This window comes from Camarhynchus parvulus, chromosome 4, assembly GCF_901933205.1.
Source record: "Camarhynchus parvulus chromosome 4, STF_HiC, whole genome shotgun sequence".
NCBI classification, from domain to species: Eukaryota; Metazoa; Chordata; class Aves; order Passeriformes; family Thraupidae; genus Camarhynchus; species Camarhynchus parvulus.
The window spans coordinates 10,011,172-10,155,350 of record NC_044574.1 but is presented as its reverse complement, the minus strand read 5'-3'; the positions used below and the strand labels follow the sequence as shown (position 1 = coordinate 10,155,350).

Sequence of the window (144,179 nt, the reverse complement as noted above, 5' to 3'; positions counted from 1 at the left end):
GTTGTGGTTTCTCCTTTGAATTACATTTTAGGTTTGGTAAATAATCACAGGCGCTTATTTCAGCTTATTACTACAATCAAAGGAAAGCATAAAGCACTTGGCAAGTGGCAGGTGTCTTTTAAAGAATAAAGATGATGTGGGGGTGAGAACTAAGACCCAGGAATTTCTCAATTGGATAGAAAATAGATCTAATCTTTCAGTAAAGCACTGAATATGGTGCAAAGCCTGTAATACTGCCTTAAAAGTGAGATTCAGAAATTAAGGCAAATTTTCTAAGATAAGTAAGGAATTGAAGTGTTGACAGGGATGGCAGGATTCTACTTTTTAGAGTTTTTAAAGAATCGGTCTTGGAACTGATGTTAGCTAATGTTTTTAATATTTACATCAACCAAAAGAAAATTACGTCAATTAAGTTTCCTGGTGACACAAAATTTAAAGAAAATATATGAGTACATCAGATGTGAAAAACAGTGGGACTTTGAGGAAACAAGCAAAATACAAATTTCACCCAAAATTCAAATTTAAAGTCACCAAGTACAATTTTATGGGCAGTGACAAAAATTTGCAAAATTTTCTGAGCTGCAAACAATATTTAAAAAAATGACAGTCAGAAACTAGCAAGGATATGTACTTGGCAGGTACCCATGAGAATAAAATCAGTCTTTAATATTCTAGTAATTGTAATTGATATATTTAATAAATTATGCTCTGAAGCAGTAACAGAGCCTTATACACAATTGGTGATTAGTGTTTTGATCTAGTTTTGTAACAGGAAATGGTAACTGCAGCATTCATAGTCACAGTTCATACCTATTTTTGACTTCTTTTCTTTGGAAATAAGACAGATAATATCATCTGTCTTTCCTAGTGAACTGTTGCATTATTGCTCATTTTTCTGTCCAAGAAGAAAGAAGAGTTGACATTTCAAAGATGATTATGCTCTTACTGTCATCACAGAAAAAAAAAGATGGCCAAAAAGAGAACAGAGTTTGTTGAAGACCTCACACAGAAAATCTGCAAGGCAGAAAGACCTCATAAAATCTCCAGCTGTAGGAAAAGCTTTATATAGCAATGCTACCAAAGCACCTAAGTCTCCAGTCCTGGAGAAACATCCCTCATTTTGCAAAAGATATGGACAATCTGTTACAACACAAGACCTACAAAATCAGTGTATCAGTCATGCAAAATTACCACCAAGGGGTGAGGGCTAGTCCTGATGAAATGGATAGACTTGTGAAGCATTTGGCTGTGTGAAACATCTAGGAAATTATTACTTGATCCTTACTTGGAAGAGGGCCTTTCAATGTTTTAGTGCCTTCCAGGGAAACAATAACAGCAGACTGAGAAATGTGTGTCCTATATTAACATGTTCACTGCTGTGCCTATGCATATTCTGTGTGTTTATGTGCTTTGCATGCTGCTTTCTCCTAAACACTGAAAGTTAGAGACCTGCCTGGGGCTCTTCTTTTCTTCCTACATGGCACTGGAAACAAACTATGGCAGGGAGGGTAGGAGAATGCTTAAATTTGCGGTTACCTAAAGTGATATTTACCCTGCTGACTTCCAGTGTTTGTATAAGGACCTCGTAGCTGCTGTAAATTTTATGATGCTGTGGGATTACTTTTTTATTATTTAAAAATTTGATTTTTAATAATTAATAAATTATTTTTAATTCTTTTAAATTATTTTTAGTTTTAAATTGTACAAAGCTAAGAAAAAGGGTTTTATGACGTATATTCTGATATCTGAATAGAGAGGAACTAATTAAAGGAAGTGTTTAATGTATATCTTGATTTTGTAAGTGAAAAGGATGGACAGGAAGAGTCACTATCAGCTTTTACAGCCCAGAAAATACCTAAAATAATGAGCCAAGTTAATACCTGAGTATCTTCTTGTGGTATTTTTTGAGTCTCCCGTCATTGGGAGGAATAAATGAATCTGATTCCATGTTCTTAGAAGGCTAATTTATTATTTCATGATCTATATTATATAAAATAATACTATACTAAACTATACTAAAGAATAGAGAAAGGATACAGACAAAAGGCTAAAAGATACTAGTGAAAAACTCATGACTCTCTCCTCAGAATCTAACACAGCTGGACTGTGATTGGCCATTAAGTCAAAACAATTCACATGTTGGATAAACAATCTCCAAACCACTTTCCAAAGCAGCAAAACACAGGAGAAGCAAATGAGATAATATTGTTTTCCTTTTTCTCTGAGGCTTCTCAGCTTCCCAGGACAGAAATCCTGGGCAAAGGGATTTTTCCAGAAAATATGATGGTGACACCTTCTAAGCATCCTAACAGCCTTCAAAGTTGCAGAAGTGACTACCCAAACCAGAGACTGGCGTATCAGACAGCTTTTTTAGTAAAGCTAAACCCAGCCACACAAGGATGCAACCTCTGTTAACTCACTGATCTGACTGTCAGAGTATCCACCTAACTTATAGGGAATTTGTCTTGCTTACCCACTCCTCTATGAAGGTGTCTTTAGCACACAGTTCACTTCAAAATTCTTCAGAGGAGCTTAACATTTCTTTAGAGACAGGACTGGGGCATAGGCAAATGTCCCTGTTTGCTGTCCCTGACAGCAATACAAATACCCCTTAGGTGTTTGTCAGATCCCACTGTGCCACTACACTCCTTACAAGAATCAGTTTCCGCCAAAACCTTTTGGTGGCCAAAAAAACAACCTAACTCCTTAATTCTTATCTGATGGACTCCCTGAAGGATTCATGGTTGGGTTTTTTTTGTTCCTGTTGCTTCCTTGTTCTGCACAAAGGTAATGATCAGGCTGCCAAGCAGCCTTCATCACCCTGAGTCCCATCCCTCAGCCCCCTGAGTACCAGCCCCCCTGGGATTAATGATTACCCAACAACAAAGCAGCTGAACTTTAATTCTCCTGCTCATGGGAATAAAGCCCCAGAGTCCATGATTAAATCAACCTGGTTTTCAGACACTCTGGAGCTCTGAAGCACATTTTATAACCAGCTAAGCGAACTAACACAAAGCTTTAATTTTCAGTTAAAGCCTCTGCAATGTGGTGTTGCTTTTCCATGGGGAGACTGAATTGCTTGCTATCCTGTCTTTACTTGCCAGTGTCAATATTTCCTTCAGTTAAGAAACAACTGCTGCTCTAACAAATTGCACAAATCTGCGGAACATCCCATGTGTGACTCCAAGGCTAGACATAGGTAAACATTCCCTTTTTCTATAATAAGAAACATGTCTTTAAAAATAATTCTGATGTTTTAAACACACTGAGAGATTTTTCTGTATTTTGGATAGATGCATGCTCAGGCACATTCTTGCAAAATATTACATCACAAGATGTGTCTTTGTACTTTATAGGGGTCTGTACAAACTGATAAACCATAAAGACAAAGCTAAAACTTGAAATACATTGAATTATTTGTCTGTGGCTTAAACATCTTCCACAGTGAGTATTTTCCTGCTTAAGATGATCCAAAAGTTCATTAATCATGACAGCCACACCTGTACTTCTTTAAATGCTATTCTTTTAACTAGAGAATTAGACAACAACACCAACACCTGCTCTTAGGTAGATTTGAAAAATGAAGCAGGCAGAAACTGCTACATTCACTATAAAAATAAGAGGATTTTTTCCAGATGTTAAACTGTATCCTTGGTTCTTGTTCTTTGCATTAATATTTGTTTTTCCTTACTGTTAAATTTACCTGCAAATTATTATGCTATACTGTAAATTTCTACATAGAAAAAAATCTTTCCAGGAGATGAATAAAGTGCAACAAGAGTTCAAACAATTAATTGCCTTTATTAGCCTGTACATAATTCAGCCCTTTGTAGTTTGGGAATTTTTGCTTACAGGGAACACACAAAATACCTTTCTGTGTACCTGCTTCTGCATGGTCCTAAACTAATTGGGCAATGTCTCACAAATTGCATAATTGGCTGAACATTCCTAGCCTTCTGATTTTAGTCAGGAACACGTGGTGCATATCAATAGTCTACTTCATTATGCCTCAAGAAGATCCAGGCTACTGTCCATTTTCAATTAAATTGTATTTTAAAAGAACAGCAACTTGACCTTTTGGAATACCACATAATAGGTTTAAAAACTTAAGCAGCTTTGGGGTTTTTTTCCCCTGGAATAGCTAACTAACAAATAGAAATAAGCACCCCTTATTGCAGTATGTCACCAAGGATCAGCCTTCAACACAGCTTTGGATGCATTGGTTCTGTCTTGTGATGGTAATAACACCTGAAAAAAAATCAATTGCAAAAGAGTACAGACCTGTGTGTCTCTACAGCCTTGGAGCTTCCTGTTAGCATTGTTTCCTAGAAGAACATAGAAGCCACGAAAGAAAAAGAGTGGGTGTGATCAAACAGCAGAACATTGAGAGGGCTCCAATCCCAAAAGGCTCACCCTTTTAACTGACAGCAGTATGCAAGAGAAAAATAATGAAAAAGCCTTTCTAAAGGTAATGAGCAGATCACTGCCAGAGCTGGGAACAGAACATGCATCTTTGAAGTGATCAATTCTATTTATTTCTTCTTAATTCCAACACTGAAATATCTTTTATTTTAAGATTCACATTACATCCCTGAAAATCTGTAAAACAGCCAAGAAGATTTTACCATCAGCATAATTTTCCTCTAATTCGGATTACAGGGATTCTTTTTGTTTACCTGTGGTGACAGAAGATGTCAGCCAGTATTGCTCTGTGCATGATCCAAAAGAACTGAATCAGTAGCAAGCCATTAGATAGCCAAAACAGCACTGCTCAGGAACTTTTAGCTACATGAGATTTCACAAAACTGAATAGAATTCATGAGAGGCTTTTACTGGAATATATCAGCAGCTCTGGGAGAGCTCACAGAAGAAAATCATGCCCCTCCAGAATGCCCTGGCCATGCTGCTGAAAACCTCTCTGGTCTCTGCAGTTGATGGGTTTTGGTGACCAGCTGGCTCACTAAAGTTGTAAATATCTGTGATTCATATGTCCCAATGTTTAGGAATAATACTTCTCTCCAGCTTGAATTCACTGTGGCCCTGTGTTAGTGAAAAGCAACAAAGCCCTACCATATCTCTGGAGCTCAGAAACAATCCCACACAGTGTGCTTGTTCATCACCAAATGAGATGAAAGCACAAAACAAAACCAAAAATAACAACAAAACTGTGAAAAAATTATAAAAGTATTCACTAAGCACAATAGCCTAAACAAATGGTACAGTGTATCTCTGCAGCTGAGGTCAGATGTGATTTAAGTTTATGTAATTGATTATTAGAGACTTTAAAGTGTCCTTGACCTATTTCAATAGAACTATTCCCTCATCTAAAAGCATAAACAGGCACCTACCACTCTCCACCTAGGAATTCATCTGGCAGAGGTAAGAAAACTACCCTTATTTCAGGTATATGTAATTTTTTCTTTATTGACAGGTTCTTCAGTGAAAGTCAATCCACTCTTTTTGGAAGTACACTTCCTTCAAACAGTCCCCCACATGTAGCCAAAAGACTTCTAAAGAAAAAAGGAACAAAATTAAACCTCTTAGAGGAGTATATTGTGGACACTATGGAGTATTTATAGAGCATCCTCCTGGGCCCTGAATAATCAGAAGCCTAACTTCAAATATTCTAACATTCTATTTTGTTGCTGACAGAGGAACATTTGGACTTTAGGGTAAGGTTAGCATTTGTGAATGCTAATTCTCCTGTCCCACCTACCTTCAAAACAAAGACCTTTAAAACCCTGGTGTGGATAGTTTTCCAGAGTTTAAACCAAAAATATTTGTGGATAGTTCAGCTGGACTGCCAAAGGCATCAGGGTCCAGCATGAACAAGACAAGTTATTCTTTGTCATTCTTCTCAAGTATTCCCTCATGAGCAAAAAAGCCAGATGTATCCAGATGCCATAGCAGCCAACTGACACTAATTACATCCAGGATAGACCAAAGATGCAATTCATCAGCAAAGGTAATTAGGTATTTCAAAGACTTACTAGTTAATTTAGTGAGGTTTTTTCACTGGAAGTCTTGAAACAAAATGTAATGTCATTTTAAAAACTGTGTTTCTTTTCTCGAATAAGAATCTATGCTGGAATTATGGAGTTCAGTACCCTGGTCTGGCTTGTACAGGAGGTAAGATGAGACAATCCTAATGGTTTCTTCTAGGCTCTAAATCAGTGACTAAAGAAATAGCAAATATCTCCACGACTAGACATAAAAAAAGGTTGATCATAATAAAAACAAAGGATCAAAAGAAAGAAAAAGTTGGGTTTGCCTACTAACATTCAGAAGTGTGACAAAAAAAGCACTTGAAGTAATAATCACAGTAAATTATTTAAAAAGCAAAAGAAAAATATAAACAACAATAAAGCAAAAAACTTCTAACAACACTTGGCCGTCTGCTTCAACTCCAGGAAGGGCATTGCTTTCTGTGTGTTTTATTGTTTTGTTTGATTTGTCCTAAAGGTCACAAAGCAAGATTATCTTCTGCACAGGGCTATTGGACATTTTAATAGATTTCATTATATGAGCCATTTCTCTGACATTCAGCTGACATTTGACTGTTCATGACCTCTCCTGAAGTGACAGAAAATATGTGCAAATCTACCTAGGAATACAATACATGTGTGGTAGAGAGCAGGAAAGAAATTTCAGGTGGAAGCAACATCAGATTATCCTTGACACGGCCATTTTCACGTTTCAAGTGTTCAAAAACACAAAGACTGAAAAAAGCACTACTCCAACACTTCTTCAATACTTAAGACAGTAAAGTCAATAATGGGATTTTTAATGTAGTGGTTTGAGCAGAAAAAGTGACTATGGACTGAAGTGAGAAATGGATTACATTCAAAAGTGCACAACAGACTTGGGTGACTGGCTCCACTTGTCTTATCTTCATTGTACTTACAAATTGATTGATAGGTAAAATGAAATAAAAGGAGTCTTACCTCACTGTCTAATTGCAAAATGTACATTCCCCTAGGGGAAAAAAAAAAAAACAACTTAGCTGGAAAAACTTCATCCCATTGTGGTTTGTATCATCATCGCCCACCCTTTGCCAAAGACACTGGCTATCACTTACCTGAAGGAATTCCTCTCTTTTTCAGAGCACTTGAGGATTCCAGCTCCCAGAATTACTCAGTAGTTTGGAAGATGCTAAGTGCCAGTTTGGGCCACAAGCCCTGCAAAGGACTTGCCATTGTCCTTGGGTTCCTGGTCTCCTTGCCAAGTCAATCACCTTGAAACTGTCAGATTTGCTTCAGTTCACCTCAGACAAATTTAAAAATAAAAGCCTTAAAAATTATTCCTGCAAAACAAAACATTTTGTTCTTGATTATGATGTTTAAAACACACTTTAAAACGTAAAGCATAAAATAAATAAATTTACATTTAAGATAAACCTGACATAAATGTCTTTTCTTCCCCAGACACATTCAGTTGAAGTTCAGCACCTTCTAAAGAAAAGCTACAGACAAAAGTTTCAGCATTCCCAGATCCAGCAGAAGCAATGTGCAAACTACAAACTGAAAAACATCACTTGGAAGAATTGTCTTTCAGAAGGGGACCTCTTTGAGACTTTATTCAGAAACAGAAGCTAAAAGGGCAGCAGCTCAGTAGCATTCATTCTCTGAAACACTTTCATTTCCAGATGACCTAAAAGGTTAGCTTGGAAGCTAGCAATCTATCCTTCATAAATATGCCTTTTTAACTTTTAATATTACATTAATTTTTCTTGAAGACTATTCCTGTCACACTAGTAACACTGATGACAGAGCTGGCCCTTAGGAAGCTCCCTGTTCTCTATTAGTGTGGGGAGTTCAGCTGTCTCCAAAATAAAGAGATACCCAGACTACATAAATTACTTTCATATTCATGTTTCAGTACTTGAAGTATGTTAGGTGATGTATTAAGTACTCAAATGTACTCACATGTCTGACTTTGCCAAACCCCATTCTCAAACTAAAATCTTATCCTTTGCAAACCAAGTATTCGCCTCTCTTTAAAACTTAAATCCACTGGTCTCAAAGCACTCCTAGCAGATTAATCTTCATGAAGAACACAGCGGAGCTTTCATTTTCTCTTATAAGACCAAACAGTGGTATCTCCTATTCTTCTAAGAGCCACAAAATGCACACTCAATCATCTCCTTTGGGGAATTAAAATCCACAACACTTGCTTCTCTGGAGAATCTTCTAACTAATGAGATTTATCTGACCAGCTAAGAGCAAGGGCATGAATCAACAAAGAGCAAGGGCATAAATCAATAGCCTAATAAGTTAGGACTCCTGCTCCTGTGCCTGGATTCTAGTAAAGAAGAATATAGCCTGAGCCTCTGGGGAAAATTTTATGTTTTAAGTTTCTGAAGAAAAAAATAAAAATAAAATCCACCTTTCCCAGCTGAATACTCCTGTCAGTATTAGTGAGAGTCACACGCCCTGAGATTCTCACCATTATCAGTTAAAATTCTCCTTATTTCAGTTTGAAACAGGGGACAAAGAGCCCTCCACAAGCCCTGGGGGCTGCCACAGTCACTGTTGTATTGGTTGTGCCACCTACTGGCTCTGGCCTCCAGCTGAGAGGGAGGAAGGGGGGACAGCACAAAGCAGTACCAATCTGAGCCAGGGATGCAGAAGCAGGAGCTCCTCAGATGTCATCACAGCTCTCAGATTCTCTGCTGCAATTTGCTCTTCTGGAAAGGAGGATTGGGAGAACCAGCTGCTCAACCCCTGCAAACATAGCTAAAGGCATAAATCCACTCCTGATCAATACAACTTTGATGACTGGTAACTATGATCAATCCAATTCCCCCTCAGGTACCTGCTGATAAACCAGATTTCCAGGGAATAAAGCCTGCCAAATTTATTACAGAACAGTATTGCCCTCCTGTGGTCAAAGACTATTCCAAAGAACCGAATCTTATGAGGATTTCTCTGTATTTTTTTATTTATTTGTTTCTTTCTTTCTTTCTCATGCACAGCCTGCTACCCACCTTTCTGAAAGGAACTGACAGCTGGGAGACTCCCCTGCAAGCCTCTCCAAAACCTAGATCCAAAGCTGGTTTGGGCATTTCACGGCATAGAAGCCAAACAGAAAAATAAGCAGTAGCCATCATCACAGTCCCCCTGGCTCCTTACATTTCTCCTGATGACGCTCCTCACATCAGAAATTATTATCTGCCTCATCTTCAGTGGTGACGTTTGATAGTGACAGCATTTCTTGCTGTGCACTGCCATTACTCATTCCTCTTCTGCCTTAGATTTACTGCCTGTTTAATAATCCAAAAGTAGAATGTGCCCATTTTCAGACTGAGAGACAATCTATTCCTCCACTGGGAGCAAGCATGGACCTTCCAGACCTTCCCAGAACCCATGTAAGAAAACCGATTTTCTCTGATTTAAAAGTCTTTTGGATCAGGTCCTGAGTGACTTAGCAAACACAGTGTGAGAGTTTGCAGACACACACAGCAACAACAGAGACTACAAAGGGGCTGACACACAGCTCCCCATGGCAACACTCCAGCTCACAGGCTACAGAATTCATGCACAAAGCAGATGACAACATCCCATCCTTGAATACATAAAAGTTCTCTCTGAAATCCCCATAACTTAGCCAACAAAAGTATCACTTAACCAAGAAAATTACGGCTTTTTCTTGGATTAAATACTTGGAGATAATAAAAACCTCTTAAATATTGATTAGCCACACACCTGAGAAAACACTGTTGCAATAAAGGATTTACATAAACAGCAGGACAAATGTAGCTAAAAGCAGTCTAAATTCTTCACCATTATGTCAAAGGGTTGTTGAAAACCAAGATACAATTCTTGTGGAGATTAATTTCATTTTACATATATCATGGAGTGGGCTTCCAATCTATTTTACCTGCCAACAGTCAGTTAATCTGACTCAGCTTTTCTGCCCAGCTGTCAAAGACTGAAGAAAAAAGGATAAGCAGCTCCATCTTCCTTTTCTGATTGCCAGCTATGCAGTACAAAAATAATTTCATTTTCCTTTTCATAATATGTGTGTCTTCAATCAAGTCTGATTTCAATTTATACATATGTTCCAGTATCATCTACACTGGATTCTTGGGTTGCTCCATTCAAATTAAAGAAACCAGTCACAAATAATCCATACAGTCTGAAAAAGTTTGGGAATACATCTGTGTTCAAAATATGCAAAAATATTTTCAGTCATTTCTGGAAAACAAACAACCCAAAACAAGGGACAAATCCTGGGCCACAACAGAGTTGCTTGGACATAGCCATAGTTTTTCAATGCACTGGAATGCCGCTAACAATACCCACTCCAAAACACAATTTTGTTCTCATTAAAATAAAAAAAGCCTTTGTGTTTTAGGTAAGTACTGACAGCAAATTTTACTTGCTGTCTAATTTATGAAAAATTAATTTTAATGATCATCTAGGAGAAACAGCATCTGCTTAGCATTAGGTTCCAGAAGAGTCTGTAGAATGTGATGAAAAATGAGGACTTCATACCCAGCTGAGTACATAGAGACAGGGAGAGCAGGATAAGGAATAATTCTCAATCTCTTGGAAGTATCTGAGAAGGTTTTTTACCTGTGCTTCCATTCCAGGAACAGTTTCTACAAATCAAGCATACAGAACTGGAGTCTGGAAGGAAGGAGAGTATTTGAAAAAGTTTTATCCACAAGATGACAAGATGAGCAAGTGACCACAGTTCACTTGCTCATGAATTCTGTGTAATCAATGTTAAGTCACAGGCTTGCTGGCATTTTGGTTTAATTGGTCAGAGCAGCCATGTCTTCTGGATGGAGGTACAAAAAACAACAGCATTTTTCCAGCTCAAGATCCATGGCAGTCTGGCAGCAAGGACATGCACTGGCCACACCTTTCAGCAATGTGTCCTGTAGGACAGGGCAAGAAGGACATCAGATTTCTTCTGGGAGCTCTGGAGACATCATCCATTTCCTTTTGTGTATCTTCTTCCTAACCCCATGGCAATAAACAGCCACATTTGGATGTTGCTGCTCACTCCCAAGTGCAGTAAATTTTTGATTGTTCATTTCAATTTTCCATCTTTTCTGATTAGTTTTTATTTTGGATGCTATCTAGAAAAAACAAATAAAAATTAGTAAGATATTTAGATTCCCATTTATTTTTATTTTGGGCTGCTGGATTTGTCATCTGTAGCACTCAGTATTAGTTATGCCCCATGTAACACTCTCCAGAATCATTCTTTTCATTTAACCACTTTTCCCTAGAAAACAATTTTCTTGACAATTACCCTGATTTCTTTTCTTATGGTAGCCCATCTTGCAGAAGCAACAGAATCCAACTGAAAAAGTGAGGATAAGAGGATGCCACCAGCTAGTGCAGGCTTTTCTGCCTCTCCTCTTGCTTTTTGACCCAGGCTATGGCAAAGAAAGTCAGTTCATCATCCCTCCCACAGCACACTCACATTTCTCTTCTTTTGCAGGCTCAGTACTCCTTGCTGTGTTGTGAAACCTACCTGCTCTCCTTTGCAGCACATCTCTACCTGGACGCTGTGTACTTCAGGCAAGGAAAAAGACTCTTCTTTTGGCTCCTAAGTCCTTTTTCCAGGCTGTTGTACACAGGAACTTAGAAATCTGTGAGAATTGCTCCCATTCCTGAAAATGGCATGACCTCATCTCCCTCTACAATTATTGTCCTTTTGGGTTCATTCCTCTTGACCAGCTGTTCAGCCACTGCTACTCAGGTTTTGTACATCTGAATGCCTCCTGGCCAATAAGGTTAACAAAATACCCTGAAATCAGTGTTTGGCTGTTGAAGCCCTTCTAACTCAACTGCAGTCGTTCCTCCTTGAGGAATTCTCTGCGATGCCCACTAGGAAGCACTAAGATCTCAAACATAGCAAGGGATGTAGATTTTTTTCTAGCTGTGAAATCCTCCCTTTGAACCTTCTATAGGAAGAGTAATTACTTCAGCTGGACTGGAAGAGCCCATCTGCTTATTTGCTTCATTTTCTACAGCTCCCATGACCCTTCTTCTGCCTAAATAGCTGAAAATTCAGGAACAGTAATGAGAATGAAATGTAATGAGAATGAAAACTACTCTTTTTAACATTCTCAAGTGCTCATGCCAGAGCTTGTAATGCTCTAAAATGCCAAGGCACTGCTGAAGGCTGCTCACCAAACATTAAATTCCCCATGTAACAGTAACTTGAAAAATATTGCTGCTTCTCTTCACAAGTTCTGATAACAAACTTGCCAGAAAATAGAGATGCATCTGTACATCTCAACAGATATTTTAAAAAAAACGATATTGAGCTACATCTGAATAATGCAAACTGCAACATACAACTCTTCCTTGCACATCTAGGAAAAGAGAGCCAGGAGTTTTGAAAGGTACAGGTGTTTGGTAAAGTTTGAAAGCTACATACACAATGGAAACGGAACTGGAGAAAAATAGTGTACCTATTATGAATATAAACTTAGAAAGCTGTGATGTCAATGCTAAAGCTTATGAAGGTAAGTAAACAAGAAATAGCATGACCTAAAGGAGATGGGAAGAGGAAGAAGAAGAAAGTAAGCAAGGCAGAGAAGCAAGAGGCAGAAATTACTCAAGGCAGCAGGACACAGAGGTCCTTGCTGAAGACCTCCTGCTGTCACAGCTCACCATGGAAATCAGCACTGCAGAAGCCATTGGCATTGCTGTCCTACATTTTTGTGGAGAAATGGGGATCAAGTGAAACTGCAACCATACTTGGAAGGAACCCTTAACTAAATTCCAGACAAAAAGGACTGAGTTGCTCTGGCAGAAAACTGATATAAAGGAGCACATCTGTCAGGTGTGTTTCTACACTGTGCTGTCGAATTCCAGAAAGGATAATTCAGGAGGAATGGAATCACAGTCAAGTATCTATAATAGGATGATGAGAGAAAAACACAGCACATCAGTATATAGTTTTCAAGGAGATGGCACTTGGCATTCTTCAGAATACTTTTTGTTACTTCATGTTCTGTTCCACTGAACAGCTCTTGCATTGTTTTTTAATTGAATTAGATGCCACCATGACTTCCAATGATGGGCTTCATCTCACAGAGGAGCAGCATTACTCAGGCAGGTGAGATACCTGTTAGCAATTCATTTGTTCATTTTACATTCACTGTTTATTTTATAGTAATAAGCTACAGCCCAAATTCCAATTAAAAGTTGCCTATACACAATATTAAAAATGCAAGTAGTCTCACAGGAGTATAGTTAATGTATTAGAAAACATTAGTACCAGAATTATAAACCAAAGATGGTTTCTGGGATTCTCAGTTCTTGAGAAACCACCTCTCATTTCAAATCTTGAACATATTCAGAACCTGAACTCCATCTCATTGAAATAAAATTTCATTTCAGGAAGGGAAATGAAATCTTGTGATTTCAATGGGGATCAATTGGGCAAGCTTTGGTCCATGTCCCTGCACTTCATGGCATCCCATGCCTTTTGATGGCTTTCACTTTGGCCAAGATTTTTCCTTTTTTTTTAATGTATCCATGCCATGTCACTCATATCCTCCCCTGAAAGTTCTGTCTTCCTCCTTGATTTTTCCCCTGATTTTGCAGCACCTGTGAGGTTCATTTTGGCATGTTTTACTCCTTTGCACTGCACCTCATGTAATCCTGGGCCATTTTCTTGTAGTCACTAAATTCCTCAATTTTCTTTTTTTTTTCCTTCAATCACATTTCCTTTGATCGTGTCTCCATTCCAGAGCGTTTGTAAGTCCTTCTTTCTGTTTCCAGGATTTCAGTGGGCATCATTTGGGCAAGCTTTGGTCCATGTCCCCGCACTTCGTGACACCCCATGCCTTTTGATGACTTTCACTTTGGCAAAGATATCTTCCCCTCAAAGATGTGTCTTTCTCCTTGATTTTTTCCCCCTGATTTTGCAGCATCTGCGAGCTTAGTTTTGGCATTTTGGTCCTTTGCACGGCACCTCATTTCCTGCCAAACCATTTTCATGTAGTCACTAAATGTCCCCATTTTCTGGTTATTTTGGGGTTTTTTTAGTTGCATTTCATTTGATCATATCTCCTTTCCAGAGTGTTTGTGAGTCTTTCTTTTCTGTTTTGCAAGATTTTGTTTCCCTTCCTGAAATTTGAAACAAGTCAAGATTCCACGTAAAAAAATCCTTATTCCCTGCACACTTATGAAAAAAAAATGAAAATAAAAAGAGCCTTTACAAGTATGTGCTGAGAATTGGATAGAAAGGAAAGATGGATCCACCCCTCCTACCAAAAGTTATGTACAGCTGCAGTCAGGAGGACTAGATCAAAGACACAAGAATGCCAGTGAGTTCTTCATTTCCTCTCGAAACAAGGCTTCACTTTAATCAGCTGCAAAGATCATTTCAGAAAGGGCAGAATTGATAAGCTGGTTTTGATATGCTTATCTTCAGCATCAGCCCTAAACAATTTAGCTGAGGAAGTAATTTCAGGAGGAAAACAGCAATAGTAAGCTGTTATAACTTCTGAAAATTAACTACCCTATAGGGATGTTTTGTAACATTATACCAACACTTGCGTTTTTCTACTACTAAAATGAAGTGCATAGAGGAAATTATCTACTTTATGAGAATACATGTTTTAAAATAAATTCCAAACTGGTTAATTCTCCTTGATGTTCCAGTAATTCACATTAAAGACATAGGTAAGAAGCGAATGTAAAAACAAGCACTTCCCCAGTTCATCTCTTCAGCATGTTATGCAATTCATTTTCTTCAGTCTGACACTGTTTAACTTCCTGCTTGAATGCACAGAATTAAATCCAAGGAAAATAAAGAAGCTATTTCAGAAAAAGAAAACAGTTACACAGATTAACTTAATTTAAATGCACAGGAAAAAAAAAGTCTCATTCACACAACAACAGAGTAGTTTTCCTAAATTCAGACTTGGAACAAAGCAGACATAAAACTTCTGATGCTGGAAAAGGACACATTCTCTGGGTTTGCTTGGACAGGAAAGTGAGAGTGACCCATGCAGAGAATCCTGGAGAGAGGAGCTGTGATGCAGCCTGCTCTTCTTTGAGCTGAACATGGAGTTTTCCCAGAGAAGGCAGGTTTCCAGCTATGTCTCAGGTACAGCTGTCAGCCTCTGGGCCACTGAGGGATGAGTGTGTAAAGTGCTTTTAAGACAACTGTGACTTTCCATCCCAGTGAGCTATTGCAGCTCCCTTAAGGGAATATCAGAGGAATACAGGTCCTTTTAGCTCTGCTGAAGTAGTCAAAATTGATGTCTAAAAGCTGATTCTGACCTTGGTCTGAGATTTACAGAACAGCACACAGTGAAAGAACAGGCTTAATCCCTTGACAAAGAGGATTGTGTCTTCAGTGAGAGAGCTCAATTAGTCCAGATATGTATCTCCAGCTGTCTTGTCCTGGAAAATGTAAAGTCCATCTGAATAAATTCTCTTTAATTTAATTCTCTTTAATTTAAGTTGAATTACATATCTCTCTAAAAAATCAATGTATAAGGTCCACAAAGATGCTTTCTCTCTTATTACTAAAAGAAATGAAAAGAAGCAATAGGTTCCCTCCCTGTTTAAAAAACCATACTGAGAGATGGATGCCAGGCACAGAGAATATTTTGTGTTGCCAAATAAAGACAACCAGGCATCTCTAAAGCCATCTTGATTTTTAAAGCTCCTGTGCTATCAATTCCCAACATTAACCCAGGAGAGTTTGTCAAGAATGAACTTGTGTCTGTATAGGGCCAAAAGCCTTCAAACTATTAATACCTAATCCAAAATATTAAAAACCCCTGCAGGTGCAAGTAGAGCTGGTAGGATTACACACAGTGTTAAGGTACCTTTGTGGCTCTTCACGAGACCAGGCTGTAGCTCACTGCTGAGTGACTTCAGTTTGTTCAGCCTGGAGAAGAAAGGGATTTTGGGGGACCTTAGAGCAGCTTCCAGTGCCTAGAGAGACCCTGAAAGAGAGCTGGAGAGGGACTCAATCAGGGAGTAGTGATAGAAAAAATTGCTGCTTCCTCTTTTTTTTCCCTTTTGCCAGTCTTGCCCTGCTTTTCTTTGGGCTCTTGTTGTGGAGGTGCACGTACCAGCCCGGCTCTTGGCAGGTTTAGGTTCTGGCCAGCCCATGCCAGGAAACAAATGGAATCTGAAAGTCACAGCACAGTGGCTGGTGCTTCCCTTCTGTGGTTTCCTTGCTTCACCAGCTCAGCAAATCTGGGTACCCCTGACAACGTCCTTGTTATGATGCACTTATATTTCCCCATTATGATGCTCTTATTTTCTTACAGTTTCCCCATCTGAGGCCTATCTATGTGATCCCAGCATTGCTGAGTCCTCCCAGAAGCCAGGTATGCTCTCCTTTCCCAGAAGACAGCCCAATCCCCATTGACAAGACGCCCAAGTCCATATGGAGTCCATGTGGGTGCTGCCAGAGCAGCAGGTGGGATACTCCTGTGCACCCCTGTCCCACAAAATTGAAGTATCAGGTCCCCAGGAAGAAAAGTGAGTGCAGAACATCCCCTGAGCACCTGCCAGAGCAGATTTTAGCTGGTGCCCCACTGTGCAAGCAGAGGCCCCAGAACTGTGGAAGATGCTCTGGCCTCTCCCTCATCCAGTTCCTGGTATTAACCCCACTGGCACCCCAGCATGTTTCTGGGGGTGACAGTGGCGCTGTCTCCAGGCACTGCTCAGGCTGTGCCAGTTGTGCCAGCAGGTCATTGTGCCAGCAGGACAGGTTCAGTGTCCACAAGAATGGATTGGTGAGTCCCCAGAGCTGACACTCCATGGCCCCCAGCCCTCTTTTCCCCTCCTGCAGTACCAGGCCAGCAAGCTGAGCCAAACAGGGACCAATGAAGAGGGATTCTACAATTGTTCCCCCGTAGCCACCAGGAGCTGACACAGTTGGCACAGAAGGTGAGGATAGGAGTCTTCATGCCCCCTGTCAGGCAGTGCACAGGCCAGGGATGCTCTGGTAGCCAGTTGCAAACCACCCACTGGACCCTCATTTACCCAAAAAGGCTCATTTGTGCAGAAATTAGGTATTTTGAGAGGGTACATGATGTTATCAGTGGTTCCTGTAGCTAGTGGTTCTCACTAGCCCGGGGGAGTGTGGCCCTGACATCCCCTCAGGGGCTGCACCTGCCAGCTGGGGGCACCTCAGACACACCACTACAGCAAAATTCTTGCTTGACAAAGGTAGGATATAATCAATTCCTAAAGACCCCAGCAGCGCACTGTCGCCCCATTTCTCTTCACAGAGAAAAGCAAGGCACAATTCTTCCCAAGAATATTTCTGGGTTTCACATTCTCTGAACTTCAGAGAAAGGAAAAACAATTCTTATCATTTGCTGCGCCTGTGTTTGTGCAAAAGTAGAATGCAACATGGAGATTTTTTTACCCAAAGAGATGGTATTTTGTTTCCTTGGCCTGTCAGGGCCAAGTGTGTGTGTGTGTCAGGACTGTGGGCTGACAGTCATGAGATTCTGTGCAGTGTGTGCAGGGCTCAGTGCTTGGCAGATTCAGTTTAGATGTAATGTAATATAATGTAATATAGTATAGAATAATATTGTATAATAAAGTAACTAATTAGCTTCTGATAAGATGGAGTCAGATGCATCATTCTCTCTCCTTGTTGGGGCAGCCTGCTAATTCGATAGTGCACACTCAGAAAGCAAGCTATGGAACTTGCTACTTCCTCCTTCTTTTCCAGTGTTTAGCCTTGTTCTGGTTCTCCTCAGAACTCTGGTCAGCAAAGTTCACGTCCCAGCCTGGCTCTCAGCCAACAGGTCATTGCAGCAGTAGCAGGGCTTGTGTTTGGGGGTTTGGGCTCTGGCCAGTCCCACCAGAGACTCAAATGGAATCTGAAAGTTGCAGATCTGTCACAAGCACTTCCCCTTCTGTGGTTTCCCTGATGCCTCCAGCTCAGCAAAACTGGGAAATCCTGGCATAATTTCTCTGTCAGGTTGCACTCATTTTCTCTCCTTGAAACTCTGGGTGAATAGGAGGGAAGTAGCAGCAGGGACTGAGCATTGTGAAGAGGAAAACCCTGCAGCCACCCCAGCTCCAGCCCCGCTTGTGTTCCCTCATCCCCTGAAGTACTATGAAGTTCACAGAAACAAACTGTAGGATCGTTTATGTTGGAAAAGACCTTTAAGATCATCAAGTCCAACTGTTAACCCAGCATTACAAAGTTCACCACCAAACTATGTCCCTAAGCACCACATCTACATGTCTTTTAATGTGTTTAGGGATGGTGACTCCACCACTTCCCCAGGCAGCCTGTTGAAGTGCTTGACAACCCTCCCAGAAAAGAACGTTTTCATAACATGCCCTGGTTCAATGTGAAGCCATTTTGTGTCGTCCTTGTAACCTGGGAGAAGAGAGCAACCTCCTCCTCACTACAGCCCCTTCAAAATGTTGCAGAGAGCAGTAAGGTCCCCCTCAGGGGGGCCTCCTCTTCTACCACCAAAGAAACCTGTGGAAGAGGTATTACAGCGACTTCTGTGAGCCAGAGAGAAGTTTGATAAGAGGATCCATGTTTACTCCTGAAAGGATTTTCCAGCAAGGTTGTTGACGTAGAAACCAAGAAAGAAAGAAGGAGAAATAAGAGAAAACTGCAACTGCAACTATTCCAATAAGCACGTTGTTTGTCTTTTGTGACCAATGAGCAAAGTGTAAACTTATGAGTTTTGTAAAAATGTTTAAAAAGCATGCATGCTATAATAAAAACAGGTTTGAAGCCTTCTGCAAATTGAGTGTGCTGCTTTGTACTGTGACTGTCTCAACTATGACACAAACCCAGCTCCTTCAGCTGCTCCTCATAAGACTTGTTCTCTCTTGAATCTGAAAATCACAGCCCTGTGGCTGGCACTTCCCCTTCTGCAGTTTATTTGCCTCACATAATTTTCCTGGTATGATAGACTTATTTTCTTCCTTGAAACCCTGTGCCCACCCAGTGGTGGGGGTATAAAAGGAGATCAGCAGCAGCAGGGACTACTGTGCAGAGGAGAGCCCTACAGACACCGCAGCTCCAGCCTCACTCATGGCTCTCTCAGCCTCCCCAGCACCATGAGGGTCCTGGCAGCTGCCCTGGCTGTTCTGCTCCTTGTGGCCATCTGCTCCCTGGCTGAGGCTGATCCCAGTGTCTCCAGCAGTGCTGCACCTTCCAAGAAGAATGGTAGGTTCTCCTTCCCCAGGAGAGAGCCCCTTCCCCACTGATTAGACCCTCCTGTCTATGGAGAAGGCTGGGAGCCGATGGTCATCACCAGTGCAGGGACTAAGCCTCAGAGATAGAGGTTTTCAGGGGGTGTTCCCAGAGGACACAGCACAGGTGATGGCAAATCCCCCAGGCAGAGCCTCTGCTGCAGTGTGGGATCTCACTGGGCCCATCTCTCTTCCCTCACAGAAGTCAAAATCCCCACCCCCTGCTGCTTCTCCTACATTTCACGCCCCATTCCACGCAGCATTATCAGCTCTGCCTACAAGACCAGCAACTTCTGCCCGCAGCCAGCTGTGGTGTAAGTACCCAACATTGCTGGGGTCCAGGGTGCACCAGCCAGGGCAGTGCCCCAAGGGTGTCCAAGGTGGTCCAGGATGGGGAAGGGCATGGACAGGAACAACCAGGGTGCTACCAGGAGGACCTAGCAAAAGCACCCTGATGCCCTGGCTGAGTGCCTCAATACTGTTTTTCCCAACAGCCTGGTCACCAGGAAAGGAAGGAAGGTGTGTGCAGACCCCAGTGCTCACTGGGTGCAGGAATACCTGAAGGACTTGGAGCTTCAGGAGTACTGACTCCTCCCTGCTGCTGCTCCAGGGCTGAGTGCTCAGCCCCCCACCATGAGGACTGCAGTAGGAGCGCTTGAGCTGCATCCTTCTTCAAAAGGAAAATTTATTACAACTGCCATACACTTGCTTAACTAAACTTCGCTTTTGCATAAATGCTTGAATAAAATGTTTGGCTCGTCAAATCCTTTGGGTGTCTCTGAAGTCTCTGCTGGAACCCCAACATGACAGAAAGGACCCATGGGGAGCCTCTTGCCCTCCCCACTCCCTGGTTTCACTGCTACCCACTGTGCAGAGTGGCCCCATGACAGCTCCCACAGTCCTTCCCTCTCCCCAGCCTGGACTCAGCTCCTGCATCCCAGCATGACCCAGACATACCTGTGGGGTGACATTGGCATCTCATCCATTTCTTGGGGCCCTCTCCACACAGCACAGTAACAAACCCCCTGGGCCAGGCAGCCCTGCTGGGCATCTGCCACCAGCTCTTTGACATACTTTCCCCAAAGACTATAGGATCAGGACAGTCTGACTGCCTGACACCCCCACTCCTAGCCCCCTCCTACACTGCAGCCCCCTGCAGTGCTGGAGCTGAGATCCTGGTGCTCCTGGGTGCTGCTGTCCCCACATACACACTTGGTGCCACAGCGCTGCCAGAGGAGCAGGCAGGAGCAGGCAGCATTGTCCCCACCACTGACACCACCTCTGTCCTCATGCCACTGCCCAGCGCTGGGGACACGAGTGGGACATCTCTGCAGGTGACACCAGCTCTGCCCCTGGGCCACACTCTGCCCTGCACCACTTCTGCTTGGGTCAGGACACACAGAACTACACCAAAAACTGGTCACAGAGGTAAAGGCACTGGAGAATGACATCCAACAAGCCAACACAAGCAAATGAATGGTGCTGCAGCCCCTCTCTATTTCTAAGAATTTTTAGTGTAGCTCAAAAATTCAGGCAAACAAATGCATAAAGCTGTGCACAAGTACACACAATACTAAAAGAAGATTGGAAACCTGTTGGAGTTTACAGAGCATAGAAGTTGAATTTATTTGCAGAAAGCCTGAAAACTCAATCAGTTTTTCAAATGACAAGATAGAACTACCTATTCCAAAATGACTCAGGAATACATATATACACTGTAATAATGAGACTAAAAGAAGCTCTAAATCCTAAAATTGATGTGTAGAGCTGCACAAGTTTTGGGCAAGGCTGATGGACTTCTTTCTGCATCAGTTTGCTGTACTTCAAAGCTCGCTTCAACTGCTTTTCAATGCAATGTATAGTGCAATGCTTTTGGCCACTTCTGCAATTCAGTCTTATAGCAACAGCTTCTAGGTTAATAACACTGAAAATCTCTGACTTAGGAAAAATGTGAAAGAGAAAACACAAGACTTTTAAATTACTTACAAGACAAAAATTACAGTCCAGCAAAAATCCTCCCTGGCACACTGTTTTCACAAATCTCATTATAGTTTAGGCAATCTATTGCTTCTTATAAATACACCAACCCTGGATTAAATACTACGCATTTTCACAGCATTGTGGAGTTTTTTCCTTAATACAGCTTGACTTAATCCCCTCCCAAAACTGCCTGAATACAGTTTGACTTAATCCCCTCCCAAAACTGGCTGTTGACCACTGCACCATTTGGCCGGCTCCTTGAGGAGGACACACTGAGGTAGGAGGTTGCCACCATCAGGACCAAGAGCTGCCCTCTGAGCACACACCACCAAGCCCAGAGCCATTCCCACACTTCACCCCTGGAGAACAACCTGTGAAATATGCCAATCACTTCTTTTTAAATTTTTAAAAGTTTAATGGTAATAAAATGGTTATAAAAATAGCAATACAATTAGAGTAATAAAAAATTGAACAGTTGAGACTAGGACAATATGAGACAATAAGAACAAAGAGTTACAGACAGTCCGGGTACCTTTTCTGGGCAAAATAAGCCTGAAAAAGGACACACGTTAACAGAGGAATAACCCTTAAAAACAATAACCTGTTGCATATTCATACACCTCATACATGATGCATAAATTCCATTCAAATACAGGATTCTGTCTGGTCTGCATCAACTTCTTCCTCTTAATCCTGACAGCATCTTCAGCGCTGAGTGAAGCGAGAAGAAGTTCATTTCTTCTGATAAGGGAGCAATAAATTCTCTTTCTCTGAAAGAAAAGTATCTTACATAGCATAGTTTCTATTTTAACATTATGTTATAACCTAAAACTATATTTAACACACTACTTAAGAAAATTAATACAGCATAGTTTTCTAGCATAACACATACAATATTCATTTTAATATTTATGGAAAGCCAATCATAAAATACGAATTTTTCACAAACCCAGCCTAGGTGTCCCTGCATTTCTCACAACCCTCCTTCTGCCCATACCACCATCCATCCCTCTGTGCTGTCCCAGGTACAGGTGTTCTTCTCTGTCACCACCAAGGGGGAACCCATTCCCATTCTTGCCTTCCATTCCTCGACTGCCACCTCTTTTTCTTTGAACTCTCGGGCATTGTGTTAATGTCTGAAAACTTTGTTTGATGAAAGCAGCGGTGCTCGAACCCACTGTGTCCCCTTGTTCTCACACAGCTGATATCAACACCGAGTGTTAGGGGAGAAACTACTCATAAAATGTGCCATATTCAGCACATTTTGTGAAGCAAGCACTGAGGAGAATGAGAATGTGAAAAATGTGTATTTTATGATCGGCTTTTCGCAAATATTAAAACGCATATTATATGTGTTATGTTAGAAAGTTATGCTGTTTTAATTCTCTTAAGTAGTGTGTTAAATATAGTTTTAGGTTGTAACAAAATGTTAAAATAGAAACTATGCTAAGTAGGATGCTTTTTTTTAAGAAAGGACTCACACTGAGATAGCAGTCACAGGACACCTAAATCTTTCAGAGAAAGAGAATTTACTGCCCCATTATCAGGAGAAAGGAACTTCTTCCCTCCTCACTCAGGCAGGACGATGCCATTAGGATTAGGAGGAAGAAGGTGACGATGACCAGACAGAATCCTGTATCTGAATGGAATTTATACATCAGGTATTTTGCCCAGAAAAAGGTACCCGGACGTCCGTAACTCCTTGTTTCTATTGTCTCATATTGTCCTAATTCAAATTGCCCAAATTATTATTACTCTCATTGTATTATTATTTTTATAACCATTTTATTACTATTAAACTTTTAAAATTTTAAAAAGAAGTGATTGGCGGTTTTCACCAGGAGAATGGCACGAAGAGAAACAGCTCAAACCTCGCGCCCCTCACGCTCCCCAGACCCAAACCAGGCACTGGATTTCCGGCCGTGCCCCCGCTCTGCCAGCACGGACCTCCCGGCCCCGCAGGGCATCTCGGGAGTTGTAGTTCTCCGCGCGGCGCGACATGGCGGCTGTGCGGGCGCTGCCGGCCCTCGCCGCCGCGCTGCTCCTGGCTGCCGCCGGCCAGGCCAGCAAGTACTCCCGGGAGGCCAACGAGGGGCTGGCGGCCGCCGGCGGCAAGCGGCGGGAGGCCGGGGAGTTCCGGGTGGTGAGGCTGAACCAGATCTGGGAGAAGGCGCAGCGGGTGAGTGGGGCGGCGCTCGGAGGGGGCTCTGAGGTCGGGCCCGGCCGCTGCGGACACTCCTTCCCCGTCAGGGAGATGGCGAGGAGCGGGCACCGGTGTGTGAGGAGAGGCCGAGGCTGTCTGGCTCCGGCTCGGGGCTGCGGTGGCTTTTGTTCTGTTCTCGGGTACGGCTGTCCCCGAGCGTCACGCAGCGAGCGCTCCGCTCAGCCCCGCGGCGGGCGGCAGTGCAGGCGGCGGGAGCGGCCTTCTCCCGGGACAAGGGGATGTGTGTCCGAGCTCTGGGAGGTGTTCACCTGCCCGTGGTTAAATGCAGCAGCTAAACCGCATGGCTCCCGGGACAGGGGATGTGTGTCCGAGCCCTGGGAGGTGTTCACCTGCCCGTGGGTCATGCAGCAGCTAAACCGCATGGTTCCCGGGACAGGGATGTGTGTCCGAGCCCTGGGAGGTGTGTCCGAGCCCTGGGAGATGTTCACCTGCCCCTGGGTAATGCAGCAGCTAAACCACATGTCCAGGCAGTGGGAGAGAGAGAGGGAAGCCCCCGTGGTGTCCGGTAGGATCTGCGCTTGGCTCCAGAGCTCACTGGTTGAAAGCTTCAGCCGTGCTGTTCAGGACTTGGATGCTCTCAGCTGTCTCTGAGGGTGATGGCCTCAGTTCCTGCTCGGCACAGAGCAGAAGTTCACTGCAGGAGAAGGGGAAATCTCCACCCTGGTGGTTGTGTCGCCTACATTCACATCAAGTGATGTAGACAAATGCAAAAGGATCAGCAAATTGGTTTCACCATTCCCAGATGAGAGCCTTAATTTTGACAGTGACTCAAAACAGTACTTGAGTTTCTCTCACAGTGGACTACAGAAAATGTTTAATTAAAGTGAAAATACAGTCAAATTATTTCATTACAGTGGAAATATTTGCTTATAACTAAAAAGAACAGCTACAGTGGGAGGATTGAAGAATGCATTGCAGATATCCCCTGAATATTGTGGACCATGGAAATTAAGGTGTTGACTGGTAAATGTTCAGTTCTTTCAGGCAACAAAATATAGTTAACATTAATTTTGGATCTTCTGTATTCTGAATAGCCTGACCTATTGAATTGGAGGTGGGCATCCTCAGATTCAACCAAAAACTAGAACCCTGCCATTGTGCTGCCTCCCAACGTGCTAAAGGAAGGGATCAAAATTACTCCTTTCCTCGATGGGAGACAGATGGAATGGGGCATAGGAAAGTGTGTTAATGAAACTCCAGCTGCTGAACTGACAGCTGAAAAAGAAACAACACTGAGACTGGAAATAATCTGTAATTATAGTAATGTCAGTTACCTCTCACCTTTCCAATTACAGTCTTTTCTCATGTTCATACCTGGCTCTTCTGGAATTAAAATTTCAGGTGCTTTACATCATCTGTGTTAAGATGCTAAAATATTAAATGGATTAACTCTGTCAGTAAGGAAGTAAGGCTTACTAAATTCTATATATGTGAGCTAGATTTTAGAGATGCAAAACCTACTTGAACTAAATTTGCCACCATCTGAATTTCACTGTTGAGTACAACTGTCACCCAGCATGTGTTTTATAAAGTGATTTTTCAGTATGTCTGGGCAATATATAAAATAAGAGGAAAACTTGTGTGTTACATCTGCTTTGAAATACTTCCATGTATCAATGCAGAACTCTTCATTCCTTTATTTTGGTTGTGATAGAGAAACTACTGAAAACGGGGAACTTCTTTGTTTTGACATAAAAGTCAGATACCACAATTTAGCATTGCAACACAGCTGGAGGAGCAGTCCTTAAAAAAGCCCCAAAATGTTACTTAGTGGGACCAGAAGCTGGCAAGCCAGACTTTCTTCTTGTTTCACTGAGGGTGAGTGGGAGGGAGTGGTTGATCTTTCTTCAGAATCTCTTTTCAGAAATAGTAAATTTGTAGTAAAGAGCTCTTTCCTCTTGGAGGCAGGAGTGTAGATAAGGATGTTGCAGGTAATGATTGCAGCCAGCCCAACAGCAAATGATGTAATTATTTTAATGTTCAAGTTTCCAGCACTCATTCCCAGAATTGGAATAGGTACCTGTCTTGGATGTTAATGTCCAGGCAGCATAAGGAACGAGAATAGGGAACGAGTTTAAGGAGCTTGTTGCTTGGTTATTTAATCATTAAACTTAACTTTTCACCTCTGCTTCTAGTTAGTTATTCCAGCATGTGAGTGATGTTAGTAAAGTGATGAGGAGTCTTACCACTGACATTTTTACCTGGTGTACTCAGGGTCCAACATGGGATAACCTTAAAGGAAGTAGCTCTTGAACTGAATACTTTAAATTAACTTTGAACTGAACACTTTAAATTTACTTATGTATTCACTCTGTATTACATTAATGGGACAGGCAAGGGGCTTCCAAAAGGTTTCAAAGGATCTGTAATGCTTACAAGGACAGTTACTTTAGTTTCCTACTAAATTATAATGAGAATTAGAAAAATATTGCTCTGATTGGGAGAAATTTGAATAGAATCTTGTTTTCTCTTAAGGAATAGTGGGCTTAATGTAGTTCCTTAGTATTTATTAGGACTTTAATATGTTTGATTGATGATGTGTCCAAACTTTATGTTTAGAAGTTCTGATATTCTTTTCTGTAACATCTAGAAAACAGAAAGCTGTATGTGTTTATGGGATTGCACTAACTGCAGAGGGGTCTAACATAAACTGCACTATGTGATCTTTTATGTAGCAGTGTGTTTCTGATGACAAGGTCAGATATGAAAGAGTTTATTTTATTATATTTGCAGTACTTAGGAGATAAATTACTTCTTATCTAATGTGCAGGGCTATTTATTCCTGTATTTCCTCAGCCCAACTACATGTGATGTCCACGCTACTTGAATGCTGACTGATATTAGAGGATCTAAATAACTACCAGGACACTTGGCCATTCCCTTCACAATTTGTAGCAAACCTCTCACTCAGTCTTGAAGCTTAAGGGCACAGTTCTTGCTGAGGAAAATGATATTGGTGCCACTGCAGCAGTGACACTTGGGCTGTCCATGTCATCCTGCACCAGAAAAGTAAATAAGTACATGATTAAGGTTTTTCTTTTACTCAGCACATACTAAGAACTATAAATAAAGTGGTTCCTTCTAAGTGCTTTGTTTCTGTAAAGCAGTTCCCCAAAACTAGATAGTAAAGGTCACAACAGGGACACTCCTTTGCTTTAGTATTAGAGGGATCAGAAGTTTTAATGTGTTCTACAAGTATTATATTTACCTGTGATTCTAGATTTTAGTAATTTCAATAAGCCAAGTGCAAAATGCAGAGAAAAAAAATAGTTTAAAAATCAAAATAATCGTATGCAGTGTCACAAGATTAATTAGTAGGACAGCCTATGATGGAAACATAAACAGTAATGTGGATAGTTTTCTGAATTCTTGTCAATAGGAAGTGCATTAGCTTAAAGTAATTGCACTTTTCCTATTACTTTAAGATAACCTACTGACACACAAAGGAACGCCTGAATCTTTTCAGTATCATTCAGATGTTTAAAAACAATACTGAGTTCTGAGTCTGTGTTTATTAAACATACTCCTTCCTCACTGAAAATGAGAATTTTTATAATCTGTAAGCTGGTTTTAATGATAAAATAGATAAACTTGTGCTAGGACTGACAAGCCCAGGTGGTTTCCAGCTTTATCTGAGCTCCCAGGAGCTGAGCATGCAGTAATTGGAGGGGTTTTATCTCCTTTCTTCTCTGGGCTTCTCCTCACCTCACCTTCTGGTTTTTGACCACATAGACACAAAAAAAAACGTGGTTCTGAAGTATTAAGATGGTTTGTTACATTTATTTGTTTTAAATTGAATAACTATGGTGGCTAAAATCTGGAAATTCAGGATCAACTCACAGCAGTGCTGCTTAGGCAACCACGTGTTAGTCATTGTTCCTGTTTTCTCTGTAGCTCTCAAAATTTCAAGCTGACCTAGCATTCATTTAAACTAATTTTTTTTCTTATCTTCAGCCTCAATGTCTTATCTTTTATTTTCTAGTATGTCAGACAGGAATACCTCCAGGTTTTGTATGTTTTAATGCACATAAACCATGTTAAGAAATTATTTGAGAAAATTTTTTTTCATCTTGATCATAGTAAAAATTGCTGATGAAGTGACTCTGATGAAGTGGCCTGCAAGGCCATCCTCAGTGACCTGGGAGACTGAAAAATTGTACTAACCAATAAAGTTTTTCAACTCACTATAACTGTATGGTTGGAAGATGGTCCACAAGAAAGCACATGTGGTGTCAATGGCATGTTGTTTGAGAAGAATTGCTGTGCCATACTGGTTGTTACGTATCTGTACTGCTTCCTGAGGTAGCTCTGAAGCAAAAGGGGACTCCACATGACTAAATACAAACCTTTCTGTGTTCTTGTCAGCTCCATCTCTCTGCTGTGAAACTGGCAGAGTTGCATAGTGATCTAAAAATACAAGAGAAGGATGAGCTGAGCTGGAAAAAACTGAAGGCTGAAGGGCTGGATGAAGATGGAGAGAAGGAAGCCAAGCTCAGACGCAACTTAAATGGTAAGGGCTGTCTTGGAAAGGAGATTGAACTTTGCATCACATACACACATGGTTAGACACTTGTGTTTAAACTATTGAATAACAGGTTGGCTTTGTGGACACTGAGCACACAAGTACTTTGCAGGTCAGTAGGGAGCTGCAGGAGCCTAACAGAGTGCTTTGCTCCCAATAATTCCAGAAGAGGTCGTTGAACCTGGGACCACTGTGTATTGCACTGTTTGTTAGCTTTTCCTCCATGAGCTGCGAAGTCCAGCTCTGCAAGTCACAGATGTAGCCCACCTCTCACCTTCCATACATCCATAGCTGGTTCTCATGTTTCTGTATCTTCTATTCCCTTGCAGTCATTATGACTAAATATGGAATGAATGGAAAGAAGGACTCTCAGCTAGTTGATACCAACTATATTAAAGATGGCACAGAAAGTGACACACTAGATGATCCAAGACTGGAAAAATTGTGGAGCAAGGTGAGTAAGATTTCCAGGAACTGGAGTGTAGGAAATCAGTATTTCTTCATTGAACTCTTAGCTGTGCCTTCTGAGAGCATTCAGACTTGGAAATTAGTGGCTTTACTACTCTTTTGTTAAGTACTGACCAAGCTGCCCTGCTCTGTATCTCACATCTTCATGTCCTGAAGGAAGCCCACCTGCATCCAGACCATCCAGCTGTGGCAGGTTGTCTTTGGCAATTAAAACACCCACATTAAACTGAAGGGTGGAGCCTGGGTCCCCTGAGGTCAGACAGACCTGAACTCCTGGCTTCCCTTAGTGTGACTGTCACACTGTGTAGTAGTATATCTATGGTGTTTTTCCCAGTTTTCTTATTGTTGTTTGTGGATGTTTTTAAAATGTATTTAAAATAGAACCATTTTGTAGATTGTCTAAAGTGAAATGTATTGTGGGGAAGGGTTTTGAATAAGGGCTTTCTCAACCTAGTATTCAAGTGAAAATTTCCAGGATTTGCATTCATGCATAAAAAGTGGAAGATGTACTGTCAAATTTGGGCAGTTAAAACTGGCAAAGTCACAATCTTCAGAAATTAAATAATTCAAATTTTAAGAAGCAACTAGTCAGGTAAATCTAAAGAATTCTCCCATGAGTCTAGTGCAGTGATAGTAAAGCAGAAAAAAAAGATTTGCTGGATTTTAAAATGTTACTGTAACTAGATACAGATTTGGCAAGGAACACGTTATCCTGTGCTTTGGGGAACTGTAAAGTGCAATAGGAGAAATATTCCCTAAGCAAAAAAAAAGGGGTCTGAATAGGTTTCAAAAACATTCACTTTTGATCAGGCATTGCAGCAAGTATCCCCCCAGATTTGTGGGTAGTGCCCCAACTGTGTGAGCAGTGCTTCTTTAATAGTTAGAGAGCAAGTGCACAGGAGTGATAAAATCTTCACATGCCAGTAGAGTAAGAAGCAGTAAGGACTGTGTTTAATATCAGGCTGCATCCCTCATGCAAGTGGTTCCCTTACAGTTGTCTGTGGAGCTCCATGGCCCTTATTTCTATATTAAATTGTTTCCCATGGAATAGAAATGCCAGACACTTTTCACTGGGTAATCCATAGCAAGTCCAGCTTTATAAGTCTGAAGCAAACTTCTTTTGGCATGATTAAAGGCATCTTATCCATCAACATCTAAACCCTGGCCATATACAAATATTAAGAGAATTAAAACAAAAGATCTAAAGAAAAGCTGCACTTAATAATTTTCTAAATGTGGTGAGAAGTGGGAAGACGTTTTGGCAGTTGAGGGCACTTAAAGCACTTGGCCTGGAAAGCATAATGAGCTCACGTTTCTTTCAGGCCAAGACCTCTGGGAAGTTCTCTGATGAGGAGCTGGATAAGCTTTGGCGAGAATTTAAGCATCACAAAGAAAAGATTCATGAATACAATATTCTGCTGGAGACTGTGAGCAGAACAGAAGGTGCCTGGACATTTCTGTGATGTTTCAAGATCAGTACATCTCTTTTCTCTGCCCATTGTTTCCATCACTTCCAAATTTCTTTGAAACTCCTCACATTTCTGTCAGAACCACTTGCAGATGCTGGCATTTTCAGATACCTCCTGGGTTTAGTTCTGCATTAGCTGCCAGAATTCTTGCCAACTAATGAAACTGTTGCCATTTCAGTTTTCTGATTCTGTCTTTTATTTCATGCAGGGGAAATGCCATCAGATAAGCAATGATGGCCATTGTAGTTTACAGGAAATTATGCAGCAAGCATAAATCCACTGCTGCAAAATGCAATTCTAAAGTCTGCAGAAAATATGTGTTTTACCTCACCAGCTTTATTTGCACTCAACTTAAATCCTAAGAACTTAGCATTTTTTCATTCATCTCAGATTTGGAGGATTTCTGGAGTTTTTGAGCTATCAAATTTGGCCCACAATCAATAATACTTACTGTTCTTCAACAGACATCCACAAGAATGTTATCAATCCGTCAGAGGAGAACCTGGTGAAAGAGGAAATCTTGCACAACAAACACAGAGAGCTCAAGGAGAAGTTAAGGAGCATCAATCAGGGCTTTGAACGTTTGCGTAAAGTCAGTCACCAGGGATATGACACAACCAGTGGTATGATACAGCGGGGTTTGTGCTTCTTTGGGATTCATTTCATTTTTAAAAAGTTAAAATCAGTGGGCAAGGGTATAGTCACAGTATCCCAGTGTGTTGTGTACCACAGTGGGCTGAAGAGAGAGAGCCAGCCAGTCCTGTTTAGAACCAAACACTGGAAGCCTTATGAAAGGAGACAGTCAGTGTGTTAAGAGGATAATTCTGTCTTCCATGCACCCATGAGAAGGGATGTTGCCCCAGGAGGGCAAGTAAATGAGACAACATGCAGGACAGGCAATGCCTTTATCCAGTTCCTGAGGTTTGGGGTTTTTTGCTTTCAAAAACCTTTCTTGTTTTACCTAGTACTAGTATCTAGTTTTATCCAGTACTTGGATACTTCTCCCTTTTCATCGAAATAGATCTATTAGAAATGCAGTGTTTAATGTCTCTGTTCTTAATTTAATAACTATATGTATGTGAGAAAGCATCTCTTCATCTTTTATAGAAGTTGGGCATTAAAAGCATTGTGTCCAGGTTTTCATTTCGTTATGTGTGTTTGTTTAGAATTTGAAGAACCAAGAGTGATTGATTTGTGGGATATGGCCAAATCAGCTAATTTCACTGAGAAAGAACTTGAATCTTTTCGGGTAAGTAGTATTCCAGGGACTTCTCTTTCAGAAAGTTAATTTGCCACATAAAGAAACACTTGATGTTACTTTGATTGCAGCCGCTTCTGTGTTACCCTCCAGACACCATAAAAAAGGTCATGCTGCCTTTTTAATACTTCAAATACATAGACCTTGTGTAACTAATCATATGCTGGTTCTGTTATAATTTGCAGAATGAAAATTCTGAATCCTCTCAAAATAACTGTTGCATATTTTGAATCTTTGAAAAATCAGGTCCTCGTCTTTGTTGCCAAGGCACCAGATTTACCCCTCTTACCCAATGTGTTAATTATGTCCTTGGGAAGCACAGTAATCTGTGTACCCAGCAATTTCCCTCTCATGCCCATCTCTTGTAATGTTAACTTCCCATGTTGGAGCTGTGTTGAACTGACACAAAACTATTGTGATAAAGACTGCTTTTCAATGAAATAATATAGAAACTCATTCTTGTGCAGTCCGTACCACTTTTATTCAATTCAAGTTGTATAAAGAAAAGATTTAATTTTTTTTAATCTGACTGCCTGTTTATCAGATTTTAAAAAGAGGCTTTTTTAAAAATTTGTCTCTCTCCCCTCATTCTGCTGTTCTTATGCCTAAATTTTTGCTTAGTGTTCACTTGCTCTCATCTTGTAGCACCTCACAGCCACCCACAGTCCCCTTTTGAGGACCCTGCAGTGGGTCGTTTTCAGCACTGCTTTCAAAATCAGCGGTCTGGTCGTGATGGTAATGGATTGTCCAGACATTTTTAAGGAGCAGGGAACTGAAAAAGCTTTCTGTGCTTGACTTAGTAAAGTATCATTAGGAATGTCTTGGCAAGAGAAAGGAAGGCTTGGAAAGAAACTCCTCTGAAGCTGTGTGTATTTGTTATCTTAGGAGGAGCTGAAACATTTTGAAGCAAAAATTGAAAAGCACCACCATTACCAGAAACAATTAGAGATTTCACACCAGAAACTGAAGCATGTAGAGGAAACTGGAGACAAGGATCATCTGAACAGAAACAAAGAGAAATATGCCATGCTGCAAGAAAAGACAAAAGAGCTAGGATATAAGGTCTGTATAAATGCAGTGTTACATACATGTTGAAAGTTTAACTCAGTAGCAGAGGGGAAGCAGATTATCCAGTGCTGATTTTTCATGCAAGCTCAATGACTTCCAGAAGGGGAGTTCAAGACACATCTGTTCTCCATGTTTAGTACAGCATACACATAATTGTTCTTATAGACTTAAAAAGGCCTGAAATCTTCCTGCTCTCTGCTCTTTCTATTGTTACAAATACTCATAGCAAAATCTGAATATATTACTACATTGATAATTTATTGTCTTCCTGAAATTTGTTTTGTGTGTTTTCTTTTCCTGATAGGTAAAGAAGCACTTGCAAGATTTATCCAGCAGAATCTCTCAAGGTCTTCAACACAATGAACTATAAGAATTTGTTCTGCTTCATGGGATCAGTCTATTAACACAAAGCAGTTAATGTGGTTTTTTGAGCAGGGCTTACCAAGGAGTCCTTCTAAAATAGTAAGGCTTGAACAGATGTGTCCTGTAAGATTTTTTTTTTGTCTACTTAATTACAAATTTTGTATTTGCACTGTAAAATTAAATCATTAGATTAAATATTTAGATTGCACATCTTGGATCATAAAAATCTTACTTCTGAATCAAGTAGCAGCCTTTGAAATAATCAGTTTTGTCAAAAGGAAAAATTATGTAAACTCTCAAAGGATTCCTGCTAGTAAAAAAATACTAATCTTACAGTTAGGTAAGGTGTTCTGATCAATGAAAGCAAACACTGAGGTACAGGAAGGTTAAACAGAGGTCAGAAAAAGTCTTTATTTCAATCCTTGGCCTATTACATTTCCAACTTAAGGTTACAAAAATATTTTTACTGCCTCTGAGCAGTGGCTCAGAGCTGTACCGCTGCACTGTATATGAATCTTTCATGTGAGAGGGGAGGAAGGGTAACGAGGGAACAAGTACTGAGGTCAATTTGCACAGTTTAGTTATTGACTAACATGTGTGTACAATTATCTTGTTCATGGTTGCTTTGGTTTTGCTACACTTGGTCATTAAAAAATCAAAACAAGATACTGGTGAGGCTTTTTTTTTCACCTTCCCTTTCATATAGTGAGAAGTAACCAGACCTGTTTTTTGAGCATGTTGCTAATTCCTGTAATGTTCATTCACACATCAGTTTTTAAGAGAGGAGGGGTAGTTTTGCACCACAAGGATGTGTTTCTATGTTCTGAATAGGCAGAAAGATTTCTAAAGCAGCTTATCTCTGGGTGTATATTCCAGTGCAATCTCCAGTAAGGATTATTATCACTTCTCCTTTCAAGACCAGATTTTTCTGGTCAGAACTTTGGCACACATCAGGCACCTGGGTTGAAATTGTCTATAATAACAATGCTGACCCTTTATTTCAAATGAAAGTTTCAAATTAAACTGTTCCAGGAATGAGGCCAGGGTCCAGTGTGGGTGAATCATTACAGCTGCTTGGTTGAGGAGCTCTGTCCCTCACAGATGGCAGTGCTGAGGTGTGCTGGATCAGGCAGCTGTCCTCAAGCCTTGCTCTGCCTGCCTGTTCTGTGAGAAACCCATTCAGTCAGGATAGGCCACTCATCCTGGGTCATCGTGGCTTAAAAGGAACATGATTCTTTACTTAAAAACCATGTCTTCATGTGCAAGTGATCTGAACCAAAACTGTGGTAGCAGTCTTACTTTGAGATTTTCTTTGAAGCTAGAATCTTTTTCTTTTTTTACTTTTTTAATTTAATGTAAGCTAAGAGTTATTTATATTGCAGAGAGTTGTTGTCCATTACAATAAGAAGCCACCACTAATATTAGCAGTCTCCTTAGAGACAGCTCTGTTCATGCAGTTTATGGTACACCTTTGGTTGGCAAACTAAAAAAAGTAAATCCAGAAATAGCTACAAGCCATTTATGAGAAAACTGCTTTGTTGTTTTTTTTTTTTTTTTCCCCAAATGCTACACACTTATTTCTTCTCCAGACTATGGCTTTAAGGGTTGTTCAGCTTCTGGTATCAGAGCAGTAGCTGTATTATCTTACACGTTTGTCTACATCAATTCCCCGTGAGTGCGGAACAGAAATGTAATCTGTATTATGTTAGAAAGCAGAGATTTCACTGTGTCCTTCAGTGTCCCCTTTGGCAGGATGAGAACTAAATCTGGGAGCTGCAGCTCACTTTGGTGACTGTGGCCTGGGTGTGGGGGGGTCCCACAGCAATGGCCCCTGGGTGAAGAATTTGGATACATGCAGAGGAGAGGAGCTACACAGAGCACTGAGGCACTGCTGCTGGGCAGTCCTGGCAGGGTGGTGGGGAATGGAGCAGCTTTCCCAGAGCAGAGTTCAGATCCTGCTGCCCACGGGAAAGCAAAATATCCCAGCCTGCACTGAAGGCAGGCACAGCAGCTGTGTGCTCCACACAGGAGGGCACAGCACAAAGCTGGGTTTCATTCCAGGGTCTATCAGAAGTGGAATATGCTTATCCAAGAATTTCTGTGGAAGTCTGGAACAGCAGAAGGTGCAGTATTCATGGAATGAATAACCAGGGTCAGATCAGTTACTGAACAAGTGCAGAGGTGCTGCAGCAGAGGATTTAAAGAGGCAGTGGCTGAAGCAGGCAGTGGCTGTGCTGTGTCTTTACCTACCACACCATGACAGTAATTGGGCTCAAAGGCCAGGTGGGCTCAAGCAGAGAGAATGCTTGGCACGTGCTGCAAAGTACAACAGGCTGACAAAATACTTACATGTCAGAGTAATGTAAAACTGGGAACAAGTCAGAGCTCATCAGAGGCAGAGTTTGGAGAGTGGGGTCAGCAGAATCACCTCACTTCAGTTACAGAGCTGAGCTGTTAATGAGTCTGGGCACACAAACCTAGAGGAGAACAAAATGAAAAGGCTCTTGCTGCCCCTGCACCCAGCTTCCCCTTGGAACAGTCTGTGGCTGACTTAGAGTACAACAGCATTAGGGAAAGCATGAGCAATAGTCTGTTCCTGTCAAGGCTCCTCAGGACTTCCCCTGCTTTTTAAGACTGGGACAGTCTAGGGGTGTGTAAAGTCTGATTCCACTCCAGTTTCTATGGTCTGCACCTCACATGCATCAATGGATTATTGTATTTGCAGGGACCCCTGTGGCAGGGAGGAATGATGAACTCTGACTCCATGTTCTCAGAAGGCTAATTTATTACTTTATAATACTATGTTATATTAAAGAATACTATACTATGCTGTACTAAAGAATACAGAAAGGATACTTACTGAATGCTAAAAAGATAATAATGAGAACTCATGACTCTCGCCAGAGTCCTGACACAGCTTGGCCCCAATTGGCCAAAGAGTCAAAACACCAGAATCCAATGAAACAATCACCTGTGGGTAAACAATCTCCAAACACATTCCACATGAGCACAGCGCAGGAGAAGCAAATGAGATAAGAATTGTTTTCTTTTTCTCTTAGGCTTCTCAGCTTCCCAGGAGAAAAATCCTGGGCAAAGGGATTTTTTTGGAGAATGTGAATGCTACAATGTATCTACAATTCAGTTATTGTTGCAGTTTTAATCCTCCAAAGACTGTTCATATGGTCAAAATAGCAAGAGTGGGTAGTGTTTGAGATATTAAAGATTAAAAAATAACTTGAGTCACTACTCCTGTGTTTCTCTAAATAGCAACAAAAATTCAGAGCCAAGAAAAAATGTATAAATGAGATATACGTACAGTGCTATACCCTGTAAGAGGTGAAAAATGGAGTTCATGGGTCACATGGAAGAGGCATCTGAAAAGCAAAGAACTAACACTTTTATACAGTGGTTGAGTCTTCTCTTCCTTAATAGGTGTTCTGGCTCATCCTTCTGTAATTTTTCAAATTAACAAGTTTTTAAACCACTCTGAGAAACAGTTTGAAATACAAAAGCAGGAGCAAAAAAAAGGAGAAAAGGACTGCATTTCTTAGGAAAAAAAAATCAGACCATTTAATATTCTATAGTCAGTCAAATTCTGCCCTGAAAAGAACCTCAATTTAAGTAAACATGTCAGTGACTTCATGTAGGACAGATTTTATTTGTTAAAAAGGGGGGTGGAAAGGTGAGGGAAATAAATACATAAGGCATTAAATGCAACAAAAATAACCAAGCCATTCTTAAAAAAAGCCCATCCTACATGTTGGTACAGCAGCTAAGATGGCATCATTCTACCAAGACAAATAAGGAACAGCACTGTAGCAGATTTATTGCTGCAATAATTTCCCCTCTCCCCTCCCATGGGATCCTGATGAATGATAGATCTGGCAATAGCAGGAATATTTAAATTCACCAAGTAGAGATCATTTACATTTTGTCAGGTGAAGTGGCATCTGCCTTTTCAGATCCTGTTTCTGCAGGTGGGGATCCTTGTGCTCAGGAGCTGGTGGGAGCAGGATCCTTGCCTGGGCTCTCCTGCTTGCTGTGTGTCCAGCTCTCCCTGTGGGGCTCCCTCAAGCCAGGCTTAATGCAGATTAAGGTAAAAAGCAAGAGACAGAGAAACCACCTTAGCTTCCAGAACGTGCTGCCTCAACAGATGATCTTGGCTGAGCATTTCCCAGTAAGTGCTACACAGGAAGTTCTAAAATATATCTTAAATATTTTTTTTTGTTCCATAGCATTTAATGAGAATAGAATAAATAAAGTAATTTAAGTCAATAAATGGAATAGATTGTTGCTTTCAATACAAACAGCCCTACCTTTGTAACTGAGAGCTGGGTACTGCATTTTCTGGATGCATTATGTTCTTTAACAAAGTGCTGCTAAATACCAGAACCAACATTTCCAAACAGATCATACAGTTAACATGTATTTCAGTCTATTGACCTAGTGCCTATTGGGAAGCAGGATATTAATCTACAAAAAAAGACTGCATGGATTTCTTTTACTGGTATCTACAGGCATAGAATGGAAGCATTCATAAAATCTGTCCAGTATAGCCAAAATAAATTCATAAGCTTTCCTCCACAGTAAATATTTCAAGTTGAGCCATATTTGGTATAGCAACAATTGCAACCCAAGTGCTTTTACCAATAGCCTTTAAAGCACTTTCACATCCAAATGTTCAAACATTATATTATCCCACCACTCAACAAAAGAGCACTCTCCTAAATCAGAAACAGTACACAGATATTAATGTGAACTTTGTTCCTTCACTGATGCATTAATTTATCACAAAAGCTGCCCATTTTAATAAAACTAACCATTTCATTCTCCAAGTTTGCCTCTCAATAACTGGTCTACTGTAATTTAAAACTGCCACTTTCTATAGGCAAAGTGAGTGTTAAATCACTTTGAAATAAGCCTCCTACTAAAATAAAATGCTGTTTAATGTTCTACACTTGTAATTTTCCAAGCACTTTAAAGAGAGAAGGGAGCTACACTATTTTAAGAATAAACACACTGAGAACTGGAAACTCCCATATGAAAACCAATAATTTACAATAGATGGCATTGGGTCCTTTAGTCCAACTTCAAAATTAAAATTTCAGATTCTAATTCAAGAAGACATCTGAACCAAAACCATTAACTAAATGGTCCTTCAGTGGGGAAAGAGTCCATTTTCCACCATTTCAGATCCAAGTTCTGGGTCTCACATTTACATCTGGGATGGATATGTCTTAAACAATGTTTGCATTAGTCTCAGTTTGCTGATGTCACTAAAGCATTGCCATCAATCAGGCCTTGCACAAATTGACCCTCATTCTTTGTAGAACTGCAAAACAAAGTTTTTATTCATGATTATTAATTCAGGATGAGAACACAGTTTTCCAGAGATGTTCTTAGGAATTGTTTTCCTTCTCATTTTAATGCCAATGTACAAACAGCTGTACTAGAACTTTTGAAAGACCAAAACAACCAATATAGCCGAATAGGACAGTCAGAATTCCAGATCAAAGTACTGCCACGGAATGTGTCTGGGATTACAGAAGGAACAGGAGTGATCCTGTTTAGCCACAAGCTATGAAAAAAACCATGAAAAAAACATGAATTTTCATCGGCTCCTTCCAACCTAGGAACAGAGCAACTCACCCTGTTCAGCTTTGATCACTTACAGCAGAGACAGAGCAGGGTGCAGTTGGTTTGGCATCTTCACATGGGCAGTGTGGCTGCTTGGCCACCAGGTTTCTGTTATCCAGTCATTCTGTCTCTCCCCACAGTGCTCAGTGCAAGCTCCATGCTGATGGACAGAGGGACAGGGCTCCCATCACAGGCCACGCTGCAGATGTGGCCAGCTGCAGGCTGCAACTGGCACCTTGACAATTCCCCAGACAGAGCAACAGCAATGAGAGGCTCTAAGCTTGTTAAATCTTCCCACTGTATTTGCTGCCTGCAGAGCTCCAAAGCAGCACACCCAGGGCTGTCCCTGCAGGAGAGGCATTCCACAGCTGTCATTTCTGGTCACTTACGGTCACTTCTGGTCACTTCTGGTCACTACTGTCATAGTTCTGTGATGCACCATAGAAAGCACAGAGACACCAAATCCAAGATCAGGTCCTGGGCTTTCAGCAGACCTGATCCATCTCTACCAAACACCCCAGCCACTGTAAATGACACTGGTGCGGCTGAACACAGAATTAGGAGCACCCTCCTTTCAGGTTACAGTGCTCTCTGTTTCACAGCACTTGGCTCTTTACACACACACATCTTGCGGTGCTGCCAAAGGACAGCTGCAGCTTTCTGGTTCTCTGCTGACACCTACCTACTTCATCAAATTCCCAGGAAGATACTTTCTTGTGCTTCCCAATTTGTGTCCAGTACTGCTGGCTGTTGGCAGTAAAAGCATAGAGTGTTACAGGAGCCAAAGGCAGGCTATGGGGTACATCCTCCAAATGTGGCAGAGACATGGGGGAAGATGGATCTGGGTGATTCATTACATAACAAAACTCCAGTATGCAAAGAGCAGGTTCCTTTCTGAGCATCTAATCAGCTCTATTTTCTGTATATGGACTATCCATAAATTGCCAGCTCAGCCCACAGATGAGCAAAATTTAACTTATACAATAGCAGATGCTAGGGCTTTTTATTTATTTATTTTTCTTTTTAAGGATTTCACAACCATATAATGCAGAGAAAAATTACTGTCATGCTAAATCGGCTTTCTGATCCCACCCCCCCTACTGCATATTCCTCAAATAAGTTGACACGTATTATTTCAGTAAAATGGTGATGTTACATACGCCTCTGTGTACACAGTGGGATAATAAATTTGAATTATTTCTAGATGCCCTGATGCAGGCAAGCATTTGAAATGTATATAAGTTTTAAAGTTCACTCACCCTCAAGTTTTTACTAAATTCAAAGTTCACGTATCAGCTGCACTTTCTTACTGTCTTACAAAGCTATTCCTTGTATACACCACTCACTGTCTTACAAAGCTATTCCTTGTATCAGAACCCAGGTCAAGATCACATGTACTTTCCTGTCACTTATATTCCAGCCTTTCAGAGGAAATTGATAGCTGATTTATCAATAACCAACTGATATCACTCAGAGTGAGGCTACTCTGAAGCCTGTCATCTTTGGGAAGAGGAGAGGAGAGGAGAGGAGAGGAGAGGAGAGGAGAGGAGAGGAGAGGAGAGGAGAGGAGAGGAGAGGAGAGGAGAGGAGAGGAGAGGAGAGGAGAGGAGAGGAGAGGAGAGGAGAGGAGAGGAGAGGAGAGGAGAGGAGAGGAGAGGAGAGGAGAGGGAGAGGAGAGGAGAGGAGAGGAGAGGAGAGGAGAGGAGAGGAGAGGAGAGGAGAGATTTTAATTCGGAGAGAGCAGTATCAACCAACTAATCCCCCTGCCTGACCAATTCAGGGCTGACCAAAAGTTAAAGCATGTTATTTAGGGTATTTTCCAAATGCTTCTTAAGCACAGCCAGGCCTAGGACAAGAATCACCTCTCTGGGAAGCCTATTGCAATGTTTGACAAACCTCTCGGTAAGGAAATGCTTCCCAAAGCCCAGTCTAAATCTTCCATGGTGCAGTTTTGCACCAGTCCTGCACATCCTATCTCTGGATACCAGCAAGAAGAACTCAGCACCTTCTTCTCTGCTTCCCCTTAGGAAGCTGCAGAGAGCAATGAGGTCACCCCTCAGCCTCTTTTGCTCCAAACAGCACAAACCCAGAGCCTCAGCCTCCCCTTAGAGCACTCCCATCCCTTTCACCAGCTTTGTTGTTCTCTGGACACATTCAGGGACCTGCCCTTGCTTCCCAAATTGTGAACCAAGCACTGCACACATCACTCGAGATAAGGCTGTACCAAAGCTGAACACACATTCACCTCTTTTGCCCAGCTGTCTGTGCTGTGTTTGGTGCAGACCTGCTCCTTACAAAAATTCCTTTTAATTACTTTTAACTCTCCCAGCCTTACTCTGCTTTGCTTGTTCTAATTGCTGTATGAGATTAAATTAACATTTCCTTTCAACTTAGATTATAGAATATGGTTTGTATGACTGGTCAAATGAGAGCTGAGGATCTTTCCAAAGAAAAGGTGACATAAAAATGTAACAGCATTGTCATCTTAAAAAAATCCCCATAATTTTAACAGTAACTCGTACTGTTAAATAAAATAACTGTTAAATAAAAAGACTGTGTCTTCTCCCCATGGTTATTGTACCAAGTATGTGTCTTATTCCAGACAAACTAGATGAGAAACTTACCAAGGGCTGCATGTTTCAGCATCACACAAAAAATGCAGTCACTCATAATTCAAATTCAAATATAGTTTGCCAAGCTACTCTAATTAAAACTGTTTTGTTTACAGCAGAGAGGAAAAATGAGGATTTTTTCCAAGCCATTTGCTGAAAACAACTCTCAGGGCAGATTTTCACAAACATTTACATGCCTAAAGACACCTACTGGCATTTTCCACAACTAGGTGCCAGAGTGCTATTAAAACCCAGACAATTATTTGCATTGTTGGGAATTAAATCCCTGCAAACTCCAGCCCTCCATCCTGCAGCCCGTTACCTTGGAGAAAATTCCATCACCCAAATATTTGCATGTAAAACTGTTCCATAGCAGTTTATGAACATTGCCATTGGCCCCACTGAGGCAGCAGTTACATTTGGCATAGGTCTATCAGGAAGAAAGAGGCAGCACAGCACACCAATGCTTATGCCTAAACACTGCACTTGATGAGAGCTTTTTCTTATCACCAAGAGCACTTCTGCCACATTAAAGTCCTACAAGAACACCTTTCATAAGTACCAGCCACATCACATTGTCTTGCTCTTCTGCTAATTAATACTTTGTGCTCCTGGCAAAGACAGGAGGAGATCTGACTGATAGAATGCTAAATTAAAAATGAGCAAATCTTTTTTATCATCAAAAGTTACAAGTTGCATTTATTTCCAAAAGCGCGAGAGAATTTGGTTTTTTGGTTGATTTTTGTTGTTGTTGTTGTTGTTGTTGTTGTTGTTTGAGTTTTTTTGCAAAGAGTTCTGTATCTGGACTCATCCCATAGAAATCACAAACTGTATTTTAGATCACTCATGCACATGTTTTTATGCAAGGTGTTTGAACAAACACAAGGCTGCTAACAGGACTATGGTTTGATTTCCATTACCCTGGTTCACTAGTGTAAGTTGAAGACACATGATTTTATTTATTTAGGAAAAAAGGTTTCCATTTCTGTGAGGTCCTGTTGTTCCAATGAGAAAGCTCCAGTTGCTTCAACAGAAATGTCAAGCCTGTAACTTGACAGGGAGGTAGAACCTGCAGGTACTACTGAAACAAAAATCAACCAGTTTTCAACAGATGCAACAATTTGGCTTGGTCTCCTGCTTCAGCTCCTAGTATAATTTAGTGCATGACAATATAAAATGAATTTAAAAACTAAGTGAAAGTCATCTATTTGTCCTATTCAAGTGAAGTAAAAATAATTTAAAAGAAACAGAAATTACTAAGACATACACAAACACATGTGCACAGAAAACCATGTGCATGCGCAGATTCACAGACTTGCTCAACCTGAAAAATACATTCTTTTTAAAAATTGTGATTCCTCTATGAGGCCAGCAGCAATCTCATGACCTTTACTATTGTGTCAAATCCTTGCTCATGCTGCAAGTCCCAGATTTAATGCAAGTAACATTCAGAAAGGCAGCCTTTGTAGAGACCTTGGGTAATATATTTTCCTGATAAACAGATTTTTGCAATAAAAATATTGTAGTTTCATTATATATTGTCATGGAAAACACTACACTTCAATGCATCAGTCAAGCTGTGCTCATCCTAAATATGAAGAGATTTAACCTTGCAAGTCCTCCAGTGGAGGATCCTTGACTGAAGAACTCAGAAAAACCTGGCCCCAAGAGGCCCAGGCCATTCCAGTTGTACTGAAATTTAAAAAGCAGATCACCACTGTACACTTGTCAAAGAAAAATCTTTTAAACTTAGAATCTCCTAAGAAAGATCTCTTTTCCCTTCAGAAATATGCTAGGTGGATCAAGATAAAAATACATCTGAACACAGGACAGAGAAGAACGGCAACTGTCAACTCTCAAACACTGGGGGTTTTTATTGGAGAGATTTCTGATATTTTACATTACTACTGAGGCTACATTCAAATAAATTTGTAGGTTAAATTCTGCCTCAGAAACAAAACCCCACCTCTCATTTTAAGCCACTTAGTAAAACCCTCACTGGCACAAAACTTCCACCCACCAATATAAATTATAATCATATCTAGAAAACAGAATTTGGCTGTAACATTGGATCTTAAGAGGACACAAACAAAAAATCATAATACCCAAGATGTCACTCCTGGCAACTTCTGGAAGCCAAAGGTGATATTTCATCAGAAAAAAAAATTATTTCCTTCTTAAGTACATTTCTTTGTTAGTCTAACATCACTGCTATACATTTTATATAACATTTTATTTAAATAACATTTTATATGAGGACAAATAAAAATATTTACATAGACAACATGGGAAATTAAATTTTGAATCATAAACTCTCATTGTACAAAAGCAAGATATGCCAGATTCATGGGTAAACCTATTTTACAACATAATATCCTGTTGTGCCTCAAGGCTGTAGCATCTCTGGAGATATCATCCTCTTACAGAGCTGGTTTTATGCTACTTAGGGACAGCAGAGAATAATTCAATAAAGTTTTAGATTTAAGGTGGATGCTGGTTTTACATTAGGAATAGTTTTTGTGACATTAAAGACCCAATTTTGAAAAGTGAATCTTTCTTTTGAATACCTTGGTTTTATAATATGCTGTATATTAGCATATTTTAGACCTGATTTTCAAAGTGATACATATGTTCAGCTCCAGGAAAATTGCTAAGAGTTACAGGTACCCAGCAAGTACAAAATCAAACTCATGGTTTGACCTAGGCTTTTCAAGAGAAGAAACACCCAAATTCCCCTTCACATTACTGTGGTTCATAGACATAATTAAATAACTTGTTTGTGTGCTCTTGTCTGTTTGCAGACACATGTGCATCCCTGACACTCCAGCTTTTACATCTGAGCAACTTTAGCCAAAGCTGCAGGACTTGGTGAGGTATAAAACTGAATTATCCATAGGTGTAGTTGAGCATGTCCATAAATAAGCACATAAATTGAACAAAACTGTACCTGCAAAAAGAGCAGCCACTGAATTTTCTTGCTTTTGTAAGAGTCCATTAATATATTAATAGAGGTTTTACATATTTTATACACTCAGATATATACATATATTTTATCAGTAATGTGTGCTTACATACAGACATATGCAAACATATGTGTACACTTACCACACACACTCACATTCCCTTATCCACACACATTCAAGTTCTTTATTTTCAAAGAAAATGCCACCATTTAATAAACACTGAAATTGGTTCCAGGTTCTCCATGATTTTAGAATTATAGAGAAAGGTAACTTACATCTGTCATTGCATATGACAAAAAATCTGGACTTCACAACCAAATTAAAATAAAAGGAAAGACCAAACACACCCCTTGTGCTACCAGCTTTCCTATCAGGAATCAAGACATCGGAATGAATCTGGTGTAACTGCAAGGAGCAATGGCAGCGATTTGTGTGAGTGCATTTTTGCAACAAACGTGAATCTTTTTAGTATGGATTTGTGGTGAGCACAAAGTTCTTTCCTGGCCAGGTCACTGCTGAGCTCCTTTCTTCTTGTGCTCCAGCTCCTGCAGGCGCTCCTGGCGGCACTGCGCGTGCTGCGTCCCCACCTTGTGCGCCGTCTCGGTGGCTGCGATGTCAATCTGGGCATACCGGGACGATCCACTCCCTGAAACACCACATGGAACCCTGTAAAAGGCTACACCCCTCACACGCTCCTGAGCAAAGAGCTGTTGTGATACTTCCTCCACAGATTTCCTGGCATATCTTTGTCCAGTCTCAGAGAAAGCTGTGCAAAGGGAGTAAGGTGATAACCACCACTAAAACAAACCACCTCGAAAGCTTTGTTATCTACATATTCTAGTGGTCTGGTTTTCCTCAAATAAGCAAATGTACCACTTGCATTTCTGCCCCAGGTGTGAATCTCCACCCCTATGACTCCCAGTCAATGACAAAATTGAACTTGGCTCTCCCACTCCTGGGAGGCTTCCTCACCAAGCTGCCAATAAGGAAATTGGCAGCTATTTGAACTCCTGCTATTTGAACAGAAAACTCTTGTGGCAGCTGGCACTGTTCTTTGTCTGGATTAGGCACCCTGTGGATGTTATCCAGAGCAAACACCTTCAGCCTCACACAGAATGACACTTCAGCTCATTTTTTCCAGGCAATAGTGGAGACAAGTTAAGTAAAATACTTATGTATTAAGTATTAAGAGTTGAGCAGTAAAATACTTCTATAAGGCTAGAGGCTGGGAAAACTTTAATATGAAAAAATTTAAATATTTTTAGTCATTACATGCACCTTTAAAGTTACACAATTTGAGATTGGGAGGGTAGTTGACATTTAGGAAGATTTATAGCATTTAACTCTTCATTTTTAATGCCTTGGTCCATTGTCTTTAAAATTAAGAGAAATATTGCTTTTACATTTCAACACAATGGTTGTAGAGAGAACTACATTAAGGTCTGGGAGAAGCTTAGAATTACATAAAGAAAAAATAAAAACATTAAAAAAGCAAAAGCATGGGAAAAGTGCTAGCATTTCAAAGTTAATGAAATTGCTGAAATTAGAAGTATAAAAATTAAAGTCTTTATAGCTGAGAGGTATAGATGGAAAACCTATCAATATCAAATGCAAGGAATTAAATGCCAGATTCTGATGAAAGGCTTGCTGTAGCAAGGACCGCATCTCTAAATGACAGCACATAGCAGATGTATTGCATGTTTATATGCTAATTACCCAAGTTAAGCATTAGAAGTAAAATATCCAATCCAAACAAAATAATTAAAAAGAAAAAAAAACCATAAAAAATGAAATCATTTGCATTCTCTCTGTAGCACTTTCACATGCCCACATGGAGAGCAGATAGAAGAACACTGTGTTCTGTTCTGAATCATTTGCTGCATGGCTCCAGAGCCAGTGTCTTCAGGAGCAAGCCCTGTACACCCACAGCCCTGTTTCTGAAGCCAAGAAAAATGAGGTAAGTGTAGTCCTAATATGCAATGAAAATCTTGAGAACACAAGCAAATTACTGTCTTTCAAACTCCAGAGTTTGAAATGTTCACTTTAGAAGGAGTGCATATACAATCACCTGTCAAAGGGATACAACAACTTATAGAACTTCATTACTCAAAAATCTTTTCCAAGAAGAGATGCCAATTTAAAAAACTGCCTCAGAAACATTAGAGGGTTCAACTCCTCTGTTAGCAGAAGCCTGTTGGTAGATCATGGAATCATTCAGTTTGGAAAAGACCTCCAAATCATTGAGTCCATGCTTTGAGTCCAAGCACCACCATCAACTAAGCCACAGCACTGAGTGCCACATCAAGTTGTTTCTTGAACAATTCCAGGAATGATGACTCCATCACTTCCCTGGGAAGCCTGTTCCAATGCTTGATCCTGTTAGTGAAAAAATTCTTCCTGATGCCCAACCTGAACCTCCCCTTGCGCAGCTTGAGGCTGTGTCCTGTCCTGTCACTGTTTCCTGGGGGAAGAGGCCAACCCCCACTTGACTACAGCCTCCTTTCAGGTAGGAGGATTAAGGTCCCTCCTTGAGCCTCCTGTCCTCTAGGCTGAACATCCCCAGCTCCCTCATCTGCTCCCTATAGGAAAGCAGGTTCCACATACCCATACATTCTGCCTATTTTTTGCTGTTTAAAAGTACCACAGACTTCCTTACCTCTTATGCTTGTGCTAGATTCTTGAAGCTCCAGTTCCATGTAGTGAAGCTGTTTTTTGGAAGTAGGGCTGACAGGAATATTAACATAGGTGGCTGTCTCACTGTGGGGTCGATCTGGTGTAGGGACATCAGCTGAATAACCTACAGCCCCTTCTGAAATAAATAACAAGTTACAGCAGGCACTGTTTGCAAGGACCAATGCTCATACAGACACACAGAAAGGAAACAGTGGCAGCAATACAAACAGGACATTCCCCAGTGGTAGATAGGACATGAGTAAACTACAGCTTCTACTTTAAATATCCTGAGACACTTGATCAGTGCAGAAGGCCACAGACCACAGACCCCACAGGGTCTTGCTGTGTTGAGGCAAGAAGGCAAACACTCTTCAGATATTTCTAACAGCAGCACTACCTTAGGTTAGTAGAGTTTTACGTGAAATAATTTGTTCTAGGAAGATGTGAACTACTATATTATCTGCAAGACAGAAAGCAAAATCAGTAGAGGCTCTTAAAGTCTGTCCCAAAGACAGGGGCTGAAGGACTGTTTCAAGCAAAGGGAGGGTGATCTTGAGGAGACAACATTGACAGCTTCCCTCTGCAGAACTGAAAAAGATAGGAATGATGCCAAGAGAGGACAGCAAAGTATTAAAGGATTTTCACTGCAGGAAAAAACAGTGGGAAAACCCTTCTAAATAGTAAAAATTACAAGAACTTTAGAGGAAATCCCACAGAGTTTTCTAGAACTTTCTAAAAAAAGACACAGACCAACACCTACAAGGAAACAGTTCTTATGAAACAATTTTGACTTAAAAACAATTTTTTGTTTACTAGTTTAATTCTCAATACCTCATCTAGCTCTGCTTTCAATTATTTTAATCTTGTCTGCCTGTTCAGTCCAGTTGACTCCTTAGCCTTAAAGACTTTCTACTCTTAAGTCAGTTTGAGACAGAGGAGTGCAGAGGAAAAATAGCATCACTTTGAGGGTCTCCTGTTTCATGAAGTTCTCCTCTTAAGCCCTTCCTTGTCCCCACTAAGAACTCATATCAAATCTTTTTTTGTCCAAACAACTGCTTTTCCTTTTTGCCCATTTAGACCCTATTGAGATGTGAACAGAGAGGCAGTAGGATATCAAGGCATTTTAGAGCATAGAGGAAAATGCCTTCTTATATCCAGACAATAGCAACAGTGAATAACCACTGAGGGAAACTCATTCATCTTCTTGGAAGTATTATGAGTAGCAGAAATAGCTTATACAATGTTAGGCAGCAGTATGGGTATGTTCCAGTATAATGGAATCTCCCCAGGCTTAAGGTGTTTAAATCAAAGGAGTCTACTGTACAGCCCAAATGCTGGAAAGACAGAAAATTTGACCAATTTTCTCACAGATTTTAATTTAAAAACATAGGAAAATCCAAAAAGTATACAAATATTTCTGTCAGTCAGACTTCAAGTTGTTGTTGCAAAGCAAGATGTTGAGAACAAAATGACAAAATCAATGCAGAACCAAGTGCAGAAGGAATTTTTGTACTTTCATCAAACATCATTCTGAGAAATTATTTTCAATTATTGTGTCCAAAGTATTGCAAAGGAATTTGGCCTGATTGAGCAAGAAGGGACTCAGAAAAATCATAGCATTGAAAACCTGCATCACAAAAAGTTAGAAGTTGCAAGTGACAATCTTGAGTACAGAGTCACGAACAGTCCTGAAGGAAAAGATCATTTTTGAAGTATTTCAGTATGCTGTCAAAGTGATGTAACAGAAGTGTTAAGTGAAGCATCCTCAAAGTTAGCTAGCAAACTAGCAAGATCCCCTATAGAACTAAACAGTTAACAGGTTTAAGGAAGCTGAGCATCATGCCTGATGCAAACAAGCCAAGGGATTTTCCTGAGAGCTAAAAAACTACACATGGAGAATTGGTAGAGTTTTGTGCAAGAAAAGCAAAAGGAACACATAGAAAAAAAAGCAAAACCTGGCAAGAGTTGAATATTCTTTACAAAGGAGGAAGGAGAAGAAAAACAAAAACAAAAACAAAAAAAAAACCAAACAAAAAAAAAACTCACACAAAAAAAAAACAAACAAAAACAAACAAAAACTCAAAACAAAGGAAAAGCCTTCTGTAGTTCAATCAGTGCTGTCTCAATAGAAACTGTGCTTTCTTTGCAAACATAGGAATACTTGGTTTCCATTTTTCCTCAAAAAAACCCAACGAAACAAAAAAACCCTCTTATTAGGCACTGAAAACTGGCTTTTATTTGTTTGAAGAGAAGAATTTATTGAAGAAGCACAGTCAAATGTTCCAACTAATGAAAGCATGGTACACAGACTGAGCCATGGACAGTGCTTGCAGCAGTCCCTTCAGGTTGGACAGAGAAAGAAGATGTTTCCAAGAGGGGTCAGAAGGCCAGTACTTGAGAACATTGTGAAAGGAGGGTTTGAGAGAAGAACAGACCACAATGCATGGTCACAACATTCTGAAAGAATTCCTAGAATATCATGATTGCTTGAAGAGAAAAGGGGAAACTGTAGGAATCAAAAAAGTTAGTCAAGCAAGTAACAGGAGAAGAGTAAAAGTGAAAATTTAGAGGCCCTCTACTGAGGGGAAAAGGAAGGAAAAGGCTATAACTGAGGAGGGAAGAAAAACGTTATATTTGAAACTGGTGTTGCAGCCTTCCCTTCAGGAAGTGTTAGTTATTCATATTTTCTCCCCAATATAGACACCATTCTCAGAAATGAACAATAAATTACACAGAAAGAAAACCAGAACTATAACTACATCCCAAAGATAAGTGTGTATGTGAGCATGCATGTGAAGCTGACATGTTCAAAGGGCAACACTTCAAAAATTACACTTAGAAAATATCTCAACAATAAAAAAAAAAATTAAAAAAAAAGGAATTTAAAAAAAACAAGAGGTGTTAGTGACCTCTGACACAAGAATCTGTACTCACCAAGTTCCTCGGAACTAGTTGGAGTTCCAGGTTCTGAAGGAAGTGCTAGCATCTCATACCCACCTTTAGGACCTAGAATACAGGAACACTGTTAATGGCTTTGCATTTAGGAATTTGTGCAATATAATCAAAGCCTATGCTTTTCTGATTTTGACTTGCAACCTTTTAAACAAAATCATACAGAATAACCTCAGAAAGCATAAACAGTGCCTAGTGCTGACTTTTCTGTGATGGTGATGTCAGCATTTCCTTATGAGTGTAACACCAAGGAAATAAAATTTAGGACACTTTTACAACTATTCACACTGAGGGCCACTGAAGTCAACAGCAGTGCATTTTGCTGTACAGCAGTGTGGGAGCAGAGCTGTCTTGCATACATGAATCAGGGAGCAATGCGTGGGTGATCTTGGGAGCATCTGGAAGACTCTTGTTAAAATTCCACCTCCAACATGATGGATAACTTCTTGATTTCTGAAAAACCATCAAAAATGCTTAAGCTAGCCCTTCCAAAGATAACTTTGCTTTCCAAGTGCAAATCTTTACAATGAAGCCAGGCTGCACGACATCATTGGTCTTTCCTGAAGAAAGAAGCTGAAAAGAGATGCCCACGTTTCTTCACAATCGCAGACTCCACCCCAGTTAAAACCAGGCAAGCAAAAATGCTGTGTCCATAGAATGAACATATTGCAATTAATTTTGAATGACAAACACACATAATTATATCTGCTGGCAGTGGGTTTTTTCCTCCATTATCATAAAGAAGTATATTTAAATGTGGTGGGTGTTTTTACCAGCATAACATTGTTAGGGTACAGGACTTCTCATGACCTGAGGTGAATTTTTTTGGTGGGTGCCCTTTGTTAAAGTGATGGCAGCATTTCACTCCTGTGAATAAGATTACTGCTTATACTCTGTCAGTTATCTCATCTGTCACTGCCTCTTCTAAACTTATCCCATCTGTCAATGCCTTTCTGACAGAAGTTCCTCAAAGGAAAAAACCCAAAGAAATACGTAAGCCTTACAATAGGGAATCAAATCATGCATTACCTTTAATATTTTCTGAAGTTTAAAATAATTTCAGTTTAAATTAGTTTCAATTTACATGCACACACACCTCATAGTTACTTTTACTTACCAGCTTGGAGACTGTGCCCTCTATGCACTTTCAAAGACCCAGAAGCGGACATGACAGAAGCACCACCTGTTTTTGAAGACAGAGATTCACATTAAATCTAAATCTGTTTCATTTTTAGTAGATGTTTCTGAAACATCTAGGAAAAAAATAAAACAAAACAGAGAATTACAAGTCATTGTTCTTCATTTAGCTAATTTTTAAAAATCTTTGCTAAATTCTTTATCCTGAGTTTGTGGCTTTAAAATCTAATTTTGTTGTTTTCTTTCTTTAGAGAGAAAGGATGCTTTCTATAAAACCTAAGGATGCTGTCCCTCTCTGTTTGACGTAAGTATTTCCTTCCTCACAGGGAAACCTGTCTTGAGCTAAGAAGTAAAATGGCAACAAGAACTGAGTTGGGAGATGCCTTTGCAATCCATAATGTAGTTTTAGCAACAACAACGTTTAAAGTGCTCATTAAAATCTGGTCAGAGTGGATCCAAAACCTGTCTAAGTGCAATGTGACCTCTGGCTGGGTTTTGGGGTATCCCCAGCTGGCCTCACTGCTCCGGAGAGCGCAGCCTTGTCCAGCACAGCCTGCCCAGGCTCCCGGGCAGCTCCCAGCCACAGGCTACCTTAGCAAGCTCAGCTCTTAGTGAAATCAGCTCTTTGTGATTATCAGCTCATTTTGTGATTTCAGCTCTTGGCTTGCTAAGTGCCTTGGGCAGACACAGGGAGAGAGAGGAGAAGGCCGTGTGAGGTTCCACAGCATTGTCTTTGTTGGCCTTCTGCGAAGGCCTCAGGGACAGCTCTTCTGCCGAGCTGGGCAAAAGGAGCTCTTTGTATAGGGTACAGGAGTTTTAGGAATTGTCCAACAGCAAGGGTCAAAAGGGAAGTGATCTATAGTCTTACAGAGAGATAAGCAAGGGTCTGGAGGCAGGAGAGGGGCTTTTTAGGTCCAGCCATCATGACTGGGCATTTCCTATCTCAGGCTGCCGAACCCCAGGGAGGCCTTGCAGGCCCTGTGCCTGCTACATAAGTGAATGAGCAAACTGCCCCACTCCACCAGCCATGCTCAGACATGGACACAGCAGGCCAGAGGTGAGGGAACACAAGGGATCTGATCCATGGGGATTGAATCCAGGTTCTTGTGAAACACCCTCCCAGTGTTCCAGCCACGGACACCCCAGCACAGCCAGCCTCCCTTCCCCAGCCCGAGTCTGGCCAGCAGGAAGCTGCACTGAGGAAATTTGAGGAAACAAGAGCCATCAGCTCAGAAAGCTGCAGGGTGACATCCCTGCAGGGTGCCTTGGCTGCACACACAAGTTCCTTCTTTAAGCACCAAGCTCTGCAGCATCATCCCCACTGCTGGCTGCGGGGTGACCTCACCCCATCCCCCCTGAACCTCTGCTGTGTCACTGCGGCCACTTCAGCAGAGCTCAGTGGCATTTCTGTCCTGGCATGAGCAATTGTGAGGGAACTGCTCGTGCAGGAGATGGAGCTGAGCAGGGAGCGGGTGGGAGGCTGTGGGGATGAGTAACCCTGCCCCTGCTGCCATGTGCTGCAGCCTGCTGGGGCTCACATTTAAAATTAACACTTTTCTAAGCTGATGAATAGTCTCTGAGCAGGTGAGACACTGCTCTGCAAATTGCTTTTAAAATAGCGTCCAAAAATTATCACAGCTCTTATGCAACACGAAGAAATTCTGTAAGGTAAATATTCTGAAATATCTAAGAAAGCTGCACAGCCTGGGAATCTAAAGAAAAAGGCAATTTCTTTTTTTTCCTCCTGTATAAAGTATACACACAATTTTAATTCTAAATCGAAGGGTTTCTAAGTTTGTAAAATTAATCCTAGTTTTATAAAATAAATCTAAAAAGCCACTCATTATTTCACTGAATGAGGACAATGGATTAAAAAAATAGTAAAAAACCATTTTAAAAGGGCACAACTGAACTAAAGCCTTTAGTTTGTTCTCTTTATATACATCCAAGGGTAATCCAAGGCTACAAAATTCAATTTTAAAGTATGCCATACTGAGAATCTGATTTCATATTTTAACCAATGAGGTCAGATTGTAGAACCTTTACATATTATAGAACTCTGGTGAGGACTTAATAACTAAAAACATTATTTGGAATTTTGTTTTTACCAAGACTGCTGATAAAAATAAATGCAAAAAATAGGACAGCCCCAGGCTAGCTGATTTACTTATATTTTCACTTTAACTCATCTTCCTTTTTTCATATCAGTTCATCCTCTCTGCATTGAAAACATCAGAATATATTTTATGAAGCCAAAAGACTCCCCTTACTTTGAAGAAAGATTAGAGCCTTATGCTAATTTCAGCATCATCACAAAACTAGTGTGGGGTTGGGTTTTTTATTCCTTCAAAAAACTATTGCAACTCAGCAGAAATTATTCCAGAGGCATTGTGGATTCTTAAGCAACATTTTTATGATCTGTGAAGAACACTCAGGACAGAAAAAGAGATTTAAAACAATACGATATTCCAATCCATTTATGGTCAAGTTTAAATTTTCCCATTCAGGGCTTATTTAAAAGAACCATGTTAATGCTTCAGGATTTGACCTGTTGCATTTTCCTCATTTTCCAATCTGGCAACTAACAAATATTTACATAGTCAAATCTCCCAGGGAATTTTTTTTTTTTTTTTTTGAAGCTTTGAACTTCATCCTATAAACACATGTCAACAGAGATCAACCTAGAAATTTTCTTCCTTCTTCTTTTCAGCTACTGAATAAACTGGTTTGTTTCTTATTCATGAATTCTAGGCTAACACTTGCAGGAATGGAAAAAACAAGATAAATTTCTGAGCAAAAAAAGTATCCAGTAGGAGACAGACACTCCCTTCCATTATTCTTCTCATTTTACAAGAGATTGTTAAGAATATTTTTATATTCAGTTTCCCCTGTCATCCAGGTCTGTGTGGCAGACTCGCTCAAGTCTTTCTGAGAACTGAGTACCTCACCAAGAGATTTACTTCTGTCCTACTTTCCTCAATCTGTAAGAGGAAGAAGGTATTAAAAATGTGACAAAATTAAAATAATTTGCAGCATACTTTGAATTCTGACATTTGATTAGACTCAAAAGTTTAACATAGCTCAGTGAAGACAACAACTATTTGAAATATTTTTCTAGCTTTATAGTTATTACTTCATGCCCATTCTTCAAACATAAGGACAGTTTACAGCACATGTGCTACAAGAAAGAGCCATGAAAACAAAATAACGAGGGAAGATGGAATATAAACTATAAACTGAGCACAGACAGTTTACATTTTCACAGCTTCTGACATATCATTGCATGACCAGTGAGGAGACACACACAGCCCTGCACTGCCTTTACCAAGTGACCACTTCTCACTGCCCAGCCTCTTTGAGGGGTAGGACACAAACTCTACAGGTCTGGGCTATTAAATTTCCCAAAAAGGAGTCAGAACAGAAGAAAACACCACATTCTGTGATAAAACCCTGCTTCTTGTTGAATTAAAACTAGCTTTATTATGAAGAACTTTGACCCACTCGCCCAAGCAACATTCCCATCTCCTCCTCTGAAAACAGATACCTTGCCTAAAAGAGCATACAAAGGCTAAAGCAGCTGATTGGCAGGAAGAACCCTGCAGGAGCACCAGGAGGTTGTTTCATGTCAATGTAACAGGAGAGTTCCTGCTCCTGTATATTTGCCCTACAAAACCTCCCTGTTCACTCTCTTCGATTTTCCAAGTAATTTCCTATATTTTCTGCTATACAAATGGCATTACCTGCAAGCCATAAAAGCTGAAGGGGATACTTAAAAATGCTTGCTTGCTCTACAGATTTCTCCATACTCTGAAATGCCTCCTGTCTCTCTAACAGGCAACTTAAAAGTGGTAGAATCTCTCAAAAAATCTGTTCAAATATTGCTCCGCAAAGATGTCTATTTAGTCTGTGCAAAAAATAACAGAGGATCTAACTACCTCTAGCAATTATTCTTCTTCCCATGCTATGGTCCATTCCAGCCCAGCCTCCTACCCTTAAAAGTGCAAAAATGTTAAGCTAGAATTATTACCATTTTCCTGTGCCAGGAAATTCAGTGTCTGGTGGTTTTTTGAAAAACACACCTTCAAAGATGCTTTACATACATTTAATTCCAAAATCTTGATACATGTGAAGCTCAGGATCTACACTGGCCAGGGACGAAGGTCAGACACAAAACCAAAAAATTTTTTTAAAATTTCAAATTATCACTATATGTGCAAACAAGGTCCTCACCTTTGTGTTCTATAAGGCTGGGATATGTAATTTCTCCAGACTTCAGTGTCAGAGAAGGAATGGGGAAGCAAATCACAAATAAATAAAGGACAGGACTAGAGGGTTACTGTGCCATGGACTCACAACCTTCTGTCAGCTGTCAGCCCCAGTATAGAGAACAGGATCTGCTCAGTCCAGAGGGTAAAGCAGCAGCATTGGGATCATTCTCTGATATTATTTCCCCACAGTTTTCTTTCCCCCCTGGAAATTCTCTTAATTCAGACAGTCACCAAGGCCAAAATTTAATTTGTAAATACAATATGTATTTTAATAAGTTTACTTTTTCTGACCTCCTCTATTTCTTCCTCTGCAGAATTATTTTGAGTGGACTTGTAGAATAAAGCAGGACCAAGAAAGAGCATGCCACATTATGGCAGGGTTTCATTAATTATTAGAATGATGCTTGTCTATTACAGTGTTTAGCCCTATAGGGTATGACATGACATATCTACGGTGGACGTTGTTCAACACAGAGTCCTTCCCTGGCTCAATAAAAATATCAGAGTGCCCTTGGTCTTCCTACACCTCAGGAGCTGACAGCACAAATCCTAAAAAAAAAGTGAGAATTGCAAGTTGTTTTCAACCTCGGCAATAATAACCACCACAGTATGGCCCAGATTCTTCTTTCTCATTGCTCTGAATTAATTCCTTAAAAGCTGGCTCCCAAGCTTGGCATAAAAGCATCATGCTGCATAGGTATGCAATAAAAATATTTTAAAATGCACAAAAAAGCACCTAAATTTCCATCAGAAAAGCTAAGCTGTCAGACAGCTGACTTTGTTTTCCGCACCTGTTATATACTTAATTTTATCCTTTCTTCTTGTCTGCCTGCCTTGAGTCCCTATCTACCTAAGAAAAATTTATACCTAAGAAAAATTTAATAAAGATGCAATGTTCATAATCAGCATTCAGGTGATATTTTAGTTGAATTCCAATCCACAGCATTGTTTTATGTTTATTCCTTAATCCATCCCCTCAGAACATTTCCCATCAAGCATTGTGTAGGTTTGGTATTGCAAGCAAAGAGGCTGTCAGAGAGCAAGAGTGTCTGCTGCAATGACAGTGAATCTGCTCCTATGGAATATGGGGGAAAATGGAAAAGAAGAGAAATAATTTACAAGTCAAAAAGCAAAACTGAAAGTGCACTGCTTCCCTGGGAGCATTTTTGTTACTTGCCCATTCAACTACTGGCTTTTTCAAAGCCAGAGCCCCTGGCACAGGAGAGCAGGGATATCAGACCTCCCTTCTAGGGAAGTTTTAATTTGAGTGTTGAAACACTCAGGGCTGGGCCAGGCTCATGGGAATGCCCAGGCAAGCAGCTCCCCTGTGGGAATTGGGAAAGGATGAAAGTTTCTGAAATCTGGTGCATAGAGCTGGCATGAAATGCCTTCTCCAGGGACTACAGTGTCCCTAAGCACTTCTGCAAGCTATTGCAGCTCCCAGCCTCCCTTCTCCAAATAGGAGTCTTGGGATTCAGTCTGCTCAGCTCATTTGGAAGGGGTTGGCAGCTAAGGACAGAAATAGTGGCATTTCCCTAAGGACAAAAATAGTGACATTTCCCCTCCACACTAAACAGCCTCATGGTTTAAACATCATTCATAAAAGAAGATTGCTGTGACAGACTTCTACTCAACTGAGAAAATACAAAAATTTTGAAGGAAATCATTCTCCCCTATGAGTAAGAGCTGGAGGTTCCTTATCTAAGGTGTTGCAGTGGAATAGAAAGGAGAACAACATTAAAAGAAGAGGCCTAAATTACAATAGAAATGGCACAACTGCTAGGAAATACATTGTAAATGTAAGAATAGCAGAGGACTTTGGATGATTCAAGGTGGATTAAGGATTCTTACTGCAGAACTAAACATTTGTCAGACATAGAGAGAACATTCAAACCTCAGGGCAGAGACTCACAACACAACTGCTTCAGTCCTATTTTTCCTACTTTGGTTTATAGTACCAGAAAGTTAGTGAAGATAATGACAAGCTCTTCAGCTCACCATTCTGTGAAGGAATGAATGTGCAGCCTATTGTTTCAACTCCCAACACTGAATGTGGATCTTATTCACAATCCCTTAACTCAAAGCACATAAGCAGTTCCTGAGAAAAAGCCCTACATAAATATCTCTGAAATTGCAACCACCAGATCAAGCTGCAGGATTTATTCAGCAGTGATGAGAGTCTCTGCACAGGTCCCATGAGAACTGCTCACACAAAATGTACCAAACTGTGGTGTCTCCAGAATCCAGCAGTCTCAGGAAATCTGAATCATATTTTTGAACCTCTATTCTGTCATGGTATTTTGAGGTCCATCATAACTATAAATGCAGTCTATTATACTTAAGAGCACACATTCACACATCATACAACTCCAAAGAATCCCTTACCTTTATCTGTAGTACAAAGCTATGATAACAATGGGAACATTTTCCTCCTACAAACTCAAGTAATCTAATTCAGTCTCTCTTTCTAATCAATATTTACAAAGTTATTTATAACGAAGGCAACCAAATTATTTAAACCTGAATTAAATGATTCACCCCAACTTGTTTTTTTCCATCTAATAATGCAACTTAGAATTGTTGCCATATTTAGAACACTTTGCCATTAGAATGAAACAGAATTCCCTGAAGTTGCTGAGTCTGTTGCTCAGCATATCTAACTAAAAGAAGAAAGAATACCCACATTCCCTACAATAAACTGACAAATACACAAACAATTTATTTGTGACTGTTTAATTTCATGTCTTGCTACAGGACCAAGACATTCAAGAGCAAAAATATTGCATAGAAGATACGGGCACCTGTAGCTCAGGAAGGAATGGGTTTGCATTCTACAGTGTATTTAAATGAAAATATGATAAAAAAGAAATGTATTTGTGAGTAAGTGAACTGTTACAGTAGGAAATGTTATATCTGGTTATAGGGTCATTGTCATCCATGCTAGCAGAGGTATCTTGACATGTATATGCACAATACAGGTTTTGGAAGTAGCTACCTCAAATTAGTGCGCCTCTCTTTTATTCTTAACAATGGATAATATTCTCTCTATTATTATCTCTGGATAATAACAGAGAACCACAGACAAGTTCTAATGCAGTTCCTTTAGTGTAACAGAAGAATGTGAATGACTGCTCAGCACCCTGGGACCTTCAGTTAATACCTTAGATTAAATATTCAAATGCTACAGCATTATTTTGAAAGCTTTGCAATGCTGAGTTTAATTATACTTAAAATTTCACACATATAAAAGAGAACACCTTAATACAAAATAATAATGATGACAACAATAATAATAATAATAATAATAATAATAATAATAATAATAATAATAATAATAATATCTAAGGATAATAAAAATGCAATGAGACACAGAAAACTGCAGCTCCTTTTGTATTCTGAAAAATAGTTTTAGCATTGAAAAATAAAATTGTACTGGTATTAGAACATTTGAGAGGTGAAACCCCATAACCAAAATTTCACTCATGGGCTTTAGATGCTGCATTTGTCTTAAACACTTATATTTTTCCTGCAAGAGTTATTTTCATAAACTCTGTTTTTCCAGTGTACCAGACAATAAAATGCACCTGCTCAAACTTCTTTTTCTGTTGATATAAATATCTGTCCTGTATTTCTGCAGTTCCAATTTGCTTCATGATAGGTTTTATCAAAACAGCTAACTCCCTCATATGCATGAATAGTCTGAGATTAAGATTTTTGTCAGATGTTGTTTGCATCCAAAATTAACTTGATGCTGAAATTAATACAGAAGTAACATTCTGCCCACCACATGCAGCAGAAGTTTTCCTGTATTTACCACACTTGAATCATAAATGTTCTGGTTTCCTTGCTTTGAGGGGAGGACTAGAAACTTGAGTACCAGAGGGAAAGACAAAATTAATGATCCAATTTGGGCTCCTACTTACACCTCTATAAATCAAGAGTAATTCCACTGACTTGAGTGGAATAACTAGCAACAAGATCTGCTAAATGCTTCTGGATTTTCTCCTGCTAAGACAGATGAAGGAAGGAGTTACTTTTAACCTACTCCAGAGACACCTCCTGATCCTGAGTATCTCACTGGATTTGTTCACACAAAAACCCATCAGTCACACTGCTTTATGTATTGGCCAAGGTTTTCTAAAGCAGTAAAAAAACCCAAGCACAAAGAGCTGCTCCATGTCTATTGGAGGTGGGAATCCTATGAAATTTAATGGATCTGGTAAACTATTTAATTATCAGGTAACTATTAAGGAATGGAAAGACATTTAAGACAGTAACCAAATTCTTTGCACAGATTTCTCCAAGGTCTAAGATGGAGAGAAACCACACAAAACTAAATGCTTATGAAATGTTTTCTTTGAAGTAAAATGATAATTCAGAGGTGCCAGACCAGTTTGGCTGCATTAGACAGGGAACTCAGGTGATCAACACATTCTACTGATAGAGAGGTTTAAAATGCAAGGATGGCCATAAATAATAATCTTTCCAGGCCAGACACTCAGTGTCCTCACATTAGTGATTTTGTTGGTCAATCAAGAGTTTCACTGACATGAGAGAAGCATCTCCCAGTTGTTCTGGTAAAGATTCATTCCTGTGATTTGGTGTTATTTAGGAAACTGGCTATACACACTGAACATATAAATCATGTTTGCCTTTGGTACTAATATAGCCTAAAAAGAAAAAGTTCTTGTTGTTTTTGAACATGTAAGTAGAAAAGGCACTAAACAGCCTTTTTAAGACTCTAACAATTTTAAACCTGTTCAGATTAACAAAAGAAAGGGAGAAACAAATATACAAATCTTTTCAACCAAGGTTATTACAGATTTCAATGTATTTCATAACTGCAAGTCATGGCTTGCAGAAGAAAAAACAACCACAAACAGGACACCTCTCAATATAGTACTTAGTTCTGCTTCCATAAATCTTCTGTTTCTCTTGTCACAATTTGAGACTAAAGCATCATTGTTAAATAAAGTAAATAAGTAAATGGCTCCTACCTGATACAGCTGGTAAGACTCCAGGCTGTAATACTGCTGTTCCCTAAAGAAAACAGAAAATTTTAGAATGAAAAATCTGTACAAGAAGTAGAAACTTGACAAAATATAGAAGGTATATAAAAGTAGAAGGGAGGAGAGGAAATCAGAAATGTGGCCAAGATTTCATTTGTGAAAGAGAAAAACATCCCACTGCATTTCAGAAAATATTAGATTACACTTGAAAAAGATGCAAAAATGCCAACAGAAGTTTGATGTATGAAATTACAACAGATATGGGACACAGTTAAAGTATCATTGAAATTATAGGAAAGACAACAATTACAAGAATCAGCTTTGATTAGATAAAGAAATGATCCTAAGAAAAAAAAATAAAAGCAGTGTTTTGTTATTAAGTGATTTTTTTCAGTCTCTATGAATGTCTTCATTTCCCTTTTCAGTACATCATATTCTATTATTTCTGCAACTCTGAGGCCTCCTGCTGCAATCCTCTGTAAGGCAGAGGCTTCACTAACAGTGGCAACAGCAAAGGCAACTCAGCAGAAAGAACAATAGAGAGATGTAAAAGCTACCTTTAATAATTCCACAAAACACAGCAGAACACGCTTTTGCCTGTAGGAGAACCTTTTAAAATTATTATGGCATCATGTACAAATGTAAGTGCATGGTTTTCAAATGCAGAGCATAATGCAGATCCCAACCCACCCTGTGATTACATCAGAGGAGAAAAGGGGTAAGTGAGCTCACTCAAATCATATGCTTTTGTCACACCTGCTATGATACCCAGACAAAAACTAACATGATTACCTAAGGCCTGCATGCCTCGTTGTATTACTCATAAATATAAGTTAAACAGCCTCATATAAACATGTAATCTTTAGTCTGTGGCCCAGGAGCTGAGTGCTGGGGTGGGTGATGCCTGGCTGCTGGCTCCAGCCGCCCCAGCAGCACAGCACCCTCAGTAAGCAGATATGCACAATCTGTGTGTCACACACCAAGGGCTGCATGGCCAGGGCTATTTTAGCTCTGGTACTGATCTGCCTGCTGTCAGATGACATTCATTTTTTATGTTCTGCTTCCAAATATCTTGGGTAGAGTTCAATGAGTGATGTTAGGAGAACCCAGTGGTTTGATATGCTGGGTCATTATTCATAGATTAGCTTGATTTCCCTAAAGAGCTAAATAGAACTTAAGCCTGGCATTTCTCTCTGTATAACAAATAACCACCATGGCACATAATCCTTTTCAAAATCAAAATGGGATTTTCTTTTCCCCCTTCTGTGTATATTTGGAATATCTTTGCCTTCCTCTCACTTTTTTTTTTTCTTATAAAGTTTCATTTTATTATATTCAAACTTTCACTCACTTTAAATTTCATTAAATATGTGATTGATCACATCAGTTCTCATAAAAAAATCAGCAGTTCAAAATACTGTCCCACAGGAAGAGGAGGAGGCCTTCCCATCTCTGTACAGCTTTTCAGTGGTTACATACCTAATCCTGCTCTGGTGCTGCTTAAGGGAGTTTGAGTCTTTGGGTCCAAGATCAGCCCAAAAAGTACAGATCATCTAATATAACCTCCACAGCATGGAGCAAAGATACTGCACTGCAGTTTCCTGGCTATAGAAGAAGTTTTGCCAGATTCATAGTGATAAAAAGCACCAGAAGAGCTTTGCAAGCTCACCTCTGTGGCATAAAAAGGAGCCAGAAGCTTGCAAGTTAGGTGAATAAAAACAAAACAAAACAAAACAAACAAAAAAATAAAACCCCAAAAAAAAAGCAAAACAAAACAAAGAAAAAAATTGTCATAAAACTAATTCTTCCCATTATTGGCTATGATGGATAGCTGATCAATATCAACCAAGCATTTTCACACAGCCAAAATATTTTTGTTTCCTATTTTGCCTCCTAAAAAGGAGTAACCTACACTTCCAAGAAAAAGCTCTGTCGGTTTGAATGCTGAGCAGGGCTCCATCATCGCTGGCAAGAGGAATGAAATGCCAGTCACCTGATAACTGTGCCAACATTTCAGACACACCTCATCAGCCACAGCTTATGTAATTCCCTCTGTGTATCTTTAGAAATAAAGCTTTTCTTTCAGCTCATCTAAGTTTGGCAGCTTTTTATAGCTCCATTATTCTGCGCCTACTGAGAGTCAGAGTTCTCAGTACAGGGAAGATGAACCTCTTGGAGCAGGTCCAGAGCATGGACAGAAAATGATGGGAGGGCTGGAGCACCTCTCCTTTGAGGAAAGGCTGAGAGAGTTGGGCTTGTCCAGCCTGGAAAAGACAAGGCTCCAGGGAGACCTTGGAGCAGCCCTTCAGTACTTACAGTGTAAGATGGGGACAGACATTTTAGCAGACTGTGTTGTGATAGGAAAAAGGGCGATGGTTTTAAAAGAAAAGAGGATAGATTTAGACTGCGTGGTGAAACACTTGCACAGGTCACCCAGAGAAGTCATGGATGTCCCAAACCTGAAAACATTCAAGATTACAAGATAAAGCTGTATGGGGCTCTGGGGAACCTGATCTAATGGAAAGTGTCCCTACTCACTGCAGAGGGGTTAAACTAGGTGACCTTTAAAGGTCCCTTGCAGCACAAAATAGTCTGTGCTTTTTAGGTCTCTTTTGCTTTAGTCTAAGCACATATCTGAAGTTTTGCCCCAGTCTGAGTCCTCAAACTTGAAGAATAAAAGCTCAACATAAATGAGAGGCTCCCAGATTTGTCTTGTTATGAAACAGGACTTTGTATTTGACAGTAATAGAAGCAAGTATTTGCTTTGTGAGAATTTCATTCTGCACATTCCAAAAATGCTCTCATAAACAAAGGCTTGATTGCAACATCGGTCAAATGCTTCATTTTTGCAGAGGAGATGATCTAGATTGGTTTTTCTCCTCTCCCTCCCTTTATGTTAAAGCTATTATGTAGTAACACGGCTATGCAAAATATCCAGTTTTTCAAGAGGAAACCATGAAAATCATGACTCAAAATCCCTGAGTCCCTGAAAACCAGGAACAGTGAGCAGACTTGTCCAACAATGAACAAACACTCTCCTGTCTGCTGTGTGTAGCAAATCATCACAACCCTCTGACTGCTTCACATAGTTTGTGCGCAGAGGGAGGCAGCAGATTACAGTCACATAATATAGTTTATTACAATAAACCTGAGCCATCAGAAACTTCACAAAGGAGCAAAGGGCTCAATAAGAGATCCTGAATGAAGATTTTGAAATCAGCGTCACAAAGAAAACTTTAAAGTGCTTTTAGAGAACAGAAGAGAAAAAGTATGTGTAAAGATCTGCAAAGATCAGATATTTCATCAAAAAGGAACCAGTCCCTAATGAAACTGGTAGGTCTAGTACTTTTCTTGTAAGGATTAAAGACTGTGATTTATTCTATTATTCTAAATCATAATAAAGTTTAAAGCTTGAATGCTTAGGCTGCCACAAGAAAAACAAAGTTCCCAGGAAAGGTCAATAAATACAGGCACATGGAGCAACCTTTAAAGGTCATCTGCCTTGCCGGGCTCTTGCACCCAGCAGTTGATCAGGTTCAGAACAATAGATACAAAGTTTTTAACTCTATGGTCCTTCCTAACAACTCCAAATGAAACAAATTCCTGCCCATAGCATGTTTCATTGGTGCAGGGCTCCAATTTCAGCCACAAACTCCTGATTACTCAGCTTCATCTGTCACAAGCCCACTGCCAACTACAGAAAGATTGCTGAAGTCAGTTTAGAAACATCTCCACTTGCTCAGCCAAGCCCAAACATCAGCTATTTTACGAGGCACGAAGCTGGGAATTTCAGTGCCACTGGCAAGCCGTGGGTCATGCCACATTAAAATATACCCCTTAAAATATATCCCTGCATATACCCCTGTATAAAATATACTCCTGTTAAAATATACCCCTGTATATTTTATATTATATATATATATATTTTATATATATAAAATATAAAATATATATATATATGTATATGAGCTCTGCTCATCTACAAGGTACAGGTCTTGTTTAAAAAACAAGAGGTGAGAAACAACCAAAAGTATTGTTTAATTCTAGTCCAGGTTTGTGTCACTGTCTTCTCATGTTTTTTACAGAGGCCTCTGCAGTTGTGATTTTTTTTCATGCTTCTGTTGAGAGATGTCTCCCAGAGCACCTTGCTCTGGGCTTCCCAGCTGCCTGCAGCCAGGAGCCTCTTGTCACACAGCCCAGACCACAACCATTAACATCAGAACGTGATCATTACCTCCCAAAATGACACAACTTGCCTGTGGCATACTCTGAAGCTGTCCACTCATGGGAGAGAAAGAGAGGCTGGGCTGAGTTCCCTACCACAAAAGCCAGTAGCTGGATCCCTCTGCCAGGCAGCACAAATTCACATGGTCCAGTCTCAGTTGCAACACTGAAGGGTCAAATTTCAAGCTCTGCTACTGATAATATATGAGCCCACAGGGAAACTGACACAGCAACAAGGCACATGATTTGCTCTTGTCTTTTGCTTTTCAAAACCAGACCTAGAATTACTACAAGGGACAGTCACACTAGGAGTGTGCCGAACAACTGCACTGTAATGCAATTACATGGTCACATACCAGTTTTTCCATGGGACATCTGTTTCCTTCACTGCATGAGAGAGACACATGTGTGGCTACAATCAAGGTGGCATGAGCAACAGTAAATCTGTCAATTCCTCAACACTGAGGAGCTTAACTTTCCAACCTAAACCACATCCTTTTAACATCACACACGTATCTCATTATGCACAGAAGTATTCTAGAGGAAGCAGCTATGCAATACCATCCAAGGCATATAGAATACCTGGTGTAAACACACCAGTGATGTTTGTGTCTGTCTCCAGGCATTGCTACAAGCCAAGCTTGCATACTTGCTAGACAAAAATATAAGTCAGGAGAATGTACAGCTGGCCCAAAGCATTAACACTCACTCCAGGTCAATAGCAAAGTCTGAAGGCACAAAACACCAAACCCTCCTAAACAGCAATATCACCTATCTTGTGATTACAGAGACATGCCCCAAACTACAAGTTATAACACATAAATAAAATAAAGACACTCTGCCATCTCTGTTAAACTGAGAGTTTGGGTTTGTCTTACCATTTCTTACTAATTTCATAAGGTTTGAGTTTCTCATGGTGTCTCAAAGATTGATATGATGGCTCCAGGTCAAACAAAACTATTTAATACTTATGTGAATTTGAGGGTCTCTCCTCTCTAACTGTGGGTAAAATTCAGGAGCACTGGTTTCTATACAGGTAGAAACACTTCATTATTTCATAGAGATTTTGTAGGGATAAATATAGTGGCAATCTGCAGAGACAGAGGCTGCAGTAGCAAACCCTCTAGGGAGAGCTGTGTAAGAAACTCAGATGGAAAGATGGACACTAATGATTATGAATATTGCTGAAGGGATGAGCTCATCTAAGATTCTGAAGAGACCTCACAGGACAAAGACACTGAAGTACAATCAGAGAACACTTCACCCCTGGTTCATGATACAGGAGGACTTCACAGCAGAAGCCAGGACTAGGCTGAAGAATTCCACCAGCCAGAGGAAATGGCTACACCAGACATAGCAAATTGCCTCTGAAACCAGTTTTAATCCAATGTATTTGATAAACACAGGCAGAATGTTGGAGGAGTTAGAAGACTGGAACTAAAAACAATTTTTCATGAAAAATAAAAACACCATATGTAAATGTCACAGGATATATTCCTCAAACTTAACAGCATCTCCTGATTTCAGAGCACAGAACCCTAAACAAATACACCTGTGAAATGATGCTAGGTACATAATGCAATGCATTAACCTGAGCCTTCACTGCCTCATTTTTCACCAGGTATCTCATAATAATCATTCTACCATTCAGGGCATGAATGATTCCTTACAAAATTGCCATTAAAATAAACCATACTCAGCTCAGAAGTGATAAATACTTTCTCACCAACTGTGAGATCTAAGAACAAAGGCAAATACCCCAATATAATCTGAAGTTCAGTATTTCATATATTCTTAGGGCCAAAATAAAGACAACTAATTATTCCAGGTAATTAGAATCATCTACATTGTTCTCCCCAACTCCTCAAGTGAGCTGTCCTGATTTACAGTAGCAGATGATGTTCTGCAGTTTTATGAAAAAGAACAATTTTTAATTTAAGCATTAAGGCACACAGCAGATTTTCCAATTCAAAGCAGTGTTGTCAGCTTTTTAGAGATGTTTTCATAGAAACATTACATTCCCTTTTCCAGAGCATTGCTCAGCTCGGCTCTCCTGAGGCAGAGACAGAAACTCCTGCAGCAATGCCAATGGACAAGAGACCAAACACACTTTTCCAGACTGTTCCATGTCCAGCAGGGCACCCACAGCACTGCTTTAGCCAGTCCCATTTCCACAGGTGAGCACAAGTGCTCCTCCTCAGCTGGCACCTGAATCACAGCAAACACTGTAACTTTAGCCATGCAAAGAGAGAGGCTGCATTTCTCATTTAGAAGTTGCAAGGACTTTATGAAGAGATGCTTGTGAACAATAAAATCAACATTAATAGGTTATACATTTTTATTCTTATACAAAGACAGCAAAAGGACAGACATTTGTGCCTGCAGCTGGATTTCACCATGAAAGAATATTTTAAATTTAATTCAGCGGTAACTGGAAGGGAAAAATCTTTCCTATTTATGTTTAAAAATACTTTTTTAGAGAGACTGGTACTTCTAAAGTCTTGCCAAGTGCGATGGAAACAAAGTAATGTACACAAAGTCAGAGGCTTCAATTCCATGTATTCTGGTTTCATATATCCCAAATTCCAACAGGGGGTAGCATTACACTTCTGCAAGAACATTTGTTATTGAGAATACACTCAGTTTCCCCACATTTGATAGTCTGAGTTTCCTTGTACAACAGATCTGTTAATTCCACTCATTCTGCACCCAAGGAAACCATGCAAGGCAGAGACTCCAGCAAAACGCCCCTAACACTGAAATTGAGACTCAGATGGGGCCAAGCAGGTATGAAAACCAGACTTGACTCTGCAAATAATCAGTGTGTGCCCCTCAGCTCATTCTTCTTGCTCAGCACATAACAAAAGCAGGAGAGGCAAGATGCTCACAGACAGGATGCAAACCCTCGCATGATCCACTCCCTTTGCACTTTCAAGTTCACAAGACTGACTGTGCCCCCACTGAGCACCTCAGTTCTGCAGAAACACCTGCGAACACCTGGCCAGGGGGAAGTACTGCTGAACATTTTCTCTGAACGGGCAGCCCAGCAGAAACCACAGAGCTCTGAGTCAGAGCATTAACCCATTTCAAGGTAGTCAGAGTCAGTACAAAAGTACTATGGAGCAGGAAGCTTGGAGAGGCTGAAAATAAACAAGGGCCATCATTAACATCTGGACCTATGGACACACGTGCTCACAAGGGGATTCAGGTGGCCTTGCTCTTGTGGTTAGCAAAGCAGCAATTTATGGCAAATTTACACACAAAAGTGCATGAAGTATAGCTTTGTCCAAGTTTTCTGCTTGCAACAAGATTTAAAACCCAAGCCAGCTATTAATGAAGAAAAGGGATCCCTTTTTGCAAATGAAGAATTCAACTACAATTCTACAGCTGCAGTGACAGTAAATAGAGAAGGACTCAAATGAAAACATTTCAAAAGTTGGCAAAGTGAAATCTCAGATCTTAGAGACAAATTAAACCTGCCCCTGTGGGCTCTTAGAGATGAAGAAATTTTCTGTTAAGCTTTAATTACGATTTTGAAGCATTCACCTGGGGAAAGCCCTAAGAAAAGTCTTTTTCTTCCTCTATTCCCCAAAGACTGTTGTTCCACAGTATGAGCTTATCTTCTGCTGGCACTAAAAATACACTTGTGCCTGTCTTGTAGCTGATGGAGCTATGCCAATTTACATTAGACTAGTTACTTGATTCCTTCCTTCCAGCCCATTCCAGAAAGACACAGAGAAAAGAATCCTTGTTATAACCTGTGCATCCTGTTCTACAAAGAGAGAACTAGAGTGGGCTTAATTATGGGCCTATGAAGAACAAAAATGAAAGCCTTGCAATATGATCTTCACATTCATTTTCCCCCTTTTTCAACCTCACATTTAGAGCTATAGTTAGTCAACTTCTTCCAGAAAAAAGTATTAACAAGATAATCAGTACAAAGAAATGGATGGAAGGAGAAGGACAAATAAGGGAGGAAAAGCCCAAAATAGTAAAATTAAGACAAGTGTTTTTCTTTATCCTCAGCCCATCACTGAAATTATGGTTTGTCAAAAGTAATGAAACTATAATTAAGCTGCACAGCTTCAAAGGATACAGATACTTAACTATCCACGGGGACTGCTCCCAGGCTTCTTCTTTATCAGAGATCAGTGCAATAAATTATTAGGCACAATTATATTTGTAGTTTTTTCCAAAGTCTCCTATAGCAGTTATCTCTATAGCATGTGTGTTCTGCTTGACTTTGTGTCTCCAGGAATGAGATGAATCAGCAAACTTCATCTGGAAATGTTTTCCTTGTGCTACAGGGGATTCAAGTATACAGTTACCAGCCCTGATATAGCCCACTTAGCACTTCTCTGTCCTTCTAATAAACCAGATCTGGAAAAGGTTTATATTTCCTTAATATTTTCCAGGCTCAAATTTCTAGTACATCCAGAATTGCTTCCAATCAGCATTGAATTAGCAGAGGATTCCACAGAATCCAGACTACTGCAGAGGATGTGGCTAGGGGAGAGGGAACACAGCCAGGGTTCATGTCCCACTGATTCCCAGCTGTTGAAACAGTCATTTTAGTTGATTGACAGCTGGCTGCTGCATTTTATCCTGCAAATAACCCTTTATCCTCATGTGACAAGTCTTAGGAGCACAAAGTCAACTTTAGAGCCCCTTTTCCATCTACACTTTGGACTTGAGTGGGATTGAACTTCTGCAGAGAAAAGTCCCAAGGTCTGCTTTCTTTCATCTATCCTGTTTTTGGAAGAAAAACCGTGGAAAGACATGGAAGATAACTCCAAGGAGGACATAGCAGAGTTTGCATGCTGTAAAGGCATTTTACTGCAGCCTAGAAGCCCTATATATGACTGGTATTCACTCACACATCCCAGCTTTCATTTATCATATTAATCCCATTTATTTTGTCCTGAACATCCTCATCCCACCCGAGGAAGTTCAGTCTAACTTTGACACACATACACAAATTTTGCATCGTTATATTGATGAACCAAATTTCCCTGGAGCTGAACCAGGGGGGACAGAAAAAAATCAGTAGCTCCACATAACATTTTTCCCTACACTTCTGTCCTACACTCACAGGTTGCATTACTGCCTGAAGTAAGATAGTTTTTCAAGGCACAAAATGCTGTTACACTAGCAGGGATGGCCAGAATGCAAGGAAGCACTTCCCTCTGCAGTGTCATTTAGGAGTGGAACTGAAAAGTTCGTGTGCAACTGGTAAAAATAGCTTTTTTCACACTTTAAAAAAATATTTACTCAGTTGGTCAGGTGAAGTAACTGAGGTTTCACTGTTCACCTTGGTTCTTACCCAGAGTTCCTACATTTCAAAGCTAAGTTTAGCCAGAACCATGGGAATTCAGTTGGGTTAACTGGCTACCAAAAACACTGCTTCAGAAGTTCCCTGCAGTCATCTGCTCTCACACCTCCTACTGGGGAACAGCTGAGTTTTACCTAATCCCTGTTGGGGCAAAATGGCTTTTGATCTAATAGAGAAACTGGGCGGGGGGGAAAGTCATTGCACCCAAAAAAAATTTGCAAAATTACATTTTATGCAATATGCCTCTCCATAAGCATTTTTTAAAAGAATACATTGAGAAAACATAACACCAGTATAGTTTTGTCCTCCCTCTGTTGTTGCAACTTGGCTTGAAGTCTAGGCATATCCTCAAGAATGTTCTTGATACCTTGCACCTTTCTGAATGCTAAAAAATCACTCAGCCCTCAGGCTAATCCCTTTCTCAGAAAGAACTGATCTTCAACTGCCATGTCCTCAGTCTCAGATTTTGTGAATCAACCGAGTGTAAGGCTCCCACATTCATAACTTTTTTCTGGTAACTGCAGTTCTTGAAAGACACCATTCTTCAAGCTCAACTTCACACACAAAAAAAATCTCTTGAAATAACTTATGCAGTGCCACTGCTTTGTGGTCTTTCATTAAATAGAAAACGGCTTTCAACTGTTTGTTGAAGTTATAGAGATTATTGATAGACTTGCCACAATTTAAAACAAAAATTGTGGAGCAGCTGCTTCATCCTGGCAGGTTGATTTTTTCCTTTAGCAACTCTCATTAATGACTTCTTTTTCTGTCCACAGTTCTCTAAAAAGGCAAAAAAATTTTCTCTCTCTCTCACTACCATGTGGACAACATTGCATTTAATATAATCTTTAGCACTTGGACAGAATTTTCAAGATCCAAAGTCCTGTAGAAACACCATCCCATCAGACAACAGCCCTGGGAAAGAAATACAGATATCACAGATAGAGTGAGGTAAGCTGGTCACAAGAAAACCCTGGCACAAAATCCCTGTATCAGTCCAAATTTCAAGCTGCTTTCCTCTCTTTATAAAGTGAGACAGTGCCCAAAACACCACTCTGCCATCACAAACCCCTGCCAGCAGCCTGTCTGCTACAGACAAGCAGCTTTATAGCATGGTGGGCAGGTTTGTCAAATGCACTCAACACTAAGCCAGGCAGAACAAGAACACCAGATTGCAGTATGGATTCTTTCTGTATTCCCTCAGGTCCAGAGCAGTCAATTCTACTCTTCTACTATGGGACAGGGTTTGAAATCTGCCTAGATTTTAAAAATCAAAGGTTCACCTTATTTATTTTAACTCACATGCAGCCCCAATCTCTAATGAAGTGAACATTTTAGCTACACTGATTTCAGTGGCCTTGCTTCTAGGAGTGTCAAGGGAAAGGAGCTGAAGTCTGCACAAGACTTCTGCTCAACTCAAAGGAACATTTTGGTCAGAACTGTACAACTGCATGAGGGGTAAATTTGCAAGTCTTTTCTTCCTTATGAGCTTCTAAAGAATTCTCTCTCCTTTCTCCTCTAGACAAGTTCCCTGGCATTTCAGCAGAAGCATTCAGAACTCTGCATAATAAAGCAATAAATAAAATCTCAAGGAACTTTAAAAACAGTCCATCCTGAAAACTAGTAGGCATTTTTCTATCAGAATGGCTTATGCACATTTACTACCTTCTTTGCCTATGGGAAGCATTCATTCAGTCCTGAACCTATAAATATATTTCAGTGATTCATTTCTCAAATTGGTTTCAGTATAATGAAACCATGGAGCAGGTTCAATGGAGTAGGTAACAAACCATTTTCTATTCAGTAAATTTGTTGCCACATATTTTCATGCTAACAAATCCCAAAATTGCATTACCCATAGGAAGATGTTGCTACCACATTATTACATTTCAAAAACATAATAGCTGGAAAAATTATTTGTTCTTTATGACTAAAGGAATGTAACTTGCAATAGGGTCGAATATGACAAACAGTAAGGATTTGCTTGCACCACAACACAACCAACACCTTCAGATATAATCTGATTACAAGTAATCACAACTCACTGTAATTCTGCTGACATGTTATCAGCCAGACTGAAAGTATTTCCATGGATATCTTGAAGTAATAAGTATATTGGGAATCTTGAATTACCAAAACTAATTCCACTCCTATGTCTTGTCCTGAGTTGTGGGCAAGCTTGTTTAATGTTGTTGGAACACATTTCACCCTTCTAATTTGCATACTTCCAGTTTTAAGTGGCTCTGTCAAAAAAGGTTGGTTGGAAAGGTCACACCCCTACTGAGCATCTATTTTCAGTCCCCTCATCTATTCCCAGGGAGCTGCTGCCAGCCCTCCAGACATCCCATCTAAGTGATTGCTATCCTACTGACACTCGCCAGCTCCTTCTGAGCCATGCAATTACTTTGATATCACTGACTGTTAATCAAAACATAATATTTCCTGCACAGTCTTTTTAATGCACAATCTTAAAAATAGAATGTTGGAAGACATTACAAACATTTTTCAGAAATGCAAGTCAAGGAATTGAGGTTTTTTGAAAGTAACTTTGTTTATGATCTTCCAGAAGGAGATAAACCATATGGGAATCAAACTTGGGAATCTTAATCCAAGGCTGCTACTGGAGTTATTCACCTCCCCGAGTTCAGCTCCATGTAATCTATGCTTTCCTTACATCTATGCTTTTCCTCTCTTTCCTTCCCCTGCAGGTGAATCTTACTTTCTCCCTTTTATAAAATGAAGATAGAAAGTGTCTGCTAACACTGTAGGATTCTGTTGAATTTTTCCAGAAATAAATGGATTTCTATTTTGCAGGGGGCAGGGGAAAGATAGATTTTAAAAAGCCTTTAATTTTCTCATTTTGGCCACATTCCAAGCAATCTGAAGAGTCTCTTTTACAGCTGGATCAAAACCAGAAACCCCACAAACCCTACATTCCAAATGGATTTTTTTTCCAGCTTTTATTGTCATATGACTCCTCTTTCAAGGCATTTCTTTCTCTCTCTTCAGAAAAGCTACTGCTCCCAACAGAGGAAGAAGTAGCCATTGGTATTAGTAATAATAAAAGCTATTATCCAGCTTGATTTTTTTAGGGGAGGAAGCCAATTTTCCAGTTTGTTCATTGTGATGGGGATAGAAGGTCAATAATTGGGTTTATCAAGATCTCCAAGGCTCTCTGACAGAAAAGCAATCCAGCAACACCTGTGTTTGGTACAGAAGAATGAATTCTGCTGAGTTACACTGCCTGCATTCCCTCATGTAAGGAAAGATGCTCTCTTCTCTTGACATTGTTATCATTTCACTCACCAGTGCTTCTGTGGCAGGCACTCCTTTTCTCATTACAGACCACAGGCTGTCTGTTCCCCTTTGTGCCAGATCCCAAGATATGCCAACTCTTATTATTCCAAATTTAGATTAAAACCCTTATTCTTTGCACAAAAGTTGTGAGGATTCTTTCATGATAGATGGAGAGTACCTTGAGTACAGTTTTTAGATAAGAGATAAGGTAACCTCCTACAGGGCTGAAAGCAAGTCAGATCTGCACTGCCCTGGTAGGGTTGGCATGTCTCATGTGTTCCTGTGACATCTAAAATCCAGATTCTTACCCTTGACCTCCTCCATGCCCACCTTCGGAAGAGCTGGGTCACTTATGTGAGCTCTTACCAGCAGCAGCAATGGAAAAGGAAGCTGGGTCTCTCCTTGGTTACTTGGGAGTGAAGCCTGAAAGCTGCCAAGAAGCATTAAATACTGGACAAGTTAATTGGGGAACTGGTAAGAAAAATAATTCTTCCTTTCCTGCAAGCTGACATTAAGCAATATCTCTACACAGTGGATAAGCACACCTGGATGGGAGATGAGATCAAGTGGATGGAGATCATCTCTACAATAGACTTGGACTCCTGGCCAAAACTACAAAAAGGAAAACAAAACAAATGCAGCTTTAAGCCTGACACTACATCCACCTGTTTTATGCCCCTTTTTTCTGTCAGCTTCAACTGACAGAAAAAATGACTGAAAAATTGACAGAAGTGATGACACTTCTGCTCATCTTTGATCTGCACAGCGTTGGGTGCTTTTGTCCAGCTCCAGCGATGACTGCATTTCATTGTCAAGAGCAGCAATGATCATGGGTTTCTTCTATTTCAGAAAGATGCTCTGGGGAAATTGGTGGGCTATAAGATGCTTTTGAATTTCTGAAAAGTCTGAAGAATAACACTAGTTTACTGTAAAAATTTCAGAGCCTTCAGAGCCTTTTACAGTAACAGCAATGTAAGTAAAATGCCAGATGGCCAGATCATTGTCCAGTGCAGGCACCTCATTTAGTGGTGACACGTGCTGGGAGATGCACATCACTGCTGGTTCATGTATCACAGTCAGGACTCATAGAAAAAAAATGGAATTAAATCTTGAAAGAAAAGAGTACAAAAGCAAGTTTTCTAATTCATGCAAAAAGCCAGCAAAACCCAGATACAGAAACCTCACAAACACATCATTCAGGTCAATAATGACAACTGACTTCCAGGTTCCTCTGAGGTGCAAACTGCTCCTGTTATAGTTCTGACAGTGTTGCCCAACTGCCCAGAGCTCTGAGATTAGAGCAGAAATACAAGCAGCAACAATGCTGTAGAAGATGACAAATGCATCCTTCTCAGCTGAGAATTTAGACAGCTTGTAGCTTTTTTAAAGGTGGGAGGAAGCATAAAATGTTACAGCACCACACATCAATACTGTAAAAAAAGAGATGTAAAGGATGTGCAATTACAAATAATCATGTTCCTACACTGTCAGAGAAAGCATGGAAATAAACACAGTACAAGATAAACACATAAGGTTTTCAGTCTCCTGGGGAAAGAGGTAATGACTCCCAACAGAAAAAAATAGCTAAATTAAGGCTGTAGATAACAGTACATTGTGATTTCTTTAGTATCTGTTTTAGTACTACATTAGAAAAGTACTAGATTAAAAGCCAAAAAAAAAAATAAAACATTCTCAGTTACACAGATATGGCCATGTAGTCATGCAGCTGCCATTTCTCAGATTTCACTAAGAAAGTTAACACCTTACAGGCCTTCTCTTTCACCTCTTTCAAAAGCAGCATCTACAATGACAGAAAAAGCACCAGCTAACTCTAGGGTTAAGGGTTTGTACAGGATTTGAAGATTAAGGCTATATTCCCAACCCAGTGACAGGTTGCTCATGACCCTGGTGAAATTAGTACCAAGCAAGACAGTGTAGGATGCTCTAGAGCTGAAGCCCCTCCTCTGCCTGAAGTCACATCAGCTGTGCTTCTCCCTAGGCTTAGTCTCTCTCCCTGGTCTACAATGCACAAGGGACACAGAGATATTCACAGTTTCTCTAGAGCACAGAGACTCTGCCCTCACCCAAGGCTGCAGGTGATAACCAGCTCTGAAAGGGGGACATGGGGCTGCACCATCAAGCACAGCAGTGAAGAGCCTGCTCAAGGCATGCACATGCCATCCCCTGGAGTTGTAATGCAAAACAAAGCAGTTTCTACAGGACAGACTGAAAGAGTTAAATATCCTATCACCTAGCCAAACCAACTCCTCACTTAACCTGAGATCCATGTGCTCCCAAGGCAGGTGCCTGGGAGCCCCCCTGGATTGTTTAGGGAAGGGCTCTCAGCCCCTCAGTGCTGTGGATCCTGCTGCCTGACAAAACCCCTTTTGTCCATCAAGACCACCACATTTCTGTATTTCCACTTAGTACAGACATGTTGGGAGATTGAAAGTTTGAGGCACAGAGTCACGGTGGGACCAGGAATTATACAAGTACCTCACAGAGAATTTGTGCAGATTAGCTCCTAATTTGGGACCATATTGCCCCCAAGGAGGTCTTGGTATTTTAAAATCATCAACTCAAGTTGGTGGCTGAATACCAAGAGAGACTGATGACAACAGCCACACACAAACTGACAACTTCTTCTCCCCTCTATCATAGCAAGTTAACTACCAAAGCAGTACTCATGACTGTATTTCTACATAAATAAGAACTCCCACTGACATAAATATGAGTTTAGCATGAGCTAGACATACATAAATGTAATTCCTACTAATAGGCATATTTGGAGCTGTCAACAGTTATTTAAGTATAACACTAAGTAGCATGAAGAGACAGCCATAAACACTCCATATTAATCCAACTTGCAAGAAGGTCAGGGGACAAAAAGCAAAGCAAAACGAAACCCAGAACTTTTCAGATGGAAAAGGACAAAACCAGTTGGAAAATAATTTTATTTTTCAGACTTCTAAGAAAATTTACAAACAATGGTGGTGTAAAAAAAAAACCTATAAAAAAGTTGACATTTCTCAAACTATAGCATCAAAGGAAGTTACAGAGCAACAAGCATACAATGAAATTCTATTCATCAAATTAGTATTAGTTAAGTAGTTAAAAACATAATAAGTAAAGTCTAATAATAAATCTCTACAGCTTACTCAGAAATTGTAACAATTAATTCTGAGCTTAAATTATACTTACAATAGACAATTCACCTCTGCAATCATCTACAGCACTGAAATCATCTAGGTCAAATTACATAGCAAAAGCACACCTTGGAAATCTGTAAAGGACATCTTGAGCACAGCACAATTACATACAACAGAAAGCAAATCACCCTGCATGCTTGCTTCGTAGCCCCCAGTGTCTAATATGAGATACAATAGACAAGTAATAGAAGCAATATTTAGTAACTCTTTTCATGCTGGTTCTATTTTTCATGCAGAGTGACAGAAAGGCTTCCTTGCCCTGTTTTCTGTTTGAGCCTTGGCACTTTCCCAGGTCTGTTCTCCCTGTTTTCATCACCATCCTTGTCACTAGAGGAGCAGGTGGTTGTTAACAAGTCAATCCCCATCAGGACCCCCACCACGCCCTCCACGTGTGCCCATCTTCATCCTGCAACCTCTCTCCAACCCTTCACATGCTGAACTCCAACATGCACACAGAGACATGCCCAAACCTACAAACCTAACCTGCATGTGCCTTTTGTGCCAAAGGGCACAAAACAAACAAATGCTTATAGCCTTAATACTGCTGGAGACTTTCCTCTACTCTGGTCACTTTAAATAGTAGGCATTTAAAAGCCATTAACACAATTTAATTAACAGCTTAACTCAAAATTGCAAAGGAACTCCAAACACTGGCACATTAAAGCTTTTTGAACACAAATTTGAATAAACATGAAAACCTGGTGTTTTCATCAACCCATAAATCAATTCTTCCTGGCCCTAACTTAAATATATTCTGTTCAAAGTACAAGGAGTAATAATTATATTTTAGTTACAGTCCATGGATTTGTGCTTTCACTGAACTCATCAGGAGAAATGCCAAAGACAGTGTCCATTAAATACTGCTAAAATAATTCATTCATGATAGTTCAAGAGAGTGCACCAAAGAGTTATTTTTCCTTTCAAAAGTAAAAACAAATCCATGAATCATTCAATTTAATGAGACTTTTTTCGTGACTGCTTATAAATGGATTTATTAAAAAAAAAGCAGATGTGCATATCTCATGCTAAAACAAAAGTTAGGAAGAAATTGCACCAGTGTTTATCACTAAATTTGTTTAAATACAGACAATATCTGAAATTCTTGCCAACTTATTAGGGCAGCTAGAAACACCATTAAACCTGATAGCACTTTGTAATAAAAGATGTGGGTATTTATGTCATTGGGGTCAACAGGCAGTTGTACTGACATAATTTGGCTTTTAATGATTTTGAAGATATCCAAGGGAACACTCAACTTTCAGCTTCCCATCTTCCACAGCCAGGGCAAGATCTGATAAATTCACATCTAAACCAACAATTCTGATCACCCAGAAACATTTACGCCACGTGAGCTAATTGTAGCTGAATTACTTCTTTCCTCCCTGCCTATAACAAAGCCACTTTAAAGCTTTCTAACCCCAAAGCAGAACCCTTCCAGAAATCAGTCTTGGTCATTTTTCCCAAATTCTCCCTAACTACAGGGAGCAGCCACAGGAAGCCAACAGCAGATGCTGGCTGTGCACCCCTCTGCCTGCAGCCACACTTCTAGAACTGGGCTAGAGGCCTTTGAGGGCTTGTGGTGCAGGTGGCTGGCAAGGATGGCCTTGGAAGATCACTGATCCTACTGACCACAGCCTCAGAAAACTTGTCCCACAAGTGCCTCCCTACCTGCCAGGTGCTGCAGGCATATGGCACAGGAACATCCAAGGTGCTGTGATGGGGCTGTGCAAGAGGCCCAGGCAGACAGAGCTTTCCAGTTTGCAAACATGTAAAGGCACTCGATGATGCAAATGCATCTAACACCTCATGAGAAGAAAACAATCCCTCAAATTTATAACCTTTTAATTTTTCTTTCATCATCTACTAGGCATTCAAGCCCTTTCCATAGCAGTGGTTTATGTAATCTCATATTTAATTAAATGCACACACTTCAATGGCAGTGTTTAATTCTTCATGCAGAAGTCTCTCTTGCTGAATCCTTGCTTCACACATTCCCTAAATTAAGCACTCCCTCTAACCTTCCCAGCCTTTCAACAGCTCACTAATACAAGCAGCTTTAACTTCTTCAAGCTTAGCAAACACATTCACAAAAAAAAAATCTTCTCTAGCATGGATAAAGTCAGATACATTTTCATACAATTTATAATTAATGTATAAAGCTTACTGCCATAAAAAGGCAAGAACATAGCAGGTCCAAAAAGAATTTTTAATATCAAAGTCTTAGATGCTGGCAAATGTGTTTGGAAAGGCAACTGAACCTCCACAGTTTAGGTATTAAGTCTTTACATGACTAGTGATAAAAAATACTTTTTTTTTTGCAAATAAACTGTCCTGTTTGTAGACTGCTAGTGAAATTTTGTGTACCTGTCATTGGCCAGTCACAGAACCAGACTGCCAGGCTGACTTGGCTATCTTGTATTTCTCCAGTGAGAAACAGGTCTAACCTGGCTTCTTGTGCAAGGCATGTTCAAACTACAGTAACAAAGAAACAGAAAACATCAATAAAATAAAAGTATGCACCTTAAGAGCAGCACAGACTATTTGACCCCCTTCTTTCTTTGTAAATACTCACAGCAAAACAGGTCAGTGTCTTTCATGCCTGCTTGCCATTATATGACAAATCCAGTGCCTGAAAAACTTTTCTCTTTCACTTACATGTACCCAAAGCCAAAATTGGCCGATTTAAAAGTGATGGTTGTGGTCTATATTGTTCAGTGTTTCCTTGACTAGGCACAGATTTTGAGGAAACCATGTGCTAAGTCTCTCCATTTCAGCATAAACAACAGAAAAAGTTACTACCTGTTCAGAGTATAAAGGAAACAATATTACTTATGACCTACAACTTAGGTAACTTTAAATTAATCATGCTCTATTAACTAAGGCTCGTTAGCATCCGCTCAGTGTTACGTATTTACCTTTAGTCCACCACAGATTGGACAAGATGAAAAAAGAGCTCTTGTCATCCCAAGGTGGGGGCCACATGTGTCACAGGGGTCAGCTGAGGCCCCACCAGGTGGTGACAGCTCACTACTTTTGGAGTCTGACACCTGTCCTTGTGGTTTTGTGTCTGACCACCTTGAAACAAAATCCACATATGTCTCATCACTTGAGTCCTTGCTGCTTTCTGTGAGTAAGGATGAAGGCCTCCCTCTGTGCTGGCTGTGCTCAGCTCCCCTCCGTGCTTCCAAGTGTGGTAGCAGCAGTCTTGGGTCACTGGCACCTTGAGCTGGCAAGGCCTGGTCCTTGGGTAGCGTGGAATCTGCACTCTTCAGCTGCACTTCCTTAGAAGCTGCCTGTAACACACTCCTGGGTATATCATAAACGTGTCTGAGAGAGCTGGGAACCTGATACTCTGATCCCACACCTCTCTGGGACTCACTGTGAGGGCAAGTACATAGACTCTGATCTGAAGGAAAGTTCAATGGCAAGCTTAGCAATGATCCAAACTCATCACCATGGCAAATGTCTAAGCTCCCAGCATAGGAAGAGAAGCTCCCAGAGTAGGAGGAGTGACTACCAGTAGCTATTCCACTGTCAGAAGAGCTCTGACGTCCTATTTCCTGCAGCTGTCTGGACCGGAGGGGCTTCGGAGGGGGTTTGGTGGTGCCACGTGCCCCTTCTGGAAGGGTCTTCTCTTCTCCCAGGTGAATGCCCTTGGCAGCTGCCAGCCCATGGCTCTCCTGAGAGGTGCTGGCTGAAGATTGCTCAGGCCACACTGTCAGCCTGCTCCCAACGCTGACATCCGAGTGGCTGGTATCTGAAGATGAGCTTGAAATACTCCTATCATCTCCTGGAAAAGAAGGAAACACATCAACCTACGTTTAAAACACAATCAACAGACTCAAGCACGGCAAGTATGTACAAACAGGAAGGGCCCAGAGATTCCATCTGCTTTTTGTAAGTGGAACTGCCGTCAGAAAGCCAGAAATTTCTGCAATAACTCACAGCCCCACGGGAAAAATAAAATGCAATGGTATGTTACCTTGCCATAACCCTTCCACACTGTGAAACATAATGCATTCGAGGCTAAATTCTTAAAGTTTATGCACCAAGCTCTCCCCTTTTCAAACATATTTTACTTTCATACAGTTAATTGGGTTGCTGTACCAAAATATAGTCATACATCACTGTACAAATAAAAATAAGAATAATGCTGCTATAAAAATGTTTACATATCTATATACAAAAATATCCTCTGTGATTCATTTATGTCTATATTGCAAGATAATTTCTTTAATGACAGTTGCAAGAAAGGCATTTTAGTAGGTTGTTACTGCCATCAAAGACAGAATATGAGTGGAAAAATTAAACACTGGCATGAAAGAGCACAAGGACAAAACACAAACATCACAAACAAATAAAAAAACCAAATAAATATAAAACCACTTTCTTGTAGCTCAAAGTCAGAAACTGTACATGAAGTTGGGTCATGATTTCTGACCAGAAGGACTGAATTAAAAAAAAAAAACAAAAAACAAAAAACAGGCATGCTTATCTATCAAGTCTCATTTTTTTCTATCCATTCAGTTAAGTCTAGTATTATGTGCAAATTAAGAAAAACTTCAGGAAGTTTCACTGGAATTCAGTCACATTACCCAGCGGTGTCTAGGCCAAAGTAGCCATGGACATGTGTATAAGCACATAATAAAGCTCCTGAGGATCTTCACAGGGACAATTTTTGTGCTTGTAGGTTTTAGAGTCAAGAGCAAAGCACATGTTTGGATGATCTAACTTTGGCTATCAAACAGTTCAAATGGCAGTTCAGGGCACAGGTCCTTTTACAAATCCAGTGCCAGATACCAATTCTACTTTGATACACTAACAACTCCAGAAAAGGCATGTACAGATAGCAGAGGAAAGCACAGGAGTCCTGTGTTACTGCAAAAATCTGCTGTAAGCATGATGCGTGGACCATACAAGTGAGTCCACCTTACAGGCTGCACTAAGGTACTTAAGCAGGTATCAGATTTAAAGCAGACAGTTCTTTTTAAGTTTTACATGCAAAAATTCAGTAGGACTCAGCTCCTAAATGGTCTACCTGGTTTAATAGTGTTTGATTCAAAACTCAGTCTGCTGAGTTGAAAACCTCCAATCTACATCAAAGGACTTCAGACAATGCTGTTAGAGAACTGCCTCACAAGAAACATAACAAATCAAATGTCTTGACCATTTCTCTAGTATTTTTCTTGTAAGCTCCACATCTTATAACACAGGCCTTACAACTTTTAAAGCCTGGGCAGGAAGAAACATAGCATAGTATTTTTTATTTAATTAAAGATGTTTCTTACCTCCGCTACCTTGACGGCTTGTATGGGACAGCAAGGTCAAACGCTTTTCTAATTGCAAAGCTTCATGAGCCAATCTTTCTTCTGAATAGGCTGGGTTTGTACTTGGATCTTTAAAAAGAAACAGAAAAAACTAAATAAACAAAGGAGGTCATGTGGAAAATAAATAAAAAATAAGAAAAGAGAAAAAGACATTCTTAAGCTTGAAATGCTGATTGGAAAAATGTATGGGACAATCTGACTTCAAGCACATCCTGGACATGTGCTACACAGTCACTTAAAAAAGATTTTCAGAGATAATACCCAATGTCTGTAATAGTTACCATCAGGGACAGAACACTGAAGAGCACAGCATCAAAGTCAATAGCTACAGAAATAATTAGCAGGTCTAGAGGACTTGAAAGTTAATTTGACTCACATAAAATCTGTCCTAAATTCACTGGATTCACTGGGAATTTTAACATTCAGAAAGACCAAATTTTTCATCCTAGAAATTTACAAATCAACATCATAAAGGCAGAATCAGAGGTATTAAACTGACATCTTCCAATCCAGATCATCTAAAAGACTTTGTCTTCAAGTTGGATGCTCAGACAGTCATTAAGTTCAGATGTCAGAGATAAAATAAGCAACCTGGTGGCTCTCTGTCGTTATCTTTAAGATAAGTTAGGATGATATAAACCACTTCTAAAATGTACTATTATGGATTTTCCCCATACATTTTAGTGAGCTTGCCATTCCAGCTGAGATTATTTCACTGAAGGCAGCTCATTATATTAAAAAAAAAACAGAAAGACAAAAAAAAAAAGCAGAATGTGGAAGTCTCATCAGTAAAACAGGCCCGTTTCCTCTAAATCATTTTATTTCCAGCAGGCATAACAATAAAACCAGATGTTGGAAGTAATCATAACCATTATCCCAAGAGAAACCTTACAGATCCCTTCAAATAGCACTGATGAGTGTGTCATGCTCAGCAGTTGCAGAGGATGAGGTCTGATAACTTGTTCATGATCAGAAACTTTGGTAATTCTTATTAACACAGGGAAAGTAATTAATGACAGCAAAACCAGATTAGCTTCCTCACAACTGCTGCTCTTGTATATCTGATCAACTGGGCAGCAGAAGCACACCACAAAAACACTGAATCGTTTAATGAAAGGAAAAGAGGATGAAAAAGGCTATACATTGTTGTGATTGAGTTAGTAAAAAAAAAACAGTTGGAAAAATGAAAGAAAAATTTCATTATTTCATTTTCACCCCAGTTTTAAAAGACTTGGTTTTGATATTGTCAACACAGCAGTCAAAGCAAGCTCATAACCAGGGGAAGGAGCACAGCCAGCTCAGCTGAAGCTCCATGGAAGCTCCTTACATTATCAACTGCCCCAAGAAACTAACTGCCACATCTCTCCTCCCTACCCATATTCACTTTCTGACTTGTCCTAGGTAGGAACAGAAATGACAACGCTGAACTTTCTAACTTTTCTTTCCCATGTTGAGGAGGTTTCCATCTTTGGCAGTCTGCAATCTGGGTAAAATGAGCAGAAAAACCAAGATATACACAATCCATCTATAACAACACGCATTGGAACCCAAGGGCGTTCTAACAGGGACAAGGCAACAATGCCCATGACAAACAGGGTCTGTGACCTCTGTGTGTCCCAGCTCAGTTAGAAAATAGGACTGTTTGATGTGGATTATTTTGTTAGGTGTCCATTCTTATTTACACTGCAAGACAGTTCATATTAGGCATTGACTATCTCAAACCTGTGAGACTGCTTACTCAAATGAAACCACCAGTGCTTCCATATGGACCTCTGCCAAAGAAAACACATTTGGCCACCAACACCTATGGTGCAACCCAGACATGTCCATGCAAAGATCTGCTCAGTAGCATACATACAGTGTTACAAGCTACTGCCTATTTTTTAATGTCCTCTACTCCAGTTACTTAAGTGTGTCTAGTTAAATGCCTTATGTCCAAAAAGGTCTAAGAAAGATGTTCTACAAGTACTTTGAGTGTAAAGTTGTCATAACAGATCAGCAAATTGGTCAAAGAAAGATGCAAACAGACACTAATCCTTCCTACATCAAAGAACTGTCAGTAGGAAAGGTCCTTTCACTTTCCTCAGAATATGACTACTTGACAAATACAGATGTTCAAAACATAACTAGGGCACCTACAGAACAACTAGTTTTTTAAGTAAATTATGTCCCTTTTACAGACAGTAAAAGATATAATTTTTAAAAAATGGTCAAACAACTGATCTTGTAAAATTGGCTTATAATTAAATACAAGATAAGATAAGAGGAAAGTTGATGTCAGAAAGTTTGCACTTCACATGTTCAATTGCTTCCAGAAGTCAAATTCCCTATCAGCTGCACAGCTACAGAACACACCAGGTTCCACCCAACAACATGAAACCTTTAGGAATACTGTCTGTCCAACAGAACCAGAATTTTTTTTGTTAAACTTCCCCTTAAAGAATGCCTATGGATAAAACATTTGTATAAAACTGTGTTCATAGTTATGTGCTGCTTTCATCACTCGGTTTTGTGGAAGATTAAGCAGAAGGACCTCCCTCAGTAAGCTCTAGGAAATGCCAAGAGAAACAACTTCAAAACCCAACAAACATACAGTCTAAGTTTTAGGTAATTACCTATCAGTCTTACCCAAGTCTTTGTTTCACCTTTAATCTTCTCTGCTAATAAGCCAGACTTCCATGGAAAACACACACAATATTATTTCCCAGAAGTAACAGATTCTTGTACCAGCATTTTTGGTTACAGATGGCCAAGCTCTAATCAGGACATTTTCCTACAGGATCTGGCTATGGACTAAAGTCACTGGCAGCCACTTTTTAGGGACAAAAGTGTGGAGTGCATAACCTATGACCTCCCATGAGTGCTGTTGTGATAACCCTTTTTCTAATACATGTTTTAGGCCATAATACTACAAAGTTGAATTTGGGGCATCATCCTCTACCTTTTGCATGCCTGATACCTCTAAATAACTGGCAATTTGCCATGTTAGTAACCCAGGGGGACAGAAGCAGCATGACCGGTACTGAGCCAGCTGTCCAAGGAAGTTCCAATAGCTTCTGCCCACACAACATCCGAGAGCAGCTCCAAGAACAATCAGCACCTTCCTTTCCCAAACTGTTAACAAACGGATCCTGTCCCGTGATTCATTCAGGTCCTTCAATTAATACATTTTTTTTCATCATTTTCCAATCAAACATGGATCCCTTGCTATGAAGAAAATCATCTTCTATGTGAGGCAGTCTTCAAAATCTTCTTCAACACTGCTTTGGGGCAAAGGGGAAGGATTACATCAAATTTAGCTGGACTAAAAATGCCTCTGCTGGAGATTTTATTTTTACATTACGTTGGTGGGTATTCATTAAAGCCACATCAGCTGCTCATCGTGGGAGATTTAGAATATTTTGGTAACATAGGAATAAAGTGTCATAGTAATTCAAAGCTCCAGGGCTGTTCAATAAGCACCTGTCAGGAAAAAATTATTGTATCCAGTCAGTCAGCAGCTACCTAATTGATTACAGGCACCTTTAAAATGCAACACTGGTTAATTACTTTGTTAAACAAAATTAAGTTAGGCTGAAAATCTCTCTTTTCTTTCTTCCAGTGTAACTGTAGGGACATTTGTAAATCAGGCCTGGACCCTCACCTTCTTGCTAACATCTCCACACCTTGTAAGATGTCTGGAGGAATGAAAAGATGTCCTAAAAGTTTGAGGAGGATCCACTTGGTACAAATACTGCAGAAGGCAGCCACAGAGCTGTCTTGCAATGGCCAAAGCTGTACCAAGTTTCAACAAAAAGAAATAGCATCAGATGGATCCTCAGCAAGCAATAACTGTACACTCTCCAGTCAGTCACAAAGCAGCCTGAAAAAGCTTCCAGAATTAAAAAAGAGCATCCAGACTATGAACATTACACCCAGTGTCTTTCCAGACTGCAGGACTAGACTGTCACATAATGAGATATAGAGAGTACTGGTCTGCCCACTGATAAAAGATATCCCTGATGGGCTCTTGGGCCTTTGCTGTGCTCAGGTTTGGCATTCAACATGAATCTTGCTAGTGAAAAAAGGAGTTCAACACACACCTGATAAACAAACATCTCTCAAATAATAAGCATGCAATTCTGTATAGATTACAAACCTTGCAATCAGAGATTTATTACTAAGTCCATAACTAGAATTCTGTCAAGATAGAATGTAAATTCTCTGGATTGTTCTCTAAATATTTCTTCAAGAAAAAAAAAAGAGATCATGCTAGTAGCCAGTTACAGCAGTTCTCTTCCAACTAATAGCTGGGGAAAACAAGCCATCCATAGCCATCACTCATTTGAGTCCTTTATTTAAAATATTACACTTCCCAATATCTACAGATACCTATACCTGCATGACCTTCACATTCCCATCTTCTGTGTCTTTGGGGGGTTTTATGAGACCTGATCACACAGCTTTTAATAAATCAAAACCTCCAATCTAATGGAGATATCAATAGGACTATTGTGGTACAATTTTGAAAAATTAATGGACTCCCAAAATAAGTACAACAAGTAATAAACCATAAAACATCTAATTTTCTTTTCCTTTTTCAATTTATTTTGGGTGTACACATAATGGAGTTATTTTTTTATTGTGAGAAACATAATTTAATTCATTTCCAAAACATCACAGAATAATTCAGGTTGGAGGGGATCTCAGGAGTTCTCTAGTCTGACTGGCTGCTCAAAGCTGGTCTGCTAAGAGATTAGACCAGACTGTGATACTCTGTATGGGTAAGTCAAGTTTATAAATTCCACTGCACTGGATTTTCATTGCATATTTTATAGATGACATCCTAAAATATGTACAGCAGTCATATATCCATGATCTATATGATAAGAACATCGTGCTTTTAAGGAAATAAGGCATAGATTTTAAAACTACAATCCTGAAAAGAAGATGTGAATATTGTCCTTGAACAAGCACCCCTTGCACACCCAGTTTAGAAATTCCATTTAGATACTGGCTATTTTACATTTGTTGAAGAATCACTATGGCAAGTAAGAAAACTGGTCATTTTTCAGTCCTCTTCAAACCTCTACCATCTCCTATTAATTTCATGCTAACACATAAATATTTCAGCACCCCTTTTAAGCATATTGTTGAGCTGTTCATACATGAAGCAACTGGCTTCATTCACTCATCCTTCCTACAAAGACAAGGACAGACCACATTGATTGCATAACATCTACAGATTATATTTGTGCTGTGGGAGTTGGTGTCCAACACTGTCACTGTGACTGTTTTTACCACATTACATTCTTTCTCTGTGCATCTGCCCTTTGTGTGTTTTCCTTGCTTGAATATACCACAGTGCTTCAAGCATATCTCATGTTTAAGTTGGAAAGGCACAGGCAAAGGCAAGATGCCAAATTCAAGCAGCAAACTGTGAAGAGAAGGTTTCTCTAAAAGCTTTTAAATTGCACAGAAGTAGAATATTGCATACATAAAGTACATTTGAAGCTGTGTAGCATTCTGCAACGCAGTAAATATGAATTACATAGACAAGAGGTTTCTTGGTAGAATCCCCAATTTGGGAGTTTTGATCTAGTTGCCTGAAGCGTACAGATAATTAATCTGTTTACAAGCTGATGCTTTCAAAGGTTGAGTGAATTTCAATACCTGACACATGGTATGCATCTGGTAGACTCGACCTTTTCAAGCAATACAGTACATTCTGTGTAACAACATACTTGAGAAGGAAAATTAGTTTATGGATGAATCACCAGAACTGTACATCTGTGTGTGCCTTAAACAGATCTGTACAAGCTTCTGCACGGGATAATAAATAAAGAACATTAAAAAAATATTTTTTTCCAACATGTACATAGAGAGAAACAACAAACTGGAAGAGAAAAGGGTAAAATACAGAGGAATGAAAGTTAGAGGGCTCAAGGTAGCTTGGATAAATAAAGGCAGAGCCTACAAGTACATGAGCACAACCCTTGACAAAGCACTTCTCCTGTCCAGGGAAATGAGATGAAATCATGTGGATGAGATTTTAATGGCAAGTACATCAAGCATAGAAGAGAAATGGAAAGAGCTCAGGAAAAAGATCTTCTCTTACAAAAACCACCAAATACTCCCCAGGACACTCCGCATCCACTTCATGCACCTCAGTGAGGTCAGAGCTCCTGAAGGAGGGAAGAGATTGTGGTATGTGGCACAACAACCCACAAACACCAGAAGTGATAACTAACATGTGAAAGCAGATTTACTCCTACATGCTTCTGAAAAATGAATCTTCAAAGACTGCGCTAATATTAAAATTTAAAATAATAATTTTTTTAAAACCCAGCAGAATAGTTGTTTGTAGGCTTAATTTTTCCAGACAGGAATTTTTCTTTGACAAAAATTTGTTTGACAAGACTTAGGGGTTGTACATATATATTTACATACACACATAGTTTTAGATATGCAAAAAAATGTGTTCAATAGCAAAGCTTTAAGCATAAACATTGATTTTTGTGTTTCTGTTGTTGTTTTTTCTGTGTGCTTTTTTTTTTAAACACTCCAGTTAACTGAATGCAAACATATATCATCACATGAGAATGGCTTTTTTGTCTACTATCCTACTTGATTATTTAACTTGCTTCTGCCTTATAACCATGAGAAAGACAACGTGAACTGAGCCTTGTGTTTACTGAATTTACTAATTTTTAAGTAATAACTATTTTTCATAATTTATTTTCACAAGCTTCACATTATCTAATGACCTAATAAGCTAAAGATCTAATATTTTCCATCACATTTCCTTCCTGCAATTATCTTAACCTTATAACAGCAATAAAACCCTGTTGAACACTTATTAACTGCCTAACACTTACACAAACTCCAAGTATTCCACAAATCCCAGCTCATCCTTCACCATTCTTGCAACCTATTCCTACTGTATGCCACCACCAAATCACAGACATTTTTCTGCAATTTCATTTCTACACTTTTGTCTGGTTTGACAGAGTCATTCTGACTCAATACTTTACTTCATCTGCTGAAATCAAAAGGATTCTATTATGATGCCATCCAAATTCCTCTTTGAACATTGCAGTACACGCAGCACTTACCACGAAATAGGAGAAGGAATTCAATCCTCAGACATCAGGAAAAAAGCTCAAGTTGAAAAACTTAAATGTGATGTGGAGGCTTGACAAGGTTTTCTAAGGCTGACAAGACTTAGAACTCCATTTTGGATAAACTCAAAATGCTCCAGAAGTTAGTTTTCCATTAAACTATCAAAATAGCAATGCAGACATGGATCCAAGTTAAATGTGTAAGTTTAAAACTAAAATTTAGGACTCCTTTCAATTCAAATTGCCATCTTTTAGTACTGTTAAATAAGAGAGGGCTGGAGTTAGCAATATAACCAGAAACATGAATGAACCACAGCAGCAGGGGGAAACTGGGCACATCCAGCTTATAAATCTGTACAGTGACATTTCAGAATGAAAACCACTTTGCACCCTGCACACCCTCAGTGTCTGCAACCTGCTCTCACACCAGCAGCAGTGGGTGTGAGACATGACAGTGACTCTGGACTTCCTGTATTAACCTGGGAGCACTGGACGCAGACCAAAGGGGCCCTTGGTCGGGGAGATGCCGCGGACGATGCAGTCGAACAGAAAGCTGATCTGCTCCCCTTCAGCACAAGAGAGGAAAAAAACACCAGCCCCTGCAAGAAAGCACAACATAAATATATATGGTTTTCACCTGGAAACACTAGAAATATATTTAGCTGAAGCAATTTATAATGTAGCAATCAAAACAGTTTTAAGTGCAAGCCATGAAAAGAAGTCAACAAGGTATTCTCCTGAGAAAAGAAATAAAAAATTCAGTTCAGCACACACACACTATACCACATACATACATATAAATTCAATAGCTGTCTAATAATTCATGCTAATTTTATGACATTCAGGCAGTTAAAGTAGTGTCCTAGAATAATAGAATGGCTTGGGTTGGAAGGGACCTTAAGGATCATCTAGTTCCAATCCCCCCTGAATGTCAAAACAGACACCTTACTCTCAACAGCTGTCCAGGTCTTCTGTTCTTATTTACCCCTAAAATTTTGTAGGTCAAAGCTAACTATGCAGAAAGTGTCAGGAATACTTAAAGTGTCTTCAAAAAAATGAACCAAGTTAATTCTACTTTTAACCACTTTTAAGCAAGAGGAGCTTTTTATATGCCAACAAATTAGAATTTGGTTATTTTGCTGGATTATAGTATAAATTTTCCTAGACTAAGTCCTATGTGTCTATTATTAACAGAATGTAACACAACTCCACAGGTTGTCATCAGATCTTTACCCTTTGCTCTATTCTGATATTTGCTTTCCATTCATTAAGAATAGCCCCAAGCAAAATTAGAATGAGATTCACTAAATAAACAAACAAGTTATGAGCTCCATGACACATGGCTGCATGAACAACACAAAAGACTAGAAGGGCTCCACAGAACATTTTATAAATTGTCAGTCTAAATATAAGCACATCAGGGAAAAAAAATATCTTAAAATATCAGACAAAAGACCACCTCAGAAACCAGAAATTTCAGGGAAATAAAACTTCAATACCAGATAAAAAAGGAAATTAAATTAGTATATAGACCTTGAAAAAGTGCTGCCACTTCACTAAAGCCAAGCATACTACACAACTCCAATATAAAATCTTAGACTGCAGTAGGGTTTTGCACATTCCTTGTGACTCAGGCCCTAATCTGGACATGTTTGATTTCTGCATGTCTCTAGCCAATTCTGAGTTGCCTATGTATTTTTTTCAATTTTAGTCAGAGAAGCAGAGCTGATCTTGACTAGAATGACTGCATCCCCATCACTTTCCAAACACATGCCCTGTCATATCCAACAGGATACTCACATTTCACTTAAGAAATTTATACACTTTTGACAGCTTGACAAAGGGCTATGTGATTCAAACAAAAAGGATCATATAAAGTGGATCACAACCCACAACCTACTTGAGTAAATTAGGTATAACCAGCAAGCTGTAAACTAATCTCTCTAGGAAAAACATGTCCTGGTCCACACTCTCTTGTCATTCTCAATTTATGTCACATCTAAGTCTCTCCCAGTTCTGCTTAAATCTATTCAAGACAACATTGTTAGAGGCATCTTCATAACTTGATTTGTCACTCCAGCACATTTGCATCTCTTCAGATCTTACCTATCAAGAATTCTTCAGCCAAAGAAACATGAACAAACCCTGGCTTTATGATCAGAGGCCATGTAGGAGACTACAACACTAATCACACAGCCTGACAAATATGAAGGTTTCTGCTGGTGACTCACTTGCAATCTTGCCCATCCCAGGAGATGCCAAAGTCAGAGAACATTGTATAAGGATAAAGAAATCCTGAGTGCAAAGTATTCAGGAATTATCTGAAATTCAGCTTTTTCTTTGAGCTGACTTCTCCTCCCTGAACAGAGCACAGAGAGTCTTACAGGAACAGGATCTTTGCAGTCCATGCAGCATAAGCAAGCAGGATATAGACACAACATAGCAGAGGACATTCAGGTCTCAAGCGCACAGTGATACACTATGTGGCTTGATAATTCAGCAGAATCCTACAACTCCCTGTTGCCACTCAGGGCAAAAAAAAGATTGCTCAAATATTTCTGTACATAAGGAGTACATCTGGACCATTTTATTCTTTTATCACCTTTGTCAAGAGTTACTTAAACTCCTAAGAGGCTCTATAAGCCTTTGACTTTAATGCAAACAAAGAAAGTAAATGTGTGCGTGTAAGCTGGCTGCTCAACTCAAAGGATTTTTTCTGCAAATAACTATCAGTCATCTGGAAATCCCAAAACCAAATGTGATGACCTTTATATAACCAGTGCAAAGAGTGTATGTCCATGTGCATGTGGATACAAATCCAACAGAAAAATACAATAATCTCCTTGTAGATTCTATTCTTAATTGCTGACTGACTCTCATAGGAAACATTTTCTTTCTAGTGTCGGTAGGTAGAACTAGATTGCAAGGGAAGGAAGAAGTCTGAGGGTTCTTGCAAAAAAACATCAAGTGAGATGAATGAGTAGGCAGGGTTAACTAAAGCATACATAAAAGCAAGTGATTACATTTCTTTTCTCCTTTCTTGAGAAAACTGAGAAATTCACTACTGGGAATTACATATCTCAGTCATGTGCTGGAACTGGTTTGGTGCACAGGCATTTAGAAGCCAAGGAATGTGTGGTATGCACAGTGTAATAGCATGCAGCTGTTCACCAGACTGAAGGGCTCACTCAGCTCTCTCCATGGGCTACGAGACTTGGTGAAATGCAGCCTCCAACCACTTGCATGAGACTGAAACACTCAACCTCTGTGCAGTCAGCAGTAAAGCATTGAACAGTCCCTCAAACATTCAGGACCAAAGTTGCCAATTGCATAAAACTTCCAAGTACTACTTAATCTTGCCAATGTTGATTTTAACTGATCATATTAATAAAGCAAACCCATGGGCAAACACACTTTAAAAACATACAATAGCCAAAAATTACTTCAATATCTGTAGTGTGTGTGAAAGCAGGGAGGAAGAGTCAGTTCTTTCCCATTAATTACTATTCCTAACAGACAACACTAGAGTCTGAAGCCTTTTAGCTGCAGGACAGGCAGGGACCACAGCAGCTCATTCCATGGCAATCAGCATGTACATCCCAACCCTGGCCTTGAGCAGCTCCCTTCAGAGGGGACCTCACACTGCTGTTCTCTGTGGGGAAAATGACAGAGCATTCCCATTATTGCCAACTAAGACATGGGCAAGACAACCAAAAATAGATAAACAGAGATAATGCTGGTTGCCTGCAGTAGGCCTAAGTAGGAGACAGGACAGAATATCTGCATATAAACAGAAGTTTCAATCTATGCAACCCAGGATTTTTCAAAAAAATCCAGATCTTGCCCCAGTTTAACCACTCCTACTACTTCTCAATTTCAAACAAATGCAGAAGGGGAAACAAGAAAGGAAAGAAGGAAGGAAGTACCAAATTTTATCAAAGCACCAAAAGGATCACAGAAATATTCCTGCTTATCCTGCAATTAGTATTTGTTCTTTCAAAGGGCACTAAGGGTCCCACAAGTTCCCTTCTTCAAGGAGATGCTGTCAGAAAATATGAGGCAGCTTTAAACCAGGCTCTAGCAGCTAATCCTGAAGCCCTTGAACATTGGAGAGCCTGAATTCTCATGGTGTTAATGTGCCCTTTTATTACCCTACTTGAATTTTTTCACACTGACCTCCAAGTGAAGATTCTCCTGGCAACTGGTCATTTTAACTGGTGCACACTGATTGAGCTGGGAACTTGGGGAAGTGAGAGGCTCCTTTTTTCCAGCCTGTTCCTCCACGTAAACCTCCCCATTGACTGCTAGGCCAAGACACCAACTTTTTTGCAAACAGTGTATGACTAAGCTTCAGCTACACAGAGAATAACATTTCGGCCCAGAAAATAACTTATTTGCAGCTTTCAGAAGCGGAAAAAGTTATTTTTTAAATCTCTAGCAGTACAATTGTGGTGTTAAGAGTAAGAGGAGTTCGGAATGTGAATGTTCTTCTTCCTATTTGTGAATAAACTTGTGTGAACCATCTTGAAAACGCACCTAGATTTAATATTTGAAATCTCAGCATTATCTCAGATGGTTTCCTTCTTCCTGGATTGAGTACCAAAGCCTTTGGAGTTGAATTAAACCTGTACTAAGGAACAGAACATAATGAAATGTTTTATATTTATAAAAACTTTTGTGAGGAAGCACAAAACAGAAAGCTAAAACAAATTCATATCCTTTTAGACCTCAGTTCTACCACAGATACACCCAAAAAAGCTCTGCTTCAGTTTGAGGCTTCATGTCTTTTGTTACGGAGAGGCAATCAAACCACAAGATTATTGGTTCCTTTTAATGAGGTATTTATTACAGTGATATTTAAACCTTAAACTCACTAATCCTCTGCTCCACAGGATGAATGTGAGCAAAGATATGGTTTAACCTGTAGGAAAGTAACATTAATAATAGAGTCTGCATAATATTATATTACACTTACATGACAGGGTAATGGAGAGTGCTTTTGTTTAGGAATTAAAACAACTTCTGTAATAACATATCAATTTTTTTTCCTGAACACTACTTGTTTGCCTCAGGAATTCCAGAGGACTGAGGTAAAAGCTATCTGGAGAAAGATGGTCCTTCTCTTTACCAACACACTTCTGTCAAGAATAACCAGAGTTATAATTTAATTTAGGTTCTATTTTCAAAAAGCCTTTTCAATATAGTGGCAATATTAAAACAAGTGTTTAGACTAAACACATATTTAAATGTTGTTATGCCTGCGGATATGTTTGACTGCTTAGTTAAGGGCAACAACTCCTTTAACAAGATCAGCTTGAACCTGTAAAGAGTTTCCAACTGTGGCAGGCTATTTTGTACCAAACTGACTGTGCTGTTCTTCTCTCTGAATGCACACATGCAGGGGAAAGACAATACCCTTTCATGGCAACTGAAAGGGCTCAGCTACCAACACACACATTTCTTAAGAATGATCCACAAGGTAGTGGTACCTTTTCCAAGGCACTTTTCTAATTCTGTTCACTTGTAACCTTAAAAAATAATAATTTCATATTTTTAAAAGCATGCACACAGGGGAGCAACTGATGACCCCGTTTCTCACCAGAAACTAGGATAAGTTTAAGGGAGGTTAAAAAAAAAAACCACCATGGATAATTCAGGTTCCATCACTCCAGTTCCTCATTTCACAGAATCATTGAGGCTGGAAAAGATCCTGACATAATGAAGTCCAACCTTTGACTGGACACCACCATGTCAACTAAGTGCCATGTCCAGTCATTTCTTTAACACCTCCAGGGATGCTGATTTCACCACCTCTCCAGGCATCTCATTTCAATGCTTGACAACCCTTCCTGCGTAGAAATTCCTCCCAAAGCCCAACCTAAACCTCCTCTGGCACAGCCTGAGGCCACTTCCCCTCCTCATGGCCCTTGTTGCCTGGGAGAAGAGACCAATCCCCACCGGGCCACACCCTCCATCAGGTCAGAAAGAGGTCAGGAATTTGGGTTTCCACCCCATAGAAGTAGAGCAACCAGAATTTACATGCAGAGCAACAGTATGCAAGTCCCAGGAAGAATATATTTGGATTTGGATCAACTCTGAAATCTTCTAATTTTTCAGTTTGTTTATTGAAAAAAGCAAGTCAAACAACTTCACATCCAAACTGGCAATCTCCATATCCATCTGTGCTCACAGGCCATCAATTCAGCATGGCTTCAAACTCTGCTCATGAAATTAGAACCTTATTAATAACACCCTAATTATATGTTATTATACCTGTGCATTTATTAACTATCCTTTTCAGATCTTGCATACATTTTATCTGAAGGGAGAATTTGAGAAGTCCTAAATTTGCCATGGGAACAAAAGATTTATCTCCATATGAAGGTGTATCTTAGCTACTAGGGTATGGAAACTGTACTTCAGCCTGCTTGCTTTCATTTTGACCCCAAATATTACATGGCTCCACCCCACAGTTACAAAACTGCTAACAGGGAAGAGACCAGACAGTTGTTCTAACTTTAAGGAGTAAAAAGTCCTCTATGGGATTTAGAAATTAGCATTTACAAAATGAGAACATTGATGCTGCCTGTAACCTCAAAGCTCCAGATCACTCTCCCCTCAGCAAACAACAAAATTATTAATCATAATTTAATAATCTGAACATTAAGCCATTTTACCTTACCTCTTGCATAACTCAAGCCATAAAATTTCATGACCTTATTTTTGCTCTGTGGTCAATAGCAGCTTTTGACTAAACATCTTCTGGAGATTCTGGAGAGCCACAGGGCAATTTTTAGCCAGGACTGCACATGGTCACATTTCTCCTGAACACCGGGGTTGAAGCCTGCAGAAATCTACTCAGATCAGACCCTCTGATAAGAGGCTGCCTGTTTGACAAAGTAGCACAGCTGGTTCTGCAGTCTCCATTGGGAATGAGAGTGCATTTACATTTCTGCAAAAGGCATTGAGCAGCATGCGGAGGACAGTTCCATTTGTACTTACAGAAGCCGCACCTGGTGCCCCCTTCAAAGATGAATCCGTTCGGGACAGCCCCGTAGCGCCGCAGATCTGAGAGCTTCCACTGCCCCATGACGCTGGGAGGGAGGTCTTTCACCAGGACAAGGATGTCATTGCAGAAATGCAGGGTAGCAGGCCCACTCTCCAGTTTTGTGCCAGGGGCTACAAAGACTTGAAATCTATGAACTATCAAATAAGGAAAAAAAAATTACTACAGAATATACAAGTGTTATGTAAGTCATTCTGTTCAACTGTGGTATTTGGACCAAACCCTGCCCACACCATGAGACTCTGGCATAAAGATCTACGTGGAGCCCAGACAGCCACGTGTAAGTAGCTGTAAGGCCATTACCTCTATTATGCCGGTTTAGGATTGGAAAATATCCACCATATCTTGCTCTAATGCTACAAATTATTAAAGCTGCAATGGTATATTAATTTATCCTAAATCCTCCAGGCTAATCCCTATCTCAGATTAGACAATCATCCAATCCAGACTTCACTTACCTCTTCCATCCTTGCATCATTACATGGGTTGCTCTCTGTCTCCTCCTCTAACCTGTGTCTCTCCTTTCCCACATGTATGCAATAAAAATAAAATGGTGATCAAGGAGCCCAAAATCCAAGGCTCAAAGAACTAAACAAATCTCTCTATCACTGACTCATCTGCAACCTTTAATAAACTGCTTCACTTCCTCCCTAGCAGTAAAATGAGGAAAATTACATTTTTCCACCTTTGTGATTATTTCATGAGTAGATGCCAAGACATTTTATATTACTAGGAAACTAAGTGATTTATAAGTAACAAACACTTCTAGATGTCACTTAATTTTTTCATATTTCACATCCTGAATTTTAAAAGAGTGGAGAAAGGAAAAGAAACATCTATCTCATTCAAGTTTCCAAAATCCAGGTTCAAATCCCAATTCCAGTATCATCTACATTGCAGTATCCTTACCTAAAGTAGTTGTTCTAGGCTGGTGTCCCATTTACTCTTCCAAGATTATTGCATTCTGAATAATAAGTTATTGGGATCACTCAAATCTCAGCGTTTCAAAGGGAACGATTTAAGTGAGCAAGCATATAATTCCCCAACAATTGTTTTGACCTCTACTACTGCTCTAGTTTCTTTCATATTGTGATTAGACACAAAAAAAAAAACAACCAACAAACAAAATAAAAACAAAAAACCCACAACAAATTTAAAAAAAACAAAAACAACATCTGTCTTGGTAGAGAGAAGCATCAAGACTCTTATATTTCCAGAGGGGGGTTTTGGTGGTGTTTATCAAGAAGCAACACAGATTTAGTTTTTGGTTATGCATCAAAGATCACACGAACAGCTCCCTGCCTATGAAATCTACTGGGTAACTTCCAGGTACTCTCAGTTCTTGCATCAACTCTTCCCTGTTTCTTGCCCATGCCTCTTCAAGCATCACAAATTTCATCTGGGTCTGACTCTTGCTTCTCATCTAACTGCTTGCTGTATTCTTAGTCACGATCCGAGCTGTAAGCCAACTCCTCATCTATGACATGCATTTGCTAAGTTCCCTGAGGCTCCAGCAGAATTAGCCACAAAGTCATTCGAGTGAAATGTGCAAGGAGACAGAGATAGATCTAACTAACCACAGCTCTGCTTACAGCCCTGCCAGCAGCACTGCTAGGGAGCAAATCAATAGTCACACCATGTCCCCTTTTGGGCACGCAGTTGTTACGCAATCTGCTTAAACATCAGCTATCAAAAAGATAGCAAAACCATCATGATCAATAATGCTCACAAAGCAATCTTTAATGCCATTTGTATTCCTCTGCCCAGTATTTTGCTGGCAATTAAACCATGGCAGAAACACCATCAGGACTCTTTCTGCTTCATAACTGAGGAATGAAGCCCACTCTTCACACAATCAGTTGCAAGTTACAACAGCTGCTGAAAACAAAGAGCTCCAGTCCAAGTTCTAGACCACTGTCAAAATACAGCATATCCAACTCTGAACAAAGCCAAAGTAAAAGGAAAAGCATATTTGAAAATAAAACTTTTCCCATACACTGCCTTCGAGGTATATTGGCATTTTTTTCAAAATTTTTCCCAGCCTTTGACTTCTCTTACTCTATAAAAAAAATTTGTGAAGACACAGAGCTGAGTATATCCCCGAACAAAAGGTACTACTTAAATCCATCACTTTCTTCAGCCCATCTTTTCTTTTTCACAGCTATGCACTGACCTGCAGTACACTAACTTCTCAAAATGAGTTGTGAGCCCAAGCACATTCCAGGAATCACATCCACTTCATCTGCTAAAAACTGAGAGAAAACACTGGGAACTCCAGTGTGAACGCCTCCATTCTGTGGTCCTCATTCAAGAACAGTGTCAGCTCCTTTCACTTTTTTTTTTGCTTCCCAGACTCTGAGGTCATCTCTCTCTAGCCTATTTTTATCATCCAGCCACCTTATTTTCAAGGCACACAAAGGCACCCTTACTACACTTTAAGAAAAAACACCAATCACCATCCTCTCTACATCTTCTCTCTTTTCTAGTCCTCTGTACTCAAACTAGACTCCCTTTGACTGTGTTCTCCTAACTGAACATGCACTGAAAGACAAAATTCTGAAAAAAATTCAATGCTTTAGTTTATTCCCCTGCCCCTAAGATTTTTTGCAATTAACTTTATAAAATTATTGCCAGTTCAACAAATTACACTTGTTTCCTTACTTCTGCATTTCTTCACTTCCACACACACAATCTCTCCCACTTCACCTTTATTCCATGGCTGCACATGTCATAATCTAGTAGGCTCTATTCCTACCTCATTCACAGCTTTCCACGAAAAAAACTCCTCACTGCTTTTGCATGTCCTCCAATTCCAACCTTAACCCTCACACCCAGACTGAGATTACTCCAGCACTACATCAGTGCAAGATCATAAAACACAGACCTACTCTGTTATATTCAAATACTCCTTTAGCTTTTAGGATAAGTCTATGCTATATATAGATCCCAAACCTAGTTTATAAAACCAAACAAATGACCAAAAAACCAAAACAAAAACACCAAACCAGCACTGGAAGACTGTAGAGCTGTATCATCAAAGTGCACCAACCACTCCAGCTACTCATGCTTGTATTGTTCAGCAACCCTTCTAACCTTTCCTGTTATGCAAGGCTTCATATTTGATAGCCCTGAGAGGTACATCCACACATCTCACTTCTCATAGTCCTACCTATTTTTACTGTAAAATTCCCAGGCCATCTTTCTGCATATGTACTGCAAAGGAACGAGCCCACAAACCCAACAGATGGCAGAGCATATGTAACAAATGATAAAGATTGCTAATGTGTGTCTCCCACACACCTACCCTCCTTCCCTAGTTATGACTAAACAAACATAAGACAGATACTATGGATTACCAACATTATCCCTCTTTGTTCACCACAGTTCATTTTGGAGCTGCTAACCAAGAAAATAAAATAGGAGGAAGGAGAAAGGTGAAGTTAGCTGGAAAGAATGTGTCTGATGACACTCCTTAGGGCAAAGTCTCTTTCTGAAATGGCACACTAGCAGCAATGAGAATTATCAATGCAACACCCAGTAGGCAGCTCAGCAAACTGGGCATGAACTGGCAAAATTCTACTCAGGACTTTGCATCTCTTAATTCAGGCTCCCCCTGAGCCCTTTTGCCAGAATCCCTGAGTCAGTTGTAGGACCAGAAGCAGAAGTTTGATCACTTTGTTTCAAAGCTACTCACCATCAGTGTCCAAATCAAAACCCCAGGTTAAGAGCTGTCATAGTTATCCATCAGTACTGGGTGGTACTGTAGCCAAAACCTATTGGACGGGATACCTGCTTTAACATCTAAGGGAGAAAACAGTTTGTCCACACTCAAATGAGTGACGGTCTTGTCCTGTACTGTTTTATTTGCATTTTAGCTTCACTTTTCTTTGGGTTTTTTTTATCCTGTGGGGGGAAAAAACAAACCAGAGTGAGAAGACAAAGGTTACCTTCCCCCAGACTGTAGCGTATTCGCACATCCCAGGCGTACATGGTTTCCTTGTTGTCAAATCCCAGCATCACAACCTGGGACAGACAGATGATGGCGAGCGTGTGATTCAGGCCCTCATAGGAGAGCCCAGGATCCAAGCCACAGATGTCTTCTAAGGTCATGCTGCTTCTCTCCTTATGCCCTTTTGCTCGTTCAGATTTATCCTTGTACACCAGCATGAGCAAACAGTCTAAAAGGAGCAAAACTGTCAGATATGATGATGCAGAGCACAGACCATAACAAATTTCTCAGCACTCTGCTGCAATACAAAGGAGCTTTAGACAACTGCAGGATCAGCTCTATCAAGTCAATGTAAAACTCTGATTTCTTTTCCCAGCTCATCCCCAGGTAGTTTATAGTTCTCGTTTTCAAGAAGCAAACACTGAAGGTGTGTTTTAAGGGTTCAAAAACAGGGCTCAAAAATAAGGAGGTCAGTAATAAATCCTCCCTATTTTATTCAAAGTCCAGTGGCATTTCAGATCCTCTCCTGAGTCTGGGGGGACTGGGTCATTGATTCAGAGCATTAGGAGCTATGCTAGGATAGCTGTTCACATTACAGACTCTAAAGACCGAGAGGCTATTGTTGTCTGCATTTTCATTAGAACATACTGAACCACAAATGAAATTCTTACAATAGCTCACAGATTACCCAGCCACTAAATGGCAAGCAGACTGCGCTGTGAGATTGCTCCTGTCAGCTCAGGTTTCTTAGTTAAATGCTACACAGCAGCCATTGCTAAAAATCATTATGTGCCACACCTTTTATTTATTTATTTTTTTAGTGGTTGGTTGTGTCACCAGTTGTTATTAAGGCCTTCCCAGAGGTGTTTATTACACAGTAACCATGCAATGGCAGAAACCAGTGAAAGTGCCACAGCCCCATGGGGAAAGCAAGCATTTCACAAGCAAACCCAAAAGGAAAGGGGAGTCACCTCTCCCACCTTTTGCATTTATGACAAAAGCAGCCCTCTTTCCCCCACATTCATCTCCTATCACACAGCACTCAGACATAGATGAAATTAATGGTCAATATCAAAGCTGCAACATCCACAGCTTTAGCTGAGCTAAAACCACCAAAGACAAAGACCCCCCCCTTGCACCATTTTATAAATACTGAGGCTGGTGCTCCCAGCCCCACTGAGGTGCCCTGCAGCTCTCAGCTGGGCAAGGAACTGGCAAAATCTCCATCCACAGAGATGAAAAATGACTGAAAGACTGAACTGTCTGCCGACTAATGCAGAGCTTTGCATGGATTCCCAATTGTCTTGGTGCACCTGTTGGCAAAAACAGCTGCAACCACGGTATTTAAACATTCTGCAATACAGCTGTGTGCCTCAAGTACAGCTATGGTGTACATACCAAGAAAAGCAAATCACCAGGGGCTTTTTTAGTAAACCTGGCTAATTTAGCTAGAATAAAAATAGTATTTTTGAAGAATAAGCTACATTAACAGTCAGGTTCCACCATCTACAGCCTTCAAAGCTGGCTTGCTCACAATAAAAACTCCGGCCCACATTCACAGGTCTGTGTACTAGCTCTAGGACCAAGAGATGCCCTTTCACATAGGGAGGTTTCACAGATTTAGATGAGACGCAGATATTTAAAACACTAAAATATGACTGTAACAACTCAGGTAACCAAGAATTACTAAGCCTTCAGTATTCCAGGAAAGGCCGCCATAATCCATTCTGCAGCAGCGCAGATTCACGTTTTCCCAGTGTGGGCAACATTTAGCCCTGGAGAGATGTACTTTTGGGCCCAAATGTTTTCCCTCTTGGGAACAGAGGGGGAAACCTGAAGCCTACTTTTCCCTCTGCAGCAGTAAAACATCAGCTCTGTGTAACGTTTTCAATTCCCCCTTCAGAAGCATGGAAACGGTCTTTTTTTTTTTTTTCTTTCTTCCTTAATTCAAAATGTCATTTTATTTTTAAATCGAAGTGATATTTTCTGTCAAAACACTGATCAAAAATAACTACCGAGCTTACAATGTCAGGGTTTTTTTTGGTGTGGCTTTTTTTTTTTTTTTTACAGCCAGCAGTCGCCCTGAAGAAATAAGTTCACTCCAAGAAAATTAAAAAAAAAAAAAAAAGTGCATTTTGAACCGTCACCAAATCCAATGCCAATGCTTTGGAAAGTCACTTTTCCCGTTGTTTTCACTGAGCGCAGGAGCTCGCCCCGAGGCCGGACGCGGCTCCCGGGCAGCGCAGCTCCGGGACGGCCCCGCCAGGCCTCTGCGGGCACTCGCCCCGGGGATCCGGGCAAGGTGCGGGGCCCCGAGCCCCGTCCCCACCGCCGGGCCCCTCTTACCTGCCACCGGGGAGGGCTTGCGCAGCACCAGCCACCTGCTCTTCCACTGCAACGAGAGGCAAAGGGACAGCGTTAGCCGGGGCCGCGCGGGGGAGAGCGGGCTCTCTCCCCTCAGGGCAAGGGGCGGCGGTCGGGGACCCCCGCGGGCCGAAGGGGCGCCGGGAGCGGGGACCTTTTTTCCGTCTCTCAACTTGACGTGACCCTCCACCACCACGGAATCCGTCATCTTCAGTCATGATTCCGGACAGCTGCGCCGGCTCGCTGCGCCCGCCCCGCGCTCCGGCCGCCCGAGGGGTCACTTCCAAAATAGCTTTATTAGGGCCTCGCGCGGGCGGGCGGCCAGCGCGGCCCGGCCCCCGACCTGCCGCCTGGGCAAAGGGGTCTGCGGACCGTCCCAATGACTCTTTGTTCACGTGTTTTACTTCTAGCTTGCGGGGAAAACTTGGATTTTTTTTTTTTTTTATTATTATTTATTTCCCCAGGGTTTCTCAGCGCGAGGCGCGGCCACCGGAGCGCCGCGGATCCGCTCCGAGCGCGACCCCCGCCCCGGTCCGGTTCCGGGCTTGGCCGCTGCCCGCAGGGGCTGCCCCGCGCCCGGGCGGCCGCAAAGCCCGCACCGGACTCGCTCCGTGGAGCGGGGCCCGCCTCTGGCCGGCCCGAACGCCCCCTGCCCGCACCTTCCTTAAAATGCCCAATTTTCACTTTCCAAAAGTGTAATTACAGCTCTCCTTGGCTCCCATAAGACGCTGCCAACTACCCCAGATAAAAATACTCTTCTCACTTTTTTTTTTTCCTCTTTGCAATACAACTGTCACGAGATAACAACCCGCTTACACGAAACCAGAAACAGCTACAATTAATAGAATAAGATGTGTTAATGATGTCCTCAGATTTATTTCCACGAGCAATAGACTAATTAGAGTCCATTATTCCAAAAATACTCCTGCTGCATCTTATTTGATGGTAATTAGCTCTTCAGCTTTTTTTAAACAGCACTACAGCACATTTTTCTTTCAGTAGCATAATAGAAGGGGTTTTTTTAGATGTTTGCATTTATTTCTTCCTTTTAAATCGGTCAGTTTGCATGGAATAACATACAATTTAATAAAACAATCTTTTAAGTGTGTTTCATAATGAATTAGGGAAGTGTTTGTTCAACTGGCTTTGCATTCTAATTCGATTTCAATATAGAGTTAGGAAAAATATCAAATAAAATTTCACTAGTACACTTGAGTTTGGTTTTCGTTTTAACCAAGGCAATAATCACTTAAAGGGGGTGAAAAATATAGAGAATTAGTTTCCATGGGGTAATGCTCAACAGAAAGGCAGGGAGCAGATGCTGGAGTGCCCCATAGGAGTGAGACTGATGTCAGGGTGTGAGAGGCCAGGACATCTCTCAACCTGGACATGTCCTTGCCACCCCTGCTCTGTGTTTGTAATACTGTGCTGTTCACCTCCCAGCTGAGGCTCAACCGATTTTCATTTAGTTCCACCAAGCCATTGCAGTCACAGTGGATAAACAGGCTGCTTTGAAAGCCACAAATTAATTTTAATGCATTCAAAGTATTCAAATTAGTATCAGCTGGAGATCTGTCATTTAGACCTTTGAGGGCAGAAAACAGACTATTCAATCTATGTTTTACAAATATGTTATTATTTGTACTGGTGTTGCTGTGTACTGATACAAGCACCATAGATTTTAAAAACAGGACAGCTAAAAAAACTCTACACCAATTGTCAGAAACACCAGTCTAACACCTTTCCTATCAAACAGCCACCTTCTTTACTGCAAGAGAAGACCAAGTGAGTATATACAACATGAAGCTGCAAGATCAAAACTGCTCACAATGTAGACAGATATTAATTTCAAAGTGAAACTGAAGTCACAGAACAGATACAGACATTCAGAATGGCTTCATCTTTGAGTGGAAACCTGTTCCTGATGAATTCCTTCCAAAGAAGAGCAAATTGTTCCTTCCTGCTGATGCAGCACTTGTCTCAGCAGCAGGTACAGTTAGTCCGGCCACATGGTCATTTTCATTTTAGGGCATTAAACAAGCCAGACTCATACTGCAAATGGCCAGGGAGGCAGAGCCACACAAAAATCTTCAGCTTGGTTTGAAATCAAGATCCCAGAGGTGGGCATTAATATTTCAAGCTAGTGTTTAGTGCCTCAGAAAAACAAACTAAAGGCTTTAATCCCGAGACTCACGGTATCAATAGCTTAATAACATACCCAGGTGCTTACATCTGCCTACTGGAAATGTGTGTGACACTTGGATTAAACTGGGAGCACCAGCAGCTGAAATTGACCCTTATAGAGAGATTTTCAGGTATCTTCCAGCACAAAATGTTATTTCATCTTTCTACCAGCTCTCAACCTCTAGAACTGCCTACAGAGGGATTCAAAGATCTTACTGTAACTTTATATATAACAGACTAAGTTCAAGAAACAGAGGGTAAATGTTTTTATTAAGCAGTTTACATCATTATCTAGATTAGCATTGTTGTATATTTGTACTTACACAGATGCAGTTTTGGTTATTTTTCCTTAAAAATCTCTTTTAACTGCCAATAACATTCACCACTACTAAGAAACCCATGAGGACACTGCAAACAAAAAACACATCTGAATATCTAGGTATCACTTTAAAATTCTATTACATTAAAAAACAACTTTGCTTGAAAAACTTAAGAGAGTTCATAAATGTTCATTAGGGGAAAAATACATTTCACAACAACACCTAAATGTACCCATCTGACACAGCTAAAGGAAAAAAAAAAGAATTTTCCATTCTTGTCAGACTTTTTCTGTTGAATCATTTTCTGCCTGTTTTTGCTCATACAGCTGAGTCCACTGCCTCTAAACATCTGTAATTATTGTAATAATTGCTTTGGTTGCTCCCATATAAATTCCACAGACCATGACAGTAAAGCCTGTGGTTTATGATATCACCAAATCCCTAAGGGAAATGTCAAGCTGCACCCCAGCCATCCAGTTGAAAAATCTGTTATAAGAAACCTCCTTTCTGAGTTATCTAAATAGTTGAACAACTTGTTAGTACAAAACCTAAGACATCTTCAAAACATTGTCAAATTAAAGAAACATTGAAGGATTTATCAGCAAGGTGAAGTGTTTCCATTGCTATCCTCAGGGCAAGGAGCAGATTAATAGTCTGCAGAAGGTCCTGGCTGTATCAACCTAAATCAGCTGCTCCAGATAACAACATTTTTCAGCAAAAGACTTTGAGCTCTCTGGAGCTGTTGCATTAACCTTGCTGGAAAATTGCACACCAGATTCAGCAGAGCTCTGAGACATGTTCCTGATTTTACGTCAGCGGAACACAGAAATATGTTTATATAAAAATATGCTTACGTGTTTGGTTGAAACAAAACCTAAACCCTCTGGTTTCTTTCCCCAGACTTGTTGCAGTTAGCTGAGGAGCAGCTTTACCTACATTGTTCTCTTAGTGTCTCTTGCCCTGGGCTTCAAGAGATCATTTCTCAAGGAGAGGGAATTTCATTTTTGATTCTCCTGTTTATTTTTTCATTTCAACTGAGAATACAAGGATGATATTGTTGCAGGTTGGTTTGGGGGATGACAGCTCCACCAGAAACTGTAGAACAGGTCAAGTCCCTTTTTAGGTAATCCACCAAGCAGACAGAGAGTTGCAGATTTTTGTGCACTGTCTCAATATGTTTGAGATTTTTTTATTATGACAAATAAAGGCAGTCGTGTGTCGAGCAATCCACAGCCCTTGAATGATAGATCAAGGCAGCTGACATCAGATGGAGCAGGGCTGCTTTCGGTGGTCTGGCTTGGAACTGCTAAGAATTACCATGAGAGTTTTCATACCAGCTTATAATAAAATATATATGCCACTTTAATAAAACCAAAAGACTCCAGAACCCTGTTTCAAATGTTAGTGTATTTAACTATTCAACCAGTTTTTCGGGGGCCTATTTTCTCATTAATCCACTTGACATAGTTTGTCACTCTTGTGTATACTCCAGGTTTGTTGACTCTGCCGCAGCCATCTCCCCAGCTGATAATTCCATAGAGGTAAGAGATGTCATTTTCCTCACAAGCCAGAGGTCCACCAGAATCTCCCTGCATCAAAAGTAAGCAAAGGTTATCTAATTGGATAGAAAGCAGTCAGAAGATCAGTAAAACTAAAAAAAAAAAAAAAAAGAAATTAATAAAAGCAGTTTACTGAAGTTTCATTATAGAAAGCATTTTTAGTCACATTCAAATATAATGGTGGATTTTAAAAATTACGCATTAACAAAAGTATCAAAATATCAGATTTTGTTTAAAAATATGAAAATTTTAGATTCAGACACCTACTGAAAAGCAGTAGGTTGATGTAGATAATTTTCAATGGAAGTGAACAAGCCTTTGGGGCTTGGCACTGTGTTGTAATATCAGCACTGCATGGAGAGGCTACATGGGTGCATTTGGAGAGTTTCTCGATGCAGTTTATTACAACTTTCAGAGAACATGGGAGTTTTCAAAGAAAGGTGTTGCATACAGCCACACTTTGGCACTGTGGGATACTGTAATTTTATGTGGCATATGGGGTTTTCCATGCACTTGAATTTGCGACTGAGTATTTATCTTGTCATTAAACCATAAACTGGAAAGCAGCCCAAACTACACTACAGCAAGGGTTAATTTTGGATATTTCTACTTATATTAAACCTTGAAAACATTCAGGACAGGATTTTTTATTATTTTCATTGTTATTCTTAGATTGACTTTCTAGAGAAATTAAAATGTAATAAATTAAAAATGTGACTTAGTAAATGGTACTGGTGAAAGCAGCCATCACTGCAGTTATTTAAGACTAAGGAGAAATATTTTTTTCCTATCTCAAAAGAAAAATTTCTTGAGACAAAAATACATAGGAAAATTGTGTTGCCTTTATATTGAAGATAAGTGAGGGACATCAGATGAATTTTTGCTTGTTTGCATATTTTTCACAATTAGTCTGATTGCAGTTTTGGCATCAGTGTACTAATTAAATGACAAAAGTTTCCAAGAAAATCTTTTAAAAATATTTTAAAACACATTGTCTGTTTGAAATTTCTTGATCTTGGAATATTTTTTATACATAACAGATGGTTTACAGGTTAATATCCTAGGTACATTAAGAAAACCCAGAGATCAGCTACATCTGTTGTTACATTAAGGGGTCTTCATTATTTCTCCTCAGACCCCACTACAAGTCTGACCATACGGAAAAATGAATTATTGATTCACTAATGATGATTTCATGTCATGAGCACTGTTGTTCAGCAACATCTATTGATTCAAAATTGCTGTTTCTCAGACCTTGTAAATCTCTCCAGGCCACTTGTATTTGTGCAACTCCTTTCTCCTTCCCTCTACTTTCTTTTCTCCTTCTCATTCCCAATTTCTGTTTTTCCAGGGCAGGGAGAGAGAATCAGCTGTAATGCTGTCTCTTATTTGCACTTCCTGGTAAAGGCAAGGGGAGCTGGGCAGGCAGGGTCGTTTCCATCCCTCTCGCTCTGTGACCCCTTGCAGCCTCAGTCTCAGCCTTGGCCTTGAGCCGCTGCTGGCTGCTGCCATTTTGCTCCTGCCACCTTTCTTTGGATATGTTCATGACCCCTGTGGGGCTTCCAGCACACATGACATTCTTTCCTGCACTCGCACTGCCAGCTATTAGCTATGTGCTGCCTTTTCACGAGTTTATGTTAATAGAGCAAAACCCTCCTCCTTCAAAATGAGCTGTAGATGAAATCTGAAGTTTTATGTAAGGAATAATCTGATCCTTCATTTTAAGAAGTCTCATCTATCACCACAACAATTCTGCATCCTTATTCAGAGCTGAGGTGTGACACAACTGAAAGTAGTGAGAGCATGAGGTCATTCCATGAAAGACTGAGGTTACATAACACAGTTTCCTATTGACTGACATTCTACCCCATTCAGTCACATCCACTATAGAAACCTCAGTTCCTTCCTCCAAGCCTCACCACTGCTCCTCACCTCCTACCCAGGTGTCCTTATTTTCCCTCAGGCAAGAGGCAGCAGCTCTGGGATTTGTCCCCACTCAGGTTCATGCTGATTTTCCTGCTGGCACATCCCTGCCAGCTGGGCACAAATCCATTGCCACCACCTGCAGGCTCAGCCAGGACTGGAGCAACACACCCTCTAGTGCACAACCACTGCCTTATGTGAAGGCAGGAGGAATGCAATACCCTGGAGCTCTTCTGTGGAGCTTAATTGACATTGAACATGAGAAAAAATAAAGGTGGAAGCAGTCATATAAGGTTCTTTTCTTTAGGAATATTACTTTTCTTTAGGAACACTGTAAAATCAAAAGTAAGAATTGTAACACTGCAGCATTTATGACCCAAATACATTTCTATCACCTGCCTAGAGATGATGCAGCATTACCTGACAAGCATCAGATTTGCTATCAAAGTAGCCAGCACAGAACATATTTTCTGTGAGTTCTGTTCCATAAATTTCAGGACTTCTGCACTTCTCCTCTGGAATAAGTGGAACCAGTGTTTCTTGCAGGACATCTGAATAACCAGATATATCTTTAAAAAATTTCCCAGAAAGGAAAAGAAAGTCATTTTTACAGAATGTCAAGAGCATAACAGGAAAACACAAGGCACAACACATTTAACACATAATAAACACATTTAACACCTCTCAGTAGTGTTCATGTTATGGATGTCTTTAAAACAAAATAATTTTTATAGTGATCACTTTCTGATCCTCCAGTCAGACTCCATAAAATAACTGTATTGCAATGTCCAGTCATTGATACATTTTGGCTTCTCTCATTTTCTAGAGACTCAGCAACAGTACCCCAGCACTCCTCTTCTCACCTGTTTCCAGATGTGATAATAAATCATCCATTTTTCAGTGACTCTATTACTTCTTTTTATCTTTAGACTACATATTTAGACTGGGATATTTGCTCATACTTTATCTGTCACCAAATTATGGCAGCCAGCTCCTCAGTCCTTCTCATCTACCTGCATTGGTCTTTGCTATCTCAACAATGAAGCAGCATGGTCCAGCCTCATATTCCTGAAATTCCTCCTCTGAAAGGATGGGATGATTTTTCCCACCTTTCTCAATCTGGGTGTAAGCACTTCTTAGCCCAAAGTCTACCTGGCCTTCCCCTATCAATGTTTTCAAAGTTTCTCGATGGTGAAGTTAAAAATCTCTATCTGGAGAAACCAGAAGAAGGGAAGGATTCACTTCACTAAAATTCCAGGTTTGGCACTCCAACAAGCTACTTTCTCCCCTCCCAGTCCAGTGAGATCTAGCTAGCTCATGGCTCCTTCCATCCTGAAATTAGTGCAAATATTTGTTCAAAAGTACCACACTTCAAATTTCAAAGTCTATAAAGGAAGTTCAGGATGATTATCTCAGATGTAAATGTTCTAAACTCCAAAGGTAGGTATAAAGAATCCCACCAGAAGTCCCTTGCAAAACATTTTACCAAACTCTCAGTTGTATAACGTATACCGCAGCGTTATGTTTTTATTATCATAATTTTTTTTCTACAAATATCAGCTCTCGTTTTACTCACTCTCATGCTTGTGTCCCCATCCAGAAATCTGACATTTCAACTGGTCAGGGAAAACAGTGTTACTTTCTGGCAGGCATATGGGCTGAACAAACTGGGACTTGACAGCACAACGTTGCCCGTTCTTCTTCAGCTTAATCAAAGCTGCAGAATAGAAAATGCAGGAGGAAGAAAGTGACTGTTCCCTTTCTTTAATGGGATTGGCAGTAATGGGTCTCAGATACAAATTTAATTATCCCCTAAGCCTCTCTTAATTAAGATATTTCAATCAAAGACAGACAGACTCATCTCAACAGCACCTGATTTCACAGCAAATTGAAGGCTGAAACATTCAGCTACTCCCCTTGTGGGAATATTTATTTTATGCTATGCTCACTGAGCAGATTTTGCTTCACTGCCTCTGTAGAGAAGGGGGAAGATAGAAAATACATGTGTCTCCTCCCACCTTATAGTTAAATAACAGTGACATATCCCCAACTTTCAGCTGAAATAAGTGGGATGTGCAAATACTCACTGCTTCTGAAAGCCTGGTCACTGGCCTAATTCCAATTCCATTTAAAAAATTAATTACTCCAAGAGCTGGTGTGTTTCGTGTCCTGTTATCACTGAGTTCAGCGAAATTCAGGATCTTTAAAATTAAGGAATAAAACCTTGGGACATTTCAAAGCCAAGCTTCTTGAAGCTGCACAATATTACATAACCTACACAATCTTTACTAAGCAGTTATGGGGTTGAAAATAGTGTAAATAGATAGCTGTGCAGCATCATGAGATTGACACTGAAATATTTCAAAAATTGGCTCCCCGTAGAAAATCTCTTTCAGTTGGTTATAAAGCAGCAAAGGGGGCTTTGTACTGGGTGGAACAAGGACAGTATGTTAGTTTGGCCACACCACTCAAAGAGATGAGGTAATGTGGACACACTTATTAAACTTTCTCATCAGGCCTTTAGGAAGCTCAGAGTTTTGTGAGCACAGCTGTGTGGAAAGCAAGTGACCTCACTGGTCTTATTTCTCTACCAGGTAGTTTTTTGCCTTAGTGGAACATAGAAGCAGCATCTCACAGCCTGAGAAACTCACACAAACCTTGTTCCCACACTTCCTCACCTTGCTCCTCTTCCCCACTAACTCTGTCTGCTTCTGAATCCCTCAGATTTCCTAGCAAACGTGATAGTTGTTTCCTTTAGAAAAGTATTTTCAGCAGGACAAAACTCTTCTGTTGCATCAGAAGAAATCACTGACTGGACAGAACAGGCACCTGCATCTTCTCCCCACAACACAGTTTCTGTTTTCTCATTTATTTTTGCAATTGGGCTTGTCTTAGGCACTCCATGTTCAGCTCTCCCTAGAATTGGTCATAGCCCACTGGTGAGGCATGCCTACCTAATTTCAGAGTAATTAAAAAAGCTATGAGATCTCAAAGCTTCATGGGTGGTTTTCACCAGGAGATTTGAGAGCAGAGCAATGTCACAAATCCAGTTTGTCTCCTTGTACATTGTGACAGAGTTCCCACCAACACAGAACTTGAATGCTTTTTGCTATAGAGTAGAAAATACTTACCATCTGTGAGCCAAAAAAAAGCCAGTACATGCCTGACCTAAAATATTCCCAATGTCAGGCTATTAAATAATCTCACAGACAAAGTACTCTCACAGCTTGATGCCCTGGGGTGACGTGACAACTTTCACAAGAGCAGATCAGAAAATAAGAAATAAGTTGCTGCTCCATTGTCATTCTGACTAATATTATAAGGTCAATCAGAAGGGCATTTAACTTCTGACTGATAAGACAGCTGATTTTTAAATCTATCTCAGTGTATAAAATGATTCTTAGTACCACAGGTTTTCAGAGCAGATGGGGTTATTACATTCATCTAGTCAGATCCTTTATACAATACAGACAATAGAATTTTACCAAGTAATTCCTGCATCAAGCCTACAGCTTCTGGTTCAGTTGAAAAAATGCCTAATCTCACAAAGACTTGAAGTGATGATCAATCTGCCACACATCTAGGTAAATTGCTCCAAAGGCTAATTATCATAATTATTTAAAATTTGCAATTTATTTTTCATCTGAATTTGTCTAGCCTTCAGATGCTGTTATCACTCTGGTAGAACTAAGAACCCTCTGCATTCAAAAGCCTCTCCTGGCATCTATGATTTTTCCACTCTAAAGGCAGTTTCTAACAGACCATGTCAGCTTGAAACTAGGTCGAGTAAATGGAAAATAAATCTGTCTGAAGAAAAATACTCACCAATGTCATGTTCGGTAGGATTGAACACTGAATACTGAGGATGCAAGATGTATTTCTCTATCTCAAATGTCTGTGTTACATCAGTTGTTTTATTAAATATTTGTTGACCCAGAACTACTCGAATTGTGGATTTTAGTGGACTGTAATGCAAAAGAGAGACAAGCAGTTCTGTGATTAGCAGGACAAATGCAGCTGATTTTCCAGTGGCTGGGTATCCTATGAACCATTATAACCTCAGCCTCCCACCATGTCTATTGTTTACCCTCTCATAAAGCCTTTACCTGTTTCCCAGGTTTCCTGCCTACAGAGGGCAAGAAAAAAGGTGTTACAGTGAAACCCAGGCTCTGTGGGTCCTGATTAGCCTAATTAAAGGCTGCTGCTTCTTGAAAGAAGGAAAAGGCCAGCACAGGCACTGTGCCCAGCTGCTGCTTGGCTAACAGGGATCTTTGGGGGATGTAAACACCTCTTCTAGAAACTCAGCTGAGTCAACTTAAACTCAGCTTTGCCAATGATTACAAAAACTGCTCAGAAAGAAAGGAGGGATCAAAAGATGAGTCAGTGGTGGATATCTCATTTCTCCAGGAAAACAGTCTCCTGAAAAAAATTACAGGCATGGGCCAAGATTTAAAGGTGCTGGCACACTGACAATTCAGGAACATCTGGGAAGCTTCCACCAAAAAGATATCACCAGTTATGAGATTTGCTTATCTATGTCAAATCTGTTGTCCAGAATCAAATACAACCTGGTGAAGTCCCAAAAGCACATGGATTTAATGGAAAACTTCACAGCCAGAGGAGAACACAGTAATTGCAATTCATACCATCTTTTCTAACTATCAATTTTTTACTTTAAGACCACAGTCCTCTGATATCCAGCATCCTAGGAAAGAAAACTATTAACAACAAGTATAGCAACTGGGAAGTAAGAGACATTTGGGAATAATCAGGAAGTGTTTAGGAAAGGCAATATAGTCTCTAGCTTTGAAAGCAACAGAATTCACATTTCACTCTTGTTCTAAAACCAATTCAAACTGCCTAAGTCTACAATGAATGAAGTTAGCAAGTTTCTTCAACATTGGAGCATTCCTGTGTTTTGTTACCCAGTGCAGGAGAAGGAAATATCTGGTGTTACATGTCATGCACAGATGTAGAGGGGTTTGCATCATTGCAGTTTCCCTGGTTGCATTTCTGTGCCCATCAGGTACGAAAGCAGCACAGAACCTCCCCCAGTACTGAGTGCACAGCAATGACCAGCAGCCATGGACTCAGAGAAAAGAGATTCTGGGCAATTGCAATGCAGAGAGATGCTACAAGAACTGTGCTTAAGGTTAACAAAGGAAAGGGCTACGTGTATTCTGTAGTACCGAAATACATGACAATAAAATGTTCTTCAATTAATATGTAAGGCCATGATTTTCTCAGTATTTTTGCTGTAGTAAATCAACCTCCTTGAAAACCAAATTTTGGGCCTGTAAAACAGTGGAAGTTCACTTTCTGGAACAGTATTTAGAATAATTTTAGAAGTACTGAATGGTTCTACTAGGACTTACAGATGGTTCATTCAGGAAAAGAAATAAAACAGGAGGGGTTACAGAAAAGAAAAAAGAAATAATTGAGCTGCACAGGTATCTATTGTCGCCTAGTGGAAAGCAGTTGGAATTGTGACTACCAGAGGTACTAAACAAACAGAAGAGCACAGATTACAATGCAGTAATTATGGAAAATCTGTACGTACCAAACGACCAGCTGGAAGTGGGTGGAAATGTCCTGAACAGCTGCCAAAGTTAGTAGCTATTTCACAACATTTGAAAAACAAATGCATTGTGGCTTGAGCTCCAAATGCTTCAGTATAGCATTCACAGTGGTATTATTAGCTCTAAAAGCTATCAGTGTCTATATTCTGGCAAAAGGTTTTCTGTTTCTCTTGGCTTCTTTACTATGCAAAGGAACAATGGGCATCAAATGATGTAACATTTTTCCCTTCAACGTGATCAAACTGAAATCAGGGAAAGTGGTGAACATTTGTAGAAAATTAAGTATTTAGAATAAAGTAAGAGCATTCTATACTCAATATTTTCTCCAGTGTCCCACAGGAGAAAACAAAAGAAAATCAGCTTCAGAAGTTTGACAGTTTAGTTCTTCCATGGGGCTTTTTGTAAAGCTCAGCCCACTCTATTTGTGTCAACCAACAGTAATTTATCATCTCCAATAAATCATTGCTTGGCTGTCTCAGCCTTTCTGAGCAAAATACAGCAGAGAGCACAGTCATCTCTGTTATATCTCAAAACAGGCATAAACATTCAGAAAGGTAACCAAGAAGAAGATAAATACTTCTGTTCCCCTGCAGGTTCTTGTACATGCAATGCCCCATTCTATGTGCTGCTTCACCTTACCTTATTCCTTTAGCCAGGGTGTTTAGACTCTCTGAGACTCCTTCAGGAACAAGATAAGGGTTTATGGGATTATAGTAGTCCAAGACATTTTTCAGATCATGACGAGTATTCAAATTGACAGAAATTCCTTTTGAGGCATTGTTCTTTTATAATCTCATCTTCTTTTTTGTTTCAGTTCAGGTTTGTTGTGAGGACCCACTGTCACACTAAGGGGTGAGCTTACCTGTTAGCAAAGCAGTGTGCTGCTGACACAACCCAGCAGGTCTGAACCAGGCTGCCACCACAGAAACTCGCTCCAATATATATAGCTGCTGTCCAGGGGTGAGATCCAGGCAGAGATGAAGATCCCCCAACAATCCTAGGTCTCACAAAACTTCTTTTTTTATGTCTTCTTCCACATGGTCTTTTGGTGCTTGCAGAACTGTCTACTTTGTCTGGAACTAGTGGCCTCCTTTCCCTGCTTGCTGAGATAAAAAGGGATATGGCTTCAGACCACCAGAATCTTTGTGTTTCACGTCTCATACATCTTCAGGATGCGGACCTCTCATTGCTCACAGAGGTCCACTCCCTTTTCTGGGCCTGTAATTCCCAGGGTGATGAAAATTTTTAACAAAACATCAGTAATTTCTGGTACCTTGCATGTTCTAGCAGAAAATTTGGGGCTATTGGGATGGTTGTGACCAAAACAGTAGTATGACACTGCTGCTATTTTAGGACCGGAATCACAGACTGTATCACAACTCCAAAAATGCAAAAAAAGCCTGTTGTTTACTGGAAACGGTAAAATATTCAACACTTCTGGGAGCAGTAAAGCATTCAAAATTACACAGTGAAACCTTGTTGTAGTGTCAATAAATCCTCATTCATTCATAACATGGATTTTAAGAAAGCCTTTACATACCACAACTTGGAATGTCACAATACTCCCAAGACAAGCTGCTGTCCTTCATGATGTAACACCAGGGCTTATCATCATCATCTGGATTTCTGGTGAATTCAGGGGAAGAGGGAATTACAAGCATTAACCACAGTGTTGTTCCAAGCTTCCCAAAGGTTTTCTTTTTCCTCTTGCACCACGCAGAGCACTGACAGGGCTCTCAGATTTTGAGCCATCTGACAAAGTTCTCACCTACAAGGGTGAGCAGCTTTTCAATATAATTCTTCATCTTAAAACCAACCAAGACTAAGGTTCTCTAGAACATGAAATACTGACATGACTGAACACCTGTAAAATTTGCCTACAAGTATTTGGATGCATGAGCACATTCACAGCATTTAACTACAGCCCACACTGAAGTGCTTTCACAGGTATCAGCTCAGCTATTTTCAGAACTAAATCCCATGGGAGAGATTCCTGGTTTAGGTTATTTTTTAGGCAAGGAGATTCCAACACAGGTAGAATCATAGAAAATCCATAACAAGAATAGCTAGCAAAAATGAATTTGCAAATCTCAGGTTCACATTCCCTGGAGAGTCTGAGGAAATGAGAGACTATTTCAAGAAAATATTGTATTCCTCAGAAAGGTTGGGAAAAGAAAAAGGAGTAATGGAAACCATTTTGCCCTTTATTACCTTGGTGTTAAACAGATTTTGGTTTGATTCCATGAGGGTTTCTCTGTGGTACAGCCTGTTTTTATCAGTGCATTATAAGTAACCAGAAATCTGCCCAGCTTACACCTCCAAGAATATAGGGAGACTTTATTAGACCAAGAAGAATAGACAAGGTAGTTCAGAGCTCCAGATAAGCAGTAATTCTAATTTCAATTGGATTTATCACAAGCACCAACTTCGATTATTTTTTCTTTTTCAATCTGACTGCTCTTCAGAAAAAGGTAAGAGCACTTTCAAATTCTCAGAACTGAAGAAGCAACACAGGTTGAGTCATCTTCCGCCAACAATGTTTCTAAATTAGACTATTTGAAGAAGAAGATATCTGCAGGATTATATAGTACAGCAGAGATATCCCCAGAAATTGTAACAAGCTGACAAAAAAGTGAAAAGCTTTTTTCTCAGCTCTACAGAACATGAACACATCAGCTCCTACACCATTTTGTTCTCTGCATTTCAAATCTGGAAGTGAATATTGGGCATAAATGATGTAAATCAAGAGGCTCAAGTTTCATCAAAGCACAAAGTATGTGCCAGGTAAATTGCCACACTGTGCTGGGACACCATAAATCAAATACTGAAGTGTTTGCATGAGAAGCAAGCCCTGGAAATCAAGGTGGGAGGGTTTAAAGGATGGGGTAGGAATTTGTTTATTGTTAATTTGTGTTAGATAGAGAAGGGCTACTTTCAGCATGCATGCTTTTCATCACCAAACAAATTAGGAAGTGCAGTAGATTCTGATTTTCCTGAACTACTGGTCTAAGTTCCATTAAAAACACACACACACACACACACAGAGACACACACATAAATAAGCAATCAAGCAAACAAACAAAATCTTCAATCAAGCAATCAAGCAAACAAACAAAAGGCATCAACCAGTAATTTATGGAGAATCATCTATAGTTTGGCAGGTTTAGCATTTGCTCATCTCCAGGATGAGAAATATTCTCTCTAAATAAAACCATTTCCTTTATTTGTGGATATCTATTGAGCTCATGGATACCTCAGAAACAGGGGGAAGAACATAAGGTGACTGAGGAGAAGGCACAAACCTACATAGCACAAGCTATTTTCTATATAGCTTAACTGCATATAGAAAACTTCAGCAGAAATGTAGTTTATCACTGTGTGGTGCAATCAAAATTGAAACACTGGGATATCTTCTTTGACAATAGTTTTCCTTTGTAAGAAATCAAAAAAAAAAAAATTTGACATCCCATTTCAACCTTATTTAAATATAGTGCTTTGATATTTCATTTTCAAATAACTTGCCCCTTTTAAAAATATTTCTTTATTGTATGTCTTTCACAAGCAAAGAATAAAAAGTTAAATTTAGCCATTCCTATTTAGCTAGTGCATTGATTTCTCCTTTTGGATAAGCATTAATGAACAATGTCAAAAGTTTTGCATTATGGTCTCATTTGGGAAAAAAAACTGATTACCCAGGAGAAAAGGACCTGGAATTTCCAGCATTATTTTGTGTCTGAGCTTCTCTCAGCAGACCCAGGTATTGATTGAGCCTTTCTACCAGATCTTGTCTTCTGTACAATCACTCTTGGCAGTCTGGCTGATTACTGAAGTCAGTCTAGCTTTCCTCAGACAGGGGAACCCTGCTTTGAGATCCCTGGCCCTTCATTTCCACACCACTCTGGATTGGTCCATCTCTGGATGTGTACAAATGCAGGACAAACAAGAACTTTCCTCACCTGCAGTAAGGGAAGGGTCCCAGGCCAAGCTCCACCGCTTTCCCAATGCTGTCAACATGAAGCTCTTGGTAAAGCAGGTCAGAATTCCAAGGCAAGCAGCTGTGTCCCGAGATGGTTGTCTTGGCTGTCCCTCTGTAATCTGTGCCATTGCCGATGTAGCACCGTTGGCTCGGGACTGGCAGAGGAAGAGACTGGTCAGGAATCAGGAATCAATGCTAACTGCATGTTAAATACTCACTTCACAGCTGAGGTTTGAAATGAGAGCTCAGCTCTCTAGTGCCTTTCACCTTAAACAGGACCTGAATGCACCAAACAAGAACTTCTTAAATAAAGAAAAAAGGAACCCAAGAAGTTAAAATCTCTGCTTAAAGTTACTAGTAAGTTAACCTCATTTTACACAGGAGCAAGTAACTAATCAAGAGACAGAATAGCAGAAAATTACACCTAAAATTTGTACTGTGTTTGGAAGATTTCAGTCAGCAATCTGCAGCAAAGTCAGCAATATGGCTGGGATTCCTCTGGTCTAATTTTAGACACAACTGAGCTCATCTCTGGAGACTCCCTCTTTAGTTAATTAAGAGAAACAGAGATTTCTAGTGCCAAACTGATGCAGCCTGTTTGAGGTAACTTTTTTAAGATGAAGTACACCCCATAAACTCCTGTCCACATTGAATGAATCTCCATTGAAAATTTAGGGTGCTTAAGGCAACCAGCTCAAACAGAAACATAGTACTGAAAATTACATAGCAGTTGCTCTGCAAGTGCTTCAAGGGCCTGATATTTGAAAATACTTCTTTTATGGCCTCATATGTACCCATATATATATATATATATATATACACAGACACACTATATTCATGTATATTACAAATGTGTAGCTACATGTTGCAGAAACATCAATTTTGCAAAATTCTAACTAGTAGGTTGAATTTTCTTATTCAAAACCCATGTCTTTATCACCTGCATAAGGACTATTTCTTCAGCTAGAAGACACATACATATTCTATGACCTGTATACTCAGCTGCCAAGATCTATCAACAGCACATACCAGCATTATGGCTGAAAAACATATGGGGACGCATTTGTATACAAATAGCTTCACTGAGCAGAAAGCCTACACCTCAAAACACAGTTAAGAGCATCCCAAAGGAAACACAAAACCATCTAATGCACAAAAAGGATTAATTGTGACCGAGCTTCAGAGGGTTTCTTGTCCCAGCCATGTCAACGTGACACGTCCTTGACATGTCACAAGACTGGTGGAATCTTCTTCTAAACTTATAGGCATACTTAAAGATATAACATCATTGACCAACTGTTGAAAAACAGCCTCTGAGGATGATCCATCACACCACACAGTGCAGACAGCTATTGCCAAAGACCTGTTTATTTTGACAGAATAAGGTGACACATGAACCAGGGCACATAACCATGACTGAAATAATGAACCACAGTACTGCTGTTAATTACCCTGCCAAGTCATCAGTGTAGTGACAGACCTCAAAACCACAAGCAAGCATATGGCATAAATTTGGGAGATGAAGGTCAAGAAGTTAGGTGGAAGAACATTAGTTAGTATACAAACACTTAGCTAAATCCACGTCCTAGCTTTGTCTGGCAGACACTTCTGACGTGCTGAGATCACATTGTCTCCCACCCACAACCTGAATCAAATTCCCTTTATTCAATGACTGTAAAAATACCATTAAATCAAACTCATGTTTTAAAAACCATAATCTAGGACCTCACAGAAAATAACTTGTCTATCATTTGTACTGTTAGCACAAGTAACCATGTCTTGGCAAACCTGCCATTTAATTTTCGAGCAAGTTGCAAGTTACCCTGCTTTGTTTACCTGAAACAGTGTCATGAAAATACCACAATCATGCTGGATGCTAAGTTTTTTCATTTATGCAGGTGCTGTGTTACTTGTGCTGTATTTATTGTATTCAGGAACAATTTAGAGTGACTACTTTTATGATAATGAAACAAGGGATTGTATTTCAGCACAGACCCAGGGCCATATTCTGCAATACCTGTGGTTTGGATGTCTTGCAGATGGTGTTTACAATTTGTGCTTATCCTTGTCAGGCTTAAAATCCAACATATCTCTGTTTCATCAGGTCTGCCAGTCATTGCTAAAGCTGCCAACATATTTTAACGTGAAGAATTTGGCCTCTTTCTATATCATCCCTCACGTTCTCCTTCTGTAGCTAAGAAGTTTAGATTACATCTTGCACTTGTTGAGAGGAACAGTGATATCTCTCAAGAAGTTTTTTGTTTCTTTTTTGTTTTATGAGGAGTATTTTGGAAACAGGCATAACTTGAGTTAATTTGCTATCCTGTGGAAAGGTTTCTGAGGTGAAATATTAACATTCATTAGCAGCTTTCCATTGGTCTGTGCTCCACTCCAGAAACCTTTACCTGACTGGCTGGCAGCAGCACCATGGTACCCACTAAGGCCATGAGAAGTATCTGCAATGCTTTATACATTTTATCACCTATAATTCAGGAAAAACCGTTTTTAAAAATATTTCTGCAATTATTGCAGTCATGTAGACCTTCTGCCTCTTATTCCCTTTTTTGAACTGTTACAGCACTGAAAAACTCTCTTTTTCCCCCTTTGTCAGAAATGGTGTGTAGGTGGTCTGCTTTCAGGAGTTCTTAATGGATTGCTCTGACTGGGAACTGTTCAGTCCCAAATCCACATAGCTTCCACAATGTCTCACAACTCTGAAACATATTTATTTTCCTATGTGGAAGAAAGTCATGGAGGATGTAATATGTGTTTTCATGTTCATTCATTTCCCTGTACTACCACAAATCACTGCTAAGAATAGAAATTGCCTAAATTTTCAGATTACGCAAGTTTGGATGCAAATGCAGATTCAACTTACTTTGCAGTCCTATGCCACTATCACCTCTGTTAGCTTCTTTTCAGAAAAACTATTATTAAAATTTAAAATTATAAATAATTTCTTGTTGTATTTTGTTTTTTCAATCCAAGGTATTTCAATAGCTCATGTAAAACATTACACGTGTTAAGATTTTGTATTTTATAAGAAAGTCACAGCAAATCTCTGCCTTTTCCAATAAAACAGTTTTGGGTCTTAAAATTAACAGCAACCTGAAAAGCAGTTATCCAACCAGTTCTAATTACTAACTTTCTGAAAGCATTTCACAAGACTTTTTGTCTCCAGATATTGTTTCAAGTCCTGTAGTTACGTACCTGAACATTTTCAGGAGTTTGTTTTGAAACTCTCTGCAGAAAACAATGAATCTTTCACATTTTCTTTTCCCCAAAACACCTCACCATCAATCTCCCTGATGTTTTTGAGCTTGGAATATTTTTTGGTTTTTTTCCAGATACACATAAGCTGTTTCATTCTATTTATAAAAATATGTTTTTCCACCAATGGTTCTGATTCTGGGACAGGATGGTTTAGAGTAACCCTTTCATTCAGCAATGCTTTGATTTATCCCTGACCAACACATAATGCTTTTATGAAGTACAATGTTAGATTAATTTTTTGTATTGCTCCATATAAGCTGATGGCAGGAACAGAGAAGGGGAAAGAGGAAAAGGACATATCCAACCTAAACCTCCCCTGACTCAGCTTGATGCTGTTTCCTTGAGATGAACAGCACTGAACAATGATGTTTTATGCCTCTGCATTAATTTGTTGCTTACACAACCTCAGTATTACAGGATGTGCTGCCCTTCAAGCCATCCTTTACCAGGGTATAAGCCAAATTTCCTTTCTGCATGAGTTCAGACTCATGGGCTGCCTGCAGAAGGGTTTGTCCTTTCTTCATTCAGCCAGAAGTTCCCTGATCTCCCTTCCTGGGTAGCTGTGAGATGCCCTCAGAGATGAGAGGTGTGAAAGCCTTTGATTTCAGGGAGCTGCACTTCCCCTGCTGCACAGGCAGACCATGACTACTGTGGCTGGCAGTAAATGTGTGAGAGAAAGGAGCCTCTGGTACTTGTGGAGATTGTTCTTACAGGCATCTCATTCTATCAAATTATGCACTGAAACACAGCACACACAGACACACACACCCTGCCAGGTGTTCTGAGAGCAACAAGGCAAGTATTCCTGTGCTAAATGAAACAAGCACCATGAAGAGAGCTTTAAAAGACATCCACCTAGTACTTCTTCCAAAGGAAGATCTAACTTGTCTTCCAGTGTGTCCCTATGCCACTGAAAATCTCTGTAAATATCTAGAGAGCAGACTCCACTGAAGAAACCAGTTGCAATTTTTTTCACTCATTAATGATGAGAATGTGAATTCTGATGACGTGAGGCACAGATAGGATTGCATGGCAGCAGCACCAGGACTGGTCTGTTCCTGGCTTCAAGCAAATTACTTCATATTTTTCTGCCTTTCTGTGAATGTGAGCAGTAATAGCACTCACTGTGGCTTTCAGAGTTAAAAATTAATGAACACATACCACAAGTGAAATATAAGGGGACCTATGTATCTATATTTCAATATAATTCAATCATACTGTTACAATCTTTACCTATATTTCAATATTTCTGTTTGGGGTCATGAACAGCAGATTGCACATATATATAACAAGTAACTGATTCAAATAATTGTGTCACTTTCTAGTTTGTTGAATAGCAGTAAAACCTCTGGACTGACAGCACCTAACACTGGAATGAAAGCCTGCTGAAACTGCAGCCTGATTATGACACAACCAATCTGTCTGAGCTAGAAGCTAGGCAGGAAGGTGGAAAAATTGGCATCTTTTTGTAATTAATAAATCTAGCAGAAAATGAACATGTAAAACAAGGATGGATTTAAGACTGTGGGGGGAAAAAAAGTGATTTATATGCACAAAACCTCTTAAAGTTGCATCCTGACGTGAGGATGGCACATTACACTTACTGAAACTAGGCTTATTTTTTAATATGTTTATTCTTTAAAGGGTCTTTGTACCTTCACACTTGCCAATGCTTAGATCATCTGAGGTAAAATTGAAGAGATTTATATCTGTTATAAAAGCTAATGTACAAAGCTACCTTCTGAATAAGTTGAATTCTTTAATGTAAAAGTTTAAATCCAGAAATCTATAAACTCTGCCAGTACTTTCTTATAGCTTAGAAAAGTAATATCCTAGATAAGAGGAAGGAGTGGCTCTTATTCCATTTCATTTTTCTATTTATTATCTTCAGTTCTAGTACAATAGTTCTGATTTACAGAGTCATAAATGCAATCCAATAGGTAGGTATATAAAGCTAATAGGAGCAATATATTTAGGAAAAAGGCTGTCAAGAGCTAGGGGAAAGAAATTCTGGCAACAACGAGCCAATATCAGTGCTAAATTACTTTGAGAGTTACACAGACTGCCATACAGGATTTTGAGGAATATCTGAGGGCCTAATTCATAGTGAAAGCTTTCATGCTTTTGAATATACCTGTAGGTCCTGGTGTGCTTAGAGAATGAGCCCAAATAACTCTCTGGGCAGGAAAAGGAACAGACTGTGTAACAGTGAATGATCAGCAGAGGAGCAGCAGCTCTGTAGAGAGATTTTAATGAGAAGTGGGGATCTCTTGAGCCCCCAAAACATCCAGAGTGGGCTGAGAGGAGAAAGCAGGAGATGGGAGAAACAAACAATGCAGTAATCCAAGGATGCGCTGCATCACATCTTCCCTTCAACCACCTTCCTGACAATTACACAGGACAACACACTGCATGGATTAAGAGATGTCAGTCCCCTTGGATTCAAGACAAGATGTGCCCTCTGTAACATAATAAACTGAAACCACTGTCACATCCCAAATAAATCACAAATAGGATTAAAAACACCCTAATGGCTTTCAATTAACCAGCACCCAGTAGCACTGCTGCCAAGTCAGGCACTCTCACAAGACTAAGGACTAAGCAGCTGCTTCATATTAGAGGCTGCTAATATTAATCATATTAGTTTATACTAGAATTATAACAAAGACTTGTCATCTAAAAAGGCAACACTGTAAGAATAGAGAGGAAAACACAAAAAACTTAGTGCCCACCAGCATCTGGAAAATGCACATCTATGTAAAAATAAAGAAGTCATTGTGGATCTTGAACCTACTTCTATCTCAGACAAGAGAAATTTTTTCCTCTTCTTTGTTATCTGCCTTATCTTCCAGTCCTTACAGAGGCAGTCCTTGCTCTATGCCATGCTGCTACCAGCACAGCTCATTAGCTTTCCTCTCTAGTTCACATTTGCCAAGGTGTCAAACATAAATTAGTATTCCACTACCTCCATGCAAACAGTACTTCATTTTTGTTTTTCTCCATATTAGCCAAAAGCTTTACTAAAATTATAAAGAAGGCTGGGAGATAAGAAGAGCCTGTCTATCATTGCTCACATCTGTCATCTCCATAAATGACATGGAATGGTTTTTTTGCAAAGCCACAGCTGTCTCTGGTCTCCTGTTCACCATTCCCTGGAGTGGCACTGTCTCAGTGCAATGAATCACAGGTGGCGGCTTAGGGGACAATGCCATGCTCACCCATCTCTTCATCTTCTAGTGCCTCCTTCCACTGATCATTGCAGGCAACAATCTGCTGGGCATAGTTTTTATCCATGTAACTCCAGCATTGTAGAATTTTCTTTTAATAATTCAAAAATCTGATAAAAATCCAACCAACCATTACTATTTCTGCAGTGGTGCTCTAGGCTTTCTCTTCATTATCCTGGCATTATTAACCCGTGCCTTCCCCTCATTCAAATTCCATGGTGACCTATAAAACTTGTCCTGTGCAAATACATAATCACCTCTCCAAGACATATTAATACATAATATGCATTAATACATAATGTTGCTTTTTTATCTGCTGCTCTACCTATTTTTCCACAACTGTGGAGAAATAATGACTTTATTATTTTCCAGCCTAGTTACATTATTAAGCCCAGTGCTTCACAAATGCAAGGAACAAGCATCTTCTCAGCCACACTTAGAAACCCTTTGCAAGTCTTACTTACAGACCTGCTTGTCCAAGTTCAGTGGGACTGACCAACCAGTTAAATGCCCATTTATCATTGTCAGCCAAGTGACCTTATATTATACTTCACCCTGTTTCCCTCTGCATTTCTAGAAAGTAAAAAATCAAACACTAATCCAAAAGCATTCTAGTACAGGGTAAATATAAACCATAAAGTTAAAATTCATTATCTTATGTCTTCTTCAGAAAATAAAAAATATTTAAAACTTTCCTTCCAGCCTCCAGAGTTGAATTTCCTTTACTAAAGTCGCTTTCTTAGTAGAAAACTGCCAACACACTATTTCAGTAAATGAACCACTAAAAAGGTGGGTTTGCTGTCATTTTTTGCTAATTCTATTACCTCAAACTCCTCCAGTTTAACCCCTAAAGATGTGGCCAAGAAGGTTTTGGGGTTTTTTTTCCTGTATGTCATTACATATTCAGCTATTCTATCATCTTCCTTTTCTGAAAATCCTCAGCCTACTTCTGACATACACCACATCTCCTTATATAACCAGAAGCTTTCCACAATTAGCACTCCAACCCTTGCTTTCTTTAAAGATATGGCACCCCTCTAATTCCATTATCCATAGCCTAATGAGGAAAATACCCCAAACACTACAAAGCAGAGTTTTCAAAAATGCCTTCACCAACTTCACATTTCACCATGACCAAGATATTATCAAAACCATTATGGCTACCTAAGCTTTAATCCAAAGAAAACTCAAAATGTTTAATCCTCTGTGCAGTGCTCCCAGTGCAACTCAAACCCAGTGCAACCCACAACCACAGTGAGCAAATGTTTCAGGAAAAGACTTGGTGACTAAGAGAATAAATATACCCCACTAACATATCAGAATATAAATAAAGCATACATAAGAATACATCAAGAATAAATTTAAAATACAAATAAGTACCCCAAATTTACTAAAAACTGACATCCAACCAACAGTAACAAAGCTGTGGTAAGACAGAGGAAATGCTTTTACATGGAAATCTGGCAAAATAGATATTCATTTCCATTCACATTCCATTCAACTAAAGCAAAAACTATGAATGCAGTGGTGAGGTTTCAACCACAGAAACCTAAAGGCACTAACCCCCTGAAAAAAAAATTCTACATCTCCTTCCTTTACCCTTTAACCCTCTTTAACTTCTCCATAAATGCATATTATAATGAATTATCTGTCCTCTGGCCAGGTAACTCCTCCTCTGTATCCAACATCTCCACCATGGCTCCTATCTGTTCAAGGAAACATAAATGTCAAAGCAATTTTACAATTACATATTTATAACTGTTTGTCATCAATTATCACCTCCAGTGAAGCTAAATATTTACGAAGTTAATTATCTACCAAATAAATTTGCTCTCCATTCCCAATGCCAACCTGGGCTAGAGATAAAATATTCCAATCACATCTTTTCCAGGTTTCACTTCTTGCCCACATTTACCACTGCTAAAGTGGTTGGATTTGGGCCCTTTTGATAAATTTCTGTGTTCAGTGAGACAACCATTGCTACTCATGATTGGACAATTGATTCTAAATCTTCACCTAGAGCCTGGATTCAGAGCTGTCCCAGCAAGAGCTGTTTACAAAGAGAATGCAGCTACTCTTTTAGCACAAAATCCTTATTTCTGAAAACAGGTGCATATTTAAGGACAGTTATTATGAATTGAACTTAATTAAACACAAGTCCTTGAACAATTTTAAACAGCATCTCTTTGGAGAGAGATTTGTTGGTGATGTATCTAATTTCCTTCAAAATTAAATTTCCCTGAAATCCTATGCATACAAACTGTCTCAGAACAGTTTTTTAAATGGCAGTTCTTTCTTTAGTACTGCAAGTTTCTTCTTTAAGAAGAAAATAATGTATTACCACAAAGAATAGAAATCTATATTAAAAACTGTCTTTTGTATATCAATCTTCTTTGTTATGGATATCTCCTCTGTTACTTTCATCATCTCTCTTTTTTCTCTAAGTCAGCTCATAATTTTCCAGTAGCTATATGGTCATTTATGATAATAGCCTAGAAATATATATACACATACACATACATACACACACATACATACATGATGATTGTTTGCAAGAGAATTTTAAGATCAAAGATGAGTTTTGAGTACTGGTGGGGACACTGTAGTCCAAAAAGTAATGGACAGATAAATAGCTATCTTTAAAATCACAAAAGTTATGATTATTCTGTTACTCACTGTTCAAAGGGGAAGAATAAAATTACCAGGCAGTAGATTTTTTGTTAACAGTAGAAAATAGTTCTTTTCATCACATCTGTTTATATTGTTATATTATATATAACAGTCTGGGAGACTTTCTGTTTATTAAATTGATTGATTTCTGCTTTTTAAAAAAAATCTAAGACATTTTTGCATCACACCTTGGCTTTAAGGTTGCCTCTTTAACTGATAATTCAGACTAAAGTACACTTTGGAGAGGAAATACTGTAACACTTTCTCTGAATCAAGCATTATAGCCACCAGCTATTCCAGCTAAAGGGTAACCTCACAAGTATGTCCTGTTAGACAAGGGAAACTATAAAAGACAGTAAAAAGGACACCAAAAAAAAAGGCATTTCTGTTCACTGCATCAAATTGAAGGGTCAAAGAAAAAATTAATCCAACAAATATTTAAAAATCATTTCTGAATGCTCAGAGAATACAAGGCTGTAGCACTTTCACCAGAATGCCATTGCCCTGCTGTGATGATAGTAGCAGTCTATAGACCTGAAGATTAATTTATTTGCATTAATTTAGAATTACTGCATCTTGACAAAGAGTTTTTTCTTTTCTAAGACTTTTTGCAAGGCCCTGACACACAAACACAATCCTTCAGTTCCCATTCTGTGTAGGGGTGTTAGGCAGCTGAACACAGATGGATTGTAAGCATCCAAAGCCACTTGTTTAGTAAACCAAATGTTTGCTTTATTATTTTTAAGTAATCAAAGAACACCTGCTTATTTCTTGTTCTAAGGTAGTCAGAAACCTGTGTGACAGCTGTAGCACTGCCAGCCTGGTATTTATGATCCAGGCCCTGCTGGGTGGATGTCTCTGTGCACCATTGCTGCTTGGGGCAGTGGAAGCTGATAATAAAACAGGAATTGGAAAAGCAGTTTAATGTGAAAATGAGCAGAGTGCAGCCCTGCCCTGAGCTCCAGGTCACACAGTGTGTGCTGTGCAGCCCCTCACCCAGATTCCTGCAGCAGCATTCCCAAAACCTGGGACAATCTCTCCAGGGTAACTAAAGGACAGAACAACTGACCTAAAACAGAGCTCCTTTTGAAGGACTTAAAAGAGTCCCAAAGCCATTTCTCATGATTCATCAGATACCTGGTGAGTTCAGGACCAGCTCATACACTGTCCAATTTACCCACCCACTCCTGCTATTTGCTATTACAGCTGTACTGCTGGTCTCCCAAATGGATTTTTTTTCCCAGCTTAAATAGCTGGCTACACCATTTGTTAACTATCAGAGTAACAAAAAGAATGCCAGATATAAATTGCAGTGTTCCTTAGGTTTTTTTACCCCATCACCCATTTGGATTAAGAAAGTGCCCACCAGAGCTACTGGGTGTCATGTCCTCAGTTTTGATGAGCCATGGGATTTATGCACCTAGAAAGACACAGCCAGTGAATTGATGTGGTCACAGGATGGTGTGACTGAAGGTCTATTAAAATTTATGCCTAAAACGTGCATTTATTTAAAATGTAGCCATTGGCATAACTTGCAGATATAGCTTGCAAGCAAGATTTAACCCCTGCAGAGATGAATGTTAAGTCTTCTGGAGGAAAGTTGTATCAAAACTATGTAGCATCTAAAATGCAAAACCAGACTTACACACAGATACCAAAAAGCAGATTTCTTTGGCCCACCAGAGAAAGGAAGGGGTTTTGTATAACCTGGACTGGGCTAAATGTGTTATTAACTTAAAATGTCCAGTAACCCAAAGGGTGAGCATTTTCTCTGTCCCACAGTCATTATGTGCTACCAAAGAATGGCTGCTAGATTTTGTCAGATGTAAATCTCTGCTATATAAGGGGATGTGTGGATCTGTAGGGAGGCAGTAGCTCTCGAGTACAACTCTGTGACTGGTTCTGCAAAATAGAAGCAGGCACTTATTTTATAGGCATGTGTAATTGGATTAAAATTTCTGTTTGATTTTCTATAAAGTAAAGGGCGTGAAAAAATATTTCTAGAAGCAGAGTCTCAGCTGTGAAGTGTGTGTTATGTTTTACACTGGAGAAATACATTAAACCCTTATTCTGTGTGACTCTTCAGTCCTCAAACGCAGAATACAACAGAGCCAAACTCACCAGCCTTACACCCAGATGAAAACTCCTAATTCTGTCTGCCTGTAGGTTGTTATACTTACCAATATTGCAATATTTCCCTGCATAATTTTCTTTGCAATCACATACTATGTTCCCAGTGGAGGCAACCATCTTGCACTCTCCACCATTCATGCAAGGATCATGAACACAACCTACAAGGAAACACAACCAATGATCAAACCAAAGGTACAAATTATTCAAGAGAATTAGCCCATTTTAACTTGCTCTAGTGCATCTCCTCTGTGCATATACATTTGGGGGAAGTTTTTATTCTTTGTTTATGTCAGACCTACACTTGTGATAAATTAAAGGAAACTCTACTGATTTCTGCCCACTAAGGTCTGCCTATTGTTTTCACTGCTATTGGATAATGTCAGCTATTGAAAGATATTAGCAGTGAACAGTAGGTAAAATGGGGGTGGTGATTATTATTACTAGTGGAGATGGTATTAACATTTCTTCCTATATAGAGGGTTCTGCCAATTCCAGACTTGCCACTGAGCTCTATTAGAATTTATAATAACATATCTAGCAGGGAGCTCAGTTAAATATTTAAGATCTGTGATTGGGAAGTATTCAGTCCTATCAAATTTCCCAACTCTCACATGGACTCTCAATGTCCTAGAAAGCCGCTGACTCTCCATACTTTAGTTTCCAATTACATAAGATGGGAATAAAAACACCTACATATTTCAAAGGGCTTTTGTGAAACTAATTTGTACTGTGACTTACTTGTGAATCTGGGCAGGGTAAAAGTTAGCCAGACTAACAGAACAGCCATACCAGAGCACATGTGGAGGTGAGGTACATGGTTTGCCTCCCAGCATCTCTCCTCCAAATGAAAGGAGCTGTGCTGGCTTCTTCAGATGGGTGACAACCCAAAGTGCATATCCTGTGCTGACTGGCCAGGGTGTTGGGCTCCTGGCAGCCCCTTAAAAAAGGAGGAGGCTTCATAATGTAAGCATTATCCCTGCCAGGAATGGGCCAAAAATCGTGGGGACTCTGGAGCCAATGCAGGCCTTATGGGATCTTGGAGGCAGGTAAAATTTACATGCTGCTAATTCAGGAGTGGGATGGACTTGGGAAGAAGCACAGAGGCAAAAAAGCAATATGAAGTGATTGTTGGTATGCAGGGTGTGCCTCTCAGGCAGGTTTTAGTTTTGGAGAAATAATTTTACCACTTCTACTATATAATCTGTATATTCTTACATGCTGCAGATCAGGGTTTCATCCCTCTCTAAGAAAACACTGAGATATGTCCCTAAAATTCATCATATGCGTATAGTTTTTTCCTCAAATGAGGATGGACACATTGAAGGGATTTCCTGGGTCAGTATAACCGCTGAGTCTTGGAAAGGAAAGCTAAAATATTGTCTTTTACAGAGGGTACATGAGCTGTAAGGGCAGCATTAGGGTATGCAACACCACTCAGGCTTCGATGCCCTCACTGTCCTTTATCCCCCCTCCATGCAGGGCTACAGCTGTGGTACAAAACAGTGCCTTACTTTTGTGTTCCACACGGCCACACTCCATCTGGCCGTGCGCACACATGCACTGCTCCACTGCTCCTCGGTGGACTCTTGACCAGCTCGCGCCCTCATCAAAGAACTCATAGAGGCTGTTGTCAAAACATTTCTCTGAAACGAAGTTTTACAAACAACACAAGCTTTCAGATGTTTTTTAGTGCAAGAAATGGTGCCACAATCTCTATTATCATTCCCCATTCATCCCTTTTTTCCTGTTGAGCAGATCCATATTTGTTGACAGTTCTTCTCAAGCTAGCCAGCCTCCATAGTGTGGAGGCACTGAGCCAGTAGAGCAGCAGCTCCAGGAACCTCAGGACAGAGGTGGCTTTCTCCTGAAGCCCTGTAGGCAGGACAGCATCACCATCCCCAGCATGTGCATGTACATAAGGAACAAGGCATCACCTGAAATTGTGCTGCTTTTTCACATCTCTGTGCATTGCCTACCAAATATTAGTAATTTCCAAACATGTAAGGGATATTTAAATCTTAAAAACAGCAAAAGAAGGGGAAGAGGTTTTTGTGTTTCCCATGCTCAGCATACTTGGATTTATAATTGCGCAGTCAAGCTATTTTCAGTTGTCCTGTCAGGAATGGATTGTCTGTCATAACCATTTGGAAATCCACCTACACAAACATTCATGCTGCAGTGGTCTCTCCCATCACAACCTTTTCATTAAGCAAACATTAATGAGCTATACTTACTATTCATATTTCATGTTGTAACACTGGTGGTAGAAGATACTTACTCAGCTGGCAGTCCTCGCCTGTGAATTCCTCAGGACAGGTACAGTGGTACATCCTGTGGCTGTGAGCGAGAGAACAGGTCCCTCCATTTTGGCAGGGGTTTTCTGCACAGTGATCCGGAGAGGCCACTAAGAAATAGTTGTTAATAAGTATGGTATAAGTCATGCTTTGTCCTTTTGGCTCCATGAACCATTTTGGTTCCATGCTCAGTGGGTTTAATACCGTCTCCTAACGTAAAACTAAGTTTGACCAACCAATTGACAGCAGGTTTGCGGAATATGGAAACACATTTATCCAGCTTTTCAAAATCACGTGGTAGATCTGAGCTGAACCTTCACGCCCCCCAAGACTAAGTTGTCTGAAGGGGGTAGGTCCAGGCACACCTGGAGTCCCCAGAGCTGGCTCTGTGGTGAGGAAGAAGACGGGCCAGGTGCCCACAAGATGGAGCTGTGCCTTTACACTGGGCAGGGAGGAAGGCTGCAAGAGGAAGGCTGCAGGGAGGAAGGCTGCAGCGCTGCCCGGCCTCTGCCCTGCAGCCTTTGCATTGCGACATCCATCGCCGGGATCGCGCATTGCTTTCAAACTGCTCAAAGGACAGCCTTCGACAGAAGGATTTGCCATGGGATTTTGGATTGTGTCTAAAACGAATGGACAGCTGGAATCAAGAGAAAAATTACAAGGCAAACCACAAAGCACATTGTCCTGGGGTGACATGATGGTGCTTGTATCCCCATTTACACATCCAAGTAAATCACAACAAGAAAGATGAAAACTGGACCCGTCTAGCATATCTCCATTTACTAGGGAATTATCTGAATGATGGGAAAATGTGGTGGGAGAGGAGGTAGGTGCACTTGTTCAATAGAAGCTTTACTTGGCAATGTGCAGTGCTGGTCAGGCAGCGTTTCTGATCTCAGGCAGAGCCAAGGGATGTATCTCCCCTGAAGTTAACCAACAGCAAGTTTACACCTGCTCCAGAGTTGGCCCAACAGCTTGATTGCATTCAGATTTTCCTTTTTAATACTAGTCAAACTCTGCTACACCATCTCCAGGGTTACTCAATCCAGGTGCTCCTTCAGCTAGACTGTGTGTCCTGAGCACGAGATGCAACATGTAGAGGCACAGGCACACACGAGCAGGGCTGAGGTGAAGCACAAAGGCTGCATCCTGAAGTTTGCTACAGCAGGGTAAATCTGAGCTTCCCCTGCAGGGATCAAAATATTTACTTCAGAAGAGAGTGATGTAATTCCTATCAGATAGCAGGTCTGGGTGTATTCAGTGGGAGTTTCAATCCACGATAACATCAAGGGAAAGCAAGTGAAGTCAGTGACATTCCTACTCTTCCTGCTGTTGAAGGTTATGAAACTTCTAGTGCCGTAATATTTCCTCAAAGGAAAATCCTGTATTTCCTATTCCCACTACATCCAAACCATGACCTGATCTCCAAGCCATCTTCTGCTGTAACAAATGTTCAAGAAATTTTTTGTACCCTTGTTAAATCTGCAAAAAGCACTTCCGCTCATTTATTTCTTTCTCAATCTGTTCCTCACTACATCCCACCCACCACTCCAGTCTGACCTTCCAGGCATGTTCTGTGTCGCTCCACATCTTTCCTGGAGTCCAGGAACAACTTCTGCTCATAAGCAGATGGACACATCTGAGTTCCCAGTGGGGAATCCTGCCCACAATTAACTATCCTTTGACTGGGGAGTGCCAAGTCCACACTTTCTCAGCACTGTCTAAAGCATCCTCATGGATGAAACACTCCATGCTTGCTAGCTCTCATCTTGACTGCAGCTTCACCTCTCTGAATCTCTGCTGATTGAGCAGTAGCCTTGTCTCACCTTTCTGCCCATATTTCCCAGCAAAAACTTTCTGTTTCTGCCACCCACTTTCCTCAGAGCTCCTCCTGGGATGATGCCTCTTCCTCTTGCCTGCACAGCCCACACCACTCTACTATTTCTTTCCATATCAGTCCAGAGGGATCTTAAAAATACTGTCTGGCAATTTTCACCCCCATGTTTGGGTTCCCTGGGGTTTTGGCCACTTGTCCAAGATTTCCAGACACTCAGACAAGTAGTCCTACCAGACTGCCCAAAATCTGGAAGTCCCACCTATAGGGGTATTTCACGTTTATGGACATTTGTACACATATGTGAGCTATGCATGCACAGCCCACGTGTGTGCAGTACTAACAGCTCCCTCCAGCAGAAACTTCCTACCCAGGCTTCACTTCATCCTAGAGCTAAAGGCCTCTTGGTTAAACTTCCCCTTGAATTTGGCAGATGTATTTTTCTGGATCAAAGCTTCCAGCGCTTGCTTAACACTGATTTGTAAGTACCTCCAACATTTTGAAGTTGACTTGTCACATACATGTGATATTCTTGGCCTGGAGAGAGTTTGTGCTTCAGCCTTTCCTCTAAAGAAGCTCCTTCTCCATTCCAATGGATACACTGCTTACCAACCTCTTATGGCCAAAGGATACTCTCTCTCTGAAATTCAATTTTTTCTTGTTTTTCAAGGAAAAACATCCAAAAATTTAATACTTTAGTGGATTTTTTTAAAGTATTCTTTTACACATTTTAAAGATCAGCAGTGTTCAGTTTGACTGCTTATTTCTTCCACAGCAGGCAAACTTTCCTTCTTTTGCTTCAAATTCCCTTCATCCGTTATGTTACTTTTCCTTTCAACTTCATCGTAGACCTGTTCACTTTAAGGTATGGTTAATGATATCTTAAACATTTTCCAAATCCAAAACCCATGCTTGCTACTTAAAAAAAACCCTAAGTAGACTTATGTTTATAAATAAAATAGCAGCCAAAAAACTTTTTTTATTTTTTCAAATTCTAAATGCTTCCAGAAATAAAGGGGTTATCTTTTATTTTGCAAGAGCCAGTGGCGATCTCTTCCAGCTACCCCATCCTTTTTTCTCTTTCCTTTCCTTTCTCACACATATAACTCTTTTTTTTTTTTTTTTGTATTTTAAGCTCTGGGAAGCCACTGATGAATAACTAAGTGCAGCCCTCATAATCTGACTCTTGTAAGCATGAACTGCCCATAAAGTCTATGTTCATGTCTGGCACACTTGCATTACAAAGTTGTATACATTGCTGCTTGTTTTGGGGCTAGGTCACTGGCCTTTGATCTACTGTTAAACTGTTTTAAAGCCAGGCTAGAAAATAACTTAAAGTAGCTACATTTAAAAAGGTGATGCTGTGCACTGTTTAATTCTAGACTGTCAGCGTGATTCAGCTAATTTGGCTTTTCAAGTGCTCTGGTAGATTGCAATCAGCTTGGCAAAAAGACTCCTGACACAGTGGAGAGCTCCCTGAAAGGGGTTGTTGGAAAAAGCCCTTCATTTGAAAGTGAGAAGTGAATATCTAAGGCTGTTGGTCATATCCTGCAGACTGAATGTGTCTCGTTTGAAAATAGTGAGACGGCAAAAAGAGGAACATGAACAGAATTAGATGCAGATCCAAAAAAAGCCTCAGGGGCATCGAGTTTGACCAGTTCAACACCTGATTTTTCAAGCTGGTCTGTATGAAATGAGAATATATATATATATATATATATATACACATATACACACACACACATATATACATATATGTTCTTTATAAAATGGGATTCCCCAGCATCCAGCTCATGGAGCCAGGGATACAGAGATAAGCAAAGGCCAGTCATTGAGGGACTGCTGAGGACAGGGACGCATATTCTCAGGTGAACTTTCACCCAATGTGTCAATTAAAGTGACTTTTATATATAAAGGTGACTTTGCCACAGACCTCAACTTCCCCTTTTAGACAGACTTTCGCAATGAGGTAATTGTAGCACTGGAGTGTGGTGGCCACAGGAAGCCACAGAGCTGTTCAGCCAAGTAATCCTTTCATTCTCCCTCAGGACTCCTGCAATGAACATGTCTGGCCTCTTGTCTTCTCTGACACAGCCCAAAGCTCAAGGAAGTCTAGGTTTGAGAACTGCTCTTTCCCATGAGATCTCAAGAAAGGAAAGCTGGAAGTGATGGCTGTGTGTTGTACCGGGTGTCAAATGTTTCTGTGCCTTCTAAAGAAATTAACTGGTCAAACAGACAGAAAATGCAGTTGTGTAATTTAGGGAAAGTTAAAAGGCACATCCAAGCCATGAGGGAGGAGAAGATGATCACCTTTGTGTTTGGCTCCAGCAGGAGTTTAGATTTCCATGCTGGCATTACCATAATTTCTGTCCATGGCTTTGAGTTAGTCAACAGAGAGTGAATTAAAGACTGCGTGATATTCACAGTCTAATGCTATGGCTGTGCAGCGTCACAAAGAGATTATGGAAACAGCTGATGTGAAGGCTTGCTTCAAAATAAATACTCAAATAAAAGTTGCACTGAAGGCACTGTCCCTCCTTCCTGCAGGTGGCAAAGTAGGAGCCAGGTACCTGGAGCAGCTCAGCCATGGCCTTACCTGAGTGGTCTCTGGGCAGCAAATCACAGTGTCCCCACCTCCTGTCCCGGTCAAAGTTAGGTGTTGTTGAACACCTGAAAAGAATCAAAGGTGCAGCTTACTGCATCTTTAAACAACCTGGGTGTCTGCACTGAAACTACAGGGCCTTCACACTCTGGTGACCTGGAAATTCTTCTTTAGTTTTTTTCTAATTAGCATCAGTTTCATTCAAATTTTCTTAAGAGCAGAGGAAAAAATATGCTTTCTTTTGTTAAAGTTGCTCTGCTCCACTTGTCTCACATTAAAAACGTGTTAAAAATAAGATGTAAATGCAGGACCTGGGATTTTCAATGAATCCTTCAGAAAAACCCAACATTCTTCCTATTTCTGGGATTAGAAAATGAAAGACAGAAATAAAAAACAAAACCAAAGCAAACAAATAATGTCATCTTTACTTATTACAAAACAAGCAAAACAGACCCAGCCCATTTTTGATGCCTGACAGTTACTGTAATAATCTGTGGAGGCAGGAGACTGTCCACAAAGGGACTTTTCCCTGACTTTCAGTGACAAGCATATTTCATATTTCACCCTTTTCAGACTCAGTTCCTTCAAAGCATTCTTATTTTGGAACTTGCAAGATGAAATGAGGAAATAACTGACACGGTGGTGATTTCCAAAGGCACAGATAAAACCTTTCCTTCTCTGAGAGCAGGGGACAGAGTCCTGCCCACCCTCACTGCTGGTCTGTTATCTCAGTCTGCTGTCTCGGGCTCAGAGCACTCCAAGGGGCACAGAGCTGCTATTCCTCTTCTGCAGGAGTAGATTTGGAGGCTTCCCTGAGGATACACAGGGAGCACATGACTGAACTGAGGCTGCACCTTGGAGGTCCATGTCCTGTCCCAGTGCACCATGCACCAAAACATCATAGCCAGTCATAATGCAGAATAATAGATATCAGCTACATGACAATAGAAGCCACTGGAGTTTATTTAATGTGCTTGATGATCTATTTCCATTATGCCTGGTTTTATCATTCCTTGAGCAGTTGTGTGATCAAATTTTTCACCCTAGGATGTCACAAGTTAGATTGAAATTTTATTGTAGCACACGTCTACGTTTTAACTGCCCTATTTTCCTTTTTAATTAGATGCTATGTGGTATTTAAAATGCATAATTCCTATGGAGCATCTGAATAGGCCATGTATATTAAGTTGGGTGACCTCAATTATAAAAGGTGCCCTAAAAGAGGTGCTTGGTAGTCTGGTGCAGATTAATATGGTACATGCTTAAAGAGGCTCTTCTCTCACAGGAATTAAGGCTGATGCAACTCCTGGGAGCTGATGGAAATTCCTCAAAGATCCTTCTATGGGAAGGGGATTGTGCTTTCTTTAAAGGGTGGTCTAGTATGCAAGAATGAGGATGAGAAATGAGATAAAAGAGTCCTCAGCACTGCTTGTGTCATTGTCCAGCAGCAGCCAAGTTCTAAGCAAAGAGGAATCTCAATTTTTTCCATCTTAAAAGGTTTTTTCTTGTCAGAGACCCTGACAGAGGCTTCTTCCAGCAGCTCTCCACAAACCACTGGTCCTCCCACTTGATGCTCTCCCCAGCCAGTCCTTCCCTATTGCCTTGCAGTGACTACAGTGAGGTTGGTCCCCGCCTTGTGATGCCAAGCTGCCTCCTTGGTGCCAAGCTTCTTGCACAGTGACATAATCCTTTTCTATTTTCCACCACAGATCTCAGTCTCTGTGAGAATCTCAGCTCATCCTCAAAGCTATTTCACTTGTCTCCCTCCTTCTCTTTTAAAAAATGTTTTGTCTGATTGGAGGCTTACCAAAAATGAAATGGTGACATTTCAGTCTTCTGGAATGTTACGTCCAGCAGCCAAACCAACCCAGTGGCCTTATTATATCTTTATGCTATTTGCAAATGCACCCACACTCAAAATTTATGGGATAGCAAATATCTTTACATCAGCTTGTCATATAAAATTGCTAATATGAAAGTGAAAACATAAGGACAGAGATACTGAACTAATTATATCAGAAAAGACCACTAGAAGGGATTGATTTAAATAACATTTCAAATCCATAGATGGTAAACAGCATGGGAATGGACAAACAAAAGATGAGGCCTAACTGGCAGGCAGGATCAGTGGAAAGTAGGCTGCTTTTCCCACCAGGAGCACAGGGAGCCCTAGCAATAGGATGTTTTGGAGAACCAGCAAAGCCCCAGGCCTGAGGCAGACGGGTGTAAGGAAAGAGCTTTGCCATCACACCTGGTGGTGTCACTATGTTTGAGACTTGGAGGTTGCCTGAGACTTTTTTAGGTGCTGTCCTGACCATGAGACATGGCTTGACAGACTTTGTCTGACAACACCAGATCAACCACTACCAGCTCCAGGAAAACTCAGAGCCTGATGGCTGACATCTCCCAGCTCAGCCCACAGATACTTCTCCTTTTCAGGGCTGTTACAAACTCCCCATCCTGTGATCCAGCTGGCCAAAAAGCTTCCTCTGCACTGTTTTCAGTCTGTGGCCAACATATCTAAAGTTATCTTCTTGTTTCCAAGGAAGATGATAAGATCATGTCCTTCCTACACAGACCCAAGCTCACTCTGGCACAGGGGCCCTGCCCCTCCAGAACTCAAGCACAGGATAAGGCTTCTGCAGGGCATGAGTCAACACCTGCCCATTTATAGCCAAAATCTCAGGCAAGGTCTGCTCCTGCCATTCCCCTAGAGCAGAATCTGAGGAACCCATCCTACCCTGGGGCACAGGGACAGGAACTGACCACAGCTTGGTCCAGTTCAGACCACCCTCTCCTTTTGCTCTCACCAGTGCTCACTGCACGCCCATTCTCTCTGTCCCTACACTGCTTTGTCTGTCTGGAGGTTCCAATGAAACTCAGAAGCAATTCCAGCTTTTTTTTTTTTCTCCTCAGCACAAAAGGAAAATTTACACTATACCTTTAGCAAGATATCATGTAAGACTTAGTAATAGGCCACTAAATGGAAATTTATCTGATAAATATCTGATCTATTTATCTTATAAACAGATTATAATTAAGGGGGAAAGCAATACAGAATGCTGTTAAAGGAAGTCTGTTATTTAAATAGTGCAATTATTTTGTCTTATTTCCTGTATTTTCAAGAAATATTTATAAAGATACAACTTGTTTGTTGCTCTCAAAGCAGGGAGAGCTTTCTGTGGTCAGGAGCAGATTTATGTGGAAACACAGTATCTGTGTCATATGTAGTATGAGAAAACATAAATCTAAAGCCAATTTGAGTCGGCTTTAGCCTGCACTGTAAAGTCCTGCCTGTAGTCCTGACCCAAAGTGTGACTTGAAGACTGAGGACATGAGCTTAAACACATAAGTCAGTGCTCTCCGGGTCAGGTTTCCTGGAATTCACCCCCAAAGAAGCAGTTTGGACCCAGCCTCCCATCATCCCTTCCTAGCAGCTTGCAGGAGGCAGGAGCAGGAAGGGCACGAGCCTTGCCCTCACCTGGAGCCTCCCAGGTCCCCTGGGATCAGTTATTCAGTCTAAGTCCAGCCTGGGTTGGTGCCAAGGCACACAAAAAGTGCACAGAGCAGGTTTCCCAACTGCTATTCAGGGCTCTTTTCCTGGCATCTCTGCACCTGAAGTCACACATTAAGTTGCTTTTAGCTTATGAGTGATGAGCAAACATTGGTCAGAAGGTCACCCATAGGGTGAAATGGTCTGTCAAATCCAAATAACTCCAGCTGTCCTCCTCCTTGTCTCCCTGCTTGTAAATGGCTTTTAAAAAGTCAAAAGCATAAGAGCAAGCTGTTCAAGGTCAGCTCTAAAGTGTGCTCTAACCTTGGACCACATCCATGGACAGGTTTTTCCATTTCTGTGCCCTAACTGGCTAAAAACAAATACACAGTGTCACGTATTAACAGGATCCCTCTTAAGCATTGTATGAAATTAAGTGGGTACTAAGGTCAAACTCTTTGCGGCTAAAGTTCATCAAAGACAGGATTCAAACTGGTAAATTATTCCAGTTCCCTTTCTTTAGCTAAGATGGTCTTAAATTCTTGTTTCCTGGAGGCTTTTATTAGCTGGGTTGTATCAGTGGATATTGGGGAAATTCTGAATTGGTTTCCTAGCCTGAAGCTGGGTGTCTGTTTGTGCAAACAGGTTTGTTTTGAGTTGTTTACATTACACCAGCACTTACACTTGAAACGATGTGTCATCAGAAAGACACCAACAGATCATGAAAAAATTAGACAGTCCAGTATAAAAAATGAGACTTCTGCCCTTCCTGGGCAAGTAAAATAAACTCTAAAATATCATCTCTGCCCTGAAAACAGGCAAGTGTTTGCCTTTCACATGGCTCATCTGGACATAATTTTCACATTACTGGTATCCACATATTCTCTCCTTTGTTGCCTTTGATTTTAGTTAATATATGCCTATCATAGGAGTTTGTCTGCAAAGTTTATCTTTTTTATTCAGTGCTTTAATTCAGTAGGGTTCCCACCTGACTGTTCTTACCCCAAAAATGGATCATGAACAATTCTAATGGCTTCTGCAAAAGTAAAAGAGTAACCTTTGCCCAAAAGAAGGCAAAATGGCCTTAAACACACTAGTAGAATAAATCATTAACCAACAAACAGGACTAATACCTCATTTCTTAGTACTGCACTGTCCAAAGGGGTTCTGGTGCCAGTCTGGATAGAAATTAGAGAGATGGGGGTGGGGAGAAAACAGCTTTCCTCAAAACTCAGATGGTCTCTGCTGCAGTACAAGTACAGCCTGCACAAATCAAACAGTCCCCTAACCAAGTGTCCTCTCTTGCAGGTCTCGGTGTCTCCTTTCTCCCTCAGCAGAGGGTCTCTCCCAGGCTCATTCTGTCAGTCCTGCTGTTTCTGTACAAGCTCTTGTCACCCATATAAATTGCAGTTCCAGTAGGCAGGCCAGCAAGGAAGCATTTCTGCAGTTCCTGAGCCTCCTGTGGCCGTGGAAACCCAGTGCCAGGGCTCCCTTCCCCCTGAGCACGCCCTGACCCGAGGGCCACGGCCATCAGCAGCAGAACTGCACCTTGGGCACAACATCCAGCTCATGGTAATTACTCCAAAAGCAAGATTAAAGCACTAAAAGGATGACATTTCATTTGAGTGCTGTTTTAATTTATGAGCAATGTCAACTCACCATTTCTTTCTGGAAAATAAATTTGATAAACACGTGTGATAAAACCTTCCGCCAAACCGGAAAGGGAATTTGCATAAATGTCCATCCTCTGTAAACACTGAAATATAAATATAAAAAACTCATAACGTAGCTGAAAACCAAACCACAAATTATATGATATACTATTATATGAAATTATGAAGATAGATATCTGCAACTTTTTCAGCTGTACTCTGGACTCTGTGTCTCTGCAATGTCTAGTGCATAAGAAGAAGCTTAAAATCTTACATAATGACTGAATCAACAAAGATTAATGGACTCTGCAGTGGAACAAAGATCTCAGATCATTTCAGTTCAAAATATACTGCCACTTCTGGTACAGCAAATGCCAATTATATTCATTAATTGCAATTATAATTTCTAATTATGTAGTATTGTAATTGCATATTAAAATAATTTCTGAAGTTGTATCCTTCCAGGCTCTATATCACATTGTAGTATCTATATAAAATAATTAAGGAACCAGACAGTACAAACTGAAATAGAAACAGTCAGGAGGAAAAAGCTTTTAAAGGTTAGGGATAGAGAGAGAATTTTCATCATAACACCTTCCCTTTGGGATAAGCAGATTCCTTACAAGTGAGGAGAAACTGATGGGACCAGTGTCTAAAAAGGGCAAGTTTTATATTTGCCACATCAGTGATGGCAATCTAAGGAAATGTGGTGGGAGTTTAAGGAAGGCTAGTGGGAGTCTATCAGGAAAAAATCCTTCAAGATGAGGCTTGATAATGAGAGAGCCTGAAGACAAAAAAGACAATGAAAAACTGTCAGAGCTTATTTAACCATTAAACTAAAAGTAATCTGTTTTGAAATCCCAAATCTGAATGGGAAGCCAACCAGTGCCATAAGAGAGAAATGGGGCATTCAACCAAACTGGCAGCACAGCACATTTCCACTTCTCAGAGACAATGTGTGACTGCCCCTTGTCCTGAACTTACCCCTCCCCTGATGGCTGGGGCTCCTGCACACTCTCACAATATCTGTTAACTCCCATCAGCCCAGACATCTCAAAGAGCTGCTGAGGTCAGTTATTGGCATTACAGAAAAAATAACCTATCCCTGTGGTCCAACCCCTCGTTAATCAGTTGGGATTATGGTCACTCCATCTGCCCTAACTGCCTCCTTCTCTATCAACGCGAAATAGCCACTGCCATCCCCTTGTCAACCCCAGTTTTCATTCTCTGAACTAATTAAGCAAATGTTACAAATAGCAACTTTCTCTGTCTGATACCTTCCAGTACAACAGGCAGGAGAGTTGTGAAAATACATCCCCACTCAGAAAATATAGTGCATCCCAAAGGCCACTGAAGACTGTTATAACCTCTAAAGCCCAATGGCCCAATGCATGTAATCTTTAACAACAAAAGCACAGGACAATAAAAGCTTTAAAAATTGAAATTGCACCACTCTCCCACAGCCAGGATGTCTGATCATTGGGGTGCCACTAGAACAAATGCAAACCAGAAAGCTGCATGCAACTGAAACCCTTCTCCCACAGAGAGATCAAGGGCCAGGGTAGAATCTGAACCTGTACATACAAAGAGTTAATGTGCTTGAAAGTTACAGGGCAGCTGCAGCTCTGATTAAAGGCTGTTGCACATCTTCAGCTTTATATTATTGTGAAATAATATAAAGTCATGCCAGCTCAGACAACTCAAATCCCATCAGCACCTTCCCATTAATCTGCACCTGAAGGAAAATTACCTGAGATTCCTGAGCTAATCTCAAATTCCCCTTTAAACAGAAGTTAATATTGGCATAACCATTCTATAATCCTTATTCATGTTGAAACAAAGACAGGCTTCCTACCAGCTTGCACAGCATGGATACAGACAGGCAGACCATTCTTACTGTCATGAAACCTACTGGATTTGACTTGGTACCTTGTGGGTGAGGGAAGCCATGCCTTGAGCCTCTCCCTGCCCCAGATCTGTAGTGCTGCAAAGAGAAAGAGAGAATGTGGTTTGGAGACACAAATTCACTCTGGCAACCATACTACTGGTAAAAACCTACTTTCCAGGGTGCCCTGAACTTGTGCTTCTCCCAATGCTTCTGAGAAAATCTTATTATTTGCTTTTGATTTTTGGTGGGGCATAGTCTGATGAAAGAGGGTAGATACATGTTGACTCTTGAAAGTGCCAGCTAAACCAGGAAAACCCAGCACAACACAACAAAGGCCAAAGCTCTGCTCCATTTTATCTTTCTATTGCCAAGGGACACATCTCCTATTTCTCTCAGCAGGAAGAATACATGCATTCTAGGACTGGTTCACAGTTACAAATAATATCCCAACATTTGCCTTTTCCTGCTATTTAACTGTATCTCCCCAGGGCATTAGTAACAAAAGCAACTTCTAACTGTATTTGGGTTTGCCAATCAGCAAGCAAAGAGCACTAGGCTGAGCTGATTTCAAGCCACAGGAAATAATAAAAAGAGAATAATACACATAAAGTGCTGCTGCCACCAAAGGTGCCGGCAATTGAACTAAAGCAAAAAAAATATATCACAAAAGCAGTCAAAGAAGCACACATTATGAACATAGAACTGGACAGGGGACATAAAAGTGAGGGCTAAGAAAAAGCTGTTGCTAAGATATATAGAGAAGGCTTGAACAGTTCTGAGGAAAGAACAGTTTTTGCCCCTACACAGACTCTGCCACCACCAAGCAAGGGCTCTAACCAGGGATGATCTTTATCTTGAACATGAGCATTCCTCTCTGCTCCCTCATGTAATATCTGAGGACATACTTTTGTAATTCACTGAGATAGTTAGGATTATAGCACCATCCAAGTATATCTGAGCTAGTTTTAACCCTGCTAGAGAAATAAGGCTGATCTTAAGGCCCCAGTGCTGACCATAAGGCAGCAGTGAACTGAATACCCTGCTAGCCCATGGTAGATGCCAGGCTGTGGTGGGGTTTAAGCAAACTAGCAAATTCAAACCACAGCCTGCTCAGCAACGCTTCATGTGCTTGGCAGACATAGCCCCAAAAAAGACACAAGATACATAATGCAAACTACCAAGGGGTTTGGCATGGAAACAAGTCTGAAAAGAAGAAGCTAGCCACCTAAGCTGGCCTGCTCAGTTACAGACAGCAGTAGTGTCTGGCAGTGGAGCACTCTCCCTCCATGCTACTGCAGGTACCTGCTTGTGTCAGCACATTTCTGAGATATATTTTGAAAGGATTTCCATTTTTGTGGTCCTTCCTCCCTTCCCGTTCCTCCTCCATAGCAAGGCATGGATGTAAGCAAATGCTTCAAACAGAGAAAGGTGTAGCACCAGCTGTCCCACAGTCCGCCCTCTAAGTGAGCACTTATAAACTTCTTATAAACTGTCAGCCTTCATCTGGCTCATCCCTGCTGTGTGTTCCCTTTGGATCTCCCTTTCTCTGGGTCTGTTCAGTGGCTTCACTCATCCAGCCCCAGGGCAGCCTGGTCCTGCCAGGTATCCCACAGCTGATCCATCACTCAGAAAGAGAAGAATCACTTACCATCCTTGCACAGTCACTGCTCAGACTCAGAGCCAAGACAACAGTGAGAGGAGCACAGACTTTCATCCTTGCTTTCCTCTCATGAAGGTTTTGCCGGGCAGAGGAAAACGTCCAGGGCTGGGCTGAAGCAGGAGGGTGAATCAGGAACAAGCTTTCACAAGGGACTGTGATTTCCTTGACTTTCAGGTATTTTAGTTTTCTAAGTGAGCAGAGCTGTTATCATTGTTAATCATTAATGTCTTTGGGAGTAGAAGGGAATGCCCCATAGGGAG

General features: G+C 40.2%; 4 protein-coding genes across 4 annotated transcripts; 2 read left to right on the top strand and 2 right to left on the bottom strand.

Moving 5' to 3' along the window:
• The first annotated feature begins 19,046 nt into the window (after positions 1-19,046).
• LOC115903439 (C-C motif chemokine 3-like) lies at positions 19,047-19,769 on the top strand. The gene is made up of 3 exons (XM_030947924.1): positions 19,047-19,155; positions 19,387-19,495; positions 19,676-19,769. Exons 1-3 carry the CDS (start codon positions 19,047-19,049, stop codon positions 19,767-19,769), a joined length of 312 nt encoding a protein of 103 aa, XP_030803784.1.
• A 3,348-nt stretch (positions 19,770-23,117) lies between these two features.
• LRPAP1 (LDL receptor related protein associated protein 1) lies at positions 23,118-33,197 on the top strand. Its single transcript, XM_030948201.1, has 8 exons — positions 23,118-23,340; positions 27,751-27,895; positions 28,237-28,361; positions 29,698-29,818; positions 30,309-30,467; positions 31,011-31,093; positions 31,988-32,164; positions 32,475-33,197. Exons 1-8 carry the CDS (start codon positions 23,161-23,163, stop codon positions 32,538-32,540), a joined length of 1,056 nt encoding a protein of 351 aa, XP_030804061.1. The 5' UTR covers positions 23,118-23,160; the 3' UTR covers positions 32,541-33,197.
• A 10,976-nt stretch (positions 33,198-44,173) lies between these two features.
• DOK7 (docking protein 7) lies at positions 44,174-102,159 on the bottom strand. Its single transcript, XM_030948321.1, has 11 exons — positions 101,635-102,159; positions 99,287-99,517; positions 95,276-95,476; positions 88,753-88,872; positions 81,135-81,242; positions 78,762-79,636; positions 59,773-59,815; positions 50,488-50,553; positions 49,353-49,424; positions 46,402-46,554; positions 44,174-44,391 (listed from the first exon to the last, which is right to left on the bottom strand). The coding sequence occupies exons 1-11, from the start codon at positions 101,858-101,860 to the stop codon at positions 44,255-44,257; spliced, it is 2,232 nt and encodes a 743-aa protein (XP_030804181.1). The 5' UTR covers positions 101,861-102,159; the 3' UTR covers positions 44,174-44,254.
• A 3,415-nt stretch (positions 102,160-105,574) lies between these two features.
• Positions 105,575-143,976, bottom strand: HGFAC (HGF activator). The gene is made up of 14 exons (XM_030947418.1): positions 143,908-143,976; positions 142,301-142,355; positions 140,379-140,475; positions 135,221-135,294; positions 130,775-130,900; positions 130,008-130,139; positions 128,544-128,654; positions 117,174-117,348; positions 114,758-114,843; positions 114,080-114,320; positions 111,464-111,603; positions 109,215-109,355; positions 108,059-108,207; positions 105,575-105,745 (listed from the first exon to the last, which is right to left on the bottom strand). Exons 1-14 carry the CDS (start codon positions 143,971-143,973, stop codon positions 105,575-105,577), a joined length of 1,764 nt encoding a protein of 587 aa, XP_030803278.1. The 5' UTR covers positions 143,974-143,976.
• Positions 143,977-144,179: the final 203 nt, after the last annotated feature.

What these genes read in the sequence shown, in the direction of transcription:
- LOC115903439 (XM_030947924.1), top strand. Translation starts at nt 19,047, where the DNA reads ATGAGGGTCCTGGCAGCTGCCCTGGCTGTTCTGCTCCTTGTGGCCATC. An exon ending in TGCACCTTCCAAGAAGAATG is followed by an intron (nt 19,156 to 19,386) that starts GTAGGTTCTCCT and finishes CCCTCACAGAAG; the next exon opens with TCAAAATCCCCACCCCCTGC. An exon ending in TGCCCGCAGCCAGCTGTGGT is followed by an intron (nt 19,496 to 19,675) that starts GTAAGTACCCAA and finishes TTTTCCCAACAG; the next exon opens with CCTGGTCACCAGGAAAGGAA.
- LRPAP1 (XM_030948201.1), top strand. Translation starts at nt 23,161, where the DNA reads ATGGCGGCTGTGCGGGCGCTGCCGGCCCTCGCCGCCGCGCTGCTCCTG. An exon ending in GCTCAGACGCAACTTAAATG is followed by an intron (nt 27,896 to 28,236) that starts GTAAGGGCTGTC and finishes ATTCCCTTGCAG; the next exon opens with TCATTATGACTAAATATGGA. An exon ending in GACTGTGAGCAGAACAGAAG is followed by an intron (nt 29,819 to 30,308) that starts GTGCCTGGACAT and finishes GTTCTTCAACAG; the next exon opens with ACATCCACAAGAATGTTATC.
- DOK7 (XM_030948321.1), bottom strand. Translation starts at nt 101,860, where the DNA reads ATGACGGATTCCGTGGTGGTGGAGGGTCACGTCAAGTTGAGAGACGGA. An exon ending in CAAGCCCTCCCCGGTGGCAG is followed by an intron (nt 99,518 to 101,634) that starts GTAAGAGGGGCC and finishes TGCTCCTTTTAG; the next exon opens with ACTGTTTGCTCATGCTGGTG. An exon ending in AACTAGTTCCGAGGAACTTG is followed by an intron (nt 46,555 to 49,352) that starts GTGAGTACAGAT and finishes TATTTATTTCAG; the next exon opens with AAGGGGCTGTAGGTTATTCA.
- HGFAC (XM_030947418.1), bottom strand. Translation starts at nt 143,973, where the DNA reads ATGAAAGTCTGTGCTCCTCTCACTGTTGTCTTGGCTCTGAGTCTGAGC. An exon ending in TTATTTTCCAGAAAGAAATG is followed by an intron (nt 135,295 to 140,378) that starts GTGAGTTGACAT and finishes GATTCTTTTCAG; the next exon opens with GTGTTCAACAACACCTAACT. An exon ending in TTGTGACATTCCAAGTTGTG is followed by an intron (nt 114,321 to 114,757) that starts GTATGTAAAGGC and finishes TTTTTATCTCAG; the next exon opens with CAAGCAGGGAAAGGAGGCCA.